This window comes from Mytilus galloprovincialis, chromosome 3 (assembly GCF_965363235.1).
Source record: "Mytilus galloprovincialis chromosome 3, xbMytGall1.hap1.1, whole genome shotgun sequence".
In the NCBI taxonomy this organism is placed as follows: Eukaryota; Metazoa; Mollusca; class Bivalvia; order Mytilida; family Mytilidae; genus Mytilus; species Mytilus galloprovincialis.
The window spans coordinates 25,732,727-25,876,905 of NC_134840.1; the positions used below are offsets into that span (position 1 = coordinate 25,732,727).

The window sequence follows — 144,179 nt, forward strand, 5'->3', positions numbered from 1 at the left end:
GAAAATGACGCTTTCGGTTTGCATAATTCCAACTATAAAACCTGATTTGATTCAAAATTCGTCGAATAGTTTACGGATATACCGGAACATAATCATTGTAACTTGAACATTAAAAATTAAATAAACTACATGTAGCCTATTTGTGAATGATCATCAAAATACAATGATACAATTATGAATATATAATGTTATATGAAAACACGTCTGTATGTTTAATAGGCTGTCAAAGAAAAATATTTAAAATCTAACCAGGCTCATTTCTACGAAAATGTATTTGGGACGTAGTAGAAATGAAACTTGGCATTGAACTTATTACTTCAAAGTCGAAATTTTGACATATCAAACTTAAAAATATCTGTGAGTAATCATTTTTTTTTTTTTTTTTTTTCGATAATTGCGATAAAACTGTTCAGTGACCTAATTTCAATGTCATTTGGTCGCTTGTGGAACCGGGTTGTCTCGTTTACAATCAAACCACATCTTTAAGACAAGAAAAGGATAACGGACAAAAGGAAGAAACAAACAGCGGAAACAACAAGAGGATAACAGACAGAAGACACACAGAGAAATATAAACAACGAGAACAGCAACAGTATGACAGACATATACAAACAGCGAGTACAGCAACAGTATGACAGACAGAAGTCACACAGAGAAATACAAACAGCGAGTACAGCAACAGCATGACAGACAGAAGTCACGCAGAGAAATACAAACAGCGAAAACAAAAAAAAAAAAACAACAAAAAGGTGACTAGACAGAAGCCATTTTTAAAGATTTAATAAGCAGTAAAGACAACAAAAGGATAAAAGACAGAAGACATATAGAGAGATACAAACAGCGAGTGCAACAACAGTATGACACACAGATGACACACAGAGAAATGTAAACAGTAAAGACAACAATAATATAACAGAAAGAAGACACAAAGAGAAAATACAGTAATGCCAACAACAGTATGACACACAGTGAAATAGAATAATCAAAGACCAAATAAGAGAACCAAAAACAGAAAACTTAAAGAAAGATATAAACAGTGATGAAAAAAAAAGGATGACAGAAAGAAGATATAAAGAGAGAAACACACAGCGAGAACCACAATAGAATAACAGACAGAAAACACGCAAAAACTACAAACAGACGGAAGGCAAAAAAACAGTGTAAATAGACAGAAGACTTAAAGAAAGATTTGATAAGCAGTAAAGACAACAAAAGGATAACAGCCAGAAGACACGAAGAGAGATACAAACAGCGAGTGCAACAACAGTATGACACACATATGACACAAAGAGAGAAACACACAACGAGAACCATAATAGAATAACAGACAGAAAACACGCAAAAAATACAAACAGCGAAGGCAAAAAAAAGAGTGTAAATAGACAGAAGCCATTTTGAGAGATTTGATAAGCAGTTAAGACAACAAAAGGATAAAAGAGAGAAGACACAAAGAAAGATACAAACTATGAGTACAGCAACAGGATGACACAGAAGACTCAAAGAGAGAAAGAAACACGGAGGACAACAACAGTATGACAGACAGATGACACACAGAGAAATGGAGACAGTGAAGACAACAATAGGATAACAGAAAGAAGACAGAAAGAGAAACAAACAGTGAGAACCACAATAAAATAACAGAAAGAAGACACAATGAAGACAACAACAGTATGACACACAGAAGACACACAGAAGACACGCAGAGAAATAGAACAGCGAAGGTAGTAAAAGAGTACTAGTAACTAGACAGAAGACACAAAGAAAGATATAAGCAATCAGTGAAAATAACAAAAGAATAACAGACAAAAAACAATAAAGAGAAATAAAACCAGCGAGGAAAAACAACAGGTTTACGGACAGAAGACACACAGAGAGAAAGAAATAGCAAAGACAACATAGGGATGACACTCAGAAGACACGAAGACAAAAACAAAAAGCAAAGATAATAAAAGGGTTATAGTAACTAGACAGAAGACATAAAGAAATATATAAGCAGTGAAGATAACAAAAGGATAACAGACAGAAAACAATAAAGAGATATAAAACCAGCAAAGAAAACAACAGGCTTACAAACAGAAGATACACAGAGAGAAAGAAATGGCGAAGAAAACAAGGGGATTACACTCAGAAGACACGAAGAGAAAAACAAAAAGCGAAGGCAAAAAAGGAGTAAATAGACAGAAGCCATTAAGAAATATATAAGCAGTAAAGACAACAAAAGGATAAAAGACAGAAGATATAAAGAAACAAACAAACAGCGAGAACAACAATAAGATAACAGAAATAAGACACAAAGAGAGAAACAAACAGCGACGACAACAATAGAATCACAGAGAAAAACAAAAAGGGAAGACCAGAAAGGGGTAACAAAACAGAAGACTTTAAGAAAGATAGATTCAGTAAAAACAACAAATGGATAACAAAAAGAAAACTAACAGAGAAATACAAACAGCGAAAACAACAAGATGACAGATAGAAGACACACAGAGAGAAACAAACATTGAAGACAACAATAGGATAACAGTAAGAAGACACAGAGAGAGAAACAAACAGTGAAGACAACAATAGGATAACAGGAAGAAGACACAGAGAGAGAAACAAACAGCGAGAACCACAATAGAATAACAGACAGAAAACACGCAAAAAGAAAATACAAACAGCGAAGGCAAGAAAGAGTAAATAGACAGAAGACACTATGTAAGATATCATCATTGACAATAACAAAAGGATAACAGACAGAAGACACTATGTAAGATATCATCATTGACAATAACAAAAGGATAACAGACAGAAGACACTATGTAAGATATCATCATTGACAATAACAAAAGGATAATAGACAGAAGCAATAAAGAGATACACAAGCAGTATTTCTACTAAGAGATCAATTAAAATGTATTTGTGAGCAATGAAGAGTACGTTTGGTTACACTACATTGGAGTCAATAGTTATAGTTGGTTCAACTGCAATTATGAACAAAGGAACATAACTCCAATTTAAAATATTAATTTAACAATTTATGTCATTTTCTTGACAAGTTATATTTGCAGTACACATTAGGACATTTAAAACAAAATAAATGGGTTTTCCAATCGAAAATTATCATTAGTTATCAATTTTTAAGAGTATCCAGGGCAAGCAGGGTCAGCTGTTTCTGTACATGTACTTGTTCATCCCATGCTTTAAAAAATTATAAATTGGTACTTGAGAAAACATGGAGCTCAAGTTGACATTTAAACTGATTCGCTGTAATTGGGGCCCCTCTAAATCCACCTCTGTTTTAAATCAAAGTGCTGGATAGCACCTCTGGAAAGTTTGCAACTGTATATGTGCATTATTTCAAATAGGTTATAGACGTGTATTATTTCAAATATGTATTTAATCACAGTTTTGATTTTTCAAACTAAACCATTGTCTCGCAGCAATTTCCAAAAATCACTTTTTATGCCCCATTTATGGGCATTATGTTTTCTGGTCTGTGCGTCCGTTCATCCGTCCATCCGTTCATCTGTCTGTCCCATTCAGGTTAAAGTTTTTGGTCGAGGTAGTTTTTGATGAAGTTGAAGTCCAATCAATTTGAAACTTAGAACACACCCGTGATATTGGGGGTCTGAACTAATGTATATAACTATGCGTAAGCCTTATTTTAGTATTGGGATGGTCATATGATAAAGTCATGCCCATTATAAGATGCACAGTTTCCTCTGCTTTCAAAATCTTTCTGTTTGAACCTGTCGACCTGGAACTTATCAATTATTGGTAATATTAATTATTCGTAAAACAAAAGGCCCTGAAGTATTTTTTTAATTTTTTAATCAACGTGCAGCATTGTCCTATATTTATTCATTTAGTTATAAATAAAGTTGAATTCTTTGGTTCGCTGTTTTATGTCATGCCCGCTAACAAATTGAAAACTGTACCTATACGCCTTATTTTAAAAATTTTAGTATTCGTATTGTCATCTTAGAAAGTCTTACTGATTAAAATACTACAATAGGGAACAATTTGACAATGATTGAATTTATTAGTGTCAACCCTGCAATTATGACCCGTGTATATAGCAAAATTCGAAATACACCGTTTAGTGGTGCACCTGTCAGATGAGAAATGTACAGATAAGGTAATAGGTAATAGGTGAATATACATGTACTATTGGTATTGGTATCGGATTCGACCCTGAACTTTTGTATTCACTTGTGTATTATGGACACATTCTTGTTTTATATATATACATATCTATACTTCTATATCTAAAGACCGTTTTTATGTTCACCTGATAAATGCATAACCGAAGAAAGCTACAAGTCAAACTTATATATAAGGGTAAATATACTTGATAGGGTATACTGAAAATTTCACCCCTTTACATCCAGAATGGTAAAAGTGACGCCAACAAAATTCAAACTTGACTTGTGTTTTGTGTTTAATATAAGAATTACGTATAAGTTTCATAAAATTTGGTTCATGCAAACTAAAGTAATAGAACAGAAATCAATTTTGGGATGCATGGACATACGTACAAGTAAGGGACGTACATACTTACAGAAAAAAACAAGGATAAAACTCAATATGGTGGGGGCATAAAAATAGTAGTATGACCTCAGGAATAAAACGTTTATATACACTAGATTCATACAATGTTGATCTGAGGTGCTTATAACCCTGTAACACATATTAGTTGCTGCTGTGTAATTACCATTGAAGCAAGGATTTGTATAGTGATCACTATACAAATCCTTGATTGAAGCAATGACATTTGAGATTTTTGTTTTAAGCCATTTATTTGATATACTAGTAATCATTGCCTCTGTGTTAGGACGACACATTGTTAATTATAGGTCAATCTTAAAGAATCATACTGCCCCAGGAATAAAGTGTGAGGATAAAAAGTTCTGGATCCGCCACTGTATTGTTAAGCACTAAGAAAGTCATTGTGCTAGTACATGGACAAATGTTATTAGATCATTTTAATGATTTTTAAAGCACTTGTCTTTAGCTTGACCTCGGTCTTGATACACTGAACTATAATATTCTAAGAAGTAGATGATGACTCGGTTGTTTTTAAATTATACGGATGCTTTGATAATTGTCATTAAGACAATGTTTTTCTGTTGTCAGTTTGATCCACTTGAGCATGCTGAACGAGTGAAGGTCCTTATATCCACATTAGAATGTGAAACAGCTAGATATTTAAATAACGCAATAAAGTTTTCAAATGATTTTTGGCATCAAAACTTTCAGATCGATGTCAGTTTGACAAAAACAATGCACTTTTCTATTAAAGCCGGTATTTACCTTTACTCGTCCTTGGAGTGAGACACAAGCCATATAATTATCGATTATTTTATATTCTATCACCTGTGTATTGTTAAAATAAATCAAACCATTATCACTTGTCAATTATCTGACAACTTGGTCAAATATCTACTTGTTCTCGCATAATCGGAATCTTTCGATACACTCGGGCTTTTACTTATTCAATAATAAAAGTTGTAAATATCGTACATAGTAAAAAATAGTGCGGGAAAATGTTCATTCATGAAATATTCATGAATGAAACGCTGTCTCGCGTAGATTTCTTTTGATTTTCTCTTCAGCCAATGGCCGATCCGCAAAGCAGTGTTTGTGATATTTATTTTCAAAATGATGTAAACTCATCTGAATTGTCGGTGAACATTTATTCCTTTTTTTTCAAGCTGTAATCTTTTCAAAAGATTAGCAACTCAAAATATCCAAGAATCAGAATTCGAACACTAGTACTACATTATCATGGAGCAGAACATTGCGATAGTCTGTCTCATCAGAAGTTAAGGCCGACGCCTATGGAAAGTAGCTATAACCATTATTTTATTTATTATTATTACAAGTTTGATCGTTTATATCAATATACAATGTTATTTCCATTGTTTTATGCAATGTAGGTCTACATAAAACATTAATGCTGCAGCTGATTTAATAAGTTTATTTAAATAAATCGGAAAAAAAACTTCGGTTTCTTAATAGTACAATCTGAATAAAATTCGGATCTGTCATCATTTTCATTCGTATAGTTCTGGACAAAATATTCAATTTCATGATGTTTTATGTATAATGTGTCTCCCCTAGTTCCACATAGTGCTGTCCAATGGTAAGGTTTATGATGGTAAATCCCAGTCACAGGTGTTTTAATGAACCGTGTCCCACATTCTTAAACATGCACATGTGAGGGTATAGTTACGTATAATTTCTATACCGTTTTCATTTATTGACATTACTCCACGGATTGATTCTCAGTAAACGTCATTTTCCCCCCAAAAAAATCTGCTGAAACCTTTGCTAAAAACCATCTTAAACTTGCAGTGTTGTGATAGTTTTTGCTTTTTGTTAAAGGCCTTGTTGTGATTTTGAAATGAAGAACACAATAAAAGCGTATCGCTGTGATGTGAGATATATGCCCCGTGTTCATGATCTGATTTCTTGTCATGGATTGATTCCCTCCCTATCTGCATACATCTGCATGTGCCATGTCAGCAGTATGTAGCTCACGTTAAATATTTTAAATATTTTCTTTTTTTTTGTTTTGTGGTGGATATCTTTATTATTGAGAGATAATCATTTCTACTCCGGTAACATGAATGTGAGGGGTGTTTTCCCGATTTTCCACATAAAGAAAGAGTGAATCCCGACATCTTTACAAATGTAATCATCCATTCCAGCATTCGCGATAACTCGAATTCCAACAAAAAATAAATCCCCCAAAAAGGTGCTTCCGCTTATAATAAACTGTATACACTGGGTACATATTTAACGTTAGTTCAACACAAACATAAAAATTGTTAACAGAACATGTATTATTATTGATACCCCCCCCCCCCCCCCAGCATTCAGTCATAATATTTAAAACTACACATTGACAACTACGGCGAGAAGGAGTGTACGGTGACTAGATTATTTGGGTTATGCTATAAAACCGTGCACCAGATCAGAAGTATACCTGTTCAAGAAATATGATTAACTTTCAGAAAACCAGTACCTTATCATACATGTATGTTGCTTAAAGAGTGTTGTGTTTTTTAGCACTAGCAAGCAGTTTTGACATGAAATGACTGTCCCTTTTTTAACATATATTTGGTATATAATAAAGCCTGACGAAAGATCATTCGGTTGTTTCGGGATTGTTCTTAAATACTCGGACACATTGGGATTTTTCAATCTCAAAATACTGAAAATCAAGTGAAGGGTGCTTGGAGTTTGCATGCAACAAAAAAAGTGAAACCTTTGGGGGAATAACGTTAAAGTAGCATGTTCTGACAGAATATTACACTTTAAGTGAAATGTTTTTGACATCTCTTTTGAAAAATGTCAAAATGGCTGCCATTGATATAGACACAGCAAAATTTGAAAAGTGAAGCATTTACGGCCTTCAACAATGAGAAAAACCAAATGCATTATATTTCGTTAGAATTTGATTACAAATATGAAAAATGAAGCATTTACGGCCTTCAACAATGAGTGAATCGAAATGCATTATATTTAGAAGTTGCTTTAAAAAATATGTAAAATGAAGCATTTTCGACCTTCACCAATGAGCAAATAGCAAATATTGCTTAAAGAGTGTTTCGATTGAAGTCGCGAATTTCTGTATTCTTCCCATTATCATGTCATTGATCTGTATTCTTTATTTTTGTTTAATTATTCTCTTTAAATTTCTTTATACTTTACAACCCTATTAGCCTCTATTTTTTATATTGGAGTATAAAAGCGTATAGTATGCATTTATAGTTCAAGATGCCATAAATAAATTAATATAACATTTGACACTACAAATTTTGTCAATAAGATATTTATTTAGGCGCTCCATATAAATAACATGATAAGAATCAATCAAGGTCATATGGACAGGTTACTCTGACATTTTTTTAAAAATAGAGAATCAGGTGAAAGCTGCATAGGTTCTGATTATAGGACATTAATCACGGCCAGGTCAAAAATGTTGCATAATTAGTAAAGGTTGAATCAAGTGCATTTCGTTACTATATATGCAATTATTCTAAAAATAGTAAAATCACGTGAAGGCCGCGTGGAGTCTGCATGTACAAAGCGTGATAGATATTATTCGGAACCAAATTGCGTTCGGAAATTTTCTTGACTTTTTATTACTTTAACGAATTCCCAATCATTTATTTATTTAGTATATTGATATATAACTTTTACTGTTAAATCTGGTTTTTGTTATATCTACTTTACGTGAGTCTACATTTATGTATGCCGTCATACGACAAAATTATTTTTATGTCTACCTGTGCGAATTTCAAACGCGCAATTTTACACCAGTAATGAAAACCTTCTATCATTTATGGGTAGACTTTACATAGATAAATTCAGCCGTATTTGACGTGAAACTGTACTTATGTGTCCCGTCATACTTTGAACCACACCATTATTTTATTTATTATTTTTACTGTAAGTCTGTTTTTTGTTATATCTACTTTACGTGAGTCTGCAATTATGTATGCCGTCATACGACAAAATTATTTTTATGTCTACCTGTGCGAATTTCAAACGCGCAATTTTACACCAGAAATGAAAACCTTCTTTCATTTATGGGTAGACTTTACATACTAGATAAATTCAGCCGTATAAGAAAAGCAAAATGAGAATGTTAAATTTGATGTATGCCTTTTTGTGCTACTTTGTTACATTTGTTGTTTATGTAGTGATATTAAGATGATAACACAATATTGACTGTTGTACCCCTATTTTTGACATTTTTACTCTTTGAGTATGTTTGTTTTGTTCATGCATCGTTGACAATGTAATGGAATTTGATGCGACTGTCATACAAGTGAGAGGTTTAGCTAGCTATAAAACCAGGTTCAATCCACCATTTTCTACATTAGAAAATGCCTGTACCAAGTCAGGAATATGACAGTTGTTATCCATTCGTTTGATGTGTTTGGACTTTTGATTTTGCCTTTTGATTTTTGATTTTCCTTTTTGAATTTTCCTCGGAGTTCAGTATTTTTGTGTTTTTACTTTTTTTTATAGCAAGCTATAGCAAACTTTCCAAAAAAAAAAAAAAAAACAAGTTACAGACCTTCTACATCATTTGGGCTTTGGTTGAGAGATGTCTCATTAACAATCATACATCTTATTTTTATAAGAGTAACTGAATTTTTGTGTGAAGAATGTGCAAAGTAGTAAAGAAAAAATTTGCAAGATAATGAACATAATATAAAAAGGGGATAACAAATGAACACTAATGGAAAAACAAGCAGAGGGACTGGAGAAAAAATATCCAAACTTCAAAGAAAATTATTTTGGATATTTGAGAGTTGGATAGGGGTTGATATTGTAGCCTCACCTAGGGACAATATTCATGAAAATATGAAATCCATGTTATGCGGTATGGGTTTTTCTCCTAGTTGAAGGCTGTACAGTGGACCTATACACCTAACTTCTACATCAAACGATCTCTGGTGGAGAGTTGTCTCATTAGTAATCATACCACATCTTTTTATTTCTTGTAAGCAATAAATCGTGGAACTCTCCACTTGTCACCTAATATTGCCCAGGGGTCTTCTTTTTATCACTACTTGATTAGACCAAAGAAGGAAGCACTAATCTACCATTTACTGATTTAGATAAATGATTGTTTTATTGTGAGCTTTAAAGATAAGTGTCAGATTTTGCTTGAAGTTTTTCAGAAACAAGAGTGCTTACACTGAAATGTCTCTACTTCTTTACTAACCATTGATTGTATGGTAATATTCCTAAATATAAACTACAACTATAAAATAAACTAAGCAAGATCCAAGACAAGAGTGCACTCACTGAAATGTCTAGCCTTCTTTACTAATCATTGATATTATGTTGATAGTTCCAAATATAAAGCTTTATTACAACTGTCACATATACTTAACATTGACCAAGAAATGTAAACATTAACCAATGAACCATGCAAATGAGGTCAAGGTCAGATGAACCATGACAGGCAGACATGTACAGCTAACAATTCGTCTATACAACAAATATAGTTGACCTATAATTGCTTATAGTTTTCAGAAAAACCGACCAAAACACAAAAACTTATTAACACTGAGCAATGAACCATGAAAATGACGTCAAGGTCAAATAAAACCTGCCCTGCGTAACTGACATATAGATCATAAAATATTTCCATACACCAAATAAAGTTGACCTGTTGCATATAGTACTAGTATTAGAAAAAAAAACCCAAAACTCAAAACTTAACTTTGACTTCTGAACCATGAAAATGAGGTCAAGGACAGATGACACCTACCAGTTGGACATGTACACCTTACAGTCCCTCCATACACCGAATATACTAGACCTATTGCTTATAGTATCTGAGATATGGACTTTGACCACCAAAACTTAACCTTGTTCACTGATCCATGAAATGAGGTTGAGGTCAAGTGAAAACTATCTGACAGGCATGAGGACCTTGCAAGGTACGTACATACCAAATATAGTTGTCCAATTACTTATAATAAGAGAGATATTAACATAACAAAAAACTTTTTTCTCAAGTAGTCACTGAACCATGAAATTGAGGTAAAGGACAATGGAGAAATGACAGATAGGAATTTTAAAACATAAGGCATTTATATACAAAGTATGAAGTATAGGAGGTTTTCTACCTTTTGAAATATTAAGCTTTTAAGAAGATTGTTAACACCGCCGTCTGATCACTTTCCCTATCACAGGCTCAACAAACACTATATATAAACAAATAAAGAATTGTAAAAATATGTTATTTTTATTGTCTTGTTGATTTGGCATTATACTATATAATACTAACTATATGTTGTGCAATGTGTCAATCCTTTAACAATAACCAATATATAACAGTGTAGTCACATGATAAATTAAACATATAAAGCAAGGTAACTGATTCAATTCAGTTGTTTTAACTGAAATATATAACAACTTCATTATTAACTATAACAACTAGAAAAAAACAATCTGGTCAAGTACAAACAGTATAAAACAAGGCCACGTCACAATTTAAAAATTTGATACACATATCTTATTTCCTTATAAAGCACTTGCTCAATACCATAAATTTTGTCAATAGATTTAAAAAAACAAGAGCGCACACGCTGAAATGTCTCGCCTTCTTTACTAACCATTGATATTATGTTGATAGTCCTAAATATAAAGTTTTATTACCATGATTACAACTGTCACATAAACTTAGCATTAATCAAGAAAACTAAACATTGAGCAAGGAACCATATGAAAATGAGGTCAAGGTAAGATGAATGATACCAGACAGACATCCACAGCTAACAATTCTTCCCTACAACAAATATAGTTGACCTATTGCTTGTAGTTTAAAAATCCCAGACCAAAACACAAAAAGTTAACAATGAGCAATGAACCGTGAAAAGGAGGTCAAGGTCAAATAAAACCTGCTGGGCTGACATATAGATCATAAAATATTTCCATACATCAAATATAATGGACCTATTGCATCTAGTATTAAAAAAAAAGACCAAAACTCAAAAACTTAATTTTGACCACTGAACATTAAAAATGAGGTCAAGGTCAGATGACATCTGCCAGCTAGACATGTACACCTTACAATCATTCCATACATCAAATATAGTAGAAATATTGCATACAGTATGAGAAAAACAGACCAAAACATAAACAATTAACTATAACTACTGAACCATGAAAATGAGGTCAAGGTCAGATGACACTTGCCAGTTGGACATGTACACCTTACAGTCCTTCCATACACCGAATATACAAGACCTATTGCTTATAGTATCTGAGATATGGACTTGACCACCAAAACTTAACCTTGTTCACTGATCCATGAAATGAAACCGAGGTCAAGTGAAAACTGTCTGACAGGCATGAGGACCTTGCAAGGTACGCACATACCAAATATAGTTATCCTATTACTTATAATAAGAGAGAATTGAACATTACAAAAAATGTTAACTTTTTTTTCAAGTCGTCACTGAACCATAAAAATGAGGTCAAGGACATTGGACATGTGACTGACGGAAACTTCGTAACATGAGGCATTTATATACAAAGCATGAAGTATCCATGTCTTCCACTTTCTAAAATATAAAGCTTTTAAGAAGTTAGCTAACGCCGCCGCCGGATCACTATCCCTATGTCAAGCTTTCTGCAACTAAAGTTGCAGGTTCCACAAAAAACCATGAATCACATTTATAAAAAAAAATGTTTGTATAAATTTTGAATAGCAAAAATCTTAAAGCTTTACTTAATCATTTGTTTTATCAATAAACATAATTTAGTTGAGCACTAGGCACACATAATAGTAAATGGTTCGTATACAACAAGATGGAACTAGTAATCAACCAATGACAACGTAACTGATTCCCATGGCAACAGTTCATAAAAATCATTATATTTTAGTTCTGATCTTTTAACAACAAAGTACTATTACTAAAGCACTAGGATTCTAATTTGTGTAAAAATAATAGTATTGTTTATATATGGATTGTGTTTCTTTAAAAAAAAAATGTTATTAACAGTATTTGCATTTCAATCAAGTAAATCGTACAGGTATTATGCATTTTTAGTTTAATAAGTAATTATTGTGATATAGATTAAAATTTTCATTAATCAAAAATGAATTATCTATATCATACAAAAGAGATCATCATGTATCCAATTAAAATGCTATTTTGTGACCTTTTTACTGATTTCAGCAAAAAAAGAAAAACAAAATAGAACAACATACATGTACTGCTATGCAGGCCTAAAACAAAACATTTCACAAGCTAAAAAATTCTTGTTTACAACTATATCACATAGAATTGGACGGAACGTTTTATATCACACGAATGTTTTATATCACATGAATGAAAAACAAAACTAACAAATCATATATCACAGATATGCTTTAAATTACTAATAAGTAATTTGTGTATCTAAAGATCAATAAAGATTAGATAAAAGAATTCAAACATATCTCTAATTACACAACATTGATCATTTAAATGTTAAATCTTTAAAACAGTCATATTAGCAAACAACATGTTGATAATAAATTATTACAAAATTAGGAGTACCAAGATTGTCTCCCCTTTTTCATTTGGCAAGAAAATTGAGGTATATTGACAATAACATATCTTGGCAAATTGTAGTTTTTAAAATTCATGTAACTAGAAAAGGCACACAGATCTTTCAATGTTTTGGGATAATTTCAATGTATTATGCTTTCTATTTTGAGAAATACTTTATTTTTATGTAAATGGATTTTTTTTTAATTTTCTAAAGCCAAAATCCTAAATAGGTTTCATTTTTGTTGTTGTTCCAAGCAGGAAATCAAGTGATCACAAAATAATGACAGACTGACACAATTGAAGAAAGTCACATTTATTCTAATAAAATACATATTGACTCAAATGGTGACAACTAACTCAATCAGTGTTGAATATAAGTAAAAAGCAATATCACAAAGATAACTGTGAACAGTGATAATATATTCCCAATTCCCCATTTCTGCAGATTATATAGTTATGTGTACTATTGAAAACAAGAGTCATAACAAAAAAATAAAAGATGTTCAATTTCTTTTTGTATTAAAGCTCCTATTAAAGATAGATAGAAATACTGTCAGCAGTTTGGGTGCAACACCTAGTCTAGTAGTAAAAACAAACTTTCTCAATTTTGTAATAGAATGGCACTATGATTTATCAAGAGAAAAACAAACATTTAAATCAAAATTAAATAGGAGGTCCATAATGATAATAGGTTCGCCTAAATTCAAATTTAAATTTAGTAGCTGATTACATAAAAGTTCAAAAGAAACTATGGATGGATGTAAACATACATGCAGACAAACAAAATGAAACAAGAAACACTACAACTTTTTTAACAGGTGACACAATAATACTAACTATTAGTGTTAAGGCTTGCCAATCAAAGAAAACAATGAAAAATTATTAAACTTTAATTCAATGAAAGACTTTTTATGTAAAGAAATCTGAATATCCTAAAGAGGTATAAGACATTTTTATAAACCAAGAACAAAGGTAAAGGGAGATAATCCACTTTAATTTCTTGTGACTGGAATACACATTTACATTTATGAAACAATTGTTGAGTATTTCCTTGCAATATTATGTTTCACTTCTAAACAGACTTTTTAAAGTCTTACAATAAATAATTATTCCAGGACAGTTATTACACAACACCTTTTCATGATAAAAATCGGTGACAATCATAAATAAGAATTAAAATTAAAAGATTTATATGAAATGGAATGAATGAAATTATTTAAATAGAAAACTATGTCTGCCTTTGTCACGATTCTACAGTTTCTAACATTTTATCTGTTTCTAAAGTTAAATTTCTTGTAGAGTTTCTTGTTTGACCCCCTCGGAGCAATCTTTCTTCTTTTAGCACTTCATCATAAACTGTCGGTTCAACAAACACTAATCCAGCTCTTGGTCGGAGGTTTATACCGTCATACTTCGGAGTCCAATTGGCTGAAATTATAAAAACATAGATACTTTAGTTAGCAATGAAAGTTTTACAAAAGATTCTCCTGAAATTGTGTCTTTATCTAGCTGTCAAAGGGAGGTTATTAACATACACATTTTATTATGAACAGTGTCTTCTTCCTGCAAATCATTCATATGTCATTACAACATTGAGAAATAATACAGAAAAGTTGATAATAAAAAAATGTACCACTTCTGAAGGTAAGTTAGAATATATGTAAAACATCATAATAAAATACTGGATTACTAAACAACCAAAATGTTTAACTGCTGAAATAATAATGTGCAGTAAAACTGCATCCAAACTACAAAATAAACAATAAAATAGAGATACAATTTGATATATGAATTTCAATGTTGTAAAGTTCATTCAATGCTGTTATTTTGTAAAAGTATCAAATCAATTCTAATATAATAATGTACAATAGAGTGAGAAAACCAACAAAATATGAAAATGGAATTTTGTACGAGTCTTCAAAATGAGAAAATGATTTTCAATGGTTGCTTATTGTGTGGGAATAAAGATTTTGTTGATATAGTACTTAGTCTGTATTGATGACAAAAAATGATACTGGAATGTATAGCACTCCCATTCTGAAAGATGTTCAGAATTATACCCTTTTGACATATGCATTGGGAACTATGTAATCAACTCATGAATAATTCTGCAATATAAAATTAATATAGCTATATAAACCAAAGGATATCCTACACCTTTATCCTGATGAATCTAAAAGAAACATCAATTACATGTGAAGCATTCCACCAGCCCCTTCTGCATTACTGCAGATTCATTTTTTTTCATGGATACTAAGTTTCATGAACTGAGCAACAAATGTGTTTTCTTGGATTATTTGATTTCATGATGTTTTCAACATCTCCACACAAGCCTATAGAAAATTTGTACTTTATTGAAACTTTTAATTTGTAGTTAACCTATAGTTATGTAATCCATGAAAATTGGTATCCAACGAATAATAATAAATCCACAGTATACTGAAATAAAATTTAAGTTTGAAAAGATTGAGAAGATAAGCTTTTTTTTTTACCTACATGGAAGCTATATATCAAATTAAGACCTAATTTAAAGAGATAACGTTAGTTTGTCTTAGATCAACTTGTCAAAAATATTGACCTACTTAAGATAGTTTTATAGGTATGATATGCATCATGACTTTGTGCTGAAATATCTGCTCCTGAATACCATCAAATCTCATAGTGATAGTAAAAAAAATACAAAGTTGTGACCACAGCTCACTAATCATAATAACTCCCTCCACACTATTTTATTCCACAAAATGCATGATTTGTGTAAAAAAAAAAAAAAAAAATCAGATAAGGAGTAAAATAGAAGGTGCACAATGCCATAAAGTCAAAGATTCATAGAAATCCAGAACAGCTTTGGGGAAGTTACAATTACAAAATACCTAATCCTGTTATAGATATGAGTATTGTAAGTCTATGTTTTGTTATAGAAAACCCCCAAAACCTATACAATCTTAAAATGCCTTAATTCTTTTATAGATTTTAGGAACTCTATGTTTTGTTGTAGGATATCTGCAAAATCCAATACTATCAGAAAATAAAGAAGAAGCTGGTAGAAAAGGAGTTGCCAATACAAAGTGTAGACAAAAAAGTTGGAGGGACAAATAAATGCAAGTTCATAATTTGCTAGGTTTGAAGCATATTTCTGCATGAACCTAAAATAGGATTAATAATAACATAAATGTTACAAAATTTTCTGTACCAGATGCATATTTCGTCAATTAATGTCTCTTCAGTGATGCTCAAAGCCAAAAGCTTTTACACACATTGAAGAGCTAATCAAACCAATAAGGGGGTATTCAATGTTAAGTTATAAGTTTTTAACTATACATAGCCTGCAGATACAATATTCATTGTCCCAAAAGTGTGTGTAGTGTGCTATCAAACTAAATCCATGCATATATATGTTTAGGTTGAAAAGGTGCAAGCATGCACATGTATAAAAATGTTCCAATCAATAGCTGGGGTAAATAGGTTACCACTGACCAATTATTGATCACAGAAATTTAAAAAAGATAAAAGTTTCAGTATTTTTGAAAAGACATACTTTTAAAGAAGGGAACAGCCTATGCAAGTTTAAATTTATCTTTTGACATTTTACAAGAACAACCTAAATTCACATACTTTCCCTCAGAAAAGATTGCAAAGTGATAAACTGAATGTTTTTTTTTTTATTTAAATACCATACAATGCAAATTATCCTATTCTAATAAATGAATTAATAAGTCTTTCTATTTCATTTTCCATCAATTTTTGTGGAGATCCAGATAAACAGAAGCTTTTAATCAGAAAGTGACCTACACCAATATGAATAAAGCTATCCCGTCCAAAGAGAAAAACCCATCTACAAGTATTGGAGTTTTACTCACAGTTTCACATATTTCTTTATTAGCCTATATTTTTTCCCTAAAATTTAGGTAACACCAGTAAATTGGATGGAAAATAGAGTGTCTTAATAATAATAAAATGTTTTAAACTATAGGAGATATACTTTCCTGGGAATCTTTCATTCAAAAGAAACTTGCATTTGCAATTTATCAAAAATATTCCATATTAGCGAAATATTTGAATTTCTTTTAAGTCATTTATGTACAAAGTAATATAAATGTCAAAAATCTACTTTACTTATTTTAAGCATGATTACAGCTTCAAGTTCTACCTTATTTAAACCATCAATATTATGAACAACAGACAATTCTTTCAAGCATTTTACTTCATTCTATTACAAGACTTTCTGTTTTTTAACATTCTTCAAAATTTGTTTTCTTGAATGTGGATTATGAAATACATGTACTATGTTCATTATATTGAAGATCTACTGCAGTGTGTTTACTATCTATAAAAAATACATTTGAAATACAGCATGTGTATATATTAAACATATTTAGCCACTTTTACTAATGCTTAATTGCATTTTGTATAATTTCATGCTATTTTTTTTCAATATTCTATTACTTTTGTCAAATCAGTGGACATTAAATATCAAGTTCTCTTATTTTTTTCTACTCTGTTAAGAATTTAGTGACTGTAAAAGACTAACACATCAATTCCACGTGTAGTTCATGGAAAAGTATTCTGTTATGGTTTTAAATATGAAATGGCATGTGACCAAAATCTCTAGAATAATCTATATCAATAGGGTATTATGGTAATTTTTTATCTGAGATCAAGGCCTTACTGAAAATAGCTGAAGGAAATTTCATTACAACTGATTTGGACCAGTCCTGTATGTATAGAACCATGCATCTAACTTAATTTTGATTAATGCTATTCAAATATAATAATCAATTCCATTTCTATTTTTACATTCCACTGATCTGACATGTTTGTTAGTTATATTAATGAGGTTTTTCTTCTTACCAAGCAGCACCCACCTTTACTATAATCTATTAAAAATATTATTTAAAAAAAGTTGAAAAAAATACTACAAGTATAAAAGCTGATTCTTCAAATCTGATCTAATTCTACATATGAAAGCACTATGACAATCCCAGTGTGCTATACCATAATACTATACCCCTAACATTCCATCATGTTTGTAAGACTAAATTATTAGAAAAAAAAACATTAAATATTAGATATAAAAAGCCTCAAGCGCACCCCAATAAAAAAAAATATTATAACTTGTAAATTATTGCTTACAAGACAATTTTAAGAAGTAATTTCAACATTCCTGGTAGTAATGATTTTATTTCACAAAAGTAAATTGGTTAATGAGATAATTTGTTAATGAATGAAACTATAAGCCTTACGAATTTGGTGAGACATTATTATTTTTTTTGTTTTTCAAGCAAGATGTTGTTTGTATCAACATTTCATGACATTTGTTTACATTTTTTTATGACATCAGAATATTTGGTCCAAATGTACAAGAAATTTAAAATATTGTCATGTTTTCTAACTATTTGTTTACTTTTTATAATCATCCTTCACCTTATAATTGTCTCATACTTTTGTACATGTTGGTTTAGCAAAGTAAAATACACTAACATATTAACAGTTAGCACTGAGATACTTGTATAAAGAATTGTTGATGCTGCTAATGCTTACTCAAGATTTCATAGAAAAGAAGTTCCTTTATAGTATTAGATCTAAAAGGAAGAAACATTCTGGAATATTTGTTCCTTTAAAGGACTTAAAAGTGTACAGAATGTTTGTTCTAAAAGAAAAAGATATTATAGTATTGTTTATAAAAGAGGGACGAAAGATACCAGAGGGACAGTCAAACTCATAAATCGACAATAAACTGAAAACGCCATGGCTAAAAATGAAAAGGACAAACAGACAGACAATAGTACACATAACACAACATAGAAAACTGAAGAATAAACAACACAAACCCCACCAAAAACTAGGGGTGATCTCAGGTGCTCCGGAAGGGTAAGCAGATATCCTGCTCCACATGTGGTCCGAGACCACAATTATTTCGTAGTGCATTTCTTTTAGAACATAAATGAAAATAAAAAAAAATCCCACCTGCTCTTTCTCAAAGAAACTTTTACAGTGTGTTGTACTACTTTTGGGACAAATTATATCAAAATTATAGAAAACTTCATCGGCTCTAACTCAAGACATGGACAATTTTATGTTTAGGGCGTCTTGAAATCTTTTGACAGCTTCCGAAGTGCTAATTTTCAACCTTTTTCAGCTGGACCAAATCACTACTTTCCTTTAAAATTCTGGACCCAATTTTTTTTACAGTGTAATTTTACCCCCCTACTTGCAATTTGAGGCATTAAACATGGAGAAATTAATTTGGAAGGGGTATAAAAATTAATGGCAAGTAACCCACTGTCAACACTAGGGACTATATTTGTGAACAACAAAAATCAAGGGACGACAATTGTGGTCTCGGACCATGTGGTACCCATCGTTTTGCTTATGAGATAACAAATCCGGTAAATACTGTAGTCTAATTCAGTAGGTCACATTTATGAAAGGGAAGGGGAATGTAGTTATGTTGAAGGAACATATTCGATATCATTTGTGAAACAGTTTACAAACTCATGATGGCGTCGGAAGAATTTATGAAGAGATGATTTCAACTTCACCATTTGGAACTCTTGATTTAATAGGTTTCTTGTGAGCAACAACCCTCTATCAAGAAAGTCATGATAGGAAATGCAAGCACGGGAATATCGTATCAATTGGGAGATATATACACTGTATGCAGGTGCTGCCGGAATATTGCTACTTAGAAATGGAAAGTTAACAATTGGAAAGCTGAAACCATCTCTTTTGTCGTTAAGTTTTGTTTTTAATCGTCCCTCATTGTCAATTTCTAGATGTAAGTCAAGATATGAATTTCCATTGGAACTTTTGTTAGGTAAAACAAATTATTATAATGCACTTAAACTAAAACAGCATGCCTCAGTTTCACTTCAATTACTGTTGTGTCAAGTTGGACTAAAACTGGATAATTTGATTGAAAGACATATTGATCACTATGTCTTCTTAGAGGTAAAACTTATCTAATGCCATGTTGACCAAAAAGTTATTCTTTATTTACTGAAAGGATTGTAATAGTGAAATACATGTACCATATTACTGCAGCTGTGTCACCCTGCTCAGCTGTTAGTAAAATCCCATACCATGACTTTGTGAAGTCAGTTGTATTTGAGTCTGGCCTACTGGTTATAGCTTTGACCTGCACTTTTCACAAACATTACAATATTTACTCCAACTGTGAGAATTTTTTTTTAAAAAGTAACAAGTCCTCTTTTGGTTAACTAGTATAAGAAAGAAAAAAAGATTGTTTCATTCTTGAAAACAGCCCCAATAAAAGCTTATGAATTGGTTGGTAGACACTGTAAACATCAGTTGGTAGATACAATATGAAGTCTTGAAAGCTCATTTGCTGTGCTCACTTGCAAACAAGCTTCATATTGTGACTGACAGCTGATATGTTACAGTATCTATATGTAAAAACCTTTTAATATTATCAGTACTTATAGGTCAGTATGGACTGTAATACCAAACTAGAAAACATGTATTTATCCTCATGGGCTCTTTGGAAGTGATCCTAAACAATGAAAAAATATTGTCATTGTGACCTAAATGAACAGCATTCAGAAATAACACTATAAAACATCACAAGATTTCTGAATAACTGACCTACTCTTATTACTTAATTAAACAGGAAGTATGTAATGTTAACCTGTACAACCCTCCAACCATTGATTACCCACTGCATAAACACTTTAAAGTCATTTTTATCAAATACAATACAGATGAACAAAGATAGCTACAAGCAAGGTTATAGAGAAAGCTAATGTTAGGTTGTGCTAGCAGTGACAGCATATAAATGTACCTGGTAATACACCCGCAGGTCTCATATAGGAACGTGATTTTGGTGTGCTCATTTTAGCTGTAATTATAAACATGATGTGGTTATGCATAGTCTTACAATGTTACTTAGGTTTGACAAGTTGATGATCTTAACAAAACTCTGGATTTATACAGATTAGTAATGAAGACACAGTTTCAGACAAAATCCTAAGGAAAAATGAATGACATTTCTATGATTCCATAATTTTGAATCTTGTTAATTACCTGATAAAGTTATATGATTGGGAAAAAAATAAGGAGATGTACATTAAAATTTCAGGTGATAAGGAAATAAAACCTGATAAACCTAACTTGATTCTGAGTCCCTTTTCAAAATCAATTCTAAAAGGGTTGAGCTTGACTGTTAAAATATAATTATCATGAGTGCTGTGGACCCATCATTTTTTGTGGGCTACTACTTTTTTGTGGATTTGGTGGGAAACAGTTAACCTGATATTCAACAATTCTTCCTCAATCAACAGAAAATTGGTAATCACATATAAAATTGAAGTGCTAAAATTTCTAACAATGTTAAGAAAAAGTTTAAATAAATAGTTATTTGTTACTTCAATTAAACAAATAGTTCAGCTTATACTGTAGACAGCTTATACTGTAGACAGCTTATGCTGTAGACAGCTTATGCTGTAGATTGGTAATAAAAACAATACTTCAGTTCATCCATGTTCAATATAAACTTTAGAGTAAGTTTTTCTAAATGAATATTGAATGAAAAAAAATGAATATCACTAATGCAGCACAACTGGTACCAGAAAAGAGAAAAACAAACATCAAATTATATTTTTAGAGTCAAATTCATAAGTTTAAGATAAGATAAGTTTTTAAATAGCTTTCAGTAAATGGTTATAGATCATATATCTTTCATAAAACTATAGTCACTATTTGATAAAAATCAAACTGTTTACTGTTATATGATCCAGTCTTGGGAAATGTAAAGCAGTCTCTTACTAAACACAGTCTGAAATTTTGAGAAATAAACTGTAAGCTTGTTTGTAAATATTTTTAAAATTCTTATAAAAATCTGAAATATATAATGTTAATGGAATCATAATATATATATAAATCCAGTATTTTTTATCATATCAACTATATATTTTAAAATTTTAACCAATCTTTGAAGCAATCTACATATACTAACTACCATACATAACTACACTGCTTGCATTTAAATATTATATACCTAATAATAATTGAAGGCTGTGGCAAATATAGCTCTGTCACTAGGGATGACTTCTGTCAACATATACTATAGAAAGAAAAATTTAAATACTTTCTTATTTCAATATATGTGTAAAGAATTTGTCAATATGACCGTGGACAACAATTCTATTTATCAATTTAAAGAGTATAATGAGTGTTTAAGTAATTTGTAAAATAAATAATTTCAATTTATTGTTAATAGGTATAACGTTTGAATTTATGCATTGACCCTTGCATCTAAGTTTATAGCCCATATCACTATTGGGTAAAACATAAAAAAAACTTGAATTTTATACTTATATTATATCTAAAACTGATTTACTTACTAATTTATACATGCAATCTTATACAAACAAGTTTATTGTTAATTCTTAAAATTGATGAATTACAAATAATTTAATTAAAACTTCATTTTTTACATGGACGAATTCACGTCAAAACAAAATTTCAACTAAATAATAAAGATATAAAAGGAAGTAAGTATTAAAACCTTTCAAGCAATAATAGTTTATTAATTCATATATAATGAAGCTGGATTCTAAATTCTACTACAATACCCCATTGTACATGCCTACTAACTAATTTAAGTAATTGTGAATATAAATTCAAATGCAAGCAGCGATAGAATGATACAAAAGCATTATTTTAACCTCATTGTTTCCTGTAAAAAAACTTAGAATTAAACAATTATAACTAGTCAATAACTTTCTTCATTATCCATTCAGTCAATACAAATTCATTGTATAATTGTTTATAAATGTGTGGGCCAAATGTGTTAACATTCAAGCATATTGATAAAAAAAACTGGTGGTCCAACATCATTAATTTAAATATATTTGAATTTGTAAAAAATTGAAACATTGCGGATTCATATTTCAAATATGAAATGAGGCTATTTCATAACAAGGCTAACACTTCTTCAAATCCTAATGAGTTGTAATTTCACTTTGAATCTGACAGAGTGATTCGTGTTTACTCATTTCTTGTACATTACCATGTTTTTTTGGCTTCAATACTGCTATTCTGCTACTTTTTTTCACAAAACTCTAATATGTATTATTTCATGTGTTTCCAGTAACATAAAATCAAAATGATAACTTGTCAATTTTTATTTTAGAGTCTATTTTGCAATCTTGTTCTTCATTGCATACAAAGTGGACTAATTTTGGGTTAATTTAACCCAAGTTAACATGGTAGAATCTTCATTCCTATGAAGGTCGGGAATAAATCAGTTATATTTTCAGAACAGTTGATTTCAAAACCTCAAACTACTGGTAAAACAAATTTCCAGAAAAAATTATATAAGATGTCACCAGGCCCTTTGGACCCTTTGTTTAAAGTAAACGCATTTCAAATATGTATCATTTAAACATATTACAAAAATATATTTTAACTGGAGAATAGTAAAAAGAACTGATTCTAAATGCAAATTTCAAATTCTATGCAACTTTTTCATTATTTTTTTAGCATTAAATCCACTTTTTAACAAATATTATCTATCTATAAAAATAATATTTTTCCTAAAATTTGGCAAAAGTCTAAAACAGAAAGATACAATAATCAGCACTTTCACACTATCTAGAACAATTCTCTGCCAAATAACCTGGTATAATAGGTCAATCATGCTATTAGTTAAGCATACTAAATCATGCATACCAAAAGAGTAGTCATCTGTTTTTACCCTTCTCATTCCAAATTCTGTCATATGGACCTCTAATTCTTGATCCTGAGGTCGTGACCTTGATGTAGACATGGATGATGCCATTGACTTCGGTCGTGGAGATGCTCTAGTGGAGTTATTCATAAGTTTGGGTGTTGATGTTTTGAATGGTGCACCTCTTTTGGATACAGCTGAAACAACAGATAGTAAGAATACAGAAAAAATATAAGAAGACTGTATTATTAATTGTGAATGATTTTTTTCTTTTTTAAAGTTTAAAGTTGACAAACTGAACTCTTTTTATTAAAAATTTCATTTTCTTTTTTAAATCTCATGCAATTAATCTTGACCGTGGGATAAAACATAGTTATCAGATCAAACAGTCAACTTGGGTAAACACCACAACCATAACAGTAGAATCTTTTAAATTCTGCACATGACTAGTGTGGTATGTAACCAGCTGAAGTTGTTTTACAATTATTATTATAGATGTCAACATATTCACCAGAACATTATGACAGCCAGAGCCTATTATGCCAGTATAAAGTGGTAACACTGCCAAATCAAAATTGTTATGCTGAGCTACTTCTTTCTCCTAATCTCAAATCACCATATTAAGCTTTGAAACAATATCAGTATATACAAATGCTTATCGATAAATTGGATGTTCAGGATAAATCAGGTATAAAGATAAACATAACTATATATTACATGTATCAAATACAGGTGTTGGTCCATAAACCCTCATTAATTTCTTCCTTGATTCTTCATCTTTCTTTCTCATCCATTCTTTATGTTTTGCTTTTCTTTCCTTTTCATTTTCATCCATTCTTGATTGTCTGCTATCCATTCTGAAATGATGATGATAAAATTTTGACAGTTACTTCAAGTTGTTTTTTATCCAATAAATAACCAGGCTTTCACTTTAGTATAAATATATTGAAATTGAAAATCATAATTTTACTGCTTTTGTTTTTTTCATTATTTACATGGTATTAGTTTTTCCTTCCATACTTATGTCTTCTTTTAAATTAAAAAACAAGAATGTGTCCAAAGTACATGGATGCCCCACTCGCACTATCCTTTTCCTTGTTCCATGGACCGTGAAATTGGGTAATAATCTAATTTGGCATTAAAATTAGAAAGATTATACTATAGGGAACATATGTACTAAGTTTCAAGTTGATTGGACTTCAATTTCATCAAAAACTACCTTCACCAAAAACTTTAACCTGAAACTCCCACTTTCATTTTCTATGCTCAGTGGACCGTGAAATTGGGGTCAAAAGTCTAATTTGGCTTTAAAATTAGAAAGATCATAAAATAAGCAACAAGTGTACTAAGTTTCAAGTTGATTGGACTTCAATTTCATCAAAAACTACCTTGACCAACAACTTTAACCTGAACGGACGCACAGACGGACGGACGGACGGACAAACGGAAGCACAGACCAGAAAACATAATGCCCCTCTACTATTGTAGGTGGGGCATAAAAAAGACGGAAGAATGGATAAACGAACGGAAGCACAGACCAGAAAACATAATGCCCCTCTACTATCATAGGTGGGGCATAAAAAAGACGCATGAACGGACGCACGAACGGAAACACCGACCAGAAAACATAATGCCCCTCTACTATCGTAGGTGGGGCATAAAAAAAAATTATATTGTACAGTATTAATGCAGCTTATTGAGTTTCTACCTACAAGAAATAGAGCACTTGCCTTAAAATTTAATTTTAAAATACATGTTTTAAGAAGTATTTCAGCTCTGCAAACTTAAATTTTATCCAGTGAAGATTAGACTTCCTAAAGGTGCAATAAAATTGATTATTTAAAAAAAAAGAGATTAGACTTCCTATCAAAATCAATATTATCAAAGATAGTGTGTTATATACGGAGTACCATTAAATGCAACGCATCATGTTCCCTTTATGGTCATTTTTTTTTGTTCAAATTATAATACTTGATGTAAGAATTTTCATTGATATTTAAAATTCATTACTTTTGAAAATTCCATGCTAAACACAACATTACTCTATAGCACTTCAAGGCATTAATCAAAACATTAAGCTTCACTTTATCTAAATAGTTTGGTTTCCAAGATATTTTTCAATTTATTGTTTAAACTGCTTGAAAGGAACCTTGACAGCAATAAAATAAATTCACTAAAATATTAATAAAACTACAGAAATAAGTTAATTAGTTTCTAATTTTGAATATTTTTTTCAACTTACGCCTCTTGTTCCAAAAGCCATGACTTTTCCCTATTATTGCCATATCTATAATTTTTGAGTCTATCCTGACGTTCACGTCTGAATTCTTCCTCCAGACTACTATTAAGGTTCCTAGCACTAGTTACACTTTCATTGGCTTGCTGGCGAACACTATCTAACACAGACTCAGTTTTTTCGGCAAGATGAGAAATCTTCTTGTCCAACTTTTCTTGTTCCTCCCTTTCTACTACCTTTAAAATGAAAATAAAAGAATTAAATATCAGATTAATGAATTAAGAAATTTTTGCAAAAAAGTCAACTTTTTCTTCGAGTAACACATTGTACCGATTTTTTCATTAACAAATTTAAAATGTCATAGTTTTTTAACATATGTTCATAACTTTTTTACTAACATATTTGCTACTGAAACAACCCATCTTAATGTTTTGCTTGTCAACTATTTAACATTCTAAAGTTTGTGTTATTTCACTATAACCTACAACTATGAAAGTCAACACAAGTGGCTTTATTCCTTTGTATAATGGAGAAAGTCAATATTCCTTATTGACCAAGTTCAAGAATTGATCGAGAGGCTGACTACTGTTCATTCTGTATTGAAGTTTTTATTCTTGTTTTACATTCTGTATTAAAGAGTATCAATCATCTAGGATTCAAGGTTAAAAAGGCACGTTTTAACTGTGATGCAAGTTCTCTAAAACAACCTTATAATAAAGTTCAACACTTGTTGCCATATTTGTTGTATTATTGTTGCCAAAAAATAATAATTCCCTTTTAGAACCATTTATTCATGATATAATTTTGGAAGTGAAATTAATAAATGTCATTAATCAGGTCAGTACAGAAATCTTCATGAAAAAGATATGTTTGTTGAAGGTAAAACAAAAAGTTTTATGAATTAATTTCAAGGTAGACAATAGATGTAAAGTGCTTCACAAGATACCAAATGACACAGAAATTTTAAAACAACTTTAATTCACCCTACAGCCTTCAAAAGGCCCCGAAATGATAAATGTAAAACCATTAAAAAAAAAACAAGGTCTATGAACAAAATAATGAACAAAAACCAAATAATGTAACACAGCAACAAACAACAACCCTTGACTATCAGGCTCCTGAATTTGGACAGGGCCTTCCTAAATTCACCTTTAAAAACATACAAGTTTACCTAAGCTAAAAATTATCTCTATATAATGTCAGTCTACTTAACACTCAATTATTAGGAAAGTTTATTACATAAAAAATAAAGTAAGTGTTAGCTAAAGTAAATACTGGTTATTTCAAAAGAAGAAAAAACAATCTACATTACACTACAGAAAAGGACCAGTACAATCCATTTACAGTATTTTCTACTGTCAATACACTACCTATACAAACTAGACAGGTGAAATCACATATAGAGATTGAGAGCTTTTTAAATGACACTTCAAGCAACTTTATCAGTTTGAAGGGTTTGGTAAAATATCAAATAATATAATCTGGTTTCGATACAGAGCATAAAGTTTCAACTATATAAGGAAGAATAAAATAGAAATAAAAAAAAACAGAAGAGCATGATGGATAGCTCTACAAGTGAATGTTTAAACACTCTTGTTTCCTTTATTCCGTATTATAACTTTAAAGCCATTTTACAACTATTGTTTTACATTTCCTTATCTTTATAAAAATAATGACCTTAAACTTATTTATTTTCAAAAGTTCATTCACAAAGCCTTCCCCTAGTAATACTATAGGGTTATTGCATGAATATTGGGGAATATATTGCACGAGCTTGCGAGTGCAATATATGTTCTACGAGGGACAATATTCCCCAATATTTATGCAATAACCCTTTTATTGTATAGCAATATAATATTTGAAAGTAAAAATTTGTTTAAACTAAGATTTTGTTGTTGATGACGTCATGAATTTTGATGATTTATTGCACTAGTGCAATATTAGAATTTTTTGCACACTAACTTTTGGTTACTTTCTGTGGGAAATATTATATTGCTATGCAATAATAAATATTATTGTAGCATATGCTTCTCAAGACAAATTCCAAAGTATTTACCTCTTGTTTCTCATTCTGTTTTATTATATGATCAATTCTACTTTCTACAGTTTTCTTAGCATTTGTTGCAGACTTTTCCAACTTTTGGTGATATTCCTGAAAAACAAAAGATAGTTTAAAGTAATGCTGTTCAAGGTCTTGGGTCAGTCTATCTTCAAGGTAAACTTTAAAAAGTAACAGTCACAATATAACTTGCTTTGGTGAGATGCCATTGAATGAGTTGTCATAACACATTAACACATTCATATTATGATGGGAAGCTGCCATAGTGTCTTAATAGATATATAATTCAAGCATTCCAATAAAAGATGAAATGCAGAACACATGCTTTAGCCAAAGATCATTCAATACATATTGCTCAGCAGTATCTTGATACCTCAATCATATATCTTCTTGGTAGTATCTGCAAAACAAGTTTATGTATAATTTTGCAGTATTTGTCAGACCAGTAAATACACAAACCTAAGCAGTATCTATGAGACCAGTCATTACATGTTAGCAGTATCTCTCTGAGACCAATAAATACACAAACCTTAGTTATATCTTTGAGACCAGTCATTACATATTAGCAGAATCCCTGAGACCAGTCATTACATGTGAGCAGTACCGTATATAGAGAATATCATATGGCTTTTTCAATATCGCATCCGTATCAACCCGAGAAACCAATATAATCCCAAGAGCTCTGCTGGAGGGATTATATTGGTTGAGGGTTGATACGGTGTGTGATATTGAAAAAGCCATATCATATACACTTTATTATATATCTCAAGTAGATGTTTTTTTATGTGACATGACGTCATACAGATATGGAGGATTGAAATGACGTCATACAGATTATAGGTTTGACATGACGTCATACAGATTAGGGTTTTGATAAAGCCTTTGCAACAGTGACTGCAATCCATGATGTGACGTCATACAGATTAAAGGTATGATAAAGCTTTTGCAACCGTGCTGATATCGATATCATCACGGGTGGCTGATACAGCACGCTTGCCATTGATTGTATTACACATACAATTTATCTGTATTTACTACTAAGTACCGGTATATAATAAAGTGGTTTATTTTTGCGGATGTAAAATTTAGCGATTTTCATTGAATAAGGTATAGGAAATATTTTGGCGGTTATTATTTTGGTGGATTCAAAACTTGTATCATACCTTTGCATGTGCACTTTTAAATTGGTGGAATTTATTTTGGCGATTTTGTTCTTTTCGCGAAAATAAGAGAGAAAATAACCCGCTTTATCATATACTTAGACTAAATAACATATGATTTTTACTGTATGATAATAGCATTAAATTCACGTAAATTCCATATTTTTCGAATTGGTGCTTAGCGGGCTGATATGAAAAGTTTATCACATGCTTCGATTGTTATCACATGCCTTTCCGTAACTTTATCACAAGGCATTTCGGTGATACTCGGCAAATTCCGGAAAATACACCTCAATGCTACATTTTCAGTGAAAAACATTACGAAATAGTGTACAAAACAATTATTTAGATACTGAAAAGAATATTGTGTAAAATAATAACAAAAAAAATAAAAATAAAAAAAACAAACAAATTATTAAATAAATGCATTCTTTATAAGTTTCGAACATAATTTAGAAAGTTACTTTGAAAAGGTTGACTTTTCCAAACAGTGTTCATTATGTATATTGTTGTTTTCTCTCTGTTGAGGCATATGGTAGAAAGATTTGATATCGAATGTACTAAATTTGGGTCTGACGTCCATGAACTTTTCAATCTTTGAACTTCTATTTGGGAACCACGTAAAAGGATCGATATATGAATCTGTTATTTTTCTCCATTGTTGAAGCATATGATAAAAAGATCATAACATGTCATTTTTCATATCGCATGTATTATCAGCCCTCTGTCAATATCAGCCCTCGAGCCATGCGGCTCTTGGGCTGATATTGAACCTAGGGCTGATAATACATGCGATATGAAAAATGCCATGTAATAATCTGATAATACTGTAAGGCATTGGAAATACTTGTTATGATATATAAATTGAGAAACAGAAATATTATTCTTTTAAACATAACGGTTGTGTTCTTACGCATAGTAACTTGGCTCACACGAGCAAGTAAAACATTTTTTTTTTTAATCAAAGATATGGCATTAATTTACTATTTTTTTTATGGATTTCACAGGCCAAAGTTACATTTTTGTTTGCCAATAAATTACAGGGGGAGGCATTTCATTAGCTAAAACATAATTTTACAAGTTAGGTGTGTACATATGTTGGTACTAGGGTGGTAATTATCAAGTTAATCAAATTTTTAATGTGTAAAACACTGGAAGTGAAATGAATTTTTCATTTGTTTACATTTTTTGTTGTACAAGTGTTACGGCAGGGAATGTCTTTAATTACTCATGGCTTACCTTCTTCATGTTATATATCATGTAATTCCCGTATTAAGGATCATTTCTTGTAACCAAATATTCATATTTAAACGTCTAATATGCCTGATATACATAGGAAAATACTTCAACTGCAATTGTATATTTACGGAGACTTTGTCGTCTGCCATTTTGTGGGGACAGAAACATGTGTTTTTATATCTTTAAATACCAATTCGTCCCCTGGACAATTGATCTAATATTGTATTTTTAATGCCCCAGATAAGATATTTAATAAGTATACCCTGCCGGACACAAATATATTGTAAATATTTAGATGGTTGAAATGAACTATGTTGTATGCTATTTACTTATTATGTACTAACGCAGATCGTCTGCTAAATCAATGCGCGCGCAGTGGTGTCCGATTGTTTATTTCAAGCTTCTGTATCGATATTTTAGATGCTATAGTTTTGTTTTATGTATAAGGACAATGTTCGGACAACTTAAGATGATATGTATATTATGTTTTTCATTATCTGAAATTTTTATAGTTCCGGCTTCCCGGAAAGGACAAGATTCCATTGGATTAGTATGTCACATGACAATTACAATTTAGTATATAAACGCGCGAGCACTCAGCAATGGCAGATAGCCCAAAGTTTTGCTGGCGGCAAGTTCAAACCTTGAAAAACAAATAAAGCAATAATAACCTTTAGGTGAGAATTAGGATAACATAATGAAGTTTAATGATATTTAATTAGCCGTCTTTTGTACAGTAAGCTATCTCTCACCACGTCGGACACCACAAATATGTATTTAAGGATTTATGATTCAGTACACTTGAACGCAACTGTTTATTTATATAGTTTTACGATGTTATAATGTTACATACTTTTAACAGTGAACAAATAAAACTGTTAACATTGGAAAGATATCTTTACTTTATTGAACTTGGACACATACAAAAAGCACATGAATTTACACTGATGAAAACAATAGATGTTGGGGGACGCTCGTTCAAACATAAAAACTATGGAAAGCCGTTAGGAACAAAATTAGCTCAGTAACACTCGAATACAAGGGATTGCTCAATACATACATATTAAACATTCCGAAGACCATACCTGACAAGTAATTTAGGAAGTTTAATACAAATGTAGAGTTGCTACATGAGTCACATACTGTATTTAAGTGTTATTAAAGTAAACAACCGAGTATAGGACAGGACGCTCTCGGGTGGCTTACAATACGGTATCTATGAGTAAGGTCAATACACAAACTTTACCTTTATCTTGGAGACCAGTCATTACATATTATCAGTATCTATGAGACCAGTTAATACACAAACTGTGGCTATATCTCTGAGACCAGTCATTACATATTAACAGTATCTATGAGACCAGTTAATACACAAACTGTGGCTATATATCTGAGACCAGTCATTACATATTAACAGTATCTATGAGACCAGTTAATACACAAACTGTGGCTATATCTCTGAGACCAGTCATTACATGCTTGTGGTGTCTCTGAGACCAGTCAATACACAAACTGTAGCTATATCTCTGAGACCAGTCATTACACATAACATACCAGTCACTATACAAATCAAATAGCAGCATCTCTTAAACCAGTAAATATAAATAAATTAGCAGTATCTCTAGGTGAATATAATTACCTTAGCAGTATCTCTGAGACCAGTTCTGTCATCTTCGTAGTAATGGGAAACAAATCTTAATTGATCTGAAATAAAATGTATGAAACAGAACTGTACAATCACATCCATGGATCAGAAAATACTACAAGGAACTTATTCAAAGTTTTTTAATTTACAGATAAATAAAAATGATTGACAATACAGAAAAATTATTATTTCATTTCATAGCAAATAATACTATTAGAAACTTTTGGGCATTTACATTCAATTAAACAAAAGATTTATTCTTGAAACCACTGCATATCCCCTTTATATTATAATGCCTTGTTATTTTCCAAAATCTGCTAATGATTATTATCAAGCTGTAACAATCAAATTATTCAGTTAAGAGATGTGCAAACTCTAGTATGTATAAACAGTGTCTAGAATGTTATATACATAGTATGTTAACTTTTTCACTTGGACAAGAATTATAAGGATTTATACAAAGGTACAAACATAGGGGGAAAGGTTGGAAAACATGATAAAACAAACACAAGAAAAGTTAATGTTTCAACAGTAAGGATTACAATGTAATGATAAACAAAGGATTTCTAGGGAAAAACTTCAATCTTCAAACTGATACCTCTTTGTGAATAATTGTAATTAGAATATGCTGTAACAGACGACTTAAATGACCTACAGGTCATAGTTGTACTACGGTCATCTACAAAACAAACATTTATAAGAATCCAGAATACAGATCATAAAGTCAAAGATTCAAAACAAACAGAGGAGATCAGATATATGATTTTACATAAGGAGATTTTTTTTTTTTAATTTTGATACAGTGAACCCACTAAAATGCCCTCCAAAGTTATGAATGAATTAACTATCAGTTTATCAGATTCTTACTACAGATAATTAGAATCAGAAATTTGATGTGTTCCTTGAAAATGAGGTCAAGGTCAGCTGAATCCAGTTAGACAGACAATTACACTTGTAATCATTCACCAAATATAGTTAACTGAGAAATCAGTATGATCAAAAAGATATTGGAAACCAATGAACAATAAAAATAAGGTTATGGTCAAGGTCAGATGAACCCTGCTAAAACTTTACCATCATTCTATACACCAATTATAGTTGACCTACTGCTAAAAGTATCTGACAAACATACCTAATCATAAAAACTTAACATTGACCAATCAACCATAAAACCGAAGTGGTGCAACTAAATAGTTTTTTTCCAAAATATAACTTGCATTTAAATTTGAAATAGTGCTTTGTATGTAGCATTTCTGAAATTAAAATAATTAATTTGCATTTTTGTCCATGGTTCTTGTTGTTCAACAATAGTTATATTTAATGCATGCAACAATTTCTAAATAAAGAAAATGGAAGTGCTGTTACTCAAGAAAGAAGTAGCTGTCTCAAAACATACATTATAAAATCCTCTGTTGTAAATAATATTTCATATCTTCCTTTAGAACAGACAGACCAGACAATTCATAAAAGATAAATAATAAAATTTGATAGTTGTCCTTCTATCATGGTAATTAAGCAGATAAAATGTGCTGCCTTTATCTTTGTGAGAAGCAATGATTTACGTAACTTTTTTCATGCTAAGAATGATTAATTTTTTTACAAGCTGTAGACAGTGTATGTATATAATACTTACCCTGCAAGTATCCATCCCAATCATCAAGCACCTGTGAATCCAGATCTAATTCATTGTCATAGTTTGATGTGTTATTGTAAACATTCATCATCTTACTGAACAACACAATATCATGCATTGGTCCGGTATAGATTTGTGCACGTTTCAATTGATGTAACTGTCGTACAAATGTTCTCTCTGTCTGATAGCGTCTCACACTTTCTTGTATAGAATTTGATTTTCGAGTTATTGGTCTTTGTGGAGTTTCTAACCTAGAATATCCTAATGGCAACATTCTGGCTACTCCACCTTTAGATGGCATTCTCTGAGAAGAACGAGACATTTCTTGCTGTCTTTTTCTACTTAATTCTTTTTCTCTCAACACTTGTTCCCTATTATCTGGTCTCTTTGACCCTATTCGTACCGATCCTGGATAAGGTTTTACTCTCCGCCCAAAATATGGATCATCAATAAATTCGTCTTCTGAATCTAAAGGTGACGGTATATCCCTCTCATCTGATCGTCTATTCCTTTTATCTTTATCTGCTAAAAGACCAGGCTGAATTCTACCATCTGTGCCTACTTTGGAATATCTTCTTAAATCAGCAGGTTTTTCATCAGATTCCCTATCAGTACTCCTAGATCTTGAACGTTCACGAGCTTTCCTACGAGCTTCAGCTGCAGCAATGGCAGCTTCTGTTGTTTCGTGTGCACCCTCGGGAAATTCAAACTCTTCGTTATCTGTAGATCTTGACCTAGACCTTTGTCTATATTTAACAGGAGAATCACGTCTAGACCTTTCAGATTCACTGGCTGTGGCTGAATCTACAAATGCACTTTTAGGTACAATATGAACTCTTTTGTCTTTTTCTTGCTTCTTTTTATATTGCTCGCTGTCTAGTTCATCAGCTTGTTTCTTTTTATTATCCTCACTATCGGATTCTTCACTTAAATTATTTTCACTTTCCTCAGTTTGTCTCTTTTTATTCCTCTGATCTTGTTCTTGTTTCCTTTTTCTTTCCTCACTTTCTATTTCATCCCGAAGTTTCTTTTTGTCCTTTTCGTCTCTTTCCTGTTTCCTTTTACTTTCCTCAATTTGTTTCCTTTTACTTTCCTCAATTTGTTTCTTTTTATTTTCCTCAATTTGTTTCTTTTTACTTTCCTCAAGTTGTTTCTTTTTATCCTTCTGACCTTTATCTACATTCGATTTTTCTTTTTGTTTAGGTTCACGTAGATCTGGAGAGGTAGAAGGTGGCGGAATATCAAGTTCTTCTCTATCTGTTTCCTTTTTTCTCTCTTTCCCCTGATCTGCAGATTTTACATTGTCCTTCCCTTTACCCTGATCTTTTCCCTTTTGTTTGTCCTTATCTTTTTCCTTAGTTTTTAATTTTTCCTTCTCTTTATCCCTGTCAGATTTTTTCTTGTCTTCTTCTGTTGCTACAATAACAGCTGCAGTAACAGCAGCAACTTCAGCATCAGTTAAATCTGGCTTTTGTTTTCCACTTTTTTCCCTGTCTTCCTTCTTTGATTTTTGGTTTTTACCTCTTTCGTCGTTATCACCTTGTTCTGCTTTTATTTTCTCTTGTAAAGCTTTCAATTCTTCATCTGATAAGTCTTTTTTCTTTCCTTTTGTTTCCTGTTCTCCTTTCTTGGGTGATTTTTCTTTTTCTGCTTCTTTTTGTTCAGCCTCTTTTTGTTTTCTTTCTCTCTCGTCCAGATCACCTTGACCAGCCTGAATTTTTCTTCTTGCTTCCTCTAATTCTTCCTCTGTCAAATCTTTTTTCTTGTCTTTATCTTTTGTCTCGTTATCCTTTTTCTGTTGTTCCCCTTCAGTTTTCCTTCCTTCTATTTCCTTTATTGGCTTTCTTTTTATATCTCTTTCATCAACTTCACTTTCGCCAGCTTTTATCTTCTCCTGAAGTTCTCGTAGTTCCTCATCAGTCAAATCCTTTTTCTCTCCTTTTCCTTCCTGATCTGTTTCAGCTTTCTCCTTTTCACTTTCTTTCTGATCCTCTTTCCCCTTTTCGTCTTTCTCTTTCTTTTTCTGTTTGCCGACTGGAACAATCACTAATTTTTCCTTTTCTCTTTCTTTTTCAACCTTTTCTTTCTTTTTTCCTTTGTCTTTTTTCTTGTCTACCTCAGATTTTTGTTTCTTCTTGTCTTCTTCAGTGTCCTGCTTTTTCTTGTCTTCTTCGTCTTTTTCCTTTTCAGCTTCTTCCTCAGCTTTTTTATTGTCGTCTGGCTCCGTCTCCTCTGGAGTGGTTTCTAAAGTAGGTTGACTTTTCCTTGAGTTACCAGATTTTGTGTCCCTCTTTTTGCCTTTAGCTATGAGTATATTGTCTATATCCCCACCGGTAACTCCTCCTTTAGATTTTATATATTCAGCGATTTCATTATTGCCTTTAATTATTGCAGCATCATATGGTGTGTAGGATTTGTCCTGAAAATAGAATGAATCTTCATATCAAATAATGTAATGACATTTATAACGTCTTCATTTAAATAAATTGCTGCTAGACAGTGCTTCTATTTTCTTTTTTTTTTCCTTTTGTTTTTGTGCGTATTTCACTAAAAAGCTTTAGACTTCAATTTGAGCTTTTAAATTCTTTACAGAAAATAAATGTATACCGGTAAATCAAAATTTTAAAATGCATTTGATAAAAAGTCTGAACAAGATTCACACAGATTTGAACATGTTCTTGAGATCAATTAGTAATACAAAATACCTAACATCAAATTAGCAGTATGAAGTCATCATAAAACTTAATATACATCAGTTATGTGCAAGCAAACAAAAAACACAAACAAAATAAAATATTGATGTTAAACATGAGAAGATAGATATCCTATTATCTGCATCAGTCTTATTTTGAAGAGTAGATAAAAAAGTTTGAACTAATGATCACAACTATATAACTTTTCTTAAGCTTGCAGCTTTTCTGTGGAAAAACAGCAGAATTACAGAAAAAAAAGCTAATTCACCCAATATTTGTTTACAAAAACTATACAGAATATCAAATTATCATCAATTTCATGCAACACCCAAGATTTATATCACCATTGTCCACAATTAATTCAATTAATTAGCAAAATGCAAACTAGGCCAGTCATTTCTTATTTCAACATCAAGCTTCATATTTTTAAAATAAAAATGCAATGAAAATGTTGAATTTCGAGAAAAAAAAACAAACTATTACAGAATTAATATATGAATATATCTTTAATCTTGCTAAGCAATATGCACACCTCTAATTATTGAAATAACCATTAATTAATCTTTTTTTTTTTAACCTGCTGGTTACTTTTATTATATCATCAAAATATATCAAAATTAATAGATCTTTTGTCTTGTGTAAATCAAATTATCTTCAACTATACATACACATACCTTCCAAGTGTTTTCAAATCAATTGCCAAGATCTACTGCCGAAAATAATTTGAGATATGGTCGTCACAATAAAGACACCAATTACAGAGTATTTTTTATCCGGGACAAAGACGTGTTTGTCTACCGAAATGTCTTAGATAATCTAGGTATGGGGTATATAATAGGTCGTACTTTTAAATGCTAGGAACAAACAGCCTTTTAAGAACATTGGATCACTGTTTTCAAATCTATTGTCGATGAAATTGGATATAAAATAAAGAATATTTTAATAACATCTTAATTTATTTGTAAACAATTAATACTATGTATCAGAATAGGAAAATTTGGTCACTGAGAAAATGATCTTAAATGTTTACCCTATCACCTTTCAAAGTGTATATAATATTTTCTAAAGTCGGGGTTGAAGGGGTAACATTTCAACAAATGTAATTGAAGGTATCAATGGTACTTTTGTTAAACCTAAAGATGAATTAATTATATGTTCCTTGTTAAATGTATATGGTGTGTTATAATCAACCTTTTCACCGGCTTTCAATATAACAATTATTAAATACAAAATTTGAAGTAGCATTTAACATGACAAATGATAATGTAATTGATTTATTTAAGTTAATATAAAATCTATTTCATTTAAACAGACAAATGAATAAATTAGACCATATCACATTTTAATATCTTCATTAAATTACACATGGTCTTGGAAACCAAAATTTCCATTCTGCTCCAAAAAGTAGAGATTTTTTTATTATTCAATTTATCAAATGTACTTGTTGCTTTTATCTCTGCCAAACTTAGCAATATAACTTAGAACTTAAAGTAGTACACATTCACCCCTCCTATATCATATCAATATACACCTGTTAACATAAATGGAAAAGTTATTTGCTGTAGACAACCCTCAATATAAACTTGAGTAGATGTGGTATGATTTCTAATGAGACACGTATCTGCCAGACAACACAGAATGGGGACATAAAAAACATAACATATATTACTTCCGACCATGAGCTTAATCCATAATGTAATCCCAATGTTATCGGTTACCTTATAAAAACGTTGCTTCATTACTAAACACAAAATAAGTTTCAAACTGAACTATTCAAGCTAGGAATCCAAATCATGTGGCATAAATACAAAAAAAAAATTGCTTTGGAAGAAAAAGTTCATTATGACCATCTATTGTTAGCATGAGACCAGTAACAAAACATGTTGCAAATTATTTGAATTTCCAGCCAATCAAGGCCTATAATAAACTTCAATTAAAATTTGTTCATCAGCATCTATTTTCAAACTCAGTATGATATGGTTAATATTCATCTTGCATATCTATTTTGTCAAAGTCAAAACTTGTGAAGGTATTTAAAAGGCTAGTTCTTCATTATATATAGTTCCTAGAGCCATACTTTATATATAGTTCCTAGAGCCATACTTTCTCAATAAAATTTCAACCAGCACTGGTTATACATAATTAATAATGAACAAGCCATCACTCCTAGAAACTGTTCCAAACTTTAGATTTATGTGATTATTGAAGTCATTAAAGTCTTGATTCAGGGAAACTCTTCATTGATCTAGCCATGCTGATCATTTTAGCTACTTAAGTTTCTACCTAATTTATATAGTTTTTCAGATATTATGCAAAAAAATCTTAAAAACTGTCTTCAAATAGAAAAACTCCAATAAAGGGTCGTTAGATGATTTCAACGATGTTTGACTTAAATGCAGATCCTGTCTGCTAGTCATTTTTGCTTACCAGTATACAACTTTTTATCAAATTATTGTAGTTGTTCAGATAATAGCCAAAAAAGCAAAAAATCGTAAAAAATCGTAATTAAAGGGCAATAACTTCAATAAGGGGTGTCAGATCATTTCACCCATGTTGACTTATTTGTTGATCTTGTCTTGCTGACAATTTTTGCTTATTTAAGTTCCCCTGCCACATTTGGCAGTTTATTCCTGTTTTTGTCTATTTATAAAAGTTTAATCTTGAAAACTTTTTGAGTTAGTCAGACAAAACATGAACCCTATTTGAAACAGATGAATGGATGAACAGACATGCACAGACAAGGGTGCAACAAAATGCTCCACTCCAAATCTTTTATTTTAGACATATATAACCATGGTTTGTTTAAGTGATTGTTGTAAAAATTAAAAAAAAAACAAGTGCATTCAAAACACAGGGGCTAAAACATCAACAAGGATTAATTAGCCTTGAAACTTATATATTTTATAGATAAAATCTTGACAATTAGTTCAAAATATTTCAATGTTCTTTATTCTAAATAAATTTATCAGTCCATCATAATCTAGTATAAACATCATTCAAATAAGTCAATGCCAATTTTATAATGACAGAAGAATCAAAATAACATGTAAATGTATTGAGGTGTTTAAATGAAGTGTATGGCCCATAAAAGCTATTTTCTTATGTCCTTACAATACTTCTATAAAGATAATTTGTCTATTGACATATGGAATAGAGGTTTTATAAAACCACTCAATAGATTGTTGACTGACATGTAGGTACTACAGCTCAAATATTATTTGTCAGGATTTTGTTGGGAATATTTCAACTTTGGAATAAATATAAATAATATTCTGTTAAAAATGTGACACAGTGCATGAATATATTGGTCACATAAAGATAGGCAGATCCAGGGGGACCCTGCGGGGCCTGGGCCACCCCTTTTGTGGGAAAAATTTAGTTGATTTATATATAGGGAATTACTGAAGCATGACTGGAGTGGCCCACACCTTAGGTCAGTCAGTGGGCCCCTTACAAAAATTTCTGGATCTGCCACTGTTAAATCTCACTATAGGGACAAAATCTCAAATATTTAATTTTTATCATGTAAACTTTTACAAAATAAAACAGTGATAGTATAATTCCTGTTTGAAGAATATTTTTTTTTCATATCAGAGAATTGAACTTTGATGTTGTGGAATGACATTTCATCAATCCTAATGAGTAATATAAAATAAGGAGATGTGTTATGATTACAAACAAAGGTTCCAACATGGCAAATTGTGAAACAAATTGATTTGAAAAAAACATCAATTTATGAGAAAACAATTTATGAAAAAAATTCGACAGACAGAAACCAACTGCAACCACTGAAGAACAAACTCCTGACTTAGGGCAGTCCAATAGAGAATGAAGCAGGGTACAACACCCAGTATATGATTTTATCTAACCTATACATTTCTAGGAATATGATTGGTTATAAGCGTCCGTGTGAAGACAGTGTATATTTGATATTAGGTTAGTAAGGAGGCGGGCCATATTTCATACACGGTTAGAAGTGGTGTTACATCCCTTTATATTCCATATTAGGTAAGAAGGGAGGTGGGGCTTATTTCATACACGGTTAATAGTGGTGTTACGTCCCTTTATATTAACAAATTGGTACTGAGAAAAACTCTTAAAGTTTCAACAGAAGAAGAAATTGATGATTAAGATTGAAATAAATTCATAAAACATATTTAAATCTAACAAGTTGTTTTTGTTGGCTTCTGTTTTTGGTAGGATCAATGGAAGTAGTTTCTTAATGGTAACAGCATTGAAACCTTGCTAAATTTTGATAGGTCACTAGTCTAAATTTCACATGTAAAGATAGTCGGTAAGATAAATTCGTTACATCGCTCTCACCCCATATGGAATTTACTGACCCCATATATACCGTATTAGGTCACTAGCACACTATGTAACTAATAATATTGGTCAATAAATTCAGACTATATCTCTCATCTTAAAAAAAGAGTATTTTCTATATAAATTATATAAAATTAAGGACATAACCACAAGTTTTAAGGGAGAAAATATACAGCACATCATTTTTGGTTTTGTTTTCTCAAAGTATGATGTTGAAAATGATTTTCAATGTTGAAGACATAACACATTGGTTACTAAAAAAGACCTTTGTTGCACTTATTGTGTTCCAAGATAAGTATAAAAAAAACTGATGATGCAACAAAAACATATTAAATTTCTCAGTTAGCTGCACACGCACTATACTCCCTGACATAAGTGTCATAACAACACATCTAGTTTTGTTTAATTTTTACCCTAAATTATTTTTTTTTGTAAGTAAGAAAGGGCTCAACTCGTCAGATTGGCACCAAGTTAAAGAAAATTTAACAAAAAAAACAATGGAACAGAAACACTCTTAGAGTATCTGCATATTCTCAGGGGTTTCATTATCTTTTATGTTGACTGGTACTTTCCATGTTTCTAGGTGGTACTTTTCAATTTATTCCATGAATATCTTATATAAAAATTCCTACATTTAGGCGGTACATGTACTTGTCAATAGCATAGGAGGGTAAAAGTACAAGGTACCGCATCCTAATGAATGGCCTGTGTTCTGAATAATAGCTCAAACACATAAATTTACCGTATCACAAAAGTAACAATCAGTTATCTTCCAACAGATTTTAGGTAAAGACGTTAAAAGTAGTCTGATTGCTGTTATGAATGAATATCTCATAAAACTCCTATTATAAATAAAATATCCACATTATCCTAAGAAATTATTCCAAGATATCACCTATCCACAAATAGTACTAAAAAAGACAAACTCAAACAGGCCTTTCATATTCAAAGGGAGTTAATTCTAGTAATGAATTATGATAGATTTGGTAATTTTAAAGGATTTTTTTTTTGTTCAAATTTTTTGAAATTTTTATATTTTTGTAAGAGAGTTAAAGTAAATACTTTGTCAAAATTTTATGAATATACAATGAGCCAAATTAATTTTAGTAAAGGTGTTGGGTATCACCATAAAGTCATAAGAAATCTCAAATTAAAAAAAAATCATGCATATGTTTTTTATAACTAATGGATAGTTTTCATTATACAAGTTATGTACATATACTTTTTTCTGAGGAAAATTCTTTATTTTGTCCACATTTAGAAGAAGTTTATTTGTTTTTAATTGCTTGCTTCCAGGAAGCAATTCGCCGACATATTTTCCTTATGCATAGTGACCTGAGCGTAACCTTCCTCGTAAAAATCCGGAGATCGCAATACGCATGGATCTGTCATTAAAATAAACAATTATCTGATTGTACATGTTAAACACGTGCTCAATACCCATGCTTTTTGTTATTTATTTACTATAAGGTGACAATCGGTAAACTTCGGCTTTAAAACACGTATGCCGAACATATCAGGTTGGGTTTTTCAATATACATGTTGTCAACAAATACCTGCACTGGAAAATAACATTAAGTCAGGGGTAATCCGTAATATATGTGTAATTCAGGTCTCAGAAAGGGTATATACTGTGACATTCCCGGCTTAGGGCTTAAATCCCCTTCGCCTTCGGCTCAGGGGATATAAACTCTAAGCCGGGAATGTCACAGTATATACCCTGTCTGAGACCTGAATAACATATAATCAACATATAAAAGAGATAAATGCATTATTTTATTTTTTTCATGCATTATTTTATTTTTTTCAATTTTCATTCATGGTTCAACTAGTCAAAATTGTATGCAAAATTTTACCAAAATCTGAGACATTGTCCATTTACTGTTTTTCCTTTGGGCTAGATGGTTTTTTATTCACAAAAAAAACTCTGGCCAAGTTTCATAAAATAAAATGTAGTTTTAATAAAGTAATTGATATCTAAAAAACTTTTAACCATTAAAACTAAGCGTTGATGAAAAGACAACATTGGAATCTAGGATCATTACCTCTCCCCTTTCACCTCTTTTGATGCATAAAAGACAAAAAATAAACTAGATTTGTACATCTACAGTAAAGTTTAACAACAAAACAAGAAAAAGAGAGTGAAGTTAAAGATCAAAACAGAAAAAAAATCATTATTATTATATGTATTAAAAATCAAATTCTGTTTATACAAAATATTACAACATTATATTGACCATGCATACAAACCTCTGTCTCCCCATCCTTGTGTGTCTGTTTGTATAAAAATAAACTTTAAAAAGAACTGGAAACAATGTATAGCAAAATCTATATTTTAAGGTTTGGATGTTTCTGATGAAGGAAAAAACAAGAAAAGAACTCCAGAAACACTAAATTTATAAAGAGCTATTTTCAATTTTTAAAACATGACAACATGTATAATTCCTCAAATTATTGAAAAAGAAATGAAGTTGCACAGATGTGCAAATTTATCAGGTATTATAGAAATTTGGACAACCCATTGACTAGTAAAAAAAATATGGTTTGTCATATTTGTTTTAAGTAAACTGTTTTAATAGTTATGGTTTATAATAATTCCCTCACCACAAAAAAACCCTCACAAATTAAAATTGGTCCCAAATTCAGATGTTATGATAATCAAATTCTTCTATGATTTGCAGAGTGGAATCTTTATTTGAAAAGAATTGTAATTTTGATAGACAATTGCTGAAATTAAAATAGCAACTATTAAGCTGTAAACTGTGGAAATGTTTTTCATCCAAATTTGAAGAGGATCAAAGAAATTATCATGACGTTATCTAGATGATAACAGAATATTAAAAAAAAGAACTGGTATAAATTGTTCTGTATGGAATTAAAAGACTGCATATGTTGATAATAACTAAATTCAAAATTGACTTAACAAGCTTTGTTATTGTTATTGACTATTATAAGTGTTACCTTATTTTTCATAAGAGCATTTTTATCAGCATCACTGTCCAGCAGTAGTTTACATAATTGCAGGTTATTGACTATGGCAGCAATATGTAGACAGGTACGACCAGCATCATTAGCTATATTAACAGCTTCTGGTGAGTTCTTCCACTTTAATAAATATTTCACCACATCTACAAAAATAACAACCCCCCTACAAGATTACTTTAATGCATAAAAGAGAGATAATTCTATCAATTAAATAAAATAAAATTATTCATTTAAGATACTTTATATTCAATGAGATTATACAATGTATTTTACATTATATCCTGTCAAGCATAATAAAATATATTAAGTAATTCTTATAAATTCATTTAAAATTGTCTCACATCTCACATAAAAACATATTTTTCCCCCAATTATCTCCCCTTGACCATAAACTAATTTGATATATAATAATAAATTGAAAAATTGTTAACATTGTAATGTCTTTCTGAATAGAGTTTATGCAATACATGTATAAGCTTTTATCTTTGTAATATATAATATAAGAAAAGACAAATATCTCAGAGCTTTTTTCTGTTAGGAAATCCAACTTAGTATTCTAAGTTTTTTTCCTAATAGTTTTGGATCTTAAGATGACTGTAAATATACAGTAATTTGCAGTATAGTAAATATATATTCCTTTGAGTTTATAAATCTAATCAGAGTAAAAAAAAATTCTACAGCACTGAATCTGAATGTACATATATTAGTGAAATATTTCTGCAGATAAATTGTTTAAACATAACTAATCTTTTGCTTTAAAAGCCATGTGAAATACGCTACTGTTTCTGCCAGTTTTCCCACAGCGTTGCGTTATACCTTTTAATGTTTTGTTGCCCAGGTTCAAACACGGTTTTCAAGCTTTTTGAAATAATAATTATTTTGATACTAGGTAGAAAAAGTCAACAAACACTATTGTAAAATAAAAACTTTTAGGAAAATATATAACAGGTCCTACTAAATTTCATTCAAGTGTCATTTTATCAAATAAAACTATTTCTGAAGAAATCTGCATCCTAGTGACATAGGGAGTGTGGAGTTCTGACACCACTACATAACAGACGTATCATCATACTGCTAGTTCTTACCACAATGTCCTCCCTGTGCAGCTTCATGGATAGGACAATCACCACGGAAACTAGGATGCCAGAGGTCAGCTTTACTTTTATCTAACATTTTAACTGTTTCTAGGCAACCCTTTATTGCAGCACAATGTGTAGGCCTAAAAAAAAAAGCAAAAACATGTGAACACTGCATATATGAAGTCTATCATTTAAGGAGGCTCAAGGGTACAAAAAAAATCAACAAAAATTGAAACATTTTTTTATTCATTATAAATTTTATTTATTACACTATTAGTTGTTACTTTTTGATATGGTACAAAAATCAACCAAAAAAAATAAATTTTGTTTGGCCCCAGATGACTTTTAAAATGTTTAAGAGGCTCCAAATTATCTCCCTTTGGTGAATAATGCCATTTTTTGGGCATCAAAATTGAAATAACTTTTTTTAACTCATTGGTGTTCTATAAATTTTATTATTTTTTTCAAATAAACTGTACTTAAACTAAACTATGGTAAAATTTTGATTTTACCTTTTTTTTCTCCTATTAGTTCAACAGAAAAAAAGTACTTTAACAAAAATGCCTGCTTTTTTCGAAGGCAGATTGTGAGCTTATATGAATGGTGACCCCATATTTTTTTTCTTTTTCTATTAAGTATTGGATAAAGTTTGTTTATAGCGAAATCCTATATTTGAAAAAACCCTGATTTATACCTGAGAGCCCCTTAACCATAATAAAGCTACTGACTTAATCAGCAAACCCTTCGTCTTTCATTTCAATCTTGAAACTTTCAAAAGGTAATAAACAACATAACCTGTAGTTGAAAGATATTATAAGACATGAAAAAATTGCCTAAAATTCTGATGTTATGTTGTCTCCAAATCATCATCAAATTATATATATATATTTGTTTGACTTACGTCCTCCCTCGAGTGTCTTTGTGATTTGGATCTGCACCATATTTCAATAAAAGTCTTGTACATTCTTTATTTCCAAGAGTTATGGCATAAAACAAAGCTGTACACCCATTAGTATCAGCCACATTAACTTCAGCACCAAGTTTCTTTAATTTATCAACACAATCTGAATGTCCTCGAGAGGCGGCACAATGAAGAGCTGAAATCATTATTATGTTACATTATATATAGTTCTGTTACTTAATTATCTGTGTACTATTTCTCTCTTTCTTCCAGTACATTTGTACTATAATTTTTGACAAGAACATAAAGATGAGTAATAAAAAATTGTTATTAAAAGCTATTAAAGTCCACTTATTTTTTTTTAATCATTTTGACTAATCTTGCACATTATTTTTGCTGTTCACAGTTTTACTCTATTATTTGTCTAGTGGTGCAGGCATAAAAAAGGCATTCTATGTAAATTCTTTAAGAGGACAACATATACAAATAGCTGATAGACTTTCACATGGAAAGAGGGACATACAATATGCACTTTTCCTCACAGGGACTATTAACTATTTTTTCTATTGATTGAAAAAGTACATTCAAATAAAAGTAATCCTGTTATAATTATTTGTAACCCTTGTCTATAATTCTGTTTGAAATCTTACCTGTAAGACCATCTTTATCTGTAGAATTAACATCAGCTCCTGCAGTGACTAATAATTTACAGGATTCTGAGTTCCCTGAAAAAACAAGAACAAATCATGTGATTTTTTATACATTCTGTAGAATAAAAGAGATAAACTAGTAAACATATTGTTAAGTATTTAATTCTTAGTTAGTTTTTCAATCCATACTAATTGGTGTCTTAAAATTCTACTCTACTCAAAAATATTGAGCATTTTTCAAGAGATTCATTAAAGATGTAATTATAACATTTTAATTTTAATAAAAAATTTTGTATACTTAAATTATCTAAATTGAATTAATAAAGATTAAGGTTCCAAAGCATGACATAAACATTTTCATTGAAATGAAAAATTATGGAATAAGTTGTAAATCACTTAAAAACCAAAAGTGTTCTGATTGTTTTACAATTGAGTTGACATGGTCAATGATTACTGAATCCTCAAGTACATTTATGAATATTTGATAGAAAGAAGATGTGGTATGAGTGCCAAGGAGACAGCTCTCTATCCAAGTCATTATGTGGAAAAAGTAAAAATTTGTATGTCAAATACAACATACAGCCTTCAACATGGAGCAGCAAGCTATAAAGGGTCTCCAAATGACTAGTGTAAAACAATCCAACAGGAAAACCAACAGTCTAATCTATATAATTATCATATTTATACAAGAAACTAGAACCACATCAACAAACGGCAACCACTGAACAACAGGTTCCTGACTTAGGTGCAAACAAATGCAGACCGTAAGTACATTTCTGAATACTCATTGGATAAGAGTTCTTTAGTCTATAACAAAAGCAGTGTGGCAATTATTGCACATCTCTAATCACCTAATTTTACTTACTTTTTTTATTTTTTTGTTTCATTTTTACCCCTACATTTTAGATTTTTGATTTACAATTATCAAAAAAATAATAATAATGTACCAGTAACTGATAAATACATTTAAGTCACATACAACCTTGAACAATAAATGAGAAACCATATAATGTACCAGATATAAATTGTCATGAGTGGAAAACAAATAAACTCAAGATAGACAAACAAACACTTGAAACAGAAACCAGATTTGCTATACTCTCAATTAAAATATTTGATAAAAGCAACAAGCAATTATGAGCTTCAAGTCTTGGATAGGCAAATAATCATTTTGACTGCCTAAATAAAAGATCTGATTCTCTTTCTGGGTATCAATTTGAAAAAAATATACTATTTTTGACCTAAATATTCATGAAATATTTGCCACTGGATTTTAAGCAAACAATAAACAATGAATTATAGTCTTTGAATAAAGAATTATACTATTTGGGCTTTTCATAATATCTAACTTTCTTTTACATTTTATTTTTACCTGCCACTATATGGACCCTCTAAAAAGGATGCTGTATAATTTTTGAAGTTATTTTGATCAGAAACCTATTTTAATGAGTGTCTCATTGCCAATGGTAACATGCCCAACTTTAAATTCATATAGCATATAAATTGTAGAAAATCAATAAATTAAATACTGCTGTCGATTATTCTCTTATTTCATATTGTCTGGTTATAATGCATTATAAAATGATCTATTAAAATTCTATACCACTATCATGTATTAATTAGATATATAAGAGCAAAAAGTAGATTTCTCTTTTTTCTAATTCATCATGAAAAGTTTCATTACACATGATATTTCTTGTATGTTTTTTAATTTTAGTTCATTTATATGTTTTGGAGTTAAGTATGACATCCATTTTCACTGAACTAGTACACCTTTTTATTAAGGGTGCAGGATTTCCTTGCTCTGTTGAAGACTCCCCACTGGTGGCCTTCAGCTGTTTTCGGCTCTTTGGTTGGGCTGTTGTCTCTTTGACACACTCCTCATTTCCATTCTCAATTTTACTAGATATGTTGTTTTTCTAAAGGAGTTTTTATGGTCTTCTTGGTGTATATTAATATCTTTAAATTTCTTACCTGCACTTGCAGCCCATAATAACGGCTGTCGTCTGTCTTTATCTAAAACATCACATGGTATACCACTGTCTAATAATTTCTTCAGGACTTTCTCTCCTATTTTAGCATCTGAGTGCCCATTATCTCGTCCATTCATCTGTGCAGCGTAATGGATAGGGTAGGCATTATGATTGTCACATTTTGAAAGCTCAGCATCTTGTTCTATGAGAACATCTAATATTTCTAAATGTGTACATACTGAAAAAATATAAAAAGAACCCTTAATTTTTCAAACACAATCTCAATTAGTAGTCTTCACAAACAAAACAAAAACAGACTGGTTATCTATGCAGGATTAGAAAATATAAAGAAACAAGAATATGTCTGTAGTACAAAAAATGTATATACATGGATGCCTCACACACAAATTATTATTTCTATATGAGAAATTTGGGTAAAAACTCTAAATTGGCATAAAAATTAAAAAGATAATAACATAGGGAACATGTGTACTAAGTTTCAAGTTGATCGGAGAATACCTTGATCAAAAACTTTAACCTGAAAGGGGCCAGACAGACGAAAATACAAATGAACGAATGGATGCACAGACCGAAAAAACATAATACCCCTAAGTTGGGCATTAAAAAACAATAATAACTACATTTACAAATTCTTCCTTAATTTTTCCAAAATAATTTGAGCTATCCTATACAAACCCTATGCCACAAATGATACATTCTGGTACTTCAAAAATATCTTTCAGGTTTTGAAGTTTGGTCACCTCAACATAATTTGTTATAATTTTAATGTCATTAAGTCCAGATAATTGGCGAAAATTTACATCTTCTCTTTAAATCATCACCTTTTAAATTGTCCTATACCATCAAAGACATCAATTTTGTGAAGTTGTTAGGTAAAGAAAATTACAAGAACAGAAAACCAAAGGTGAATCTTGCAATTAGATAGAACGGCAATCGTTTATCTCAACCAAGGGCCCAAAACTTTTATTAAATGGTATGTACTAGTATATAAAAAATAATTTGGTGATGTTTTGTCTATTCGGTTTTCATGAGAAAAACAGTCCCTCTCTATCTTCAACAATGATACCAACAGGAGGGATATTCAACAGCCATCCTTAACAATAAGGACAATGGAAAGGATAAACTATCCTAACTTAATCAACTGTCTATGATAAATTGTCTATCCTTACTTAATCAACTGTCTATGATAAATTGTCTATCCTTACTTAATCAATTGGCTATGATAAATTGTCTATCCTAACTTAATCAATTGGCTATGATAAATTGTCTATCCTAACTTAATCAATTGGCTATGATAAATTGTCCATCTCAACTTAATCAATTGGCTATAATAAATTGTCCATCTCAACTTAATCAATTGGCTATGATAAATTGTCTATCTTAACTTAATCAATTGGCTATGATAAATTGTCTATCCTAACTTAATCAATGGGCTATGATAAATTGTCCATCCTAACTTATGATAAATTGTCTATCCTAACTTAATCAATTGGCTATGATAAATTGTCTATCCTAACTTAATCAATGGGCTATGATAAATTGTCCATCCTAACTTAATCAATTGGCTATGATAAATTGTCCATCCTAACTTACTTTATTGGCTATGATAAATTGTCCATCCTAACTTAATCAATTGGCTATGATAAATTGTCTATCCTAACTTAATCAATTGGCTATGATAAATTGTCCATCCTAACTTAATCAATTGGCTATGATAAATTGTCCATCCTAACTTACTTAATTGGCTATGATAAATTGTCCATCCTAACTTAATCAATTGGCTATGATAAATTGTCTATCACAACTTAAGCAATTGGCTATGATAAATTGTCCATCCTAACTTACTTAATTGGCTATGATAAATTTACTATCCTAACTTATTTAATTGACTATGATAAATTGTCCATCCAAACTTAATCAATTGGCTATGATAAATTGTCCATCCTAACTTAATCAATTGGCTATGATAAATTGTCTATCCTAACTTAATCAATTGGCTATGATAAATTATCCTAACTTAATCAACTGGCTATGATAAATTATCCTAACTTAATCAATTGGCTTTGATAAATTGTCTATCCTAACTTAATCAATTGGCTATGATAAATTGTCTATCCTAACTTAATCAATTGGCTATGATAAATTGTCCATCCTAACTTACTTAATTGGCTATGATACATTGTCTTTCCTAACTTAATCAATTGGGGCTATGATAAATTGTCTATCCTAACTTAATCAATTGGGGCTATGATAAATTGTCCTGAATCTCAACTTAATCAATTGGATATGATAAATTGTCCATCCTAACTTAATCATTTGGCTATGATAAATTGTCCATCCCAACTTAATCAATTGGCTATGATAAATTGTCTATCCTAACTTAATCAATTGGCTATGATAAATTGTCCATCCCAACTTAATCAATTGGCTATGATAAATTGTCCATCGTAACTTAATCAATTGGCTATGATAAATTGTCTATCCTTACTAAATCAATTGGCTATGATAAATTGTCCATCCTAACTTACTTTTAAAATTGGCTATGTTTCTGATTGCTGTAAAATGTTCCACATGTTATTCAGTAAGATGGAATTTTGAAATGCATACTTGGTCTCTTATGGAGAGTTGTCTCATTGGCAATCATACCATATCTTCTTTTTATGCCCCATTTATTATGCCCCATTTATGGGCATTATGTTTTCTAGTCTGTGCGTCCGTTCGTCTGTTTGTCTGTCTGTCCCCTTTCAGGTTAAAGTTTTTGGTTGAGGTAGTTTTTGATGAAGTTGAAGTCCAATCAACTTGAAACTTTGTACATGTTCCGGACCATATGAGTATTTGGACCATACATGTACACGTATGGTCATGACTCATATGGTCCGACCATACGCGTATGGTCGGCGTAATTAACACTCTGATACAGTTAACTTTTAATACTTCTAAACTCTTCATATGGTATGACCGTTTATTAAAAAGAGGCTATCATATCATAGGTAATTTTATTATTATATTATAATAAAACGATTAACTAAATAAAAATTAGAAGTTTCACACAGTTAATTTTACTTACTTGTCAAAACTATAATAAACACATTTTATACCGATGGTCATTACCGATGTGTTATTACGAGTGAATGGCAATATGTCGACTTAAAAAAATAAATTCCAAAAATTTCTTAATGAACTGTTACACAAGAAGTCGCTGGTAAGTAACATAGTTTATCTAAATTATCTTGTGAGTATGGTATCATGCTACGATGTTTGAGATCTAGAGCTTCTTAAAAACACCGTAGGCATATCGTCGCTGGGCTTCTAAAATGTTGTAAATTACAAATTTTTCAAGGAAAAAATATCTCACAAACAGGCTTTGAAAATTTGTACGATTGAAACTTTTTTGTGTTATTAAAATTTGCTGTTACAAAACGATAGAAATTTTTATAAATTAAGGAATGTATCTCCCTCATGCAAAGCTCTGATTCCTGAAGAGACATGGATTGTCGAAATGCGCATCTGGTGCAAGGAAATTGGTACCGTTAATTTTTTTTAGTATAATGTAATTAAAAAAAATACCTATATGGTCCAAATATTCATATGGTCCGGCCCGTTAATAACCAAACGAGTATTATACTCATATGGTCGGACCATATGAGTATACGCATATGGTCATGACCATATGCGTATGGTCCAAATACTCATATGGTCCGGAACATACACATGTTCCTTACGATATGATCTCTCTAATTTAATACCAAACAAGTGAAACTGCGAGCTACTGCTCACTGATGATACCCCCGCCGCAAGTGGATAATATTAATAGTGTAAAAATATGCAAGTGTTCGGTAAACAGGAAGTTGTCGAGTGATGAATCTGAAAACGCATCACACGGTATGGCTGACATATATAAATGTTGATACCAAATTTCAGAAAGGGTGGATGTGTAGTTCCTGAGAAAAATGTGACGAAAGTTTCATGGGACGGACTGACTGACTGACTGACGGACGGACTGATGGACGGACGGACGGACTGACAGACAGAGGTAAAACAGTATACCCCCCCTTTTTTAAAGCGGGGTATAATTAGAGATTTTCCCCCATTTTCACGGTCCATTGAACATAGACAATGGTAGTGCAGATGGGTCATCCGTGTACTAGGGACACAATCTTTTTTATTTGTACTCTGGACTATGTGGTGTCAAGATGACAAAGTAGTTATGTAATTTGTTAAAATAAAGCATGCCGAGATATAAGTGATATCATCCTATGCATGGAATTCTATACTAAGAGTCCTTAGATTTTAATGAAGTAATGAGATTAAAGGATTTTCACAGATAACTTGACAAATATGAAACCAATTTACAAATCTTAAAGGGTTTGATTGTCAAATGTTTCCATATTAAAACAATCTTGAGCAAACAGATTTCCATATTAGCTTAGAGTGCTCTGCAAGGTAGCCAATTTACCTGTCAAACCAGCGATAAGAAAATATGTGTCTTTGATAAAAGCTTTTAATATTACTGTACATATGTATCTTGAAAGGTTTTGTCTCTTTGAATTATATAAAACATTCAGTAATTGCTGAGCATTTCATAGGATTATAGATGTTAAAATGTTATTGAATTTCGATGATATCAGCTTAATGTACAAACAATAATTTTATATTTAATATTTGCTGTTTTTTTCAAATATTTTTCACTTAATCAATGGTTTTCCAATAGAATGTGTTGTTAAGCAGTTTACATCAACTATCTTAGAATATTTTACAAATAAAGTTCAATTATGCTGATAAATATTTTTATATGTCTAGGTGAACAATAATATGAAAGCTTTAAAACAAATTTTGTCAACAACTTTGGGAAGGTCTGTGATTTGGTAAAATAAATTTAAAGCTATACTAGAAAATTGTGTAGACTCAAGATTGCTTAGGAGTTAACATAGACATCTTACAATTGTTCAAAACATTATAGAGCTGTTAATAGTTTGTATTTGTTTATATTGTTGTCTCATTGACATATATCCCCCATCATCTTCTGATGTACACTCAACAGAATGCTTTCTCTTACAGTCTTCAGAATGTCTGCAATCATTATATTAGAGACAATTTGACTGTATTTTAGAATGGCAAATATTATACATTCAAGTCTCATAAATTGAGAGAAACTGACAATGCCATGGCAAACAATCAAAGACATAGAAACGACCAATTAAACAAGTCCACAAAACATCATATCATATGCATAGAAAATACCAATTAAACAAGTCCACAAAACATCATACATGTTCCTGATAGTAACTAGGAATCATAAAAAAAGATGTCAGCTAAAAACAAAAAGCCTGAAAGGTGGCTTCATTTTATTGTTTATATGAAATTAAGTAATATGTTAGGTATCTGTTCTGTTATTAGGAACTACTGCTAACTAACAAGCCTGAGTAAAAAGTCAAGTAGTATATAGATTTTTAAAACTACAGTCAATGACCTGATACAAATTTCAAAGTTAATTGATCATAATGTTTAATATTCTTTTATCTAATGTTGATATTGAAGATTAAATATTGTCTGAATACATTCAAATTTGTTACTGTGTACATACATGTTAAGGAGAGGCTAAAGACACCAAAGTGACATTCAAACTCTGATGGCCTCAGACATTTAAACAGTTAATTGTAGTATGAGAATGCCAATAGCCATTTGGTTTGGAATATATTTCCTTCCAAGGGGTTAACCTCTTTGACTTGTACTTTTCTGTACTAATATGTTATCAGAACAAGACAGCAGTATAAAAATCTTAAGAAAAAGTTGAAAAAACACAACTTTTCTTTACTGAGTTTAAAAATTAGAAAATCCTAAAATTAAGAAAAAAAATATTCTTGGTACTGCTTTTAAACAATAGTTTGTTCTTATGTTGTACTGTTATACCACTGTCCCAGGTTAGGGGGAGGGTTGGGATCCCGCTAACATGTTTAACCCGCCACATTATTTATGTATGTGCCTGTCCCAAGTCAGGAGCCTGTAATTCAGTGGTTGTCGTTTGTTTTATGTGTTACATATTTGTTTTTCGTTTATTTTTTTTACATAAATAAGGCTGTTGGTTTTCTCGTTTGAATTGTTTTACATTGTCTTATTGGGGCCTTTTATAGCTCACTATGCGGAGTGGGCTTTGCTCATTGTTGAAGGCTGTACAGTGACCTATAGTTGTTAATGTCAGTGTCATTTTGGTCTTTTGTGGATAGTTGTCTCATTGGCAATCATACCACATCTTCTTTTTTATATTACTCCAGCATTTTTGTTACTTTGTCATGTTTAAATGATCAACTCTTATAAATCTACATTATTTACAACACCAAAATAACGTGTAAAAAACACCATATGTGACCAAACGTTTACCAATACCACTCATGACAATACATTATATATATATATAACTCATTTTTATTAACTTAATTTGCACTCTTCATTCATATTTGGTATACAGATTTACCAGAAGATTTGGTTTTACAGATGTTACAACCAGTAATGAATGAAAAGCTACAAATTCTGTTAATTATTTGCATACACATATTATAAACCATCTAGGAACTAAATAGTAAATAAAAATAAAAAAAATAATTATACAATAAATTCTGACTACATTAAATAAAATGCTATAAATAGAAAAGACCCTATAAAGCCTGTAATTTGTAATGTCTGATTGTCTGATAGTTGGTATATAAAGACCTCCTCAGTATAGATTACAGGAAAGTATGTATACTGAGGGGGAAGGTTAAAAAAAAAGAACTTATTTATTGAAACTAATCAATTATGTGTCCATGAAATTTCAATATTATCCAAAAGCTCTTTACTCCTTTTACCCCCCCCCCCTCCCCCCCTTTCCAAAAAAAAACAAAAACAAACAAAAAACAAAAAAAAACAACACCCTTTAACTACTCTTTAACTACTCATTATCCTCCTCAAAGATATATAACAAAATTACATTCCTATTTCTTTTCCCTATATATTCCAAATCAAAGCATTAATAATTTCCCATGCTAACAACTGCCAGTGAATTTACATTTCTTACGTTTGAATAATTAATTTATAGAAAAAGATCAATTGATATTAGCTAAATAGAAAAGTTGATTCAAAGACCTTGTATTTGCATATTCAGGAAATCTTCAAATCTAAAGTCACTTTTAAAATTATCAACTTGCAATCTTGAGAGTCTTTGCACACCTAGTTACATGTTATAACGATTGTATCTTAACGAAATAATCAATAGAGAACAATCAGACATTACAATATAGCGTAAGGTGTGAAATCAGAAAGAGGAAATCGTTGATCTTACCTTTAACGCCATCAAGATGATTACCTTTAGAATGCAATTTATTGGTTAATTCTAGTGAAAAACATGCAATTTGTGAATACATATATGCCAACATCTTTAATTTCATATGCAGATTCCTGCAATTTCCAATGCTAATGAAATGATCAAATACAAGTTTTTGCAGTCATTAACGTCAAAAACCTATAGAACAGTCCTGGACTAGTTAATAACCTGAAATTTACTTATTCTCTTTGTGTGCATTGTAATTTAATTCAATTACCTACAACAATAAGACCCCACACTTTGAAGTTGAATAAGAAATTGGTTTATAATTGACCTGTTGAATGGTAATAATTTAATTAAATGCACCAAATTAACATAATTTTCCTCACACTTTGATTAATGGTATAAAAAATAAAATTGAGAATGGAAATGGGGAATGAGTCAAAGAGACAACAACCCGACCATAGAGCAGAAAACAGTCAAAGGTCACCAACAGGTCTTCAATACAGCAAGAAAATCCAGCACCCAGAGGCATGCTTCAGCTGGCCTCTAAACAATAATAGTAGCTTAGATTGCAACTTTAAGCTGAACCATGAAAATGAGGTCAATGGCAATTGACGTTTGCCAAACAGAATCTTTAGAATATAATGCAAATGTATACTAGAAATGATGTGTCAAAGTCTTCTATCTTTTGTAATATAAAACTTTATATAAACGTCCCAATTACTGTATGCTGACAGACAAGGCAAAAACTGAGAGCATTAACAGGAATTATGTCAGTAAATAACCATATAACCATGAAAACAACTTTTAGAATAGTAAAATTATTTGATGACATAAACATGCAGATTTTATTCAACTAGTAGAAGAAAAGAATTACATATGCATGTCATCTCTAAAATTTATTTACTCACTAATAAAAAATAAATTTTACCAGAAAGTGTACATAAAATTTAAAAAACATAATGTTAACTTTCCATTTCAAATTGATGAACTTTTGATACACAACACATGCTTTTCCAAACCATTGCCTTGAACTAAACATAAATGAATATTTTCTTCAGAAGAATATGTTGGCAAGTATGCATGACAGAAGTTTTTGTGACTTCAAATGTGGTTATTAGTATCTAGTAATAAACTAGCTTTTGTATAGATTTATTTTCATGCACGTTTCATCACATGAATACCATCATATATTAATTTGGTTATTAAATATTAATACAAAACAAACTTATGTTGAACCTTATGATAAATGTACTTTGTTGCTGGATAACAAACAATTATTGAAGATTTGTAAACATTTCAAGAGACAAGATCACACTTAACAGTCAGAAATCAAAAATATACAACTTGGGGCTTCAAATAGCCTACATCTCTCACCTTGCTATATAACAGAGCATTCAGTTCAAACTTAAACTGATACAAGGAGAGACTTTACAAATAATTTACATTTATAACATATTGATAATTTTCCAAAAAACATTTTACCCCAATTTTTTTTAATTTAATGGCTGTCAAATTGGTTGGTTCTTTGGAAAATGCTAAATAAATTTCGAATAAAAACGGATAGAGAATTTGTTTTTGCCACGCTTAGTGCTTATCAACTCTGTTAAGTGTCTGTTATTTCATACAAATAAAGTGGAAGCAACAGTTAATAATAGTTATTGGCAAGGAAGCTTAAAAGAAAGTAGAATTTGCGTCCAAAAATTGGGAAAAATGTGAATAAGAGAGTTCTTTAGTGTTGATCAGCAGAGAATTAATGTTGCAAAAAGCTGTACATCATCACCTTAATTTGTATAGTTCTTATTGATTCATGAATTATTTCTTATGAAATGACAGTATTGAAAATAACAAGAAATATACAATCCACAGATTTCTACATTGAAATGAACCTACCAGTTGCCCAGTGAGATGGAGTATGACCGTCAGCATCCAAAATATCAACATCTGCTCCTTTTCTAACAAGCAGCTTCAATAATGGTACATTTCCCCCAATAACTGCCATATGAAGTGGAGTGAAGCCTTGTTCATCCTGTACATGTATGAGAGACTCCTCCCTCATCAAGAGCATCTCAGCACATTGCGTCTCTAAGTTATCTGCACAGTAATGCAATGCATTCTTTCCAGTTTTGTCTGTGGTCCTAACTGAAGCCTAAAGAAGAAATAATTGTCTGTTAAACATACAATACTGATTTTTCTCACTTTAAATAGATAGTGTTCATGGTGGTAAAAAGTACTGTGAATTAATCTGTCTAATTTATATGGGCATTTGCTACGATTTAAATAAAAATTTAATACTATTCTTTTAACATTACTTAAAGCTTTTTTTGAAATAATATCAATATAAGCAGTCAGTTTGGCCAAATATTTCAAATAAGCTTAAAAACATCACTAAATAATAATGTATAACTGCATTGAATTGTTTTCATGTGACCTTCAATAAAACACAATAGAAGAGAATGCTTTGGCATGTTCTATGTGTGTTCGGCTATTAAAAGGAGACGAATGTCAACATTGTAAGTGAAACAAAGGTAAATCATTTGGTTGACTGATTCGATCAACAAATATCATTCTTATACAGGTAAAAACCATGATTAACTCATTAAAATCCAACTGCATATGTTCAATGCCTAGTTCAACCGACTGCAAGGTGAAGATAACATGATTTTTATGGTTTTTAAAGGACTTACTCATCTTTTTCTTGCAGTGCCCAATGATTTAGGTATAAAATTATTTATCTTTCTTCATGCAAGGGACTGTTGTTTAATTGATATTGCTACTAGCACTCATACCTGCCAACTGATCAAACATATAAAACTGATCATGTCATCATGTTTATTTATTTTTTTTCATCACATTTTATCAAGTTGTATTAAACATTATTATCATACTTGACTTTTTATACTAATGTATGCAATGTATATGTTAACATTTTGTTTGATTTCTCATGATGAGGGCCTCAGGGAAGATTAGTTATATAGCTAACTGTGTAACCCTCTTAAAATAAAGTATTGTTGTTGTTGTTGTTGTTGTCACTATTTGCGGGGGATTTCCCCCATGAAGGCTCCCAAATTGAAATTTTGAAAGAGCAATTTTGTCCACAATTTTAAACAAAACAATTAATTTTACAATGACTGTAGGCTTATAAAAGTATGAAGAAGCCAAAAAACAACCTCAAAATGTATTTGAAGGTTTTTAGGACTATGACAGCCATCTTGCATGCAAAACCCCCATGGGCATTTTGAAAAGTTGGCAGGTATTAGCACTTGGGTTAATCAAACAGAAAATTATTGGAGAATTAAGTGGTGATGGAAGATGTTTGTTATTTTCTGTATTATTCATTCATTTTTTTAGATTAGTTTTAGAGCTTGAAATACTGTACAACAATTATCTATTGTTGAAGACAATGTGTTGCCCTCTATGCGTCTTTTGGTTTGTATTAAACAGTTGCTGTTTCATCCATGTATACTCAAGAAAAGAAATGATTCTATAACTCTTTTGGATGTATAAAGACAAAAACTAAAGGAAGTTCAAGGCATATCAATATTATCTATCCAACTTTACAGCTTCCTTTAATCATTAAGGATTCAATACATGCTGCTTTCCAAAGTATTTTTAAACTTTTTATTTTAAATCTTTTTAATGTCTATCGTCATGTCATAAATTAACTGCATTCACAAATGATTTTTCAAATTATTCCTAATATTAAAGAGCAAACCCTATTTGTTTCTTTTTTTTTTGTGAGAGATGTATTAAGTACATATGCCAAGTCTCCTCTGTGTTTTTACTAACTGTTTTTTTCTGCTTTGTATCAATTTGATGAGTAAAGCCCTTTTCAATTGACTTTCATAGGTTTTTTTTTTATCTTATGTTGTACTGATACACTACTATCCGAGGTTAGGGGAGGGTTGGCACCTTCAAACATGTTTAACCCTACCACCAAATTCTTTATGTATTTGTTCAAAGTCAGGTGTAGGTAGTTCAGTGGTTGTCATTGGTTCTGTCCCAAGTCAGGTGTAGGTAGTTCAGTGGTTGTCATTGGTTCTCTCCCAAGTCAGGTGTAGGTAGTTCAGTGGTTGTCATTGGTTCTGTCCCAAGTCAGGTGTAGGTAGTTCAGTGGTTGTCATTGGTTCTGTCCCAAGTCAGGTGTAGGTAGTTCAGTGGTTGTCATTGGTTCTGTCCCAAGTCAGGTGTAGGTAGTTCAGTGGTTGTCATTGGTTCTGTCCCAAGTCAGGTGTAGGTAGTTCAGTGATTGTCATTGGTTCTGTCCCAAGTCAGGTGTAGGTAGTTCAGTGATTGTCATTGGTTCTGTCCCAAGTCAGGTGTAGGTAGTTCAGTGGTTGTCATTGGTTCTGTCCCAAGTCAGGTGTAGGTAGTTCAGTGGTTGTCATTGGTTCTGTCCCAAGTCAGGTGAAGGTAGTTCAGTGGTTGTCATTGGTTCTGTCCCAAGTCAGGTGTAGGTAGTTCAGTGGTTGTCATTGGTTCTGTCCAAGTCAGGTGTAGGTAGTTCAGTGGTTGTCATTGGTTCTGTCCCAAGTCAGGTGTAGGTAGTTCAGTGGTTGTCATTGGTTCTGTCCAAGTCAGGTGTAGGTATTTCAGTGGTTGTCATTGGTTCTGCAGCCTGTCATATTTGTTTTTTGTATGTTCTGTTATAAATTAGGCATTAGTGTTTTCAATTGAATTGTTAAATATTTTTCATCTATGTGCCCTTTATTGCTGGCTATATGGTAGGTTTTTTTCTCATTGTCGAAGGGTGTGTGGTTGCCCATAATTTCTTACATCCCCTTTACTTGAACTTTGGTGGAAAGTTATCTCATTGGCAATCATACCAAATTTTCATTTTTTTATATATATAAGTAACATACAGAACAAATTTCACACTTCTATTTCAACAAAATAGTATGTATGTGCCATCTAACAACTGGCCATTCTCTAATCATCAAATAAACTGAAGCCCAGTTTTCTGTATTTTGAAGTAACTGCTTTTGAACATAATAGAGCAGCTTGTTTGAATGAAATGGATATATTCTTATAAGTTGCACTTTCAGGTTTGTTTGACCTCCCATGTTTTGTGGCTATTTTTTAATCTATCAAGGACCATGTATCCTAACTTCAAAGGGAAAATACTGAATGTCTACTTAACATCCATTTTTTCATTAGTAACAACACATTAAAATTTCAAAACATTCTTGAACAGTCCATAAGTTATTGCACTGAAACTGTTGGCAGCCACTTCCGGCATGCTGTATTTCAATAAGTACACCTTCTTTCAATTTTCTCATCCTCAAGCCACCTTTTCTATCAAATTTGATAAAAGATATTTTTACATTCTTAAAAAGATAGAAAATGATATAATCACTAAATCTTATTAAATAAACTGTAATTCTATCAAGTGAACCAACGCCTGAAGTGGTGATTGTGTGGTAGGGTAAAATCAAGTGGATACTGCTTATTAGATAAAGTAATACAAACCCCATTTTCTAGCAGTTCTTTTAGTTGTTCAGCATTTCCATTCTGACACGATATAATAACAGGAGTAAGACCATCGTCAGTCTCCTGATCCATCAGTGATGTTGTGATAGAGAATCCACTGTGAAATAATTTCTTTAGATACTTTGGTTCCTGGATGGCACAAACACGATGGAATATTGTTCTCCCCTTATGATCACAATGGTCTAATTTTGGCTTGTGTCTAAATATAGAAGAATATTTTTGTAATATTTGCAAGACTTATGTATGATTTTTTAAAGTCACCAATTTCTAATATCATAGCATAATAAATAACAATCAAAATAGAATATATTTTAGTTATTTATCAATGAATACATGGAAATGTGTCTACTGTCCACAGATGCCCTTGCTTGTAAAAATGCATGAGTCAATGTACATTTGTTGCAATTGTAAAATTGACGTCAACCAATTTCCAAGTTATCTGTGTTTTGTGGTAATAAACATTGAGAGTAAGGTTTATAACATTTGGTTGAGGCAAACTATAGTCAGAAAAGAATTGGGAAAAGTGACACCACCCTATTTCAGACTTAACGCATATCTCAAAGATTAAATCAAAGACTCAAATAAAGGTATCCATAACATCTTTGTTTTTTGTTTTACATCTTGATAAATCAAACCCTATTTCTGTATTTATGTATAGCACAGCAGAACTTTTTTATGATATCAAATTATGATAGACTTGAAATGTCAAACTTTACATTAACCAGGGTTCTTTTTGTAAAGAGATTTTACATTAGACTTTCACTGTATTTTAAATGAAACCTTAAAAACAGACAATAGAATGAAGGTGTCTGTTATTAGAGGGTTATAGTTAGGTTACAATTGTTTGGTACCTATCAAGCAAAACCAAAAGAAATGACAGTTAAATTTTAATTAATTTTTAAGCTCTTAATAGGAAACATTCATTTATTATATCATATTACAGACAGAAATATTGTTCTATGAAAATGAGTATTCAAATAATGATCTAATTTAATTGTACTTTCTGATGAGAAAAATGTTAATTTACACAGAAGAGGAAGCAGTGATATCTCATAAAATATAATCCCAGCATAAATATTTAACACTTTATCGATAACACCATATTGATTATAATTAGTAAATAATGTTTTTACAACATACTTTTTATCGATATTATTAACAAAATAAGACCATAAAAAGCAAATGAATCTATAAAATATGCAAGTTTAAACAAAGCATCTCTCTTACCAGATTCAGCCAACAGAATACATGCTTTAAATAATTTGAAATGAGATTTAAATTAGTCATTTCACTTTTCAAGGAATAATAACCTACCTGTGTAATAATTAATCATTTTAATAGATTTTTCACTTTCATATTTTTCAAATTTAAATTTCTAAACATATATATAACAATAGGTGCATTATTCTAAGTTTGATTGCATCTAATAAATAGTTCACTCTGTAACCATACACTGATTTGTTAATGATCAAAGACACTAGACATTAACAAGCTTGAACTTTAAACTCACTGACCAAGTAGTTAATTTAAATGGATAAGATTATATCAATAATAGACTTATGAAGTTATATTTGTAATGTGTGGGTCTAACATATTATTCTTCAAATTGGCTTAAAACCAATGTCTCAACTTGATATTAAAACATGTACTCTCTACATAGAGATCTCTGATATTATCAATAAAATCATTTATAGCTTACCTTCTGAGTTCATATATAATTCATAACAATCCCATTCAGTTATAAAACAGAAGTTTATAGCCATATTTTTTTCTTATTGTAATGTACATTTGGACGTCCATATTTTCAATGTTATGACAAAAACATAACAGTTAATAGACTGTCAAGCATCGAGTGTTTAAACTGTGCCATTTAACACAGATTTAATACAGCTGACTGATTTTAAAATACATGGGTATAATCATAGGTGAATTATCATTATCGGAAGTTTCACTTAGCTGAAGACCTATACATTTCGTCCTTCTATTCAAAGAGATATATGTAAATCAATCTTTGGTATTAAAAGGTCTTGTTCTAAGTCAAATATTTAATTGTTTGATTTTTATCTTCCGTATTGGTAATAGGTATTAAGTAGGGTTCCTGTTAAATACCATAATTAAACAATTTTCATGGACGTTTAATTCTTTCGTAGGTGTGATTTCACTTTAATATAACAATAGACATATATTATTGAATGCCACTTCAGAGTATGTATCTTGTACCAGCAGCATCAATACCTTCTTGTTTGCATGTAAATCAATACACATTACTTTCAGCTATAAACAGCACATCAGAAGTTCAAACACTACATGGAAATTCAAAATGTGCGTGCAACATAAAACAATTTAATGGAAACTAGTAAAAAATATCTTCATAATTACAGTAAAAATCACTTGTCGTGAATGTTGTCACAATAGACTTTAAATGATTTTGAATTCAAAATTTTGTTCTGTTCAAACTATCACTATCAAATAAGGATTTTTAAAGATCAATATGAAATGACAAAATCAATATTCCAGTATCATAGATTCCAACAACAGATTATTATAAATCAAAGTAACTGTTTGAGATTTTGCAACAATAGTTTCAAAATAAAAGACAGATATTTAACACTATCATGTATTACTGTACAGTTCTAATTGCAAAATATCATTGAAAATGGTTTGTATATAATATTACAACCAGATGCTCCGCAGGGCGTAGCTTTATACGACCGCAGAGGTTGAACCCTGAACGGTTGGGGCAAGTATGGACACAACATTCAAGCTGGATTCAGCTCTAAATTTGGATTGTGATTAAATAGTTGACACAGCATAGGTTTCTGACACAGAATGAATGTGTTCTAATGAACTTAAAATTTTTGTTTTCTCTTAGAGCAATTCACTATGCTGTTGAATATTAATCCTCTCAAAAAAATGTTTGAAGAAATTTTCTTTTTTATTTATGAAATTTCAAATGAGAAAAATTGAACCCAATTTTTTTAATCACATCCCCCTTTCCCTTATTCCAAAACTAATCTCAATTAAAATTTCTAATGGAGTTTGCAACAATAACTACTCATTTAAATACATCATAAAATATTAAGATGTAAAAAAAACTGCTTGTTATCACTGAATGGTAAAGATTATTTTAATTTATCAGTTGGTAGTAAAAAGTGAATATACATTGTATATTGTATATAACAAAGATTTAAGTTGATTCTGGACAAAGAAAGATAACTCCAATTAAAAAAAAATCTTGCTATTGCACAATATTTTGCAATTAGATATTTCTTGCTTGCTATCCTGGACAAAGAAAGATAACTCTAATTAAAAAAAAATTGCTATTTCACAATATTGTGCAATTAGATATTTCTTGCCATTGCGCAATACTGTGCAATTGAAAAGACTTGCTATTGCACAATACTTAATATAATAATTTTAGATCCTGATTTGGACCAACTTGAAAACTGGGCCCATAATAAGAAATCTAAGTACATTTTTGGATTCAGCATATCAAAGAACCCCAAGATTTCAATTTTTGTTAAAATCAGACTAAGTTTAATTTTGGACCCTTTGGACTTTAGTGTAGACCAATTTGAAAACAGGACCAAAAATGAAGAATCTACATACACAGTTAGATTTGGTATATCAAAGAACCCCATTTATTCAATTTTTGATGAAATCAAACAAAGTTTAATTTTGGACCCCGATTTGGACCAACTTGAAAACTGGGCCAATGATCAAGAATCTAAGTACATTTTTAGATTCAGCATATATAAGAACCTAACTGATTCATTTTTTGTCAAAATCAAACTAAGTTTAATTTTGGACCCTTTGGACCTTAATGTAGACCAATTTGAAAACGGGACCAAAAGTTAAGAATCTACATACACAGTCATGACAGTTAGATTCGGCATATCAAAGAACTCCAATTATTCAATTTTGATGAAATCAAACAAAGTTTAATTTTGGACCCTTTGGGCCCCTTATTATGTTGGGACCAAAACTCCCAAAATCAATACCAACCCTCCTTTTATGGTCATAAACCTTGTGTTTAAATTTCATAGATTTCTATTTACTTATACTAACGTTATGGTGCGAAAACCAAGAAAAATGCTTATTTGGGTCCCTTTTTGGCCCTAATTCCTAAACTGTTGGGACCTAAACTCCCAAAATCAATACCAACCTTCCTTTTGTAGTCATTAACATTGTGTTGAAAACCAAGAATAATGCTTATTTGGGCCCTTTTTTGGCCCCTAATTCCTAAACTGTTGAAACCAAAACTCCCAAAATCAATCCCAACCGTTCTTTTGTGGTCATAAACCTTGTGTCAAAATTTCATAGATTTCTTTTAACTTAAACTAAAGTTATAGTGCGAAAACCAAGAAAATGCTTATTTGGGCCCTTTTTGGCCCCTAATTCCTAAAATGTTGGGACCAAAACTCCCAAAATCAATACCAACCTTCCTTTTGTGGTCATAAACCTTGTGTTAAAATTTCATAGATTTCCATTCACTTCTACTAAAGTTAGAGTGCGAAAACTAAAAGTATTCGGACGACGACAACAACGACGACGACGACGCCAACATGATAGCAATATACGACGAAATATTTTTCAAATTTTGCGGTCGTATAAAAAGTGATAAGAAAAAAAAATGGATTTAAGTACAAGAAAATCTAACAGTACCTTAAAAGACAATGTTATACAAAAGTTTGAATTTGTACAGTTTTTTTTCTTTTTTTCTAAAAATCGAAAGTGCTTAGAGTCAACAACTCTCTATCCAAGTCACAATGTATGAAAAGTAAGCAATTATAGGTCAAAGTAGGACCTTCACCAATTTGCCTTGGATTACACCAAACATCAAGCTATAAAGGGCCCCAATATGACTAGTGTAAACAAAAATTAAGAAACACTTATAAACAACAACAAAAGACAACCAGAGTGAACAACAAGCTCCTGAGTTAGGACAGGTGCAAACAAATACAGCAAGTTTAAACATTTACTTGTTAGATACCTATAGATTATTGTTGATCATCTCAATGAGATTGATTTTCTCGCTTGAGCCAGTACAGTGAAAGTGAGAAAAGCAATCGAGTCCATGTCAACCAAAGACTAAGCGAGCTTGCATATGAATAACAGGAGATGTGGTATTTGTCAATGTGACAAAAAGTTAGAAAAACCAAAAGACCTCTAGAGTGTAGAATAGGCTTAGTGTCAATTGTTAGCAAAAATACTTTAAAACTTGTACCAATGATAACAAACTCATCAAATTATGGAACATAATTGAATATATATCTATGGATCTGTTTCAGTTTCTGTAGTCTTATCACTGTTCTAAATCATCATTCATCTACTGGCCAGGGGTATATTCATTAAATAAATGTATAACCAGGACATATGTATATATATGTATGTAGATCCATTTAAACATGTAATACAAGTTTGGAACAAATTCTAACAAGACACTGAACTTGTGTTGTTCATCTGCCAATATTTTTTTCATCAAACCTATCCTTCTGGAAATAACAGGAAACCAAAGGCGCATTAATAAACCATCAAAGTTACGCAAACATTCTTTTTTGAATTAAATTACCTTTCAGGACTATTTTTAATAAAATATTTAAAATTCATCAACTTTAATCAGTAGATTTAAATAAATCAAAGTCTTAATTGTATTTTGCAATTCATCCTTGTTGAATTTGACAATGATGCCTATTCATTTTCTAAATTATGTTTAATTAACCTTGAATAAACTGCAATCAATATTATCTTAATCCTAAATCGTTTTAAACAAGGTTTCATTATTCTACATATATAAAATTGGAACAGTGCGAGTTTTCTGTTGATGGTACGAATAATGTGTATAAATATGCAAAAATAACATTTGTCAAGAGGTATCTCACTTAAGTTTTAAAAGTTTAAATCTTAGTGCAAGTATCAGGTCTATAATTATTAGAAATTTAATTGACTTAGTAAATCAGCTAAAAAATATAATGATTTATCAGCACTTGCCAAATTAAATGTACTTTTAGGTAGTTCAACAGAACACCGGCACCGCCATCTTGAATTGTACAATCACAGTAAATAATCGGTCTAGTTCTCTGCCTAAATCTGCAAATTAGGAGACAGATTTGAAATTTTATTGGTTACACTGTTTATTTATATATAAAGAAAACTTAGTTATTTATTGCATTATTCTAAATGTTTTAACAAATACCAAATAGTTGTGCTTTTAGAATTAATTTTTCAAATATGCCATTTAAGGGGAGATAACTCTTTTAGTACTCAACTTATACTGGACATAAGGGAAATTTTCGTTTTTTACTTGTAGCAAGAAAACAAGTTCAGTGACACCATTTTTTCTTTTTATTTTCTTAAAATATTATTACACCTATCTGCTCATATTATTTTTCAAAATTCTGTCTCATAGATTTCTTTTTATGCACAAAAATGCGTTTTTTCATGAACAATCTAAGCAAATTTGGCAACTTTGAACAACTCGTACCTTGAAAAATAGCGCGATGACCCATACTTTTTATCATTTTTTTAAAAAAGCATAGTAAAATCTTCATTTTGGCAAAGTATTAGAACATTCTGTCATTTTTTTTCTTTACCCCTGAACTACTTTAATATGACTAAACAATTCTAAACTAAAGGCTCTAGTAGCCTCAATATCAGTCATTATCTTTGAATATTTTATATAATTTAGAAGGAAGCAATAATAAAACATTGATGTTTATCATCAATGAAATATTTTACTATATAAATTATAGGCTCTAAAGAGCCTGTGTCGCTAGCCTAGATTTTTGTTCATCTCATACATCAGCCACTTTCTAACTTTGTAGACTATAATACTATGATCTATAGTTCAAGGCTGTTTTTTTAGCTGATTAATACAGGGAAGGTGAACTAAGTTTATGACCTTGACCTCGCAGATTGAAATTCCAACCTTATTAATCTGACACACCTTCTTGTGATAGGCAACAATAACATCTAGTACATTGTTTCATTAAAGGATTTTTTTAAGACAAACCTAATTTATACATTTGGAACTAAGTTTGTGAACTTGACCTTGCAGACATGTTCTAACCTTATTGCCAACACTCTCTTAGTGGTGAGATTCATATACATCTCGTTTCAAATAAATCTTTCACGGCATTTAAAAGTTCTGAATTGGACACAATTTGCACAGACAGGCAGAGGTAGTTTTTTTATACAGCAACCCCCAATCAACATCAATCTTTGTGCTGAGAAAAATGGCATTGGTCAAATTTTGGGGTAAGGATTCCTCTTAACCTTGTGAAATTTCATTAACATGTGAAATTTTTACTTACTTCAATAATAATTCAAAAAAATCAAATCGTTTGGCTATAACAGCATATTGTAGAGCATTTCTCTGGAGTTTACTATCATAAGCATTGATGTCACTACCACCATCTATCAATAAATGACATATATCTATGTGTCCATGTTGAACAGCTGCCACCAGTGGAGGAGTTCCTTTTCCATCTTTTCTGTTAAATATCTGTAAAATAACATTAGTTCTGTTTAATATCTGTAAAATGACTTTAGTTCTGTTAAATATCTGTAAAATAACATTGGTTCTGTTAAATATCTTTGTAAAATAACATTAAATTAGTTCTGTTAAATATCTGTAAAATAACATTAGTTCTGTTAAATATCTGTAAAATAACATTGGTTCTGTTAAATATCTCTGTAAAATAACATTGGTTCTGTTAAATATCTGAAATATAACATTAGTTCTGTTAAATATCTGAAATATAACATTAGTTCTGTTAAATATCTGTAAAATGACACAAGTTCTGTTAAATGACATTAGTTCTGTTTATAGATATCTGTAAAATAACATTAGTTCTGTTAGATATCTGGATAAAACGTTTGTAATTCGCTTTTCTTTTGCAATATCCTACAAACACATTGCTTTAGTGTGCGACAAATAGATGTTATGGTTTTATGTGTTTACAATATGTACTTTTAAAGGTGCTTTATAATGATTATGGATCTGATTTCACGAGCTTCGTAGAGAGTAGGTTACCAGATTTTGTAATCCAGTTGTCAAAGTTCCCGCGCTTTTCAAAAGACAAAAGCATTACCGGTACAGTTTCCGGAAACTAAGGAGTAATTTGAATTCAGAATATTTTCTTACCAAAAAGATACAATACATGTCTTTCGTCTTACCAGGAACATGTTAGATATACTGTTCCCAGGTCTTACTCAATATAAAACCTTTTTCAAGTATGTTGCTTTTTTAAAATAAATTTTAAGGTCCGTGTTTGGGATGGCCGTCCACTTCAAAAAATGTTTTGATATTTTAGTGATATTATATGCAGTGGAGAGGGGCCCCCCTCTGAAGCGGTCAATTATCCTCCCCCCATATGAAAATTATGGATCCGCCACTGATCCGCTATTCAAAAATTTAAAGCTCTAAATCAAAAGTAGTCAGAATTCAGTCAAAAGATTGAGTACGGTTAATTTATCAACTGCAGATATTAAAGTAGGTAATTTTTGTCAAATTTTTAGTATAATTGTGTTGTTTTGTTTAAGACAAAAAATAAATAAAAAGAATGACCAAAATTCTATTGGAAATAAATTATTGTATTTTTGATACAAGTAAATTCATCATGTTGGTAGACGAGGTCCTTTGACGAATCCGACAACGTAAAAAGGCAGTGGCTATTTTTTTTATATCTTAATCAAAGCCGGCAAAATAGCACATTTCTATAGCATTGGCTATCTTGCCAGCGTCGGCAATGTAGTGAAGATGTTATTTTGTCAGTTCTGTGTAAAAAATATTTGTGCATTTACTGTTAAAAAGTACTACTAAAATGTGTTTTGTCAGGCATAAAAAATGATCATTTAAGAAACTTCACAATAAATATATGTGAAATACCCGAGACTATACTATACATATAGTGGTCTCAGTGTGTACATATAGAATTTGTGAAAAATATTAAAAATAGAAATACTAACGGCATTCATTCCGACGTTTCAAAACATGTATTGGAAATGCTACATGAATATTTCAACTTGTAAAAGTTTAGCCACTGCAAAATCTAGTATAAAAAGAGCAATTAGATATCTTGAGCAAATACTAGAAATAGGAGATGGATAAAAAATTAATGTAATAAAACATTTATTGACTTTTGATATCAGTTGATATGCCCATTTATCAACCCCATAGATAAGACATTCACCCTCGGGCCGGTTTGCCGCGGTGTACCCAGAAGTATTTGGCCTCGGTGATTATCATATACCTGGGGTTGATACATCATTATGTCAACCTAATCAAAAGGAAATAATTGTATAATATTGAACATCGATTTGGGAAACGTACATTTTGCACGTTTATCAATCTTATCAAAATATAAATCTCTGATTTCGTTATCCTCATACAGACAACTCGGGAAAGGTATGTTTGCGAAGGGCAGGCGCAGAACTTGAATTTAGAATTGGATTTAATGAAGTATTAACTTGAGTGGTCCGTTGTGTAACCATAAAACTGCAATATACGTTAAATTATTTAAAACACTCAATGTCTCTAGAATGATTAATTTCCTTTATCCTAGTTCTGTTTGATTTGTTAACAAAGAGCTCTTGTTAAACTTTGTAGGGGAGTGAAATAGTAGTAAACCTTTAAAATGTACATCGTCATAATGAAGAGTTACCATGCTTCATCATTGTCGTAATAAATGGACATGTGGTGGAGTGAACCGACAAATCTCTAAAAAGTTGAATGGACTGCAGTCAGGAGGCGATAAGAAGAACGTTATGAAAACGATGTGGGAGGTTTGAAATCAAAGTACCATTATACTTATTGTCCTCTCATATAAAGGACTAAATGAACCCTACCGAAAAACGAATTTTAAAAACTAATCAAAACAGAATTGCAGATTGCTACTTATAGTATGGGCTTGCACTGGGTCATGTTTTCCTACAATGTTTATGACATCTTTAACTGAATCCATTGGATGTGAACTGATTGATAATATGTCTCGGATACATGATTTATCATGTTGTTATTTTTAGTTGTTTTGAGCAATAGACCAATCAGATGTGTCAAGCCCTTTTCAACGGATTTTTTTCTTTATGCTCTGACACTGCTGTCCCGGGTATAAGGGAATGGCCATTCACAAACCCATTTTACCATGCCACATTATGTATGTAGAGTGGCGGGTCCAGTAGGTCCAGGTGTCGAAATCCCCCTTTTTTGACGATCGGTGCTTTTGAATAGAGACATGTGCATGGTTGGAACCCCCTCTTATCCTGGTTTGGAAATCCTCATTTTAAAAATGGCTGTAACTGTCCCAAGCAGAAGCATGTAATTCATCAAGTTGTCTCTCGTTCATTGCTGTAAATTATATAAATTGTTATTTTTGTTGTTGTGCTGAACCCTCATTTACGTTTTGTTGTGTCAGGACATTTTATAGCTTGCTATAAAGACTAATAGTTAATTATAATTTCTGGAGGTTATACGGTGATGTATAGCTGTTAACCTACAAATCATTGGTCTCTTAGACAAGTTGTCTCGTTGGCAATCATACCCACATCTCCTAATTTTATACTATAATATAGTTTTACAGACTTTTTAGGATGAGAGTGAACATTCGGATAGTTGTTTGTCGGATGTTTGGTATATATATATCAGTCATATATTTCTCAAAGTTATAATAATTCACATGATATGATAATAATTAATAGGGAAGGCAACCACCATGATAACATGGAAGTAAAGACGTTTATATTAGTTGTGCTGTCTGATAGTTGACAAACGGGGTTTGACTGTCCTTTTCGTGCTTTTAATAGTACGACAAAGCATCGAAAAGCTTCTTTTAAAAAATCTAAATGTAGCGTTACAATTGGTAAAATAAATCTGAACCAAAGCAATACCTCCAGATATTATACCATGTTTTAAAGTTGATGGATCCTCAAAAAAGTGTATTATTTAGTATGTCACTGGCACACAATAATGTTTGTTTGAATCTGTGCATACTATATGCTTTGGTTAAGGAACTTGAATTGATGTATGTTATTGCCGGTTTTATATGCCATGTGCTTGCTTTGTTGAACATATAAGAAAGGTTCTAATTTTCAATCTGTACATTTCGAAAAAGAGGCAGTATACAATATCTTTTACTATATATGTATATATATTATACTAATATGGATTACATTCTAACGGATATATTTAAACAAAGGCTTACCAAAAGTCATCTGAAAAAACTATGTCTAGTTGAAATCCAAAATATCAATGAAATCCGTCACTAAGAAATAAATGATTAATTAACATTTTTCGATGATTAGCGAAAACAACATCCAAGTAACTCGAAATAAAGGTAAAAGGGTGTTTTTCGCGTATCTATTATGACAAATTATAGATTTTGTTATTGACCTGTAAACAATAATTTAAGTGTATGGTTAAATTAAACGACACTCTATAATGCTAATACAATGGCAAGTATTAAGGGTGTAGAGAAAGGGAAACCAAGTCAGGATTTTAAATATGTAAACGACAAAATGTGCATTGTGTTTAAGTTTAAAGGGGTACGGTTCATATTTCATTGTATATTAGTAGTTGTTATGGGATAGATCTTTATATATTGATCTGGACTGGACATAATTGATCGTTTTATTTTTCCTCCCTGCATTGTGTATTGTACTGTGTTCAATTGCACCTTTCTGTAAAGAAACACTTCAATAAACTTAAATTACCCTTTTTGAAGCAGGTATAGTCTAATTGATTAATATGTGATTTATTGATTGTATAACAGAGAAAGTGTTAAGAAATCTACATAAAGAAATGGACTGACTGCTCAAAATCCATACACAAGTTATTTTACATTATGAAAAGATTTTCAATGAATACATTGGAAGAAGTATATGTTTTAGAATGTTGAAATATAATACAATGTGTCGATGAAAAGCTAAATGTATACATGATTTCTAAGGTTAACTTATACGATTAGTCGGTCAGAAAATGCATCTTCTCCTTTTCCAATTATTATGAATACATTTATGGAAAAAAGAGTGGCCTTCCTCTCTATACACCCGACAAGGATGGATTAAAATTAAGCATTAATGACTCCACAGAAATGAATTAGATAAACAGGTGAAAAATGCGTGTATTCAATTTGCAAAATCATCTTCCTCCTAGTCCTTCCCCTCCCAATCCAGAAAATCAAATATCTGTCCCAAACTCTATAGTTGTTTGAAATGATTTACATTGTCATTTAGGGGTCTTTTATAGCTTACTATGCGATATGGGCTTTGCTCATTGTTGAAGGCCGTACAGTGACCTATAGTTGTTAATTTCTGTGTCATTTAGGTATCTTGTGGAGAGTTGTGTCATTGGCAATCATACCACATCTTCTTATTTATATATATTAGCCGCATACTTCGGCAATGTTAGTTATCAAGTGGGTTTGTTTCTCAGTAATATCCGTGGTATATAAAAAAAAGTTAATCACTGTATCAGCATAAGTTGTTAGTTTAAATATGCAAAGGAGAAATCATTGATAAGTAGCTTCGAGTGAAACTGGCAGATACTGAAAGTATAAACACCTTGTTAAACAAAAAATTAAGGGCGAAAATTTTGAAAAAGGTATGTTTAACCGAAGGGAATGACTACAACGTACACTAAACAAAGATGTGGGTTAAACACGACAATCAGACCGTATTCTCAAACGAAACAAATAACCCAAACTACCTCTAAAGAATGCACAGAGAACTTATGACACTGGATCCAGTGTTTTAAGTTCTTCGATGAAACTATTCTTTTTTCAACACAAAGGACAACAATTAGAGCAATCATATATTAAAGGGACAAACGGTTATTAAAATCTAAAATTTATTAATTATATAAAGTCATCAATATTTCTATATGGGTCAGCAACTGAAATTAAATGCCCTGAAAAGAAGCAATGACTCGATTATTATATAGTCTATCATCATGTGTTATCGCCTGTATAGTTTTTCACCGGCTTGCATAAAAGTCAGATTACAAGTTTATATAGAAATAAAGTTTATAATTTTTTGTATCTAAAGTCTGTACCATTTGTGGATGCGTTTGTTTAATTCATTTAACTTGTAAACAAATACGGTTTGTATTGTTTGGTTCGTATGGTCCTTTGGTAAGTGATTTAGCAAACATCCGCCCTCGAAGAATTAAATTCTTTTGAACAATGTAAACACATTTGAGTATAGACCAGAAAGAAAACAACAAGTGACTACAAAATACGACAGGAAATTCTTAGTCTACAAGTGAGACTAGTCTCCAAATGGTTATTGTTGTTTTCATTCTCAATTTTATAGATTATAAAAAATAGATGCAGTCACCCTTTGTTACCGCCACATCCAAAGTCATGGGTCTACCTTTAGTTATCTTTCGGCTAATAATTACCGGTCTTTAAGATTCTTGTTCTAATAAGATAACCTACCTCTTTTTCTTCATGATGTACCAATAAATTAAAACAATCTTTATATCCTAAGTGAATAGCTAAGTGAAAAGGATCTATACCATCCTGGTCAAAGCGACCCGTTTCTGCCTTGTGGTTCAGTAACGTTGTAATGTAATGGGTATTCTTGTAGAACACGGCTTCAAACAGTGGAGTGTGGCCTGCCTTGTTCATATGATTTATGTTTACATTATTTCCGATTAAAATGTCAACACACTTATGAAAATGCCGTCCAATTGACGGTCCACTGTCACATCCTTCTTTAATGCAATAGAGCAAAAGATTATTTCCGTCTTCATCGAAGTCTGCATTCTCTTCATTTAGTAATTCTTCCAGGTTTAGAAAATCTTTAGCTTCGTTCAGCAACTTAGTAAGTGAATCCGAATGACCTTCTCCAACTGTCTTCCACAACTGGTCTTGAAGTTCCTTTCTGGTATATTGAGACTGAGGTTTATTTTCTTTTGTCTCTTCGTCCCTTTTTTCATCGTGACTTTTCGTTTCATCTTCTTCTGGAATTCTATCGCTCAATCCCAACACCATTCTCTTTTAAGTGACATCAAGTGGTGCTTTTCTTATCAATCCTATCTAACAAAAGAATCAACCACAAACATGGCATTCTCTGTATATACCATTTCATCTATACGCAAAATTATATAGTTGAAGAAGCCATAGGCAAAGTCAATTCTATTCAGAGATGGATTGATCATTCAACCATTGTCCTCAGTACAATATAGATACAAAGTCTACTACGTAACGGTAAACGAAGAAGAAATATTTATGCGTGACAAGGTTATAATTATAAATTAAATCAAATTAAATATTAAACATCAATGCATTAAGAAGAAAATATATCTATTAAATGTTGTCAATGCCGTATCAGATCAGAGAGTTCGATGGTGTTGCTAATAGGCTATTGATTTGGCAGTTTTAAGCTATATTTGCATTTATGATTTACCCTGACGTGTATACATATGTAGTTAAGCTATTATTGATTAGAAGGGAAACAATAAATAAAACTATGTCAACATCGGAATTTCGATGATACAATTTCATCAATTTCCACTTAAACAAAGAATATGGTCATAGTCTGGTGGAATTGTCGATTTATAGGAAATGGGTATTATACTCTTCTATGAAATACTTCAACACGAACAAAATTGCACCACGCATTTCTCTAATCTTCATTTTTTTTGCCCGTTATTCTCTAATCTTCATTTTTTAAGGGCATTATTCTTTAATCATTTAACCCCATCCAAACCCTCAAATCACTTTGTTCTGATAACAAAGCTACAAAACAATGAGATAATTTCGGATCAGACGATTAACAAGCCGCTTTGGTTGACCAAAAATTCAAGATTAAGGGGAATGAAAAAAACATATTGCACTTGTAATCATTTTCAAAACAGCGTGGACGACAGCAATACTTATGTTGGTAATAATAATGAATCATTTAGCTTTAACTTGTTTGTCATCGGCTATCGATAACTGGATTTTACGCTCACCCAGTCTGTCAGAGGCCTTCCAAAAAGGGGGAGGGGTTAAGTAAAATAAAAGAGTAATAAAAGTACATGCTCCCTATACGCCAACACGCAGTTGCGTGCACATCAATTCGAGAAAAAAAATTGCAAAACAAAAATTTATATAAATTAAAAATTTAAAGGATACACATACGAGTATTCAAATGATGTTATGTCATTAAATAGCGGCACTGATTTGGTTTTCAAAATTAAAGTTTTATTGCAGATGACAAAAACGGACAGTAACTTGGATCTATTACCAGATATATAATTTGTTATAGTCTTTTAGTTTCGGAGAACATTTTACAGAGTGCGGTCACAAGTATCTGTTTGGAATGCGATGTACCAATCGGCCATTAGATTTATCAGAACCCTTCGATATTGTTAAATATGCCGATGCGATGTGACTACCAAAGGAAATCACCCAGCAAACACGCAAAAATAGTCTTGGAAAGTCTCATTATATTTTGCGTCCATAGACCACATGATAATTTACGAGTAATATCTTTAATCAATATTCTTAAATATTGTTAAAAGTAGTATAACACTATAAAACGTAGCATAACACCATGAAAAGTCTTTTTCTCAGGATATATCAGTTTATTTTGGGGATATAATGCTTTTCTCGTATTTCTCGGGAAATCGTGGTACCGGAAAACGGTTTGTTTTTCGGGTTTTGGCCATATGACGGTTAATTGAGAAGCTATATGTACATGGGTACATGATAATTTATGGAATTGGAGTCGCGTCTGATATCAGTCAGAAAAATCACTGCTTTGCGCATATCTGCTTCCTCGTGTTGTAGGAAATACAACATACGAACAAATCGCCGCATTGTTTGAGACATTTTCAACATAGTATTCATTGAATAATAATACATTGCTACTATTTTGTTAAGTGTATTTTCTGTGTTATATTATTTTATTTTATTATTTTTATAACACTTGTTACATATCTTTACTGTGTGTGTATTGCATATGTTATTGTTTATAATAATATTGTCTGTATCATATGCCCTCCTGGGGCCCTAATTTTGTAAATAAAAATATTCTATTCTATTCTATTCTATTCGTGTGTATTGCATATGTTATTGTTTATAATAATATTGTCTGTATCATATGCCCTTCTATTCTATTCTATTCTATTCTATTCTATTCTATTCTATTCTATTCTATTCTATTCTATTCTATTCTATTCTATTCTATTCTATTCTATTCTATTCTATTCTATTCTATACGAAACTGACTTGTCATGTAATTTTGACAAATTCAATCGGGAGGTCGCTCGATGGCGAACACGCTGGATTACATCTCGAGGGTGCTACCACAGAGAGATCGTTTGAGTGTACTACGTCTGTTGAAAACATATGCACGATTAACAACGAACAACGACGGTTTAGCATCGCTAGCATTGCTGCATATTCATCGGGATTTTTGTGTGAATATTGACAAAGTAAAAAAGAAGTTTGTTTCTACTAAGACCCGAAGGGCAGATTTTTGACAATTTTTAGTAAATTCCATAACACAAAAATGTGTTGTTTATGTATTCAATTAACCATGCTTTATTCTGTTTAGATGTTCTATCAGTCAGAAGATTTTTGTATAGTTTTGCATTCATGAATTATGTATAAGTCCTATGTACATGTAGCTTCTCAATTAACCGTCCTACGGCCAAAACCCGAAAAACAAACCATTTTCTGCATAAAAGGGTCCCAAATTTTTTCGCTTGGACATTGTTTCATTCCAGCTACGCCCCCTGTCATTACTCATCATCCAAATAAATTTTTCTGGATTTTGAAATTGGGTAAAATTAGGACATTTCAAACAAATAGCATTAATAAGATCATAACGTTCACCTTTATACTTTGTACATGTTAGTAAAAAATGGTTCTCATCTTCTACCTCGCCAGATGAGCAATGTCATATTATGAATACACAATCTATTTTGCCTCATATGCAACTATTCCAGTCATAATTAGGTTCGATAACTCTGTATGTGACTGGTTATGTAAAATCTGAGACACTGATAACAGTCTCAGGTAAAATGTACTAGTTACCCAAGTAATAATTTCAAAATATATATATATAGATATTGGATATTTGTTTCAACCTATCCGTGGTTTTCCTTCGTTGATATAAAATATTATCATAAAATGATTTCATAAACAATCGTATAATACTAATATATATATTAAGTCTTGTCAAAATTTACATCGTGATTAGGTCACGTTGCCATGTTTGTTTTGTTTGATCACGTTGATGACTTAATTAATATCTCCACAATCTTGCTTTATCCTTAATTATCATACGAGTTACAATAACGTGTCATATTTAATTGCAATACAAACAGTTAAATCTTATTGAATTATTTGCATGTGTAAACTAAGTGTCGAACATCCTCTACGTTTGAAATTATTTGGTCGCCATTTTGTTATATGTAACTTCGAAATTTTATCAAAACAAATAGCATGTATCCACTTTCACAGAGGGAAATAGTGTTTAAATATATGCTGCATTAAGGTAAGACAATTATTGAAAAGACATGCATCTAACAATTTTACGATTTTCATCGTACAAATCTTCAAAAATATATATGTCCATGTCGCCCCACGCTATCAATGTTCTGCAGCCATCGTAGATCAGCGGAATATAACGACTGAATTATTCGGGTTAATATTTTGGCAGTCTTCAGCAATATTTTCAAAATGGCGGACACTGTTGAAGGTTCATAACGACACGACATGCCGGTATTCATTTAGTTATAAATCAAAAAGTAATATTTCAAATATTTATCAAAGTGTGTCTTTTTGTACTTAAGAAATTTCTTTTTTCACATGTTCTTCAATATATTTATTAGAAACAGTCTCTCACCCTAAAAATAAAGATTTACATGCACCGACCTAACCCGAATAATTCAGTAGTTATATTCCGCTGATCTACGAAGGCTACATTCTCGTGTGGGAGAAAATCGGACACGGAAAGGGCTTGAATTATTCGAGTTACCAAAATATGAACTTTTCAAACAAATTTCGAAGCAAAAAGTTTAATACCTGAACTGATATGGTTTGCCATTTACTTTAAATAAATATGTTGTCGATCTTTTTAGAGGTTGGAAGGATATAAGTAACAATAAATTAATTGAGAAAATTGATTTTACAAAAAGGTCCCATTGCAATTTTGTCGAGTTTTAACGAAGATGTCAACGGAGGCTGTGTGGCTATGTCACCTCAATTTTCAAACTTATTTCGAAGCACGAAATCATATTTCTGAACTGAAACTTAAAACATATTTAATTGTAAAAATTTATAAACTGTAAAACGCGGGGTTGGAAGGAAAATAATACTTTATAACAAAAAAGTTATGACCGTTTTATCTATGTACTTTCATTGATAATCTATCGGCCATTATACAACAGAAGTGTAAAAGTCACGTGATGACGGAGATAGTTGGATATGGATAATACCTTGATATCTTCCTAACTCTATTCGAAGTCTATGAGCTGATATTCTAAATCTGGTGAAAATTCTGCCCGGCCAAAATCTTTTATAATATTTAGATAATTTACAAATCCAAAGTTTTGTTTAAACTTGAAGTACGTACGTAGTTTGCCATCTGATAGTGATGTTTTTTTTGTTTTTGCCAAAGATTAATGTTAATATAATGAATTTTCATATATTTTTACATGTCTTCTTAAAACTATTTGTTTTCATACAAATCCTTAATTTGGACAAACAATATCAAAATTATAGAAAAGTGACCTAATGGCCCTAACTCGAAATATTGACATTATTGGGTCTAAAATTAAGTTTGACAGCTTCAGACTTTCTAGTTTTTGAACTTTTTTACTGGACCAAATCCCTTCTTAATTAACATAAAGATTCGGTAACCATTTTTTGTTTTGATATGAGGCCTCTCATGGGGGTGTCTAAGTAATCGCATAACCCCCCCCCCCCCCCATAATTTTCAACTTAAACAAGATAATTAAATAATCAAAAATACAGTTCTAGATTAAAAAAGAATCAAATATAACACAGGCACTTGTCTCAGAATTTTTTTTTCTGAGACACTGAAGTGCCAGTGTCAAATAACTTCCGACCATGAAATGGATAGTTTGTCTGGTAATCAAATTATTACTACTTGAAGTAATCACATAATCCAAAACTTTAAACCCCGTTAGTACTATAACTGTGTCATCGGATCTATGTGCTAGCCTTTTGCGATTATTTTACGTTAATCGTACCAAACTGAGGTTCAGCGTAAAAGGGACATAATAACCGTTTCCCGCCTTATTTTTACAGCATGGAAGCAAGAAACAGTACAACTCTGTAATAATTTATTAGAATATCACATTGAACATAACGTTTCTCGATTGATAATCAGCATGCACAGATAGTGTGTTGTATGAATTTCAAATGGAATGATGTCACTTACTAATTGACTTTCAACAGTTTCGGATACTTTTACCATGCTGCATGCAATTTTTATACCCCCGCTTTGAAAAAAGGGGGGTATACTGTTTTACCTCTGTCTGTCCTTCCGTCAGTCCATCAGTCCGTCAGTCCGTCAGTCTGTCAGTCAGTCCGTCCGTCCCATGAATATTTTTCGTCACATTTTTCTCAGGAACTACACTACCAGGATTTCTGAAATTTGGTTTCAGGCTTGATAAGTTAGTCCAAATAATTATAACGTCTTGAAAGGCTAATATAATTTTTTTCTTTGACGCCTTACTTCGACAGTAAGGCGTCGAAGAAAGAAATTATAATAGCCTTTCAAGACGTCATAATTATAAGTCCGCTATACCGTGTGATGCGTTTTCAGATTCATCACTCAACAACTTCCTGTTTACCGTACACTTGTTTGATTTTACACATACAATATTATCCACTTGCGGCGGGGGTATCATCAGTGAGCAGTAGCTCGCAGTTTCACTTGTTTTTTATTTAAACATGCTTTTTACTGGGTCCATTTGCAGTCCTCGTTCCTAATGCAAATATTATGAATTTCCGATCGGATAGACCGTCCGATAATAAATCAATGATTTGCTTCACCACATACTAAGAAAAAAGCTGGAGAATACCAAGAGGCAATCAAAAACTGCAAGTCTATCATTCTATAAACAAAAACTCAATAGCAGGTAAAAATAATAGACACAAACAACTCCTGTAAACATTTAACAGAAAAAGAAGGTGTAGGTACATGATCAAAAAGGGTGAGCAGTTTCTGCTCTTCAAATGCATGGATGCATGCATAACTAAATAGCTATACAGGTCTCTGCAGTAATTGGGTTTTTTTTAAAGGTAAGGCAGTTCTTATGAAATTATACATAATAGGTAAACAACATATGGTATATGCCAGATTTCACCAAAGACACTTTAAAATTGGTGTTTGCTGAGTTTGATTTAAAAATATTTTTTTATAAAGGATTGGGAAACAAGGTAATGCAACTTTAATCCCTTTCCATTTTGAGGGTGGGAGTGCTGCCTTGTAGCTGCATTAGCCTGCTCTTCTTCGAAATCTACAAGGTTGTCTTTTATGTTCTATTTGCTTAGTTTCCCTATTGCATGCGCCATCAAGGAGTAAAGCATACACTGATTAGCCCATACTTGTAGAAGATGTCTGGGTAGGGTGAATTAAAATTATGAATATGCATTTGATTAGCTATTAGACATCAAACTGTAATCAATCAAATAAGTAGAAGTGTAATAGTCCCAGCCAGTGCCTTATTTTCTATCTGATTAATTTTGCATGCATTATGATATAAAGGCTTTAAACGTAACCTATATACAGGTAAATCTAAGTGTACTAGTTTTTTTAAAAGAAGCCAGTTGCTCATAAATCTTAAAGTTCAATGTAAACAAATTTTTTGGTAAATTTTTTTCTCGACTCAAACAATTACATTCTTTTATTTGTATGTGTATTTCAACTATTTCACCCTAAATTTTCAGAAAGAACCTATTAAACATGTGAAAACAAATAATAAAAATATGTTAGTCTAAGACAATAACAATCAAAACCAGGAGTTAACAAAGACTTGTAAAACCAAAAGACATTTACAAACTCCACTAAAAACCGGGAGTGAATCAGGTGCTCCAGAAGGGTAAGCATTCTAAGTTGTATTGAGTTATATATTAAAAAAAACAGGCTGAGCATAAAAGATTGTTTGTTTTTCATTAACCCTGTTAAGGTGGCTCGCGTGTCTAAATTTAATAAAATAAAAAGGTGGGGTCATAGTCTTTTTTCGCTCACAATCTGCCTTCGAAAGAAGCATACATTTTTGTAAAGTTACTTTTTTTTCTGTTGAACTAATAGGAGAAAAAAGGTAATTTCGAAATAAAAAAAGCACTAAATTACAGAAATCGCTCAAATTTTAAAAAAGTTAGTTTAACTACAGCTTATTTGAAAATGATAATAAAAAATATAGGTCACAGATGAGTTAAAAAAGATATTTCAATTATGATTATGTTCCAGACCGTATGAGTATTTGGACCGTACGCGTACGGTCTGGACCGTATGCGTACTTTTTCAAAATACGCATACGGTCGGACCGTACGCGTACGGTCCAACTAATAATAAGAAGATGGTCAAGTTTATCAGATACAAATGTAAATAACAGATAAAAAAATCTTATATCTCAAATTAATATAAAAAGTTCAATTGATATTGAAATGAAAACTTAATATAACTTTTTAAAAAGGTCACGCTAGTTTAATCTGTTAATCTCCTGTAATTAGCATGTCAGTAATTAATTAAAGGCCAGTATGCTCATTGAAATTGGGGTTAACGTATGTAAACAAAACGTACAAGGACATTCAATTGTTTTATAATATTTGTGAACTTTAAAAAAAAAATGCATATGCAAAGGAACATGAATGGACCGCAAACATGTAAATGTAAATTAATAAAAAAAAACATAACATTCCTTGTGGTAGTTAGTGTCAACTGGAGCGAGAGTACAAAAATGGGATTCAGATATAGAATTAAACAAACATTTAATTTCAATTGTACGCTTATTCACTTACCCATCTGATGTAAAAATAGCATCTTGGAGAACTAAAGCTACAAATTTTTGGTTATTGTTTATTTTTTTTAATTTAACCCATATGATACCAAAACATGTATGGTCAGCTGGACCGTACGAGTATACTCATACGGTCCGACCGTACGCGTATGGTCGGACCGTACGAGTATACGTATACGGTCCGGACTGTACGCGTACGGTCCAAATACTCGTATGGTCTGGAACAATGCCAAAAAAAATAGCATTTTTGCACCAAAGGGAGATAATTTGGAGCTTTTTTCTATGATATATACATTTTAAAAGTCATCTGGGGGCCAACACAAATTGATATTTTTAAATGATTTTTGTACCATATGATAAAGTAACATCTAGTAAAGGTAACATATAAAATTTGTAATGAAAAATAACTGTTTAATTTTTGTCCGAAATTTTTATACCCTCAAGCCTCCTTAAGTCTGTTTTATCCCCTGTTGTCAAGTCTTTGTTCTCTCTTCTTTTTTTTTTGCAGCTCTATGACAGAAATGTGTTGTTCTTGTTTCTCTTGGTAATTTTCAATGAAGCTTTTTAAAATTTTCTGATAATTGCCTTAAAAGTGTGTCAACATTGCTCAAAGTTTTACCACAATACAGAATGTAAAACAAGAATTTACTGCCAGGTTAACAACATACAATGAAAAGTAACATTTCACAATAATATTTCACAATAAAAAAATAGAATGAAATAAAAAGTTTTTCCTGCTTGTCAGGCCATAATAATTTCATATAATAGGGTATACTAACATGTATTTTTCCATGGTCACATCTATGTAGATTGACTTTTCCCATGTTATAAGTGAAGAATTATTGTATTAATTTTATGGGATCCTTGCAAAGTGTCCCATCACTGTTTGACTTGTGTCTTATCCAATTTGTATCTGATCAAATAAAATGTGTTTATACTAAACCCATTGTTAGCTGGGGACATAGAAAATCCAGGCATCCATCCGTTTGTCTTGTTAGCGCTCTCACGTTTACAGTTATCATAGGTTTATATGTATTGAGCCATCTCTTGGACAAATTTGAAAATCTGTGCCAATCAATTATTTGTTTTTAAAGTTATGCCCCTTGGAAACGTCAATTATATGGAAAATTGTAGTTATTGCCCTTGTACCTTGTATAGATAAAATATGTGCAACAGAACTGTACTTTTTAGTTTTATATGTAGTAGGTCTACTATATTTGGTGCAAAGAATGATTGTAAGTGACTGTCTGGAAGGTTTCATCTGAGCTTGTCCTCATTTATATATATATAGTTCATTGGTCAACGTTAAGTTTATTAACATTTATTTTAAAGACTTTCAATGTAAATTCAATAACAATCAGTAGAGCAGATGAGGCAATAACACTTGTGTACTCTTGTTGTTCCTTGTTCAATTATTCAAATATTTCAGCAGTTTCCTCAATTAATTGTTTCAACTCTTATTATGAATATGATAAATTTATTTTTTTTATTTTCAGAATGCAGCTGTATGATTGACAGTCAGTATATTTTGATATGGATTCATAATGCCTTCTGAAGGAAGCTAATTTAAAATTTAAAACATGATGGAATTAGGAGAAATTAAAGAAATGAAAGGTAAACATGAGAGTGAAGCTTCTTGGCAACGACGAAAGAAATTTCTGATTGTATGTCAATCTCAATATGCCAAAGAAAGATTGAACACTTTGTCCTATTGTTATGTTAATGTACTACTTTATGGGTGTAGATATTCTGAAACATTAATGGATGATTTGTATGAGAGGGCTTGTGATGTTGCAAATTATCCTTGGGACAGTTCAGTAAACATGTCAAAATGGAATGAAATTTTTGAAGAAAAACAGGCTGAAAATAATCTCTATGTCTCTATTGAGAATCCAGGAAAAAAGAAGTGTAAAACTGTTACTGATAAAAGTCATAGAAAGTTGAATGAATTGGAATTACAAAATGAACTTTTAAAACTACTAGATAATGATACAGATGTTGTAAAGACCCCTTTGAAAATGCATTCAACACCTGCAAGCAACCAGTACTTCTACAACAGAAAAGAAAAAGATTTGGATACCTTTTCAGCAAAAGGTCAATTTAAATTTGACTTCAAAGTACCTGACGATTTTCAGTTTAGTTTCAACAACTCTGAATCTCAGAACTACATCTGTCCAATTGTAAAGACAAAACCTCATAGATCTGATTCCTCAGAACCGAAACCAGAATCTCGTATCAGCAAACTAAGAAAGGCAGTTTCTTCTATTAAAACAAAAGAAATTGTGGTTAAGCCAAAATGTACTGTTAAGTACTCACCCAAGTCTTCTAATGGAAGTAAATTCGTCAGTCAAGAGAAAGATCGAAAAATTACTACACCTAATAGAAAACTTGTTTGTGATACACTTTTGTCTGTTTTAAATCAGAAATCTGAGGAGAGTAAAAAATTATCGGTAAATGCATCTTCAAAAGGATTGACGAAACTTAAACAACAAAATAAATCTTTGGTCAAAGAAAATGACGAGGCATCTAAATCTGAAACTGATGGAGCAAAGCTAAGACAGAAAAGTGCTTCCATTAAAGTGCAACTTAGACCTCAGAATACCACTATAACCAGTTCCAAAGTAGTAAAGAAATCGTCTGAACAACAGAAATCCAGTCTTAATCAACGTAACTTGAAAAAGAAAACTGACACAACTCAAAGCGAAAAGTTAATTGTTTCTATAGATAAAGGTACTAGAAGCGTTTCCCTCAATTCTAATGGTAAATCAAAATCAATCAACAATGAGAAGAATTGTAAAGAAGAGAAGCAGTTAAATCTAACAGGAACACTAAAGTCACATGACCCTTATCAAGGTGAAGATGTCAAAACATCTTATAAAGCAGCACTGAATATTTCAAAAGATAAATATCTTGATTCTGAAAACATCAAAGTCCATGTTAAGGAAATTAAGAAAGCAATTTCGGCTGGTTTTTATGAAAATCTGCCAAATGAGGACAGATATGATGCTCAAGCTAATCATGCTAATGGTAATATGAACTGTAACCAAATCAGAGAGTCACCAACATCTCACAATGAAATGCAAAATAATGGAGAGAACTTTCAAAAGAAGTCGGAAAGCAGTATTAAATGTAATGAGACAAACCAAAGAGATGCCACCTGTAAGAGGTCAAATGACGGTTCATCAGTTACTGATATAAATAACAACATAGAACAACAAATGAAAAAGACTTGCATGTCAGAACCTGGACCAAAAGATAAAACTTCTAGTAGGTTATTTGTTAATAAGGCAAAATATTCAGGAAAAATAACCTCAAATTATCAGAGACAATTTTGTAAAACACCTCCAGAGTTTGTGAGCGAGAGATACAGTTCAGAATATAGTGCATTCAATCCAAGATTGATTGGCAGACCACATAGGTTTAGATGGTCTTATGACTGTGAAGAGAACTATAGTTACAACTCTAGATATTGGTTTGGACATGGCTGTAATAACCCATACTATAACTATGATCCTTACATAGAGCATTGTAGAAGATTTGACCCAGAGGGATTTATGACCAGAACATATCAGGGTTATGGAAATCCATATGAATTGTATGGTAGATCCAAATATATTCCAGAGTCTCCCAAAGTATCGCCGCACAAGATGAAGGATACAAATGTTAAAGATAGATATACTAAGGGCTTGGAACATCAACAAACAAAACAAGTTACACCAAAGAAACAAGGCTATTGTCCAGAGAAAAGTTTTGATAAACATCCTTCATCGTATGGAAAATCTGAAAGAACCAAAGATCATGATAACAATATGTGTGAAAGAAAGGATTTTGAAACAGAAAAGTGCTCTGAGCTCAAAATAGGGCAACACAAGCAGAAAAAACTAGCATCCACAGGAAAACCCCAAAAGCTCTCATCAAAAGAATGTAATGAGAGAACAGCTATGTTAGAGTCACTTCTAGATCGCATCAGGAAAACATAAAACTATGTTTACAATGCACCTGTCATGTCTGTATGACCTGGATACCATGTTTGTTTATATTAATGTGACATTTCAAAAGGACATCTAGATACTGCATCTTCAAATGAAAAACCTTTATTGTTAGAACTGTGACATTATATATTACATATACTGTAATGATTTGTATTCTTTTATATTTTGGTTCTCTGATTGAGAATAGAACAACTATATTGAACCAGTTTATAGAATTTTATTATTTTTCTTGGTTCTTGATATTGGTACAATGTATATATCTTTATATGGATTTATTTTGCTAATTCAGTAAAGAAAACTGAGACAGGTCTTTTGAATTTTATACTTTGGAAATTTATATTTTCTATATGACTTGATATTAAGATATTAATGTTTGCTTCATTTTTTTCAAACTGTTTAGTAAAGTATACTATTTTTTTGCTTTAAGTTTCATGGTATTTTGCATTGTATGATGTTGTGTTGTCGCTGAAAAAAAATTGTATTTCCACTAACAAAGGTGAAGATAGATTGACAGAGCATTTAAAAAACACATTGAAGCTTCAAAAGATAGATAAAAACTAATTGAAACATATAACTGAATGAATCTGGATTTTGATTACCATGTGATTGCTTGAAAATCAGGATGTAAGTTTAAATTTTTCAAACAACTTAATAAAGCTTCAAAATTTCTCCGCAATTTTGGAGAATGTACCTTATAATCTTTAGTGGGATACTGAGGTGTTACATATGTTTAACAAAATTGTAAATATCAGATGGTTTTACCAAACAATTTCTCTCCTTTTCCATTTTGTAGAATAAAATTATCAAATCTTGCAAAAAAGTTTATCTCCCCTATTGAATTTTGTATTAAAAAAAAAGAAAAGAGTTCCTATTTCTTATACCCCTTACATTTTGACTAGTTATAACAATTGTTTTTTTGCTATAATATATCCTTTGTAAACACAAACAACAATTTAATAGTAATTGAAAATTGGGAAGTATGGTAGCCTTCATACAAGTTTGAAAATTTCGAAGGTATATTTCAGGGGCGGATACAGCCATTTTAAAAAGGAGGGGTTCCCAACCCAGGACAAAAGGGGGGGGGGGGTCCAACTATATTTCCCCATTCAAATGCATTGATCGTCCAAAAAAAAGGGGGGTTCCAACCCCCAGAACCCTCCCCCTGGATCTGCCAATGTATTTCTTAATGTCATTTCACAAATGTGTGACAATTTTGTGATTATTTTATGAACCATGCATGTATGGCAGATATACATTTTGTAGAAAAATGGTAAGCTAACAAGTTCTAGTCATGTTTTATATAACAGATGGTTTCTATATTGAGTAGACTTACTTTAAAGATTACAATTTATATTTCATATTTGTTTTTATTTTATATTTGTTAAGGACTTGGATAAGAATCCATTTGTTATTTTCTTTTCTTATTAAAATGTTAAATGTTATTGATGCAGTTTGTGATGCCAAACTATAAAGATTTTTAGCATACTTGGTCCTAAGGGTACCCCCTTCAAAATCCTGGATCCACAATTGTGAACATTTGCCTGTCCATAATTGTGTCCAGCAAAGTTGCAGAAAGCTTGACATTAGAATAGTGACCCGACTTGCATACCTGTCAACTGACCTGTATTCTGCTTGGGCGGCATTAACTAACTTCTTAAAAGCTTTATATTTTAGAAGGTGATAAAGATGGATTCTTCATACTTTGTATATAGATGTCTTATGTTACTGAGTTTCAGTCTGTCACATGTCCATTGTCCTTAACCTCATTTTCATGGTTCAGTGACTCTTTTTGTATTTTGATTAACTTCTCAAACTAGAGGCTCTAAAGAGCCTGTGTCGCTCACCTTGGTCTTGTGCATATTAAATAATGGACACGGATAAATTCATGACATAGTTGTGTTTTGGTGATAGTGATGTGTTTGTAGATCTTACTTTACTGAACATTCTTGTTGCTACAATTATCTCTGTCTATAATGAACTTGGCCCAGTAATTACAGTGGAAAATATTTTCTACAAATTTACAAAAATTTATGAAAAATGTTAAAAATTAACTATAAAGGGCAATAACTCCTTAAGGGGTCAATTGACTATTTTGATCATGTAAACTTATTTGTAGATCTTATTTTGCTGAACGTTATTGCTGTATACAGTTTATCTCTATCTATAATAATATTCAAGATATTAACAAAAAACGGCAAAATTTCCTTAAAATTACCAATTCAGGACAGTAACCTAACAACGGGTTGTCCGATCCATGTGAAAACATCAGGGCAGATAGATCTTGACCTGATAAACAATTAAACCCTGTCAGATTTTCTCTTAATGCTTCGGTTTTTGAGTTATAAGCCAAAAACTGCATTTTACCCCTATGTTCTATTATTAGCCGTGGCAGCCATTTTGGTTGATTGGCCAGGTCACGCCACACATTTTTTAAACAAATTACCACAATGATGATTGTGGCAAAGTTTAGTTTAATTTGGCCCAGTAGTTTCAGAGAAGAAGATTTTTGTAAAAGATTACTAAGATCTACGAAAAAATGGTTAAAAATTGACTATAAAGGGCAATAACTCCTTCAGGGGTCAACTGACCATTTTGGTCATGCTGACTTATTTGTAAATCTTACTTTGCTGAACATTATTGCTGTTTACAGTTTATCTCTATCTATAATAATATTCAAGATAATAACCAAAAACAGCAAAAATTCCCTAAAATTACCAGTTCAGGGGCAGCAACCCAATAACGGGTTGTCTGATTCATCTGAAAATTCGAGGGCAGATAGATCTTGACCTGATAAACAATTTTACCCCATGTCAGATTTGCTCTAAATGCTTTGGTTTTTGAGTTATAAGCCAAAAACTGCATTTTACCCCTATGTTCTATTTTTAGCCATGGCGGCCATCTTGGTTGGTTGGCCGGGTCACGCCACACATTTTTTAAACTAGATACCCCAATGATGATTGTGGCCAAGTTTGGTTTAATTTGGCCCAGTAGTTTCAGAGGAGAAGATTTTTGTAAAAGTTAACGACGACGGACGCCGGACGCCAAGTGATGGGAAAAGCTCACTTGGCCCTTTGGGCCAGGTGAGCTAAAAAGGACAATAAACCAATTAGTAGGATTGATGTATGAATGCAAACACTCCTTAATATTTGGTTGTAATTTGTTACTCTGTCTTTCATCCAACCACAACCAAATAAGGTTTATTTGTAATTAGATGACAATCATGGCTGACAGAGGCAATCTTTGATTCACAGTAGTTAACAGGAGATATGGTATGCCAATTCAAAAATATCCACCAGTGTTTCTAAAAATGAAGAAGATAAAAACAATTATAGGTCAGCTTTCAACCTTCAAAAATGATCTATACAACACCCTGAAATGAAAAATGTGAAACAATTCAAAGAGAAAATTTATGGCTTAGTTTATAAAAAAGCAATTTATTGCAGACATGAACCAATGACAACTACTGAATTACAGGTTTTAGAATTAAAGGCAAACATATAAAGAATGTGACTGAATAAAGCGTATTTGTGAGAGTTCAAAACTAGAGTTGATAAACAGCACAACAAAAGAATAAATTGTAAAAAATCTGTTGCAAATGGCTGAACTCAATAAATTTTTCAACACACAAATAACACAAATCACCAATATAAGAGTATTTTCAGTTACTGAAAGCTTGTTCAAGGTATCTTTGGTGTGTTGTACAATTCTGTTCATGCACATAATGGGAGATAATTGCCAATGAGACTTGAATTGCACCAAAAAAATACTACTTTCTGTTGAATTACAATTTTCAATGGTAAAAAAGCAACAAACAGTATTGTAAGCAGATAACCAACAAGTCGTATGATGTTAATTTATCTGGAGTGACAGCCATGATCAGATCAGACAAAACAATCTTGAAGAATGCTTGCAGCAACTAAAAGCAGGTAGTAAACCCCTGCAAAAATGACAACAAATCAAATAGTATGTCTGTTGATGCTTATTGGATCTTAGTGGTAATGTGTAGGTTTAATATTGTCCAATATGAAAAAATGCATATTTGATGTGACCACATAGACCTATCTTTTTTGATAAAAAATGTCTTAAAAACAGATATGTCTTGAGAATATCGATATTTTTTTGTTAGGCTGTAGAGTAACTTGTCAGATGGAGAGAATGTTGGCAAATACTTTAAAAAAAGCCTGTCTACAAGTCTCCTCAGTTCGTTTTCTGTGAATATGTATAAATGTAGAGTATACTTCAATGAGACATCAACAGAACACCAAAAAGGTCGAAATACATCTAGAGGTCAACACACCCTCTTCAACAAAAATAGTGTATACAGTATGTCAAGCTGTAAATCGTCTATAGTCCAAACCAGATGCTCCGCAGGGTGCAGCTTTATACGACCACAGAAGTTGAACCCTGAACGGTTGGGGCTAGTATGGACACAACATTCAAACTGGATACAGCTCTGAATTTGGATTGTGATTAAATAGTTTACACAGCATAGGTTTCTGACACAGAATGAATGTGGTCTAATGAACTTAAAATGTTTTTTTTTGCTTTTGAGCAATTCACTATGCTGTTGAATATTAATCCTTTGATATTTGAAGAAATTTTCTTTTTCATTTCTGAAATCTGAAATAAGAAAAATTGAACCCCACCAATTTTTTTCCCCTCCCCCTTTCCCTTATTCCAAAAATGATCTCAATTCAAATTTCTAATGGAGTTTTCAACAATAACTACTCATTTAAATATATCATAAAATATAAAATGTCATACAGTCATGATTAAAGTTGATTTGACTACTGTTCTGGACAAGAAAGATAACTCCAATGCAACATTTTATATTGACAAATTTCCAATGAAGTTCATTAAACTAAAGTTTTTGGCAAATTTCCAATGGAATTTATTAATAACAAAGTTTTTGGCAAATTTCCAATATACATAATTTAAGAGCAGTTTAGGTGAGCTATTAAAATGAGTTTCAATAACCAACCTTACACTGCTTTTAAATTATGTTTTGTACTTAAGTAATTGTCCATTAACCTGGAAACCCTTTCCCCCCCTTTTTTGCACCTTATTCCTTAACTGTTTGAGCCATAACTCCCAAAGACAATTCTTACCATCCCTTTGTGGTATTCCAATATCCAAAATCTAAATACATGGTTAGATTCATCATATTAAAGAACCCCAAGAATTCAATTTTTGACGAAATCAAATAAAGTTCAATTTTGGACCCTTTAGACCTCAATGTGGACCAATTTGATAACCGGTCCTAAATATTAAAAATCTAAATACATGGTTAGATTCAGCATATTGAAGAACCCCATATATTGAATTTTTGTTGAAATCAAACAAAGTTTAATTTTGGACCCCGATTTGGACCAACTTGAAAACTGGGCCTATAATAAAAAAAACTAAGTACATGTTTAGATTCAGCATATCAAAAAACCCTAATAGTTCAATTTTTGATGAAATCAAACAAAGTTTAATTTTGGCCCCTAATTCCCAAACTGTTGGGACCAAAACTTCCAAAATCAATCCCAACCTTCCTTTTATGGTCATAAACCTTGTGTTTAAATTTCATAGATTTCTATTCACTTATACTAAAGTTATAGTGCGAAAACCAAAAGTCTTCGGACGCCGCCAATTTTTGCGGTCGTATAAAAATGTGTTAAGATTATTTATACCCTTGTCCAATATAGATGACTGCCTCTGATCCAGTTTTATATAACATAAGCAACAACATATCATTTGAAAAAAGTGTACCTTTCAAAGTGTCCTGATAATGTGTTTTTGTCCTGCCTGAGACTTCTCTGTCGCAGAAAGCAAGACAAAGGGATAGTGATCCTGCTGTGGCTTTAACTTTTAAAAAGCTTGGTACATAAATGTATTTCAGAAGGTTGAGGACCTGGATGCTTAATACTTTGTATATCTATGCGTAATGTTATGAAGTTTCTGTTTGCCCTATGTCGATTGTCCTTGACCCTATTTTCAGTTAGTAACTACTTGAAAAAAAGTAAAGATTTTTTCTCTTATGAGTAAGGATAACTATACTTAGTATGTGAGTACCTTGCAAGATCCTAAGGCCTGTCAGACACAGTTTCACTTGATCGTCACCTCATTTCATGGGTCAGTGAAGAAGGTTAAGAATTTGTGGTCAAGTCGATTCCTTTAGAAACTATCAGCATAAGGTCTATTATATTTGGTGTATGTGGTTATTATAAGGTGTACATATCCATCTGACAGGTGTCGTCTAACCTTGACATCATTTCCATAAGACATTAGGCAATGTTGATCAATGTTTAGTTTTTGTGGTTTGATCTATTTCTCAGATGCTGTAAGCAGAAACTCTTTGAGGGGCTGACAGCTCCTAGCTATTTTATTGTTGATTTGGTTTTGTTCTGAACATACATGAAATATTTGCCACTAAACATAAAGCAAACAATAATCAATCAATCTTGTCATTGGGTTTAGATAAATGTGTCATCAAACAACAATCAATCAATCTTATCATTGGGTTTAGATAAATGTGTCATCAGAAGTAATATCATTTTTCTTATTTCCCAAAAAAACAGTCCGATGGATTGATGGATTGACAACAGCAAGATTATGGACCAGATAAACTTATAAATAGGAAAAGAACAATGCTACTTACTTCTGAATAATCTCTGAACAAGTTACTGTTCATTTGTTAAGTTAAGGCAATGTTGCAGAACTAATCTCATAACTAAACAGCATACAATTATTGACTTCCTTTATGCAATTCATAACACAACATAACTAAGCTTTGAATATTTATTCCAAAATTCAACAATAATGCATAACATGAGAAAAGGCACAAAAAGCAGTCAAAACACGTTTACAATCTGTCAAGTTTTTTTGGGGGAAATAATGTATACAAGGGCATGGTGGAATACTGATTAGACTGCAAACCATAAAAAAAAGTATTAAATCATATAGACATTTACAGGTAAATTCATATTTGTAAAGTTGAAAAGTACATAACTAATGTCCACGATTTGCCAGACTTTCCTATGATTTTACAATATTCAACTCATACATAATTTGAAAAGTAAATAATTCTTCATAATTATTGCACAAATTAATTACATTATGACAAGTTTGAACTACTTGCTAGAAAAGCTACAAGTTCTGGCATTTATGTAGATGTTAAGTTAAAATAGATAGAATTGAAGGACATTCAATTTTACCAGAGTTGACAATATATGAAGACAGTATATTTAAGTAAAGAATTCTTACCAAAAACATGACTGTGTGCATTAAGAGGTCGATACCAGACCTGTCTTAGTATATTTAACTTTAACTTAAGGATGACTGGTGTCTAATTTAAGGTATTTTAGTACCCTAGTATGACAATAAAATAGTGTATCCTAATTATGCATACAAAAGTAATAGATCTGTGTTTTTAGAATCAACAGACAAGCTAGTTTTACTTTCCCTAAATGTTAACTAGGGTTTTTTACCAGCTGTTTTGTAAAACAATCATAATTTTCACTATCATTGATATCTTAATAATTTCTCTTATCTTTAGCTAAATTAATCTTTATTAAAATTAATGACTATTGAAAATAAAAAAGAATTTATGTTATTATATATAGTCTAAACCTTTATTAATGAACCAATAGAAATAGAGCTGTGAAATACAGTGCATAAATATAATTTACAAACCATATTTAAACTAAGTCTGGAAACATCAACAGACACTGAACAGTTACTATAGTAATAACAGCACAGACATAAAAACAAAATTATTTAGCAATGTCAATATAAAAGTAGAAAAATACATAACTAAGCCAATGTAACAATTATCAAATTCACAACTGAATCATAATTTAGGAATTTTAAGTCATCAAATACAAATTTCCTTTTTCAATTTAACAAACAAACAAAAAACTTTTCAAAAACCTTATTTTTGAGCATTATTCTTTTAATTTTACTGTAAAAAGATAAATATTGTTTCATAAAGATTTTGTCCTTCAAAATAATTAAAAATATATATGTTAGAACCCTCTAATCATAAATAAATATATATATAAATATAAGTATTTCAACAACCAATTACCCTACCCTTCTATGTACAGATTATTTCAATAGAATTATGCAATACAATAAATTTACATTTTTTAAATTTGGTAGTTTAAAGTACAAAATTATCACAGTTTTTTAAATAATATTTATGTCACCACATATATTCTTTGGATTGCAAGTGACTTGAATGTTTATTTTTCACTTATCTTGCAAAAGTTATGTTTAGTTAAATTTTAAACTATATATTAATCTCAAATGCATTAACTGCTCAAGTTATTGAGACATACTTCTAACAGTTACACAATAACGTCTATTAGCAATTTCACATAAATATTTGACAAGATGTTACATTGTTTACAAAAATTAGAACAGGGACACCAAATAGTTTCCATATTTGATCAAACTCTCAAAAGGAAACTCCTCCATGTTTAAAACAGACGATAGAGGCTAGATAGGCTGCAAATTTCACTGATTGTAGCTTTGGGCCTCATCTGTTTTAATTTTATATGAATTTATCTTTTTGGGGGGAATCAAAGCAACATTTTCCATTTATTTCTTGACATCTTTGCATACACATAATGCTAATACATAATACTTATTTTCAAGTCAGTTTATATAAACTATCAATGCCCATCTTTCAAAAGTAAATCCAAAGCATTTTAATGATCACAACATTATTTTGTGATATACAGCTATATAAATATGATCACATAAATGAATAGATAATATACAACAAAAAGCAGCACTATTCAACACCTTTAAATTGGTATAAAAATTCCCACATAGTCTCACATTTGCAATCTTTTGAAAAAATATTTATTGGTTGTAACATAAAAATTGTTCCTCTATTTTGTTCAACAATAAACATCATAACACAGCTTTATTGCTGACAAAGCAATATATGCACCATTAAGCCACAAAATTAAACATATGCTATGGACATGTAAAAACTATGTAAATAAATTAAAAGAATAATCTACAGATTTTAGGATATGTAAAATTAATTCTCATATAGCCATAATTTTTTAAGATTGCAGGTGATTGGTTTTTCATTACCGTAATGTTTCTTTTCAAAAATTTTGCACTGAGATTTATTTTTTTCTACAATAAATTTTTTTTACATCAAAATTCAATGCTTTAGAAAAAGGTAATTTGAGTTATCTTTCCTTGACCTTTAGAAGGAATTATAAGAACAGGCAATCTTCAGATATTTTTCCTGATGTACCCAATTAATTTTCTTAGATTTCTTTGATATTTGTATCTGAAAATAAACCTTTTTCATTGAGGTTTATAAAAACAAGTTTTTTTAGATAACAAATTAAGTAATAGCAACTTCTAAATTTGGGAGACCAACTGACATGCTATGTCCAAAGGAACATATCACAATATTTTGGAATCTATTGAATTTGCATTGAACACTAATTATATTTATGAATTTATCTTAGTTTTGTTTCAAATTATAACAATGAATTCCATGATTTTCAGTTTTTGCAGCAGTGAGTTAAAGAATGAATGTAAAGTATATATATATTCTAATCTTACAATAAGAAATAATAATAGTTTTTTCTACAATTGAACCAATGAACTCTACAGCACCATTTACTCTTTAACCTCTTGGAATTTAATGTTGTGGTTCTGAAGTCTGTCAATCAAACTTGTGTCAGCAAAGGCAGAACCTGGTGTCAGTACTCCACCACTGCAAAATAAACAACAAATAGAAATTCATTAAATTATATGTCAATTCTGGTTAATTCAGAAGTTAATGCATAAAATTGAGAATGGAAATGGGGAATGTGCCAAAGAGACAACAACCCGACCATAGAAAAAAACAACAGCAGAAGGTCACCAACAGGTCTTCAATGTAGCGAGAAATTCCCGCACCCGGAGGCGTCCTTCAGCTGGCCCCTACACAAATATATACTAGTTCAGTGATAATGAACGCCATACTAATTTCCAAATAGCATGCATTTATTATTAGTTTTCTCGTTCGAATTGTTTTACATTGTCATATCGGGGCCTTTTATAGCTGACTATGCGGTATGGGCTTTGCTCATTGTTGAAGGCAGTACGGTGACCTATAGTTGTTAATGTCTGTGTCATTTTGATCTCTTGTGGATAGTTGTCTCATTAGCAATCACACCACATCTTCTTTTTTATATTTATCTTTGTAATCTTTAAAAAATGAAACAAAAATCTGCATACAAATATATGTAATATCAGAATGTGAGTTCTTATTATTGTGAATCACACACAGCTGCATCATTCATATCTATAAAAACCTCACAATAATTTTGGTAAATTACAGAACATTATAATGTTCTAATCTTGAGAGATCACATTTACACTTGTGTGCACGTTCATCTGCCATAACTTGAAAGTCACACAAGTTCCAGCAAAATATTGAATCACAAAATAAGATAATAATTGAAAAGTAATTGTTGCATGACCTCTTACTGTTATCTCATAGACAGGTCTAAAGTGAGTCATTCAGAGACTGTTCAGCTAAATACCAAAAAACATCATAAATCTGTCCATTCAATTTACCATGTAATGTCAGTCCTTTACACCTTAAAATACTTCCAACTAACATATCATTTTTGTAACTCTTGTTTGTTAAGTGTCAAGTGGCTAATATTTCATGCATTTAGAATGACAACAAAAATTCTATTAATTTAGAGTTTTTAAAAATGACATTTCCAACTACAATGAAATACAAAGGCAATAAAGTAAATTAAAGGTACACCTGACCTGTGCTTGTACCACTCACCTGATGAAAAAGATAATGACCAAAATATACATACTAGTAAAGCCTTGTGTTGATGATCACTTTAGCAATTTACATGTTGGACTTAGCTACTTTATTTTTTGAGATAATAAAGATAACTGCAAAAAAAAATAGAAATCATCAACAAAACCAGTTGTCAGATTTTCTTTAGGCCAGGTGGGGTGGACTAAAAATGATATTCTGATTTTAAATGTACCCTATACTGTTCCAGTAATGTACTTACCCTTTAGGCATCTTACTCTTCTCTTTCAAGAGAACCAGTCCACACTGTACCATACAAATTGGGGTTGTTACATATCCTGGTTCTGTAAAACATACATGTAAAAATCATTATAGCATAAATGTCAAATCTTCATATCCTTATATACTGTGAATTTATTTATTGTTATGGGTACCAATTTTAGTGGATAATAGAAAATATACATTTTTGGTGATGCTTGATTTTGTGGTTTTGCCAAAAATTTGCATATTACCCTATGAGATAATGAGAAAGTTATACATTGTTGAACATTTATATTTGAGGTTAATCGATGAACATGAATTTGACAGCTAGTGCCCCCTTTGAATGTAAATCTTTAAACACAGCTGTTACAAAACACTTCATTTCTTTTTTTTTCAAAATGAAGAAAAGAAATGAAAATTAAACATAAAAAAAATCTTATTGATGTGTGTTTGTTTTATCTACATTGGCTAGAGGTATAAGGGGAGGTTAACATCTCAAAAAAACATGTTTAACCCCCCCAACATTTTTGCGCCTGTTCCAAGTCAGGAGCCTCTGACTTTTGTTAGTCATGATTTTTAATTTTATTATTATGTTTATAATTTTGAGTTTAGTATGACGTCCATTATCACTGAACTAGTATACATATTTGTTTATGGGCCAGTTGAAGGACTCCTCCTGGTGCGTGAGTTTCTCGCTGCATTGAAGACCCATAGTTGGCCTTCGGGTGTTGTCTGCTCTATGGTCGGGTAGTTGTCTATTTGACACATTCCCCATTTCCATTCTCAATTTTATCATCTGATAAATTGTAGACATGTTTATAAATAGATTGATACAAAACTATTTCCTGATTCTATCATAAAGACTATATAATGAATTATCTAAGGGGTTAGTCGTACTTGAACAGTATATGACGTAGAGGTCATTTACCTGGTCCAAAGACTTTGGTTATAGAGACCACTTCAGGTTTGTCTGTATGTTGTTCTGCTGGGTCCTCCAACTTAGTGCTCCATCCTTTACTTACAAGTGTCATGGAAAATGAGGTATTCTCAATCTGTTAAACAAAAATAGAATCTATATAGGTAAGATTAGTATTCAGTCTACACGTACACAGAATACACGTAAAATATATTCATATATCGTCTCTCGTGTGTATAGAGGCATTGAGTCCAAAACTAGATGTGTCAAAGCGACACAAATGGCCCTGTCTCAAAAAGTTGAAAAATCTGCAATTTCAATAACACATGTGGACACAAATATGATGATTAGCATATCTAACTTTTTAATTTTAGACTGTTATTGAAAAATTTAATATCAATATATGTATTATGAATTATCTATATATTTATGTATCACAATGCTTGGTGAAAAAAAGTCTGTATAACTGTGACTTTCAACAATTTATCAAAGTCCAAATCCCGTAATTTCTGCAAAAATTAGCGGAGCGGAACGAAACTTAAACTTGATCAGTAATTTATCATGGTTAACTCACATACCAAAAATCAGCCTAATATCTGAAAGCATTTAGAAAAAAAGTCTGTATAACTGTGATTTTCAACAATTTATCAAAGTCCAAAGCCTGTAATTTTGGCAAAAATTAGCGGAGCAGAAAGAAACTTAAACTTGATCTGTAACTCATCATGGTTAACTCACATACCAAAAATCAGTCCAATATCTGAAGGCGTTTAGAAAAAAAACTCTGTATAATGGTTTGTTGCGGAATGACGGAATGACAGAATTACGGAATTTCGGACAAGTGTAAAACTATATGGCACCGACAACTTTGGGGCCATAATAAAAACTGGTATATTCTTTATAAGATTTCTTGAAACTATATGTTCTGGTTAAAAGATTAAAAATAGTGACTTTAAATTTTGACTAAATGAATAAAGTTGATGATACAAGTACCGGTATTTCAATAATTTTTTGGCATTCATCAGTAAGGGATGACATCAAAAGATCGATGTAGGATAAAAAACTTAAATCAAATAGTTTGGGGGTGGGGGGTGTTAAAATTCTGCAAGTTTTGTATATCTAAAATCGACTTTTACATATATCCCTATTGGTAATTCAATTTTTCCCAAATTAAGTTAAGAGGGGGGTGGGGGGTCAGTGAAAAAACTATGTGAATTAAGGTTTTTATCCTACATTGAACTTTTGATGTCGTCCCTAAGGAATATTTCATAAGAAATACCTTTTCTATAAAGATAACTTTCCCATTCACTACAATACGTACTACAGCAAAGAAAGTACACACACTGAAATGCTTTACTGATCATTATTGAGTAAATGATGAAAGTACCTGAAGTCCAACATAAACTTTTGATTATCAATGATCCATGTAAATAAAGTCAAGTGAACCCTTCCAGAACCACATGTTAACCTTATGATTAACCTTCTTATTGCTTACAATATTTTAGAAACAGACTCAATCACTTAAAAATAATGTTTACTAATGAATTAGGAAATAAGGTCAAGGTCATGAATTCCTTGCCAGAAAGACAAGTACACAATACTTTCATTCCATACATCAAATATGGTTAACCTACTTATTGCTTTCATTATTTGAGAAACAGACCTAATCACTGAAAAATAATGTTTACTAATGAATCGTGAAATAAGGGCTTTGTCATGTGAACCTTGCAAGATTGACATGTTCAGCATACTTTCATTCTATACTTATAGTTAACCTATGTAGAAATTGAGAAACAGTCCCAACAACTAAAAATAATATCTTATAACTTCTTATAAATGACTAACCATGAAAACTTAACATTGACCAATAAACCACAAACATAAGGTCAAAGTCCGTTGAGACCTGCCAGACCATCATGTAGTACATGCAAGGCTATCCTTAAAATTCAGATCACAAAAACCCTATACAGATTTTTAAGCATTTGCTGAACTATGAACATGAGATACAGGACAATGGACATGTGACTGATGAAACATATTTGTAAACAAGATATGACATAAACCTTTGGTCTTCTACCTTCTGAAATATAAAGCTTTAAAGGTTGGAAAAAATAGAATTTCTAATGATTTAAACATGCTTGCAAACATAGGATCAAAAATAATTGGAAATGGGGATAAAAACTTTGGAAACAATCAAGACAGGATAATCTGGGTTTGAGTCATTTTTTTTTAAATGCAATGTTAGTTATATCCCAACAAAATTCAACATTCTGGTGAAAGGCTTTATGATAAAATTTTCAGTATCTAAAACAGTTTGACAAACGAAATCACTCTTTTAACCTGCTTTCAGCATTCACTATTAAACATGTTGTTATAGCTGTAATAAACATGTCAGATCATAAATAAAATATAAATAATATAAAAAAAGATTATTTTTTTTTATAAATAATTTGCAGAAAATGTTTATTGCATACATGTATATGAGCAAGGATGTAAGTATTGGAACCAAATGCAGTTCAATCAGATCTACTTATAGTTTTTACTAGGACAAACAGTTCAATCAGATCTGCTTATAGTTTTACAAATGCAATTCAATCAGATCTACTTATAGTTTTTACTAGGACAAACAGTTCAATCAGATCTACTTATAGTGTTTACTAGGACAAACAAGCAGTTATATAAAAAATATTTCTCATTTCTGCTTTTTTTCAAATCTGGTCAATTTTTATTAAAAGTATAAGAAGACAGATCAAAATATTTATCAAATATTTGTTGACAATCTACCTGTTTTTTGGTTGGTCCAGATTTCTTGAAGGCACCAAATGTAAAAATTTCAGGATACTGAAAAGGAAAAAAATAATTATTAAAACACATATTGGGAGAATAATATGAGCCTTTTTATATTAAAATGATTTTTCTTTGCATTTTCTTGTCATTTTGTTGATTCTACAAAAACTGTTGTTTAACTTCTGTCTGATGCAAAACATGTATATGGTCCTTGTAATAGATGTCCTTAATGAATAAATAATGATGCTTCTTTTAGTTGAATCTTTAAAAAAAAAAATGGTCAACTAGTAACACTCCAGATAATGTAGTGAGCTTCTACTTAGTTATATTCAAAACCTGTGAATAATATGGAGTCACTAGTTACATCACTGAAGCCATTCAAGTTAATAGATGAAAAGTATTGAACCGATTTTGCACTTTATTTTTTCTTTAAAATGTTACATATTGAAAGTTTATTTATATAAGTGAATAATAATAACTCTGGCAGTAACTGAACATGAAGATGAAGATTAATATCTTCAGCTAGGATTTTCTTTATATGTGTTTTCATTTCTAATAACAGATATAATGTGGTCAAGTTACTTTTAGGTAATGAAAATTCAGAAATTATTGCATGCATTTATTATTGCTATGTGGAAAAAAAACAAAAATTTAAATTAATTATTGAGATTATAAGGAAATCTCCATACAGTTTATACATATTTGATATCAGAATGGGAGTTTTTATTGAGATACTCATACAGTCACAATATTTGCATTTAAAAAAATTATAACCTCACAATTGTTTCTGAATTTACAGTATTTCAAATGGCTATAGAGACGTATTGTGACAATCCTTACCTTGATGAGAAGACTCTGTCCAAAGCTGAACTTAGACAAAACAGCAAATATAATACCAAACACCATCATTCCTATAGAGACGTATTGTGACAATCCTTACCTTGATGAGAAGACTCTGTCCAAAGCTGAACTTAGACAAAACAGAAAATATAATACCTTACACCATCATTCCTATAGAGACGTATTGTGACAATCCTTACCTTGATGAGAAGACTCTGTCCAAAGCTGAACTTAAGACAAAACAGCAAATATAATACCTTACACCATCATTCCTATAGAGACGTATTGTGACAATCCTTACCTTGATGAGAAGACTCTGTCCAAAGCTGAACTTAGACAAAACAGCAAATATAATACCAAACACCATCATTCCTATAGAGACGTATTGTGACAATCCTTACCTTGATGAGAAGACTCTGTCCAAAGCTGAACTTAGACAAAACAGCAAATATAATACCAAACACCATCATTCCTATAGAGACGTATTGTGACAATCCTTACCTTGATGAGAAGACTCTGTCCAAAGCTGAACTTAGACAAAACAACAAATATAATACCAAACACCATCATTCCTATAGAGACGTATTGTGACAATCCTTACCTTGATGAGAAGACTCTGTCCAAAGCTGAACTTAGACAAAACAACAAATATAATACCTTACACCATCATTCCTATAGAGACGTATTGTGACAATCCCTACCTTGATGAGAAGACTCTGTCCAAAGCTAAACTTAGACAAAACAACAAATATAATACCTTACACCATCATTCCTATAGAGACGTATTGTGACAATCCTTACCTTGATGAGAAGACTCTGTCCAAAGCTGAACTTAGACAAAACAACAAATATAATACCAAACACCATCATTCCTATAGAGACGTATTGTGACAATCCTTACCTTGATGAGAAGACTCTGTCCAAAGCTGAACTTAGACAAAACAACAAATATAATACCTTACACCATCATTCCTATAGAGACGTATTGTGACAATCCCTACCTTGATGAGAAGACTCTGTCCAAAGCTAAACTTAGACAAAACAACAAATATAATACCTTACACCATCATTCCTATAGAGACGTATTGTGACAATCCTTACCTTGATGAGAAGACTCTGTCCAAAGCTAAACTTAGACAAAACAGCAAATATAATACCAAACACCATCATTCCTATAGAGACGTATTGTGACAATCCCTACCTTGATGAGAAGACTCTGTCCAAAGCTGAACTTAGACAAAACAGCAAATATAATACCAAACACCATCATTCCTATAGAGACGTATTGTGACAATCCTTACCTTGATGTGAAGACTCTGTCCAAAGATAAACTTAGACAAAACAGCAAATATAATACCAAACACCATCATTCCTATAGAGACGTATTGTGACAATCCTTACCTTGATGAGAAGACCCTGTCCAAAGCTAAACTTAGACAAAACAGAAAATATAATACCAAACACCATCATTCCTATAGAGACGTATTGTGACAATCCTTACCTTGATGAGAAGACTCTGTCCAAAGCTAAACTTAGACAAAACAGCAAATATAATACCTTACACCATCATTCCTATAGAGACGTATTGTGACAATCCTTACCTTGATGAGAAGACTCTGTCCAAAGCTAAACTTAGACAAAACAGCAAATATAATACCTTACACCATCATTCCTATAGAGACGTATTGTGACAATCCTTACCTTGATGAGAAGACTCTGTCCAAAGCTTAACTTAGACAAAACAGCAAATATAATACCTTACACCATCATTCCTATAGAGACGTATTGTGACAATCCCTACCTTGATGAGAAGACTCTGTCCAAAGCTAAACTTAGACAAAACAGCAAATATAATACCTTACACCATCATTCCTATAGAGACGTATTGTGACAATCCTTACCTTGATGAGAAGACTCTGTCCAAAGCTGAACTTAGACAAAACAGCAAATATAATACCAAACACCATCATTCCTATAGAGACGTATTGTGACAATCCTTACCTTGATGAGAAGACCCTGTCCAAAGCTAAACTTAGACAAAACAGAAAATATAATACCTTACACCATCATTCCTATAGAGACGTATTGTGACAATCCTTACCTTGATGAGAAGACTCTGTCCAAAGCTAAACTTAGACAAAACAGAAAATATAATACCTTACACCATCATTCCTATAGAGACGTATTGTGACAATCCTTACCTTGATGAGAAGACTCTGTCCAAAGCTAAACTTAGACAAAACAGAAAATATAATACCTTACACCATCATTCCTATAGAGACGTATTGTGACAATCCTTACCTTGATGAGAAGACTCTGTCCAAAGCTAAACTTAGACAAAACAGCAAATATAATACCTTACACCATCATTCCTATAGAGACGTATTGTGACAATCCTTACCTTGATGAGAAGACTCTGTCCAAAGCTAAACTTAGACAAAACAGCAAATATAATACCAAACACCATCATTCCTATAGAGACGTATTGTGACAATCCCTACCTTGATGAGAAGACTCTGTCCAAAGCTAAACTTAGACAAAACAGCAAATATAATACCAAACACCATCATTCCTATAGAGACGTATTGTGACAATCCCTACCTTGATGAGAAGACTCTGTCCAAAGCTAAACTTAGACAAAACAGCAAATATAATACCTTACACCATCATTCCTATAGAGACGTATTGTGACAATCCTTACCTTGATGAGAAGACTCTGTCCAAAGCTAAACTTAGAAAAAACAGCAAATATAATACCTTACACCATCATTCCTATAGAGACGTATTGTGACAATCCTTACCTTGATGAGAAGACTCTGTCCAAAGCTAAACTTAGACAAAACAGAAAATATAATACCTTACACCATCATTCCTATAGAGACGTATTGTGACAATCCTTACCTTGATGAGAAGACTCTGTCCAAAGCTAAACTTAGAAAAAACAGCAAATATAATACCTTACACCATCATTCCTATAGAGACGTATTGTGACAATCCTTACCTTGATGAGAAGACTCTGTCCAAAGCTAAACTTAGAAAAAACAGCAAATATAATACCTTACACCATCATTCCTATAGAGACGTATTGTGACAATCCTTACCTTGATGAGAAGACTCTGTCCAAAGCTAAACTTAGACAAAACAGAAAATATAATACCTTACACCATCATTCCTATAGAGACGTATTGTGACAATCCTTACCTTGATGAGAAGACTCTGTCCAAAGCTAAACTTAGAAAAAACAGCAAATATAATACCTTACACCATCATTCCTATAGAGACGTATTGTGACAATCCTTACCTTGATGAGAAGACTCTGTCCAAAGCTAAACTTAGACAAAACAGAAAATATAATACCTTACACCATCATTCCTATAGAGACGTATTGTGACAATCCTTACCTTGATGAGAAGACTCTGTCCAAAGCTGAACTTAGACAAAACAGCAAATATAATACCAAACACCATCATTCCTATAGAGACGTATTGTGACAATCCTTATCTTGATGAGAAGACTCTGTCCAAAGCTGAACTTAGACAAAACAGCAAATATAATACCAAACACCATCATTCCTATAGAGACGTATTGTGACAATCCTTACCTTGATGAGAAGACTCTGTCCAAAGCTGAACTTAGACAAAACAGCAAATATAATACCAAACACCATCATTCCTATAGAGACGTATTGTGACAATCCTTACCTTGATGAGAAGACTCTGTCCAAAGCTGAACTTAGACAAAACAGCAAATATAATACCTTACACCATCATTCCTATAGAGACGTATTGTGACAATCCTTACCTTGATCAGAAGACTCTGTCCAAAGCTGAACTTAGACAAAACAGCAAATATAATACCTTACACCATCATTCCTATAGAGACGTATTGTGACAATCCCTAACTTGATGAGAAGACTCTGTCCAAAGCTAAACTTAGACAAAACAACAAATATAATACCAAACACCATCATTCCTATAGAGACGTATTGTGACAATCCATACCTTGATGAGAAGACTCTGTCCAAAGCTAAACTTAGACAAAACAGCAAATATAATACCTTACACCATCATTCCTATAGAGACGTATTGTGACAATCCCTAACTTGATGAGAAGACTCTGTCCAAAGCTAAACTTAGACAAAACAACAAATATAATACCAAACACCATCATTCCTATAGAGACGTATTGTGACAATCCCTACCTTGATGAGAAGACCCTGTCCAAAGCTAAACTTAGACAAAACAGCAAATATAATACCTTACACCATCATTCCTATAGAGACGTATTGTGACAATCCCTAACTTGATGAGAAGACTCTGTCCAAAGCTAAACTTAGACAAAACAGCAAATATAATACCAAACACCATCATTCCTATAGAGACGTATTGTGACAATCCCTACCTTGATGAGAAGACTCTGTCCAAAGCTGAACTTAGATAAAACAGCAAATATAATACCAAACACCATCATTTCTATAGAGACGTATTGTGACAATCCCTACCTTGATCAGAAGACTCTGTCCAAAGCTAAACTTAGACAAAACAACAAATATAATACCAAACACCATCATTCCTATAGAGACGTATTGTGACAATCCCTAACTTGATGAGAAGACTCTGTCCAAAGCTGAACTTAGACAAAACAACAAATATAATACCAAACACCATCATTCCTATAAAGTCGTATTGTGACAATCCCTACCTTGATCAGAAGACTCTGTCCAAAGCTGAACTTAGACAAAACAACAAATATAATACCAAACACCATCATTCCTATAAAGTCGTATTGTGACAATCCCTACCTTGATCAGAAGACTCTGTCCAAAGCTGAACTTAGACAAAACAGCAAATATAATACCAAACACCATCATTCCTATCAGCTGTAATATTCCTGAGCAAGCTATGTAAGGATCAAACTGAATCTGTAATAGATAAACAGGAATACTAAACATCAAAATGTGATTAAATCTAGATTCAGATCCTGCTGAGAAAGTACTGTTGACAAAACTTGACATTTTATATATGATAAAAGGAATTTTTATTTTGCCATGAATTTCAGGAATGTTGTTGTGTATTTGTGTATAACTCTGATTTTTCTGGAATTTAGTATTCAAACATAACATGATCAATCTTACTTTTTTTAACTTAAAGTCATAAGAAACCTCAAATCAAAAAAAATAATGCAAATATTTTTTTATAACTCAATGGATAGTTTTCATTATAAAACTTATGTACATATACTTTTTTCTGAAGAAAATTCTTTAATTTATTCATATTTAGAAGAAGTTTACTTTATTTTAATTGCTTCCTTCCAGGAACCAATTTCCCCGACATATTTTCCACATGCAAAGTGACCTCAGTGTGACCCATCTCGTAAAAATCCGGTGATCAAAATACGCATGGATGTCCTTAAAATAAACTATTATCTGAATTTACATGTTAAACACGTGCTCAATTTCCATGCTTTTTTGTATATTTTTTGTCGATTGTTGACAAACAGGTGACAATCGTTAAACTTCGTCTTCAAAAGACGAACTTTAATTACCTGCCATATTTTCACAACAACACTGACCGATTGAAAAAAAAAAAATGACGTTTATACGAAATTTACACGAAAAAATTATAAATTCGTGCACAGAAGACTAAGTTATTGATGTTTGTATGCATTGGTTCAAGAATTGGAAGAACATTATTTTTCACCGGTAACTCGTTTCTTATGACTTTAATATAAAGAATTTTCATTCCCTGCGCCTTCAATAAATATATCAGTTAACTAGAACTGAGAGTACCCTCGCAAAACTGTGTTATTCTTAAATGTCTGTCTAGCTGTTTATGAGTTGGGCTTAAAAGATTTCTATCTCATATTGCAATATTGATATATTTAAAGTTGATTATCTCTCATCAAACATATTGATTATATTTGTTTATGCATGTCCTCAGGCAGAATTTTTTGAATATCATCAATATTGTCTAACAATTAAGAAGGAGCTACATTTACAATTTACAAGTCTCATAGACATATAGACTTCTATTCATTTAAGAGCCCAACTTAATCATGCCTGTTAGTGTTAAAAACTTTTAAAAGTTTTTATTCAAAATTTTTTGGATATTGAATTAAAAGCATCAAAACTGCTGAAAATCCACATGGAATAGAAGAAAGTTAAACAATTACCGGTCTCTGTTTGTTGTGTTCATAGTTATATCTTTGTGTTCTATTGACCACTGATTTGTCACTTCCCATGAAAGGTACACAGTACTTATTGACAACTTCATTTTTATGTACAGCACCTCTGTAAGATAAAGTAATAGACATATGTCACATTAATAGTTATAAAACATCTTATGTCATAGTAATATACTAAGCAAAACATATGTTTACCCTATTAAACAGTTGCATCATCCAATATTTGAAGCCTTCAAAATGGATTTTTTTAATGTATAAGATGTCTTATCACATATTTGTTATGAATACCTTAGGTTTTGCATATGCAATAACCTCAAAATTGCTCGGGGCAAACAAGAGTATACTGTAAACAGGGAAATTTTCGCGGCAGTTTAATTTTCGCTATTTTCGCGGTAAGACTTGAAACGCGAATATAAAACGACAGCGAAAATTTCAAGGAAAATCTATTCATAAGATGAATACCATAAATGTATACGTAAATGAATAGGATATGTAGGGGACCACTGTATAACACGGATTTTACCGACGACAGATCGAGCCTGTACTTCTTATAACCTTTAATTATAACTGTAAATTATAACCTTAAATTAAAACTGCAAGTTTAAATAAAAATCAATGTAAGAAATCGTTACTTTAACTCTCATTAGCATTGAAGACATCACAAGCAAGCGACACTACCGATATTGTTACATAAACAGCACTCATTACAAATGTGTCAATGATACCTGTCAATCAGTTATAAAATTATAACCTCGTTGAATCTGCTACACAGATTAATCATATCAAAGATCGATTAATTACCATCAATCCTGACAGCATTTAATTCACTCTTAATTAGCTCGTCTTCTCTGTTCTTGTGTATGTGTTTTTACAAGCAGACAAGACACAACTTTTAATCTCTTTTAACATTAATTAACAGAAAACAAAAGATTTCTGTTTAATTGTATCACTTGATTTACTATACATGTAAAGCTTTTCACTTTATATATCCCTTGTGAAAATATTTATATAAGCCACAGGGAAATCGCGAATTCAAAGCGACGCGAATTTAGATTGTGTTCATAAAACGCGAAATAAAGACAGCGCGAAAATTTCCCGGTTTACAGTATTGATATTGTGCTCTGATTCCAAATGACGTGACGTCATTGCGTCCTTAACGACAACGGCGAACAATGACGGTGTTGTAATTGAACTTTTTTCTCCTCTCTGCAAAACTTAAATATGTGATAAATAGATTATAACATGTCTTTTCCATATTGGCCCTGGTATCATCCCTAGACCCATATCGGCCCTCGGCTAAAGCCTCGAGGCTGATATGGGAGTCTCGGGATGATACCAGGGCCAATATGGAAAAGGGCATGTTATAATCTATACATACTATATTAAAGAAAAACAATATTAACAGTGAATGCAGCAGTTACAGAAAAGATCTAGTACCGTGTTATGCAAATTAATCCGATAGTAGTGCTAAATTACTGGTACTATTAATATATCCTCAGTATTTTATCTGTCAGAGAAAAGTCCTTCATTTAAGGAATGACTGTAATATTTTTTCTGTCTATGAAGAAATAACATAAAAAATGTGGTGCACACTGAATAAAGCGCGTAGCGGGTTATTTAACAGTGTGCACCACATTTTTCATGTTATTTCGAATAGACAGAAAAAATATTACAGTCATTTCTTATAATTTAATTCTAAATTCCATTTTAAACCGTAGAAAACCATGAAAAAACGTTGATGACGTCACGGTCACATGACTAAATTATGTCTATGGGCTCATAACAAAATAACGTCAGCCAATCAGAAGACGCGTTACATCCAACATTAAATTATTTCCATTTATACTGTTGTGTATTATACTTTACATTAGGTTGATAACATATAATGGCTATGTGCAGTTTTCATAACATATAGTAAATTTATTCGTGAATACTGTAAATTGAATTTAAAAAACTTAAGATTAAAAAAAAAAGATTCAGATGGTTCAATTTCAAATGAAAGCAGTCCAGTTCCTTCTTAATAATTGTTCAAAATAACTTTAAAGATGAGACAAAATATATTTAGATGAATATGCTATAGAAGAATAGAAGTTTAGTTATTTTGGATGTGGTGTTGCACCTTTTAAAATCAAAACTGGTAGGTATGAAAACTTGAATGTAAATGAAAGAATACACACAATATTAAGCTCGATAAGAAATATCAAGAACCTCTGATTGACAGTTGCTAAGAAAAATACAGCAGAGAGCTACAGACAGATTCACTGTAAAAAAGGGGATTTTCCAGGGCCCTGGATCAGGCACTGAACCCCAATAACAAACCTCAAGAAGCTCTAATTATTTGTAGTTGTCTAAAAAAAAATGTGAGGAAAGTTCCTCAATGACCATTATGTATTAGAATATTTATTATACTTTTCAGCTAGAAGGAAGTTGAGGAACGATGAATTTGAAAACAGATCATGGTTTAGAATTTTGACATAATTAAACCTGATACCAAATTCCAGTAAGCTCTTATTTTTAATTCTGTAAAAAATTAGACAAATGTTCAATGGTATAGACAAATGGACAGACAGTCAGAAAAAGGTAAAGTGTCCTTTTAACACATTCTATGTTACCGTTTTTGAAGTTTATAGCTTGGCTTTGGTAATGGTTCTGGATAAAGAGAACGCCTTAAACTCTTCAGCTCATTAGCATGAGCAAAGCCATAAACAGCTGATTCTAATGTTGTCACATTACCTACTAAACCCTAAAATAAATAAGTTTCACTGATTTAGTTTTGTATCTATACACCCAATAAAGATTTTTTATGTCAAAAATTAACCTATTGATTATTTTCAACGCATAGGCATTGCATGTCATGTCTCAGCCATTAGAAATCAGGTGGCAATTTGATTTTCATGGCTGTACCTTTTATTTAACCTGTATTTTGGTTTTGGTAATGGTTCAGGGTACAGAGATTTTCTCAAACTCTTCAATTCATCGGCATGAGCAAATCCATAAACAGCTGATTCCAGTGTTGTTACATTAATAGCTATACCCTTGAAATAGAAATTCAATTGTTTTTTTTTTATTAATAAAAGTACCTTTCAACAACAAAACACAGGTAAACTAATAATAAAGCACAGTGATCTCAAAAAACATTCCTGATAATATATTGTTGACTGATATGAAACAACATACTTTCAAAGCTGATACATTTTTTTTACAAAATACTAATGCAGCTAACAGCATTTCTTTAAATGAAAATAATCATTCACCAAACCCTCATTTTGGGATGACTTATGCCATGTCCCTATGAAGTAGTTCTAATGGTATTTGGAAAAGACTTTGCCAGCTCCTCAAAAGATTGAAAGAATATTGTGCAGAGCCATGAGGCTATCACTATATGACGTCTTGAATTTTTAATATGTAACATTATCAAGCAAAGCAAAATCTATGTTTACTTTACAATAGTATATAGATTTCAAAATTCAGCTTTAAGCTCCTTTAGTCAATTGCATGATTTTTTTTCAAATAATGTAAAACTTTCTTTTTTAGAATTTTAGATGGAAAACAAGCATTGAATTTTGTAGGAAAAATGAAAATGTGTTTGATTTATTTGCTATATCTTTGTCTCTTCTTAAACAACCTACCTAAATATGACTAATGTTTGTATAAAGTTGAAATTTTGAGTACTAAGGGAATATATCAATAAAATACAACTATGCTTAACAAAATGAAAAATCCTGTTAAGAAACTGATTAATGAAAGTATATAATTTTACCTCTTTTGCTTCAAAGTCCAGATAAGCTTCGATGGAATTGATTTCACCTGTAAATAAAAGAAAAGTTATTGATCAGATGAATACTGATGTCAGTACATTCTTATATTGTTTAAGTTCTTAAATTTGAAAAAAATAGAAAAGAAAATTTTATTCATATCAAGTACACTAAAATTTTTCAAATGTAAGTGGTTTTTAAAGACAGAATTGTATATGACTGTGTATTAGTGTTGGATAATCGGTTGAAATCACCAACCGATTATCTATTATAATCGGTTGACAGCAACCAACCGACTATCTGTTATAATCGCATCATAATACCTTGCCCTTTTTTTAAAATGAAATCATGCATTTAGTCTCATTGTACATGTCTAATGTGTATATTCCATATCATTGCAGAGTTTATATATTCATATTTGATCTTTTGTTTCCTTTTCATATTTTATTTAGCAATTAAAACAATGAATTAATAAGAATCAAGATTCATATTGAACATATTTTATCTCATAATTACAACATTAATTACCAACAGTGACACTAACATTTATAAATTTCAATGGTGTAACTCACATTACAATTTAACAGTGACACTAACATTCCTAAATTTCAATGGTGTAACTCACATTACAATTTCAATTAAAGAACCTTAGTGAGCACGCTCACATACCCCACGTCCCCACATTGTCATTGGAGAAATTAAATAAGTATAAGAAAAAAAAATTGTATAAGAAAAAATATTGAATAATAATTTCCTGTCAATATACATAGTATGTCCTTATTATCTACAAAATTTCATGAAATTCCGTTGTGTGTTTTCAGAGGAGTTGAGATGAGATGACAAACTGTTGCAGAAGTACATTGAAGCAAATAAGTTCAAAGGGGCATAACTCCTAGAAAAACCAGGTGCTCCGCAGGGCGCAGCTTTATACGACCGCAGAGGTCGAACCCTGAACAGTTGGGGCAAGTATGGACAAAACATTCTAGCGTGATACAGCTCTGAATTTGGATTGTGATCAAATTTTTGACATTACATGGGTTTTTTTTACACAAAACAAATGTCAAGATTTTACAAATTTTACAATTAAAGATTTCTTCTTCAAACTTTTTAAATCTAAAATTAAATAGTTGGCACAGCATAGGTTTCTGACACAGAATGAATGTGGTCTAATGAACTTAAAAGTTTGTTTTTGCCTTTGAGCAATTCACTATGCTGTTGAATATTAATCCTCTCAAAAAAATGTTTGAAGAAATTTTCTTTTTATTTATGAAATCTGAAATGAGAAAAATTTACCCCCCCCCCTTTTTTCACATCCCCGTTTCCTTTTTTCCAAAACTGATATCAATTCAAATTTCTAATGGAGTTTGCAACAATAACTACTCTTTTAAATACATCATAAAATATTAAAATGTAAAATAAAGTGCTTGTTATCACTGAATGGTAAAGATTGGTTGGTAGTAAAAGTGAATATACATTGTTTATTGTATAAAACAATAAAAAAAACTTCATCAGCAACATTTTATATTGGCAAATTTCCAATGAAGTTATTTACATAAAGTAATGGGCAAATAAAAATAGAAAATGACATCATAGTCATGTCTGGCAAATGTCCAACATACATTATCTAAAAACATTTTAGATAAGATAAGGAAATAAGATGTAAAAAAACTGCTTGTTATCACTGAATGGTAAAGATTATTTTAATTTATCAGTTGGTAGTAAAAAGTGAATATACATTGTATATTGTATATAACAAAGATTTAAGTTGATTCTGGACAAAGAAAGATAACTCCAATTAAAAAAAAATCTTGCTATTGCACAATATTTTGCAATTAGATATTTCTTGCTTACTATTCTGGACAAAGAAAGATAACTCTAATTAAAAAAAAATTTGCTATTTCACAATATTGTGCAATTAGATATTTCTTGCCATTGCGCAATACTGTGCAATTGAAAAGACTTGCTATTGCACAATACTTAATATAATAATTTTAGATCCTGATTTGGACCAACTTGAAAACTGGGCCCATAATAAAAAATCTAAGTACATTTTTGGATTCAGCATATCAAAGAACCCCAAGATTTCAATTTTTGTTAAAATCAGACTAAGTTTAATTTTGGACCCTTTGGACTTTAGTGTAGACCAATTTGAAAACAGTACCAAAAATGAAGAATCTACATACACAGTTAGATTTGGTATATCAAAGAACCCCATTTATTCAATTTTTGATGAAATCAAACAAAGTTTAATTTTGGACCCCGATTTGGACCAACTTGAAAACTGGGCCAATAATCAAGAATCTAAGTACATTTTTAGATTCAGCATATCAAAGAACCTAACTGATTGATTTTTTGTCAAAATCAAACTAAGTTTAATTTTGGACCCTTTGGACCTTAATGTAGACCAATTTGAAAACAGACCAAAAGTTAAGAATCTACATACACAGTCATGACAGTTAGATTCGGCATATCAAAGAACCCCAATTATTCAATTTTGATGAAATCAAACAAAGTTTAATTTTGGACCCTTTGGGCCCCTTATTCTGTTGGGACCAAAACTCCCAAAATCAAACCCAACCTTCCTTTTATGGTCATAAACCTTGTGTTTAAATTTCATAGATTTCTATTTACTTATACTAACGTTATGGTGCGAAAACCAAGAAAAATGCTTATTTGGGTCCCTTTTTGGCCCCTAATTCCTAAACTGTTGGGACCTAAACTCCCAAAATCAATACCAACCTTCCTTTTGTAGTCATTAACATTGTGTTTAAATTTCATTGATTTCTATTTACTTAAACTAATGTTATTGTGCGAAAACCAAGAATAATGCTTATTTGGGCCCTTTTTTGGCCCCTAATTCCTAAACTGTTGAGACCAAAACTCCCAAAATCAATCCCAACCGTTCTTTTGTGGTCATAAACCTTGTGTCAAAATTTCATAGATTTCTATTAACTTAAACTAAAGTTATAGTGCGAAAACCAAGAAAATGCTTATTTGGGCCCTTTTTGGCCCCTAATTCCTACAATGTTGGGACCAAAACTCCCAAAATCAATACCAACCTTCCTTTTGTGGTCATAAACCTTGTGTTAAAATTTCATAGATTTCCATTCACTTTTACTAAAGTTAGAGTGCGAAAACTAAAAGTATTCGGACGCCGGACGACGACGACGACGACGACGACGACGACGCCGACGCCAACGTGATAGCAATATACGACGAAAATTTTTTCAAAATTTGCGGTCGTATAAAAATTGAACCGTAATTTCCTGTTGATATGCACATCTACATAGTATGTCCTTATTATCTACAAAGTTTCATGAAATTCTGTTGTGTGGTTTGAGAGGAGTTGCGATGACAAACTGTTGCAGTAGTACATTAAAGTAAATAAGTTCAAAGGGGCGTAACTCCTAGAAAAAAAATTGAATCGCAATTTCCCGTCGATATGCACAACTACATAGTATGTCCTTATTATCTGAAAAGGTTTCGTGAAATTCTGTTGTGTGGTTTGAGAGGAGTTGCGATGACAAACTGTTGCAGTAATACATTAAAGTAAATAAGTTCAAAGGGGCGTAACTCCTAAAAAAAAAATTGAATCGCAATTTCGCGTCAATATGCACAACTACATAGTATGTCCTTATTATCTGAAAAGGTTTCGTGAAATTCTGTTGTGTGGTTTGAGAGGAGTTGTGATGACAAACTGTTGCAGTAGTACATTAAAGTAAATAAGTTCAAAGGGGCGTAACTCCTAGAAAAAAAATTGAATCGCAATTTCCCGTCGATATGCACAACTACATAGTATGTCCTTATTATCTGAAAAGGTTTCGTGAAATTCTGTTGTGTGGTTTGAGAGGAGTTGCGATGACAAACTGTTGCAGTAATACATTAAAATAAATAAGTTCAAAGGGGCGTAACTCCTAGAAAAAAGATTGAATCGCAATTTCGCGTCGATATGCACAACTAGATAGTATGTCCTTATTATCTGAAAAGGTTTCGTGAAATTCTGTTGTGTGGTTTGAGAGGAGTTGCGATGACAAACTGTTGCAGTTGTACATTAAAGTAAATAAGTTCAAAGGGGCGTAACTCCTAGAAAAAAAATTGAATCGCAATTTCGCGTCGATATGCACAACTACATAGTATGTCCTTATTATCTGAAAAGGTTTCGTGAAATTCTGTTGTGTGGTTTGAGAGGAGTTGCGATGACAAACTGTTGCAGTAGTACATTAAAGTAAATAATTTCAAAGGGTGTAACTCCTAGAAAAAAAATTGAATCGCAATTTCCCGTCGATATGCACAACTACATAGTATGTCCTTATTATCTGAAAAGGTTTCGTGAAATTCTGTTGTGTGGTTTGAGAGGAGTTGCGATGACAAACTGTTGCAGTAGTACATTAAAGTAAATAAGTTCAAAGGGGCGTAACTCCTAGAAATAAAATTGAATCGCAATTTCCCATCGATATGCACAACTACATAGTATGTCCTTATTATCTGAAAAGGTTTCGTGAAATTCTGTTGTGTGGTTTGAGAGGAGTTGCGATGACAAGAAACAGGACTGACGGACGGACGGATGGGTCAAAAACATTATACCCTCCGCAACTTCGTTGTGTGGGGTATAATAATAATTTCCTGTCAATATACATAGTATGTCCTTATTATCTACAAAATTTCATGAAATTCTGTTGTGTGTTTTCAGAGGAGTTGAGATGACAAACTGTTGCAGAAGTACATTGAAGCAAATAAGTTCAAAGGGGCATAACTCCTAGAAAAAAAATTGAACCGTAATTTCCTGTTGATATGCACATCTACATAGTATGTCCTTATTATCTACAAAGTTTCATGAAATTCTGTTGTGTGGTTTGAGAGGAGTTGCGATGACAAACTGTTGCAGTAGTACATTAAAGTAAATAAGTTCAAAGGGGCGTAACTCCTAGAAAAAAAAATTGAATCGCAATTTCCTGTCGATATGCACAACTACATAGTATGTCCTTATTATCTGAAAAGGTTTCGTGAAATTCTGTTGTGTGGTTTGAGAGGAGTTGCGATGACAAACTGTTGCAGTAATACATTAAAGTAAATAATTTCAAAGGGGCGTAACTCCTAGAAAAAAAATTGAATCGCAATTTCGCGTCGATATGCACAACTACATAGTATGTCCTTATTATCTGAAAAGGTTTCGTGAAATTCTGTTGTGTGGTTTGAGAGGAGTTGCGATGACAAACTGTTGCAGTAGTACATAAAAGTAAATAAGTTCAAAGGGGCGTAACTCCTAGAAAAAAAATTGAATCGCAATTTCCCGTCGATATGCACAACTACATAGTATGTCCTTATTATCTGAAAAGGTTTCGTGAAATTCTGTTGTGTGGTTTGAGAGGAGTTGCGATGACAAACTGTTGCAGTAGTACATTAAAGTAAATAAGTTCAAAGGGGCATAACTCCTAGAAAAAAATTGAATCGCAATTTCGCGTCGATATGCACAACTACATAGTATGTCCTTATTATCTGAAAAGGTTTCGTAAAATTCTGTTGTGTGGTTTGAGAGGAGTTGCGATGACAAACTGTTGCAGTAGTACATTAAAGTAAAAAAGTTCAAAGGGGCGTAACTCCTAGAAAAAAAATTGAATCGCAATTTCCCGTCGATATGCACAACTACATAGTATGTCCTTATTATCTGAAAAGGTTTTGTGAAATTCTGTTGTGTGGTTTGAGAGGAGTTGCGATGACAAGAAACAGGACTGACGGACGGACGGACGGACGGATGGGTCAAAAACATTATACCCTCCGCAACTTCGTTGCGTGGGGTATAATAACATAGCTGTATAAACATTTGAATGCTTCTAATTAAGAAAAGATATATAAATTTTTTAACTTTAAGAAATTTAAAATTAACAGAAAAAAATAAAACAATGCATTTGCATTGAAATATATACAGTAAACAAAGGGGATTAAGCCAATGTCTGTAAATTCATGTAGAATGCTTTTTTTCACTTTTGTGATAATTATTTTTCTGTAAATTGTGTCATTTGTGCGTCTGAACTTATAATTGCAAGAATGCGGAATTATTACATAGTTGAACTGTATCCGATTTGTGATTTTTATATTTTTCATCGCCGGACAAATTTCAGAAAATTTACAAAAAATAAACGATGTCTGACAAGCAATTTGGAAAGGAATATGATGTTTTTGATGCTACAACTGGATAAAACATTAATAAAAGGCAATTTGCAACACGTTCTAATGAAGCAAAGAAATTATTTTGTCTAAAATCAGAATTATTTTATGTACGCTCTCAAGTAACCAGTACCGGTATTGAAAGAAAGTATTTCATACAAAGTTATTAATTTTAAATAACATTCCATCAATCTGTATATATTTAAAGTCAATGCTTTTGTCACGTTTATAAAAAAGGAAATTGGTTATGTCTTTTAATTATAGGATGTTTGACATTGTTATTGTCATCGACTGATATTTTTTGTTATTATTTGTTTGACTGCGCATATAAAATGCAAACAACAAACGGACCAGAAGTTGATAAGCTAAAGGTCCGGAAACTAAAACGACAATCGATTGAACAAAATCCCAATCGATTATCGACATCGCCAGGATCAACCAACTGATTTCCGACTTATTCCGATCATCAAAACAACACTAAGTGTGTATAATTATTTTTCTGAAATATTGCATACAATAAATTCATGTTGATGGGTAGTCACAGGTTGCAAATAGACAACCAACGATAAAGCAATATATATAAGTTGAATGAGTGAAGACATTAAAAATGATAAGTTTTGGTGGATAACCTTGCATTAATGAAAACAACTAATCTAATCTAAGATTGTAATGAAAAATCTAAGATTGCAATGAAAACTGTTTTTCTTCAATGGAAGGTTTTGTCACCAGTTCTTATTTTCAAACAAATAATATGTACAGATCAACATCAGATTTTCATAAAAAAAAAATATATCTAGAATTACCTTGAAACTTCTTTTGTGCAAACACAACTCCCATTTCTGCTGGTATGCTATCAAACCCACATGTTCCTATTATATACACACCGGCTTCTTTAGCTTTATTGTTATACATCAACTGCATTCTTTCAAGGTACTAAAATGTAAGTCAGAACTAGATGATGAGTCTGTAAGACAGAGATATATATAAACTTACCTGTGCTGATTATGTTGGTTACTTCAAAGGAAATCAAATTTGGCTATCAGACATTTTTTTGTATGTTCATTCAATTATTTCCAAGGAAAAGCTTAATATTTGAGTTGCAACTGATAATTTACAGTAGATTTTAATATAATTACAAGAATGTGCCCCATCCACACTATCATTTTTTATGTTCAGTGGACCGTTAAAATGGGTTAAAAACTCATTTGGCATTAAAATTAAATAGATCATATCATAAGGAACATGTGTGCTAAGTTTCATGTTGATTGGACTTCCAACTTCATCAAAAACTATCTGCACCAAAAACTTTCACCTGAAACAGGACAGAAGAACAAATGAACAGACGCACAGACCAGAAAACATAATGCCCATAAATGGGGCATAAAAATATTTATTTTATTTTCTAGTTTTGATGATGACTGAAATACTTCAATACTATACAAAGAATAGCCATAGTGGGAAAGATTTTTTATTTTAAGAAAAATATTCATTGGTCATTTTTATGCAAACAAAAATTACACTTTTTGTTTTAATATACAGTTGAATGTTTCCTAAATGTTAGGGCTGTGTTAGGCTTTATTAGTCAACTATCAGTTTCTTACATACTATTAAGAATAGAAATAGGGAATGTGTCAAAGAGACAATAATCCTACCAAAAGACAGAAAACAGCTGAAGGCAACCAATAGGTCTTCAACACAATGAGAAAATCCTGCACCCAGAGGTGGTCTTCAACACAATGAGAAAATCCTGCACCCAGAGGTGGGCTTCAGCTAGCCCCTAAACAAAAATTGTACTCAGGTACGTCACACTAAACTCAAAAACATGAATGAACTAAAATTTTTAAAACATACATATTTAAACTAATTACGCACTACCGCTTTTCTCTTCAATGTTAACAAAATGATTTTCTTCAGCATTTTGCACATAGAATATCCTTATATGTAACTTATTAATTGTAAATGTTTATTATCTCCCATTGTTTCAACCAAGCAGTAGTTGACACCTCTTAACAATGTACAATATCAATTACCAATTATCAATTAGAAAAACTTTCTGGATGAACTCTTTACAAAATACCCATATTTATCCCAAATATCCGATAGTAATCTGCTTATTTGGTTCATGTCAAACGATAGCCTTCATTTTAACTCTAAATTATGTGAATTACTATCCTCATTTTACACATTGAGAAACTAAATATTTGCTTAACTGAAACTTATAAAACTTATTTATAGTCTTCACCAGTTCATTGTCACATTATACTTGAATTGGTTTATTTTCTTTTCTGGGCAGTAAGAGTTATCCTTTGTTCCATATATACAATGTAGGCAACTGACTCTCCTCATAAAATTAAAAAAAAACAACATTTGTATCTGTATTTTTATTGTATTTCATTTTTCATTTACATGTTGTACTGTTAAATCAATCATCCTTAATCAGAACGAGAGTTGTATGTGTGAGTGTATGTGAGTGGGAAAGAAAGGCTTTTTATTTTTACTTTATGTGATTACATGCTTGTTATGAGCCCTATGATTAGGAAATAAAATATCTTTATCTTTAATTACCTGTGGTTTACTATCTCCCATTATTTCAACCAAGCAGTAGTTGACAACTCTTAACAATGTACAATATCAATTACCTGTGGTTTACTATCTCCCATTATTTCAACCAAGCAGTAGTTGACACCTCTTAACAATGTACAATATCAATTACCTGTGGTTTACCATCTCCCATTATTTCAACCAAGCAGTAGTTGACACCTAACAATGTACAATATCAATTACCTGTGGTTTACTATCTCCCATTATTTCAACCAAGAAGTAGTTGACACTTAACAATGTACAATATCAATTACCTGTGGTTTACTATCTCCCATTATTTCAACCAAGAAGTAGTTGACACTTAACAATGTACAATATCAATTACCTGTGGTTTACTATCTCCCATTATTTTAACCAAGCAGTAGTTGACACCTCTTCCCATTATTTTAACCAAGCAGAAGTTGACACCTCTTAACAATGTACAATATCAATTACCTGTGGTTCACCACTTATATCTAAATGACTGGCTCCACCTTCAATACATGCTTTTACAACTCTTTCCCCATGGAAACGGTACTGAAAAGATATAATCAATCATACAAAATATATCATAGCTTACCCATTTAAAATTATGCAATATTTTTACTATTTAATTGATGGTATAAGCATTGGGTTATAATCTTTCAAGCAGATTGGACTCTGTAGTATAAATTATGTTTTGAATATATTAAAAAGTGTCTCACTGGGTTGGTTTTAAACCACAGTAAGTGCAAAATTCCCTTATATATTTCATCATAGATAAAAACATGTTGGTTTGTCTGTTAAAACAAAAGATCAATGGAGATGAAGGTTCTGGGGAAATGGTGATGTGTTTGTGATCATCTAACAAAACATGTTAATCTTTGCTTCCTAGACCAGGTCTTTAAAGCTAAAATGGAAAGCAATTGGGAATAAATCTTTTGAACTAGAAACTTAGTATCCATTAATATAACATCTGGTTGACTTATAGATAACTGATAAACATGTACACTTACAACAAAAATGTATGTATTGTAGTGCTAAGCATATACCCACTCATATTTCAAAGTATCAGAAAAGGAAAAATCATTGGTCTCTCAGATCTGAAAAGTGCACACAAGTTATTGCTCATCACTAACAAAATGTGCTGATTAAATATGAAGTTGTTCTTTTCATAAGTTTTTGAGAAAAGTGCTTGAGGAAAATATTTTTAGGAAGAGAGAACGTAAAGTTAGAAGGGGTATGACAAAATACATGTAATTGTTTGTGAAAATATATTGTTCATATTTAGAAAACAATTTTAAAACAAGTACATGTACAAATGTACATTTATACACATGTTATATGATTTAAATGAAACAATTAAATTATTACATTCATAAATTTGAAATTCATGTTTTCTGCAAATTATAAATTTTGTCTACACATACATGTACATTGTATAACTATTCAGTATTCGTATAAAAAAATTATGATGACTTACTGGTCCAACACAGTTAAGGACAATTTTAGCTTGCTTTGTCATTTCTAAAATAGACTCATCACAACCAGTATCTGCTACAATGACTGGAACACTTTCAAGATCTTTACCTAAATTGTATAAAGTAATTAATATATTGCTTAAGAAATATCAAATATATAAAAATTAAAATGCTACATGGTTAGATTCAGCATATTAAAGAACCCCATATCTTCATTTTTTGTTGAAATCAAACTAAGTTTAATTTTGGACCCTTAGGACCTTAATGTAGAAAAATTTGAAAACAGGACCAAAAAATAATAAAGGGCTGCGTTTTAGTGCATGATACGCCCGTTGTTTGAAAGACGACGGGCGTATAAAAATGGCAAAAAAGACTACAAAAATGTACAATGACAATGAGGAGCAGCAAGAAGATAACAGGGAAAGTGAAGATGGTGAAAGTAACTCTACTGAAAGTTATGATCTAAATGAGGAAGTAGGTGATGAAAGTAAGGATTTCATTGACGACGGGCATATAAAAATGGCAAAAAAGACTACAATGACAATGAGGAGCAGCAAGAAGATAACAGGGAAAGTGAAGATGGTGAAAGTGACTCTACTGAAAGTTATGATCTAAATGAGGAAGTAGGTGATGAAAGTAAGGATTTCATTGATGATGAAGATAAAGATTTCATTGATGATGAGGAGGCCTCTTCTGAGAATGAAAATGAGGATTTTTCTGATGATGAGGACAGTGATTACAGTGAAGAAGACACTGATGATTAAACCTAGTTCAGCTTTTCAATATTTAGCATAAACCAGATGCTCCGCAGGGCGCAGCTTTATACGACCGCAGAGGTTGAACCCTGAACGGTTGGGGCAAGTATGGACACAACATTCAAGCTGGATTCAGCTCTAAATTTGGATTGTGATTAAATAGTTGACACAGCATAGGTTTCTGACACAGAATGAATGTGGTCTAATGAACTTAAAAAAAAATGTTTGCCTTTGAGCAATTCACTATGCTGTTGAATATTAATCCTCTCAAAAAAATGTTTGAAGAAATTTTCTTTTTATTTATGAAATCTGAAATGAAAAAAATTGACCCTCCAATTTTTTTTTCACATCCCCCTTTCCCTTATTTCAAAACTGATCTCAATTCAAATTTCTAATGAAGTTTGCAACAATAACTACTCATTTAAATACATCATAAAATATTAAAATGTAAAAAAAGTGCTTGTTATCACTGAATGGTAAAGATTGTTTTAATCTATCAGTTGGTAGTAAAAGTGAATATACATTGTATATTGTATAAAACAATGATTTAAGTTGATTCAACTACTATTCTGGACAAAGAAAGATAACTCCAATTGAAATCCAATTGGAATTTCTTGCTATTGCACAATATTGTGCAATTAGATATTTCTTGCTATTGTGGAATACTGTGCAATTGAAAATATTTGCTATTGCACAATACTGTGCAATTGAAGATTTCTTGCTATTGCACAATACTGTGCAATTGAAGATTTCTTGCTATTGCTGAATACTGTGCAATTGAAAATTTCTTGCTATTGCACAATACTTAATATAATAATTTTGGATCCTGATTTGGACCAACTTGAAAACTGGGCCCATAATCAAAAATCTAAGTACATGTTTAGATTCAGCATATCAAAGAGGCCCAAGAATTCAATTTTTGTTAAAATCAAACTTAGTTTAATTTTGGACCCTTTGGACGTTAATGTAAACCAATTTTAAAACTGGACCAAAAATTAAGAATCTTCATACACAGTTAGATTTGGCATATCAAAGAACCCCAATTATTCAATTTTTGATGAAATCAAACAAAGTTTAATTTTGGACCCTGACTTGGACCAACTTGAAAACTGGGCCAATAATCAAAAATCTAAGTACATTTTTAGATTCAGCATATCAAAGAACCCCAAGGATTCAATTTTTGTTAAAATCAAACTAAGTTTAATTTTGGACCCTTTGGACCTTAATGTAGACCAATTTGAAAACGGGACCAAAAATTAAGAATCTACATACACAGTTAGATTCCGCATATCAAAGAACCCCAATTATTCAATTTTTGATAAAATCAAACAAAGTTTAAATCTGGACCCTTTGGGCCCTTTATTCCTAAACTGTTGGGACCAAAACTCCCAAAATCAATACCAACCTTCCTTTTATGGTCATAAACCTTGTGTTTAAATTTCATAGATTTCTATTTACTTATACTAAAGTTATGGTGCGAAAACCAAGAAAAATGCTTATTTGGGTCCATTTTTGGCCCCTAATTCCTAAACTGTTGGGACCTAAACTCCCAAAATCAATACCAACCTTCCTTTTGTGGTCATAAACATTGTGTTTAAATTTCATTGATTTCTATTTACTTAAACTAAAGTTATTGTGCGAAAACCAAGAATAATGCTTATTTGGGCCCTTTTTTGGCCCCTAATTCCTAAACTGTTGGAACCAAAACTCCCAAAATCAATCCCAACCTTTCTTTTGTGGTCATAAACCTTATGTCAAAATTTCATAGATTTCTATTTACTTAAACTAAAGTTATAGTGCGAAAACCAAGAAAATGCTTATTTGGGCCCTTTTTGGCCCCTAATTCCTAAAATGTTGGGACTAAAACTTCCAAAATCAATCCCAACCTTCCTTTTGTGGTCATAAACCTTGTGTTAAAATTTCATAGACTTCTATTTACTTTTACTAAAGTTAGAGTGCGAAAACTAAAAGACGCCGACGACGACGACGACGCCAATGTGATAGCAATATACGACGAAAATTTTTTCAAATTTTGCGGTCGTATAAAAACAAATATCATTAACATTAGCATATAACATAGAAGTCTTCAATGCAACATAAGGAAAGTGATATATATGATTATGGGTTTTAGTAATTCTATGGCTGATTTCCAAATTTTATAGTAGTTTGAAAGAAGGTAATTTTCTTGGGGTATATTGCTCATAGTTAGATTCTGTTGAAAACAGTAAGGAATCCATACTAAATTATACAAAGATGTATGCAAAAGTTGTTCAAATGGTGCTTAATATGGTGGATAATGATTATTACCTTTTTATTGTTTAGAATATTCACAAGATGATCATATTGATAAAAGTTTAGGAGACTTGATTTCCTTATTTTTTTCATAAAATGACACCCTTTAACATTTAAGGAATATTTAGTCACATGTTAGGATTTTCATGTTGTCACTTGTTCACTTATTATGTGCTATTGTAGACTAGTTATGTTTTATAAGTTTTATAACATTTTTTATTGCGCTCAACCCTTCCACCGAAACCGAACTCTATAAAAAAGCTGCAATGCTAAGGTATCATTTGTGATTTCAATTGCAACCAATTTTAACAAGAGTAAAACATCCTATATGCAAAAACAGTATTTGATTTTTATCCATAGCTTAGATAGTAAAAATATTATCATAAAATGATATATACCTCAGGGAACAGTTAGTATCTCAGGGACTGCTAATGTGCTTTCATCCTTGCAACCATTTAATAATAGTACAAACGTATGACATTCATGGAACCTATTTTTTACAAGAAATTTAATGTTTTAAATTGAACTAAAGATTTTACAAATTTTATGTTTTCATCAGATTTTATTAAGTATTATTTGTTACATCAATAGATATAAACAATTCACCAAAGTTTCATGGACATTGGTGAAAGCCTTTTTGAGTTATTGTCCGAAGTGTTAAAAATCCCCCTTTTTTTATGAATAAAGCCCCATAAATCCAAAACTTAAAATCTGAAATTTATAAAAATTGAAAGGGAGCTTACATCAATAGATATAAACAATTCACCAAAGATGTCCGAAGTGTTAAAAATCCCCCTTTTTTTATGAATAAAGCCCCATTAATCCAAAACTTAAAATCTGAAATTTATAAAAATTGAAAGGGAGCTAACATCAATAGATATAAACAATTCACCAAAGTTTCATGGACATTGGTGAAAGCCTTTTTGAGTTATTGTCCGGAGTGTTGAAAATCCCCCCTTTTTTATGAATAAAGCCCCATAAATCCAAAACTTAAAATCTGAAATTAAAAAAAAAAACAAAAGGGAGCTTACGTCAATTGATATAAACAATTCACTTAAGTTTCATGGAAATTGGTGAAAGTGTTTTTGAGTTATTGTCCGAAGTGTGGACGACGGACGGACAACGGTATACCATAATACGTCCCGTCTAAAAGACGGGCGTATAAAAATTAAGAATCTAAATACACGGTTAGATTCAGCATACAATGTATCAAAGAACCCCAATAATTCAAATTTTGATGTTGGACCCTTTTGGCCCTTAATTCCTAAACTGTTGGGACCAAAACCCCTAAAATCAACCCAAACCTTCCTTTATTGGTTATAAACCTTGTGTTAAAATTTCATTGATTTCAATTCACTTATACTAAAGTTATTCAGGAAATCATCGGTCTTCTGACGACTACTCCGCAGACGTGATACCAATATCAGGAATCTCCATGGCCTGTTTAATGATGGCGCCCTGCGATCATTCACATATCTAGTGCCATCGTCAAATGACCCACGCCATCATTAAATTGTTTTCCTCCATCGTTCAAAACTGTTATCGCTTTTTATAGCCTGCCGCCATTTTTTTTTAGCATTAATCAAATGCATGTAATTGCATAACCCTTAGTCTTTTTTACCTTATAATCCAATACAGTTCTTACGCCTGAGGGATATCCGGATTAAGATCACTAATCACTTGTACCTGAGCTTGTACAGGTAGATCAACAAACCTGACTTACTGAGAATACTATCTGAAGATAGACGATTCATTTATCAAACTATTCAACTAAGTTTCAGCAAATGCTTATTATAATTTAGATTAAATAAATTACTAATCCAGTTACAAAGGAAACAGTTTAACAAGTCGAACACATGCTTTTCAGTATTTTGACTAACGCAATCAGCATCCCCCTGTTTTAAGAAGTACAAAATAAGGTGTAAAGCATTAATATTATTTCATCGCAAATAACCTGACTACTGCTGTAACGATAATATAGAATTAATCTAAAAGTTTAAAAGTAAAAACTTTAATATTTATTGTGAAGAAATATTGTATCATAATTCTGAATTCATTTCGTAGTTCACAATCAAATATTTGATACATCCGCGTTTCTGGTTTATATTCAGACTCGAAAGATGCAATGTGCATGTTGCATAGCATCAATTTGCTAGATAAAGTCATTAAAAACCTTTTCATTTGTCAACGTTTGCTTTACAAATCTCTTCAAACTTTTACATAACACGTAAAAATCATTTTGTTGTTGCTGAAAATCAGCCATACTGGTAGTCCAAATAATTATGACGTCTTGAAAGGCTATTATAATTTTTTTCTTTGGAAAAAAATTATAATAGCCTTTCAAGACGTCATAATTATTTGGACTACCATACTGGTAATGGGTTCATGACTTCTGAATTTGGCAGTGTCCGTGAAAAATAAGCTCCACATGATTTTTAACCCCTATAACAATTACCAAAAATAGCAAGAAAACTACATGGGTACCTTCATGACAGCTTTTTATCATTCTCGACTAAGGGGGTACCATGAAGGCTTGGCATTTGAATGGTTACAAACGGCAATTATTTAATGAAAATATTGATACTTCTAGATCTATAATGAAAATTCAAATAAATATAATTTAAATAAGCAATGAATTAGCATGTTCACCATTCCTTACATGGAAGGATGGAATACTTTCGATCACCCTACACTGTATGGCGTTGACACGGTTTGTGATGGTGAATGTTCCTCCATCATTCAATTTTAATCAATGGAGATCCCTGACATATACAATAACAATATCATACGCAGTACATATATAATATACAGAAGAACTAACAGCACTATAATTGTTCAATATTATTAGCTCACCAAGAACAAACGCACTATATTTTTCTAAACATGAGAAGTTTTAAGAACTTAAAACAATTTTAAACAAAGTTTGTAGTATCAGCTTGGGGGTCAGCTTGTACCGTTGTTTATGTAACTATTTGTTGTTACATAGGATGAAAGACTTGTTAAGGTTCCACTAAAGTCAAAATATTGGACACTACATAAGCATCAAAACTTTGCCTGTATTTTTCAACTTAAAATGATTAAAGTCCTACTACTAAACATATAAACACTTTGTCAATTGTAATTAAACTTGAGATTTTTGTGTTATCATCAAACTGGTTTTGGGGATAAACACTAAATATTCCAAAAAATCCCCACTGTGGCAGAGGGGCATTAAGTTTTATCCTTGATTTGTGTTGATAGGGACTTATTGTTATGAATAGTTATAACTTATAACAACAAAAATGTTAATTATGTTATTCATAAAAGTTTTTAATTTATTGATTGAAAAGAAAACATTTGTCATATATTATGTTGAGACAACTTTAAACAATAAATTTATGAATTCATTTTTATCGATGTAATGAATGACTATATCCAACCCCAAAAATAATTTAAAATAGAGAGATCATTTATACATTTTTAGAATTATTTCTATAGAAGAAGAAGATGCTTTATTTCCATAAAATGGGCTCATAAGGAGCATAATATAATATCATTATAATATTATTATTTTACAAATATAATAAACAATACAGTATACATAGTTACAAACACAAATAAGAAACAACAGTCTTCATGTATTATTATATATATATACTTTTTCACTTTTTTGGTCTTTTGGAAAATGTTGTTTGTGCTGTTTTTAGACCCTTCTACAACGAAATTTGTTTTACATGCACACGTATAAAAATTGTGGTTTTTATCCAATGCAATCATACATGTAGGTTTGAATGTAGTCTTCAATTTAGACTCGGTTATATATATATGTAAGACTCAGATCGAAGTCCGTTCCTCATATCGACGTCCAAATCTGACGTCACAATAAAATATCCTCCAAATCGACGGCCAATGTAATGCCTATTTAATCGACGTTCATTTTTTGTCTTCTCTAATCAACGTCCAATTTCTAGCTTCTCCAATCAAAGTCCGTTTTGGACAAAGAATACACAATTGACCCGAACCGACAGCAGCTGAAACCTTTAGACCTTTAAACATATAGGTTATATTTTTGATTTTTTTTTTAAGATTTATAAAATACTAGACTCAATATATGTAAATAGGTTGTGATATCATTTTTTTTTTTTTTTTAGAGAATACATAAAAATATTAAGGAGATGTAGTATGACATGAATCATGTAAACAATTCAAATTAGAAAAATAACGGTCTTATTTATAAAGAAAAATGACAGACATAAACCGTCGAAAACCACTGCACTATACAGGCCCATTAAGAATATGTCGGGGTTAAACATGTGTGTGAGCACTCAACCTAGAACAGTTGTGTTACAGCACAATATAAAACATAATACCAATTTCTTGCGTATATGAGAACAGTTGTGTAACAGCACAATATAAAACATGATACCAATTTCTTGCGTATATGAGAACAGTTGTGTAAAAGCACAACATAAAACACAATGCTGATTTCTTGCGTATATGTTTCACTCCAGGTGTAAAACAAAAAAATGTGTTAAAAAATATCTTGCTAAGTCCGAATTATAATACTCTTTAAAATAATGGCTATACTTCTTTAGGCCAATTAAAATTAATTGATAGATTTTCATCCCCGCCCGCCCCTCTGAAATCTTCCCGCCCCGATTTTTTTTATTTTTGAAAAAATTATGATTTCCGGATTTTGTTCATTTCCGTTACCGGTAAACGTCGATAATTTCGCTTCATGTAAAACTTCCTGTTTCAAAATACGGTTTTCGTATTTCTCAGAGTATTCTTACTGAAATCATTAAGTCGATATATTCTGATCTATGATGACAACATCATTTACCGAGAATAGAGATTGATTACGAGAAGGGCATGAAATATTCGGGTTACGAGTAATACGCTGTGCCCAAGAACGCAAATCGCCGTTTGTCACAAATGACACAAATGTTTGTGAATAAAACACCTTGGATTTATTTTATTTATACAATGACTTTGTGTCAAGAAATTTGGACTGTGAATGAAACCCAAAAGCGTAAGAATCGTGGAACACATTTGACTGGAATAAAGAAATTGACACAAGCCTGAACTTTTTAGATTGGTGACCGTATATTGAGTTCAGAAAATCAACAAACATACGCATTTTTAATTTATTAATTTATAGCAAGCTCTTAGATTCTCTTACATCCTCTGTCACAATACCCACGATAGAGTCATTAAACAACTTTATCTTTTACATTGTAATTATATTTGCATCTTGCATACTAAGGACCGATTATTTCAACACCGTTTGAGTTTTCATTTTATTCTGTACTTATCGTACTCGTGTTGCATACCAATGCATTTGCTTCATTTTATTAGGACAACAAAACATTGCTTAGAAAGCAAAATACATTTTATGGATGTAGTTCAACAGAAGAGAGCATTTCTCCACATTTCTGCTGTTTACTATAAAATAGGTTTCTAAAGCGGCAATTACATGAATAACAGTGATTGCCAATCAGAGATATATATTTACGAATTTGAAAAAGCGGCACCAGCATATGGAGTATATGTGTCTCAATTGACACGTTACTCTAGAGCTAGCTCAAAGTACGTTGATTTTGTTAAACGAGGAATACTGCTTTCTCAAAAGTTGCTAAGACAGGGCTATGAATTAATCAAATTAAGGTCATCACTAAAGCAATTTTATGGTCGCCATCATGAGCTGATTGGCCATTATGACAAAAGTGTGTCAGAAATCATATCTCAGTGATATTCTTCCTCAGTCATAATAACCTTCCATCATTACCGAACTGAACAAAGAAATAACATGACGGGTGCCGTATACGGTGCTGGAAATGCTTACCCTTCCGGAGCACCTGATTTCACTCCTTGTTTTTAGTGGAGTTCGTGTTGTTTCCTACTTATTATTTGTAACTGTTGATGTAAATGTCTTTTGGTTTTATGAGTCTTTGGTTACTCCTTGGTTTTGATTGTTATTGTCTTATACAATACACCTTATGGATGTATTTACATGATATAAGCTTATTATTACAATTGCATATATGAATAACGTGACCAGAAGGTTTCATATGAAATAAAATTTAAAAAATAAAATCCTCCCACCCGCCCCATTTTTTTCAAAAATTTGGATGAAAATCTACTAATTAATTTTAGTTGGCCTTATTTTGTCTATTGTTGAATATTGAATAATGACCTCAAGATGTCGTTTGTTTTTCTTTGCCGTTATGTTGTTTTCTCCTTGACATACACTTACATGTATGTCATTTATCAACATGAATAGGAATGACACATTACTATGTAGATCGATTCAATTAACTTTTTACCCAAACTTTAATATGCATGATACCTAATTCGGGTTGAAAGAAATCTATATCGAAAGTATGCATAAATGCTTGAACCCTACAAAACATGTACATGTATAAATGTAAACAATTAAATCCTGAATTCATTATTTATTCATATTTGACATCGATAAAAGACGACTACACTCAATCGGGCGTAGTTTTAGCAATACATGCCGTCACATTGGACGTCGATTAGAGTATCACAATATTGGACATCGATTTGCGAATGTGACGTCAGATTTGGACCCAAACATCAAGTTTTATGCATGATACCTAATTCGGGTTGAAAGAAATCTATATGGAAAGTATGCATAAATGCTTGAACCCTAAAAAACATGTACAAGTAAAAGTGTAAACAATTAAATCCTGAATTCATATTTATTAATGTTGGACATCGATTAAAGACGACTACACTCAATCGAGCGTAGTTTTAACAATACATGCCGTCACATTGGACGTCGATTTGCGAATGTGACGTCAGATTTGGACATCGATTTGAGAAACGGACGTCGATTTGAGGAACGGACGTCGATTAGAGGCCTGACGTCGATCTGAGTCTAACATATATATTCTTAGACATTCATATATATACATATATATATTTATATATAAATGTCTAAGAATATAACTTAAACACGCTAATTTATACATTAAAAGTTCTAATAGAACTTTTAATGTATAAATTATACATTAAAAGTTCTATTAGAACTTTTAAAGTATAAATTAGCGTGTTTAAGTTATATTCTTAGACATTTATATAATTTTAATTCAGTAACTGTATCAGTTTATTTTCACAAACTGATCCACGCTTAAATAGATTGAATGTTGATTGTTGCTATTTTTAGACATTATATATATATATATATATATATATATACATAAAACCTTCGTCTCAGGCACACCTCTAGAAAGTAACAAAAAAGAATACTGTGAGTAGGCTGAATATATCTAGCTGAACTGCAGTAGGCACCAAGGGACGGTGCTATATGGCATGGTGGGTGCATATAAAAATGTGTATAGAGACACTAATGATATGGTAAGATATTGTAAATAGCTGCACATAACTGGTATGTCATCCTCATGCCTGGTGCAGAGGAGTCAGTACTTTTTAAAGTGACACAACTGCAAGAAGCACCAAGGGACAATGCTAATTGACATGCCAAAGTGCACGAAAAGGATAAAATATTACCAGTTTAATAAAAAATATCACAAACAGAAAGGTAAAAGAAATTATACAATGTGTCCTATACCCCACCATGCCAACCTCTTGCCTAGTGCAGAAAGCCTGATTTAAATATTTATCTTTCAAGTTATATTTTGTCTTCATCAACTAACTCACAGACAGATATTAAGATATCAAGATTCTCTACATTAAGAAGCCATATCAGTTTTTGGCTAGGAATCAAATGCATACATGTATATTATATAAAATATTATTGAATGCCGATTTGACTAGCTAGATGCCGATTTAACTAGGTGCCGATTTGACTTTTTCCATGGGTGCAGATTTGACCGGGTGCCAAATTTGACCAGGTGCTGATTTGACTTCTACCCCTAAAATAAAGACTAAAACTAAGGGTCAGTATGTCTTGAAGTACGGACAAGATGAAGCTCCCTTTAAAAATCTACTGTAGGAAAATCATTTTTAAAATACCTGTAGCTTTTGATGCTTTTTCCAAAATTTTCTGTAATCTTTCCATAGATCGTCCAGCAACCGCCCATGTCAAACCAGCTTCCTCGTCAGCAATTCGAGCAATCTCATCCACTACAAACTGTCCTGTAAACCCACTGGCACCAAAAACAACAAAATCATACTTTTGTTCAGACATTTTTATTTTTCACGCTTGCAGAATGATACACAGCAAAAGAATGCAGACGATTTGCCAGCCTGTCGGCTAATGTATCTGTCGCTGAAGTCCTAAAGAAAAATAATGTAGCTAAAATTATTACTTATCATCCGACCTGTACAATCTGTAACTTATTTCAATTCAGTGGAGTTTTCATCTAAAAGCTATAAAACAAAAGAATAATTGTTTATCATTTTTTATTACACGAATTTAAAGGTGAAATTTTTAAAAATCTTATAAATTTTCCGAAGCAAGACATCTCGGCACATTACAAACTCGGGACACGTCAACTCGGCATAGTGCAAACTCGGCACATTACAAACTCGGCATAGTACAAACTCGGTACATTTATAATAAAAATGTATCAGATTTATTATTGTGCCAATAAAGACTTATTTTCATTTAATTTGAGATTAATACTGAGTAAAATATATGAACAATTTATAAATGGCTTAGCAAAAAAGGTATATTTTATGGTTTTCTCATATATACATGATAAAACTAGGGGTGATCTCAGGTGCTTAAAAACTTCCATTTGTTGTTGACTGAAAAGATATAGATAATATATATCTGAACCACTTTTATAGATAATCCTAGATTATCTCAGATAAACCAGGATTTTCTCAGATAAACTAGGATTATCTCACTTTTTTACATTAAGCTCAGATAAACCGGGAATATCTCGATTTTTTCCAGATAATGCGGGTTTATCTCAGAATTTTCAGATAAACCGTGATTTTCTCCAGATAATGAATTATCTATATTTTCTCAGATAAACTAGAATTTTCTCGAATTTGAATTAAGCTGAGACAATCCTAGTTTATCTGAGATAAACCGGGATTATCTGAAAATTCTGAGAAAATTGATTATCTGCATGGCAAACGATTGTCGTCCAATTATAACACTCGTTACATTGTTCTTTGGTATATTTAAACCTAAATTATCTGGAAAATGAGATAATGAATTATCTGAAATTCAGATAATTAATTATCTGGAGATAAATTAGGATTATCTGAAAATCGTTCAGATAAACCTTGATTTTCTTAATATTTTAAAATAAACCGGGATTTTCTCCAGATAATGAATTTTATGTATTTTCTGAGATAAACTAGGATTTTTTCAAATTTGAATTAAGCTGAGATAACCTTAGTTTATCTGAGATAAACCGGGATTATCTCAGATAAACCTAGTTTATCTGAGATAATCTAAGATTAATTAATAAAAGTGGTTCAGGCCTGCCATATATATCCATAATACTTTGAATGTTCTGATAAAGATAGATTACAATCACTTCTATCTTCATTTGATTGTATGGAGCTTACTGTACATTTCATTAAAAAAGTTGCACTATTAAAGGAGAGGAGACAAAAAGCCTGCATGAATAATACTGTTATATACCTACTTTATATATAATGTTTAATTTGTTATGATTTCTGCATATATATTGTTTGTGTATATATTTGTATTGTATAGTTTATATATGCCTCCAACCCCTAGGGGTATAAATGTGTATAATGAATAAATAAATATTTGTGTTTGTATTTAATATTTTTACGATGAAATTCAGGTTTTTTTTTCTTTTTCTATAAAAATTTTGATAAACATTAAAAATTGTATCCCCATTTTTCATCGTATCTAATAAACCTTAAATATGTAACATTGTCAAGTGACTTTTTTATCATTATTTCCTCTATTTAGATTATGCATTTTATTGATGGTATTATGACGATTTTATGATTATCTCCAATTAACTGCAATAAAAAAATAGGATGGCTACCTTTATCCTTTTAATTAGAGAAGTTTCAGGAAACAGGTGTTGATTATATATTGCAGTATAATAATCACATGATAATTAATAACAGCGGTATTTAATGACAGCCTGATAACATATTTATGATATCCCGTTAGTAAAGCAGCTTGAGTTAATGCTGCTGAACTCCAAGAGACAAATGCCTACCAAATAAAATGTCAAGTACCGCCTCTTTTTAAATTTATTGCGTAAAAAGTACATATATATCTGGTAAGGAACTAAAAATATTATCATAGTCTTTTAATATTTTTAAATTGTTTCACGAATTGCTCTGTATATCCGCTTTAATATTTTTATACTTTCGTCCAAAACTGAACATGATATATTTACACGAAAACATTCGAATATGGATAACTCCTAAAATCTCGAACATTTAATCTTTCCATATGCACCCTAATTTCTTTACAAGTTGTTAAGACTATTGTTTTTTCTAGTGATTTGATGATTTAAAATCCTGTCAGATCTATCAGAAATGCTGTCGATTACATTTAAATTTTATCAGTCATGGGACTAATTGAAAACTGTAAGAAGTGTTGTTTCTGGTTATTTTATCAAACTAACAACTATATCACCCGAGAGACATGTAGAAACGGCCACCTTTTTTCCATCCTTAACATAATGATTTGTCGTTATTTTTTATAACTATCTATCCGTTATAGAAGAGGGACGAAATATACCAGAGGGACAGTCAAACTCATAAATCGAAAATAAACTGCCATGGCTAAAAATGAAAAAAACAACAACATACAAACAATAGTACACATGACATAACATAGAAAACTAAAGAAGAAGCAACACGAACCCCACCAAAAACTAGGGGTGATCTCAGGTGCTCCGGAAGTTATCATCCTTCTGGTAACTGAATGTTTTCATTAATATGTGCATTAGTTTTAAGACATTCGCTCTAGATAAGCAAAAAACGAGGGCAACACCTTAAATACACATAGCATATATCAATGACCAGGAAAAAATGAATTTTCCCGATTTTTTTGTTTTGTTTTGATTTTTCTACCATAATTAGCCTTGCTAAATGAACATTTTTAAGATTTTAGGCATAAACAACTTTTTCATTCTTATTGATTTAAGTAAAATTTAATTAAAAATTTGCTTTATTTATAAAAGTAAAACAATTTTTTTTTTATATCGAGTGTTTTCTTATTTAACTTGTGACTTTTTGTCATATGACTTTCTGTCCTATAATTTGTTCCATTTCTCACCTATTTTTAAAATAAAATTTGTTGTTTTTTTCTCATCGTAATTATTACATAAAATTTCTTTTTATGAACCATTTCCATAAATATATTCATTGATGTGCCGAGTATGTATAGGTAATGTGCCGAGTTTGTATAGGCCGAGTTTGTACTATGCCGAGTTAAACATGTCCCGAGTTTGTAGTGTGTCGAGATGTCCTGTATTCAAATTTTCGTACCTGTTATCTCAATATTTATTTTAGAATCACCTGTAAAATCGTAAACATTTCACGAACGTAAGCGGCATCTTACTTGCCTTTTTCCAATCTCCCATGCAGAGTTGTCGGTCCTTGCTCTCTCTCTTGAGAGAGAGCAAGGACCGACAACTCTGCATGGGAGATTGGCCTTTTTTCTTCGTGTATTGCAGTCAAAACAGAAATGGACATCTACGAACAACACGATGACGGTCCTGGATTTGTAGGCATTAAATTTTGCAAAGAATGGTATATCTTATTTTCGAATTATAGTTGGGTTATAAAGGAACTAATACTAATTCATTTAAAAAAAAAATGTTTGTTATTAAAAAACGTTACCTGAGACAGCGTTTCTTTGTTTACATTGAATATGACGTCGTAACTTAAATAACGTCACACCTAAAATCCCTAATAACAGAACCAAAATCGGAAACGTTACGGTATTTCCGTTTCTCTTTTTAACATTGTTGATCATTGTTGATCTAAAAAAAAAATCAGACTTCGTCCCCATTCACAGGTAATGCCTGCCTCATATTAGTTATCCTGTACCATTGTAAACTGGTATCAGGTTCGTTCGCGCCCAATACACTTTCGCACCCTACACGTTCGCACCTCGCACGTTCGCACCCAAGGTCCGTTCGCATTCTACACGTTCGCGCTCAATTTTAATTCAAATTCAGTTGAATAATTGGAAAATTATGATTGTTGTTATAAATTGCTTTGGTGTAAGTAAAACATTCAAGATTTTAAATGAAAAGCACAAAAGGTAGACTAATTGTTTTTAACAGCTTGGTCCCTTTGATCTGAAACAATAAAGATAGCAATACTCTATTATATCCAAAACATGATAAAATTTATTCAACACACAAAAAAAAAACGTAGTCAGAATCTCACTTTATTTTGAAACAAGTCAATGAAACAAAGTTATAGCAATACACTAACCAAAACATGATTAAGAATTATTCAACACAAAATAAAACGTTGACAGAATCCCACTTTATTTAGAAATGATTATTTTTTTTTAACAATACACTATCCAAAACATGATTAAGATTTATTCAATACAAAAAAATGCTCACTTTATTTTGAGACAATGACAACTGTTATCTGGTTATAAGAATACACTTGTCAAAACTTGATTACAAAGCTATAGTTAATAAACACAAAACCAATTAAAATTGGGTGCGAACATGTAGGGTGCGAACAGACTTTGGGTGCGAACATGTAGGGGGGCGAACATGAGTGGGTGCGAACGGACCCGGATTCTTGTTAACTCGTACCAATTATGTCAACTTGAACCACTAAAAAAAAAACTCGTACCACTGCAAACTCGTACCAATGCATTTAAATGGTGTTTAATGTTGAATATAAACTTTACTTTCACTCAATACCTTTTAAGTCTGTAAAATATAATATAATTTGAAAGTACAATGACCAATTTGTAGCTAATGTTCTTTGTCTATTTGATAGAAAATACCATGGCAGATTTGCTTTGTTGACTCCCTTGAATAGATGGATATTTTTTTCAGACAAACTTTTGTTATCACTTGTATAAGAAGATATTCATCTGTAGTGGTTGACGTTCTAACTATTATATTTTACTTCTGGTCAGGACACTTTCTTTGGTCACAAGCCCGGTCGGGTCTTTTAGTGGGTACACTAACAGCTGGGCATAGTCCCGACAGTCAGGATTCTACTTCGTAAAAATTATCTCCCTATTACGCCAGTTAATTTTCACAATTGAGAAATGGAAGCCATTGTAGGGATGACGCGCTGCCAATTTTGCTCTTTGAAACCGATAAATTTATTCACATTGCACCATTACGATCCTTATATGTCAGTTGTATTTTAAAAGACAAATGTATCAGCTATCTAATGAGCATCAGTTTGTACAATACAATACAATACAATACAATATTTTTATTTTCCAAATTAAAGGGCCCATTAAGAGCATAACATTAATTACAACATGACATAAACATTACAGAGTGATTAAAGAAACATAAAATAATAATTGAAATTCAAATGCATGAAGAAAGGATCAGTGGTAAAGGGGAGATAATTTTGATATATTTTAGAGTATCTAACTAATTTTCTGATTTTCTTAGTTGCAGGCCTTTATCCAGGTATGCACATAAAATAGATAGAAATTTGCTATCTTCATTAATCATGATCCATGAAAAAAGATCATTTATATTTAAACTATCTAAACTGGGGTATTTTTTTATATAATCAGTGATATCTCTTCTGAGGTTATTGTAAATAGGGCATTCCAGAAGAAAGTGCATTTCATTTTCAATACAATTTGTATTACAATATAAACATATCCTCTCATGTCGAGGTAATATTTCATATTTACCACATACATTGGTAATTCGTTCATGTCTGCCAGTTTCTATTCTTAAACAGTGATTGCTAAGTCTGTATTTTGTTAATAAATGTTTTTGTGGGTGCTTTAAATCTAAATAATTTTCATAGTCAAATGACTTTTTGAATGAAAAATAAGTGTCCAATTTGCCTTGATTCTGTAAATAAAAATCTCGCATTTTCTCCCAATCATTTTGAAAATTTGATTTGAGCTGTTTTTTCAATAAGTTTTTAAATTTATTTTTTCCTAGATTTTTACATATATTTAGGTCAATACCCAATTTTTCACTGTAGAAAATGATATTAGAGAGCCATGAATTATTGGAACTGGTTTGACCTTTACTTTCTATCATTTTTAACTCAGCATAAGCATTTTTCAATAAATCAGATGGAGAATTCTCTAGTCTATGCCAATACATAAACATGTTTGTGATCTTGTCTGCATTGATTCAACTTCAAACTATTGTCTGATCATTTGTCAGGTAGAATTATCGAAAATTCATAAACATTTAAAAAAATTCTAATTAAATATTTCGTGGAGGGGCAGACAAGATTTTTTTAGTGGTTAAAGACAATAAACTCTAGTTATCACACACAAAAAATTATAATTTTTCGAAGATATGCATTTTTATCATCCAACTTGAAAGACTGTCGTCAAGTACTTTCAGTTAAAAAATAGCTATTCCAACACACCAACACTGTTTTTGTGATTCATTAGATAGGTAATTCACTTGACCCATATATTTCATTTTTTAGTACTGTGATTTTTTTTATGTTATTAAGTCAACCTGTAGCTTTGATATATAAAAATGATAGAATCTGAAGCGAGACAATGTATAAAATATTCTTGCTTTGTACGATATCAAGACAAAATTTTCAACTCAAACACGCTCTAACATAAAAAGGTGCACTCAATTTTTTCTTGAGTCAGATAATGGAAGGGCAGACACGAAAATTACTGAACTAATAGATTTATATGTTTTCTGTCCGTGGTAATTTTTTTGTAAAAATCGGAGGTTATGCATTTTCTACATCCAACTTGAAAGATACCCATGTCGCCGACTTGATATCTAATTAATATTCTGCTTAACTATGTACTAGATAAATTGAAAACTTATGCAAATGGTGTTTTTAAAATAAAACACTTCGTAATTGAGAAGAAAATTGTAATTTTGTTTGTTTCTATTAACTTTTTAAATTTTTGTCACTATAGTAAGCATTACAGTAAGCATTTATCGCCTTCTTTAACAAAGAGCTTTGATTCTTTCGTTCTATTTCAACTGGTTTCCAATTGCCGAGATAGCCTGGATTTAATACGTCATAAAATTTATGCAATCAAAAGTACATGTCTTATAAGACTAAAAAACAGGCAAAATGAAGTACCTTCAGTTTGTAATGTGTTTTCATAATATAGTAGATGTGTTTAACTAAAAAGTATCAGATAAAGACCGATTTATATGCAAGTCTATTCTATTTTTTTATTAAACACCCGACACTATATTCTGGTGAAGAACTAGTTTTAAACCCAATTAATTTTAAATTACAAACTGTTATTTGGTTTAATTCCATGATAGGAATTAAATTCCATATAAATGATAGGGTTGGAAGTTGCCTAAAGTAGTTTTTATCCAGAAATTTGCATATGAAGCCTCAAAATCTGCAACACAGAAAACTAGGGAGAGGTGTTTGAGGAAACAGAGCACTGAAAACGACTGCTTTTGCTTGCAGGATCTAAATTATGTTTCAGTTCCTTCCTGCAATACATTATATGGTACTAAGAATTCTAAAAACAGAATTTTTGATACTTGAACTTACTTTGATAGTTTGTCTTCACTTCAAAATTGCCAGAACCGTGTCAAACATAGCCAACACCCCGCATGTGGCGTTCTACACGGTGAATAAAGTGTATGGGGACAAAGAAATGAATTTGAAAGATTGAGCATTAATTAAATAATGGGGATTTTATATAAGTTTTCTATATTCTAAACTATTGCCATTAACTGGCTTGGTGGTTAGTATATAAGCTTTATATACAAATGTAATGTAACATATTGAGATGGTCACTGCCCCATTCAGTATTCAGTATGGCTGCTTCAGTCACGCTTCAGTGATTCCCTATATAATCAACAAAATTCCCCCCCCCCCCCCCCCCCAGGCCCCCTGGATCTGCCTATGACTTAATTGTGTGTGCTCAAAATATTCCTGAGTCTTGTAAAACTTGTGAATAAATTAAGCAGAAACAACATTGATACTTGGAGTACAAAATCTGTGCTGTAAACACCACATTCAGGACTTTGATTGGTTGATTTCTCAGTCTGAGTACAAAAATCATGCTCGATAGTTTTATGAACACAAGGCCAGATTATACATTGAAATAGAAAAAAAAAACAGTAAGATGTGTTATCAATATAAGACAATCACTGATGAGGTTCCTGACTTGGGACAGGCACATGAATATGTGGCTTAGTTAAACTACAAGTACAAATGTAGACTATATTACTGGACATGTTAAAATTACTTTTAGATCTCAAAATGACCCCAATAAAACCAATGTTAATAGATGTGTGAAGTGTTCAAAACAAAACCGTAAAAATTTGGGAATAGATAATTAGATTTAAATGTTATATCTCCATCCATGAGATGATGATCAACGAAAATATAAAATATTATTTCAGCTAAAAGTTAGAAGGTAAATTATTTTGCTCAGTATTTGTTACTTGCAAAATTTAATGGTATTGATAAAGAAATAAAATAAACATTATATGTCATGTATGTATTGTAAAAATATTAAATATTTACAAACTGTTGGAATTAAAGCAATCATATATTTTAAAATGATAATTTACCTCATGTTGCTCATCTCCTACGTTCCTGCTTAGCTGATTCTAACCTCTACCAATACACATTTCTAGTAATAATCACAGCTGTTAAAATGAATGTTTTACTTGCAATCTACTCATGAATATTTATCCCCAAAACTCTTGTAGTAAATGGATGTACAGACTATTACTATTTAGATTTTTAGATTTTTATAACATAACAATAAAATGAATGTTTTCAAAATGTATTAAATAAGACAAGATACATGTACAATGTATCTAATGGTAAAAAAATTTGAAATGTCAAAATAGTGGTCAGTACTAGAGCAAGTCAGTAGGTACTTTTGAGCCTGTGTCTTTTATGATTTCTTTTCTTTTCAGCAACAACATGTTGTATCCTAAAGAGGACAAAGAGAACAAAATACTTTTGTATGCTGTAAGTAATTATGTCATTGAAAGATTCAAAATCTGAGATTACTAAAATATTGAGTAACAAAGAACGTTTTGGCTCTGGTATTAAACTATACTGTACTAACTCCTTTATTTTTTTATTTTTTATAGACTTACAATGAAGAGAGGTATAAAACACAGGCACTTTTCTCAGAATTTTTTTTCCTATATATACCTTAATATAAAATTATATTACATGTATATGTTATATTAAGGTACTGTATATAGGAAAAAAAATTCTGAGACAAATGCCTGTGGTATAAAGCTAAAGTGTGATAATCTGTTTCCTTTGCAAAAACATCAGATTATACTTATATTTTTATGCACTGTTAAAATTAATATAAGACAGCTTACCTCATATATTGATTACAAAGATAGTGTCAAAATCATTGTGTTTGGGTCTCAAAATTTTAATTGCACAAAAAGAAGACTGAATTTTACACACCATACAATAAGTAAAATTTGCTACATATTCATTGTGCATGCAATTTAACACAATGCAAACATTGATAGACGTTTTTATTATTTTTAAGGTTGTAGAATTTATTTATTTGGTTAGTTATTGGATTTTTACTTGTAAAAGTAAACTTTCGCCTGCTAAAAAAACCCCAAACATTTCTGAATAAATAGAAACCTCCTTTTTATACGACCGCAAAAATTGAAAATTTTTTGGTCGTATATTGGTATCACGTTGGCGTCGTCGTCGTCGTCATCCGAATACTTTTGGTTTTCGCACTATAACTTAGTTTAAGTAAATAGAAATGTATGAAATTTAAACACAAGGTTTATGACCATAAAAGGAAGGTTGGGATTGATTTTGGAAGTTTTGGTACCAACAGTTTAGGAATAAGGGGCCTAAAAGGGCCCAAATAAGCATTTTCTAGGTTTTCGCACTATAACTTTAGTTTAAGTAAATAGAAATCTATTATATTTTGACACAAAGTTTATGACCACAAAAGGAAGGTTGGGATTGATTTTGGGGGTTTTGGTTCCAACAGTTTAGGAATTAGGGGCCAAAAAGGGCCCAAATAAGCATTTTTCTTGGTTTTCACACATAACTTTAGTATAAGTAAATAGAAATCTATGAAATTTAAACACAAGGTTTATGACCATATATAAAAGGAAGGTTGGGATTCATTTTTGGAGTTTTGGTCCAAACAGTGTAGGAATAAGGGACCAAAGGGTCCAAAATTATGCTGAATCTAAAAATGTACTTAGATTTTTGATTAT

General features: G+C 31.4%; 3 protein-coding genes across 14 annotated transcripts in view; 1 reads left to right on the forward strand and 2 right to left on the reverse strand.

Annotated features, from left to right (window-relative positions):
- Nucleotides 1-10,743: 10,743 nt before the first annotated feature.
- Nucleotides 10,744-75,261, reverse strand: LOC143067531 (uncharacterized). Of its 10 annotated transcripts, none has more exons than XM_076240860.1 (21): nt 74,569-75,261; nt 68,449-68,639; nt 61,115-61,334; nt 57,539-57,794; nt 55,661-55,684; nt 48,326-48,562; nt 46,352-46,426; nt 45,702-45,897; nt 44,807-44,940; nt 43,698-43,864; nt 42,987-43,010; nt 33,718-36,136; nt 32,683-32,763; nt 32,079-32,143; nt 28,038-28,133; nt 25,988-26,217; nt 24,463-24,602; nt 23,748-23,942; nt 20,857-20,913; nt 16,916-16,952; nt 14,314-14,486 (listed from the first exon to the last, which is right to left on the reverse strand). In XM_076240860.1, exons 1-21 carry the CDS (start codon nt 75,124-75,126, stop codon nt 14,465-14,467), a joined length of 5,424 nt encoding a protein of 1,807 aa, XP_076096975.1. In that variant the 5' UTR covers nt 75,127-75,261; the 3' UTR covers nt 14,314-14,464. The 10 variants fall into 10 exon arrangements, with proteins under 10 accessions (XP_076096970.1, XP_076096973.1, XP_076096972.1 ...); XM_076240861.1 differs by lacking the exon at nt 16,916-16,952 and adding an exon at nt 17,907-17,932; XM_076240862.1 differs by lacking the exon at nt 16,916-16,952 and adding an exon at nt 18,064-18,090 and having other exon boundaries at nt 14,359-14,486.
- An 18,620-nt stretch (nt 75,262-93,881) lies between these two features.
- On the reverse strand, nt 93,882-134,139 carry LOC143067533 (saccharopine dehydrogenase-like oxidoreductase). Of its 3 annotated transcripts, XM_076240868.1 has the most exons (13): nt 133,867-134,139; nt 122,842-122,948; nt 121,836-121,916; nt 119,603-119,732; nt 112,640-112,686; nt 111,492-111,622; nt 108,868-108,985; nt 107,554-107,617; nt 102,797-102,852; nt 101,854-101,910; nt 99,085-99,208; nt 98,158-98,239; nt 93,882-96,845 (listed from the first exon to the last, which is right to left on the reverse strand). In XM_076240868.1, the coding sequence occupies exons 1-13, from the start codon at nt 134,039-134,041 to the stop codon at nt 96,749-96,751; spliced, it is 1,269 nt and encodes a 422-aa protein (XP_076096983.1). In that variant the 5' UTR covers nt 134,042-134,139; the 3' UTR covers nt 93,882-96,748. The 3 variants fall into 3 exon arrangements, with proteins under 3 accessions (XP_076096983.1, XP_076096981.1, XP_076096982.1); XM_076240866.1 differs by lacking the exon at nt 102,797-102,852 and having other exon boundaries at nt 107,498-107,617; nt 133,867-134,138; XM_076240867.1 differs by lacking the exons at nt 102,797-102,852; nt 111,492-111,622 and adding an exon at nt 111,784-111,914 and having other exon boundaries at nt 107,498-107,617; nt 133,867-134,138.
- Nucleotides 134,140-137,464: 3,325 nt separating this feature from the next.
- Nucleotides 137,465-144,179, forward strand: part of LOC143067534 (DNA-directed RNA polymerase II subunit RPB9-like) — a 12,373-nt gene continuing 5,658 nt past the window's right edge. Inside the window, exons 1-2 of the mRNA XM_076240869.1 lie at nt 137,465-137,562; nt 142,881-142,935. Of these exons, the coding sequence (XP_076096984.1) occupies nt 137,498-137,562; nt 142,881-142,935 (120 nt within the window). The 5' untranslated portion in view covers nt 137,465-137,497. The remainder of the gene's footprint in view (nt 137,563-142,880; nt 142,936-144,179) is intronic.

What these genes read in the sequence shown, in the direction of transcription:
- LOC143067531 (XM_076240855.1), bottom strand. Translation starts at nt 75,126, where the DNA reads ATGGTGTTGGGATTGAGCGATAGAATTCCAGAAGAAGATGAAACGAAA. An exon ending in TGCACAGGGAGGACATTGTG is followed by an intron (nt 43,865 to 44,806) that starts GTAAGAACTAGC and finishes TTATTTTTGTAG; the next exon opens with ATGTGGTGAAATATTTATTA. An exon ending in ACAAGGATGGGGAGACAGAG is followed by an intron (nt 36,137 to 42,986) that starts GTTTGTATGCAT and finishes TTCTATTTTCAG; the next exon opens with GACAAATCCTACACACCATA.
- LOC143067533 (XM_076240868.1), bottom strand. Translation starts at nt 134,041, where the DNA reads ATGTCTGAACAAAAGTATGATTTTGTTGTTTTTGGTGCCAGTGGGTTT. An exon ending in AAAAGCATCAAAAGCTACAG is followed by an intron (nt 122,949 to 133,866) that starts GTATTTTAAAAA and finishes TATACAATTTAG; the next exon opens with GTAAAGATCTTGAAAGTGTT. An exon ending in GACAGAGTCTTCTCATCAAG is followed by an intron (nt 101,911 to 102,796) that starts GTAAGGATTGTC and finishes TTTCCTTTTCAG; the next exon opens with TATCCTGAAATTTTTACATT.